Source organism: Loxodonta africana, chromosome 23 (assembly GCF_030014295.1).
Source record: "Loxodonta africana isolate mLoxAfr1 chromosome 23, mLoxAfr1.hap2, whole genome shotgun sequence".
Taxonomy (NCBI): Eukaryota; Metazoa; Chordata; class Mammalia; order Proboscidea; family Elephantidae; genus Loxodonta; species Loxodonta africana.
In genome coordinates this window covers 30,908,143-31,030,038 of record NC_087364.1, presented here as the reverse complement: position 1 = coordinate 31,030,038, position 121,896 = coordinate 30,908,143, and the positions used below count along the sequence as shown (strand labels likewise).

The 121,896-nt window shown below is 37.1% G+C and overlaps 1 protein-coding gene across 2 annotated transcripts; it reads right to left on the bottom strand.

Moving 5' to 3' along the window:
- Positions 1-3,410: 3,410 nt before the first annotated feature.
- Positions 3,411-74,192, bottom strand: PSPC1 (paraspeckle component 1). Of its 2 annotated transcripts, none has more exons than XM_003413965.4 (9): positions 73,642-74,192; positions 65,901-66,202; positions 55,183-55,278; positions 51,243-51,439; positions 35,142-35,226; positions 24,964-25,069; positions 9,436-9,493; positions 6,180-6,349; positions 3,411-3,894 (listed from the first exon to the last, which is right to left on the bottom strand). In XM_003413965.4, the coding sequence occupies exons 1-9, from the start codon at positions 74,008-74,010 to the stop codon at positions 3,709-3,711; spliced, it is 1,569 nt and encodes a 522-aa protein (XP_003414013.1). In that variant the 5' UTR covers positions 74,011-74,192; the 3' UTR covers positions 3,411-3,708. The 2 variants fall into 2 exon arrangements, with proteins under 2 accessions (XP_003414013.1, XP_064131473.1); XM_064275403.1 differs by lacking the exon at positions 73,642-74,192 and adding an exon at positions 72,956-73,635.
- Between the last annotated feature and the right edge of the window lie 47,704 nt (positions 74,193-121,896).

Sequence of the window (121,896 nt, the reverse complement as noted above, 5' to 3'; positions counted from 1 at the left end):
AAGTCCCATAATACATACTGTTACAAAACACAGCAATGCTTTTATAAAGTATGAAATCACTCCTAATTTACTTAATCATATAAGATGAACTAAAACCATACTGGGCTAAATAAACTCAATACTTTTTGATTCGATATTGGGAAATCATCAATATTTTTCAGTATGAAACTGACATAAGCACATTCTTACTTTTAGGAGGTGTGCTGAAATATTTAGGGGTGAAGCAACAGAAAGTCTGCTACTTACTTTGAAGTAGCACCAGAAAAAAGCCCACACCTATGAATATATATCTAACTACAGAGGAAAAACAGGAAAACATTACCAACTGTTCAATCTGGGAGATAAAAAAAAAAGGTACACAGGTATTCACTGTCTTATTCAACATTCTCATAGATGATTTGAAAAGAAACCTGGTATTTTAAATGACTACTATCCTCTCAAATTTCAGGTATGATATAGTTTAATATATTAGGAAATGTCGTAACGCAACTTAAAAACAACCAACAAAGTGCAAATACCACCCTATCTCCTAGGAAACTTCCTATTTCAACAAAATGGCCTCTCATTTTATTTTTGACTGGTCTCGTCTGCCGCTACATTTCACACATTTTTAAAGGTTTTACCATACATTTGATAGCATTCTTCCAAAAACATGTCCTTTTTCTTATCTGGAATCTAGGTTGCAATTTTCAACATGACACTTATGAAATGGTGACTACAGTCACTCATACTGGTATTCTGTGATTATTACAGACTTTACATACAAACACCAAGTTACTGAAATATTAAAGTATGCTTCTGAATAAAATGCATAATTGCAATTACAGTGTTTGAGAAACAACAGCAAATGTTTGCCATCACTGTCCTTACTGATAATTCCTACTTCTGCTGAATGGCAATTCCAGCTAACAGAGATACTTTCCAAAAATTACTGGTATTTTAGGGTTAAAAACAAGGATTTATTCTCTTTTATTCAGCTTTGATTTCAACTAGAAAATCTAATATTCAAGGAAGAATAAGAAATTGAGTTTTACAAAAAGAGTGAACCAAAAGTTTTTTGAAAACTTCATCTATCAAGAAGAAAATAAATGCATTTATTTTCAAAATAAACAAAACCATGCAGGGAATTCCAACAAAATATACTGCTAGAATAAAAAATTAGGAAAACGGGTGTTCCTTTATTTTATGCATATTAATTACAAACGACACAGGAAATCTAAATACTGCCAACTACGATTTCAAATCACAACACAAAATAACCGTAGTATTGTGATATTACAGCAGTAAAATTGTTTCTTTTTTTAAGAGAATGATGCTAGCGTATATGACAAATTCATACTCATTTAGAAAATCTAATGGCACTGAATTTCCTCTTTATTTTTATATCTCCTAGTTTTAGGTAAATGAAATTCAAAACTCTTCCTTGGTATACTAACTTACCAAGAAAAAATACTGAGCCAGTAACAAGTTATTTAACTACACAAAAACTAAACACTGAGTAACTAGGAGTTCACAGATGCTCCACTTGACTGTAACTCGGAAGCTGACTGTTTCCAGGAAAACTCGTAAGTACTGGAACAAGAATTTTCTTGATGCTGGAAAAAAAGCTGTGTAGAACTCTATTCTTGGAGCCAGAGTTGAACCCGGACACTAGGATGGTCAGATTAAGACATCTCTTTGTGCATTGACTTTCGAATGATCTTGAATGAATCGCACAGGATTTTACAGCCTTTAGGGAAAGGTAGCTTGGTATTAACAAAAGGATCAAATTTCTCCCAATCTTATTTTAGCTTTGAATTGAAATACAAAGATGAAAATTCCCTCAGGAATGAAGTATCAGTGACGGGAAAGGTAAATTCAAGTGCAACAGATATCACCTAAAAATTATAATCAATGTCAAACGCCCCTCCCCAATACTTATAGAAAATCTGATGAGAATAGTCTCTCTTATTTTACAATCTCCATATCATGGTTTCAAAGGATTGCCAAAAACAAAAGCCTATGAATGCCACAAATTTTAGAAAATAATTGCATCCATGCCGATAGGTCTAAAATATAAAACATGAAATAGTACATAAGAAAAAATTAATTGGTACACAAAAATGGATCTCAATTGTGCTTTACAGCCAACTGCTTTTATACAAGATTTTAAATAATTAAGCAAATTTACTTCTTTCCAAAATATGCCTTCCAGCAAAGAGAAACCATGCAAAACTAAGAGGCACTATTTAAACAGTTTATTTAAAAACAGCATATTATTCTCCAGAAAAATTCTAAAAGCAGAATATAGTAACACACTAAGCTGCTGTGTGAGAAATAACTGCTGCAATCAATGGCTGATCAGTTACATCCATAGTAAAAGTTACACATGTGATTCATTAAATTTTATTTAGAAAAACGAGGTTAGCACACAATTTTTTTAATGTAGCTATGACTTTGTTTTAGAATAAACATTATAATGTGACAATATTAGTTCCTTCTCAGTACTGAAATCAAAATTCTAAATGGATATTTGACAGAAGGATCTAGAGAATTAGATTTCAATGACCTTTAGCCATTCTCAAGTTAATTCACAGCTTTTTTTTTAATTGTGGCAAAATATATATCACACACAAAAAATTGTTGTTTCAACCAGTCTTAAGTGTAATTAATTCAGTGACATGCTGTGCAACCATCACCACTCTCCATCTCCAAAAATATCACTGCTTTTTAAAATCACCATTTGAACTGTATTCTTTGGAGAAAAACACAGCGTGTCAGACAAACTCAGCTACTATTTTACTGTACTTATCAGAATACTGCATAGTCAAACCATCTTCAAACTTACAGAAAACAAGATTCTCAAGGCATGTGTAATTCATCATGAACCATACAGCCAATCCTCAAAATCCAACCCAATAGTATTGATTTTAAAGCAAATTTAACACTAACTATACTGACCGTTTTTTAGATAAAATGTATATATTGAAACCAAATAAATGATGGCAGATAAGACTAAAACTAGACATTACTTTAGAAGCAAAAGAGATTTGCCTTCAAACTTTTTGTTTTCGAGATTCAAAAGATTTATTTAGAAAAAAAAAAATCACAGGACAAAGGTATCCTTAATATTCCTTCTAAGAATATTTGAATATTCAGAATCTACATGAAATGTAGACAGCAACGCTGATTCCACAGAACATTAATGGTTTATACAAACGTATACTCCCACATCCCCACAAAATATGTACTACTCTAACTACCCCTTATTGACATTAGGTTTAACTATGTTTCTATCTTCAGTGCTACTGCTCAAACTAAAAAGCAGAAAATCATTTCCGTTTTTAAACAGCCGGGATTAGTTAAAGCAATCAAAGTTACAGCAAGGTTTAGGAAAACCATAAGAGAATACCACTAATCACATTTTAAAATTATTCAAAATTATTTCTTTATTGAGATGAGCTACACAGATTTCACAATACTGTGGAATACTTATATTTAGTTATAGTTACAAACACATTTTAACATTCACAATGATGAGCATCATCATTACCATTCTAATCTACAAAGCTTATGAATAAAGAAAAATACAAAACCTCAAGTTATACAAAAGAAAAGTTTGAAGTCTACATACATTAACAATAAAACGATTTCTTCCAGGTAACAGGTAAAAGTGTAAAGGCATACCACTGAATTTCTTTTTCTAAGTAGCCAGAAATGAAAGAATATTTAATATCTGCGGCGCTTATTAGGGCCTTCAAAGTTGCCCCCTTGGCTTCCTCTACCAAATCCGCCAGGACCACCACTCACAGGACCTACACCACTCATTGATGCTTGAGGGGTTTCAGAACCTGTTCTACTACCCATTGGTGATCCCATCTGAGATGGTGGTCCTTGTGGAAATCTATCATTGTGCTATTATACCACACAGTAAATATGATGTCCATTTGGAACACGCCAAATGTAAGTGACAAGAAAAATTGGCAAAATCCCAAGTGGTGGTGTCATGAAGTTCAGCAGAAAGTCCAGCAGAATCAGGATCACACATAGAAGGAAGAAAGGAGCAATTTAATTAGTTACTATGTTTAAAAAAAAAAAAAAAAGCATCCGAAGAATTACAAATTGCTAATGCTATGCCCCAATTTCATGAAAAAAGAATTGCTTTTATGATGTAAGCAAATGCCATCAGTATTATAACACTGTTCTGATACCTTTTAAAAGTTTTTTATATTGTATATAGCTGTCCCATGTAAGGAAAATAAAGATCAGAGCTAAAACTGGGATGCAGCATCAATTTCTATTTTAAAAAGTTAACGTTTCCTCAAACATTCTGAAAATTTCAACATCAATACTTCTAAGATAAAAAGTACTAGTACAAACACACACATAAAGAATCATGATCTCAATACTGAAATTTGAGGTATTTTCCTTGGAAAAGTTATTGGGAAATTTTACTCTTTTTAAAAAAACTGATGATTTGTAAACATGTACTACTAAACAGCACAGTTTAACACCTGAATCACATATTTTGAAAAACTTCACAATAATAACCACACATATTAATCTCAGGCTAGGAGAACAGAACTCCCTTAGCATAGTAGTAAAATGTCAGTGCAAAAAGGATCAAAAATGGTATTTAAACAAAGTTTGTACTTTTGGAGTTAGGGGGAGGAAAGAGGGACAGTTAATATTACTTCTATATTACTGATGATTTACTACTCGAAACAAAAGTATGGGCAGTCCTCAAGTTACAACATATCCAAGTGTAACAAGCCACCCTTATGACCATCTCATTAGTAACATGTACTATATACAACGTTGCAGCATGTAATCTGCCGATGTTACTATTCTCAGATGTTCACTCACAGATGTCCAATTTATGATTTAGTGTTCAAAACACTACCGTGTTTTGAAATGAAAACTAAAAAAGAAAATGAGATATTTAACTTAAAGTCAGAACTGACTTGAGGAGTTGTCAAAACAGCCCTGTCAAAAGTTGGGGACTACCTGTAATACAAGTTTTTACTGGCTTTAAGATATTTTACTGTATAATAAAGCCTCCGTTGAAGGAAATTAATTGATAGTTCCACTAACTATATTATGCACCACCTGTTCATAGCAGATATTAGGACACTGCCTCTTAATTTCCCCGTAAAAACTATCAGGTAAAAAAAAAAAAAAACCTGTTAGCACGTCCAATTTTTCCAAATTCTTAAAAGATTGTATTTTATGTAAATAAGCTAAAAAGAAACATAGTATTCATCAATTCTAAGGCACATGTTTCACTTTTAACAACTCTGAAATCAGGATGAATTTACATTTAATGGAATGTTTTAGTTTAAATGGCAGTAGCTTTTGCTCTCTAATCAAAAATGGGGCCTTAAGATTGGATATGGTACTTCCAAAATTGACTTTTCAAAATATACACCCAACTAATTCTCCTTCTAAATGTTATCTAGAAGAACCATTAACAAAAACCAAATAAATGTTTTGCCACTGTAATGCCTCATTTACATAGTGATGGACTTTAAAGAAAATGATAAAAGGTAACAGTCTTTCTACTGATATTCAAATACAATAAAAATTACAACTGAAAATCTCTTTTTATAAAATTTAACCCACATAAAGATATCTTCACACTCAACCTATGACATAAAATAATCTACTTTAAATTTAGTAACAACTATAATTAGTAATTCTGTAATAAAAATACAGTAATATAAGTTTAGAATATATTGATTTTTAATGTAAATTACAGTTCAAGTAAATTTTCTGAAATAAAGCACAAGTGACTTTATTAAAAACATCTACTGAAAACTGTGTTTTCATGTATACTGGGGTCCTACCCCCGAGCAAAGTCATTCACACAGGAAAATACACAATCATAAAATACTTGACTATTACATTTAATGCTGGTAAAAGGTAAATACAAATTAAAAACACCGCAAAAAAACGAACCAACATATCTGCTACATATGTAAGTACTTGCCACCGACTGTAATGTATATTAACTTTTGGGCAACTTAAAAACTGTCTTTCATAAATCAACATGTAAATTCATAAAAATTACTTTTTCTTCATTGCACGTTGACCTCTACTACCCAAACAAATGATGCCAAATTATGTTAAGTGTGAAGTTATCTTTGGGACAGAAGTGCATATTAGGGAATATAATCAAAATAATGTTTATGATACATTACCACTGCTCCATTATCTGGCATCATTGGAGTTCCCATATTTGCAGCTCCTTCTGGTCCCATGGCAGGACCAGGACCCATAGGTGGGCCAGGTATAGTTCCTCTGTTGTTCATATTCATACCCATCATTGGAGGAGGACCTTGGTTACCAGCAGGTGCTGGGCTAAACGCATCTATGCAAAACAATCTATACTTAGAGCTGTCCTATCTTAGTTTAGTAAACATTAAAAATTTAACAGTACTTTAAAAACTTACATTGCAAAACTATTATCAAAAGCGATTTTCCTTCCTTAATGGAATCCTCAATTATCTACTCTGCAAAAGAGCACTGTGTACCCTACAGAATTTTCATCCCCGAAATAAATGTACATAAAAACAAATGAAGCAATTGTGAATTATTTTAAGAAATTTGATACTTTATGTAAAAATCTAGAAGTCCTGAAACATCAGTATTTTTGCTAGTCTGCTTTTTAACCAAATACTTCCTCATAATGGTGACTACTCTACCAATTTAAATTAGTATTGAAGGATTAAACAAATAGAAAACTAATTTTTTTTAAGTCATGGCTAAAAATATTTGACATATAAACTGAGTAAGTTATGGTACGAGGGAGAAAACATTTCCTGCAATATATAAAAAGTTCACTGTAAGCAGAACTCTTTCATATATATATGAACATCCCCCAAAATTACACAAGGTAGTTTTTTTAAATTACATATGGAAATATGCAATCTAATGAAAAAAACAGAATGACTTATTATGGCAGAACTTATTTTCAAAAGCAGCTGCAACTAAATACAGATATATTTTTTACCGGGTTTTTTTAAACTAAATACAGATAAAATATTAGTAGGGCTATCTAAATTTTGTGAATGTTGATACTCTGGAAATGGAAACAGATACACTTAAAATTTATCATCAAAAAGATATCTACCTGTTTAATATTAATTGCAATAATGCTTGAGCTATACTACTACATATATAAGGTCTTGAACACATCTTTCACAGGCATTTTCTTTTACACTTTTTTCCCCTTTTCTAAGTGCTCATAAAAATCTACAAAGATTGATTTCAATCTAGGGGTTTTCTTCTAATATTTCATTATGTATGTCAGTTTTCTGAGAAATTGAGTTCTGAATCTCAGAAAACCTCAAAAAATACATTCTAAACTGAGTTGAAGTTTTCAGTCAAACCCACAACTCTACGCAATATCTGACGCAGCAGAATTCTCTACATGCCCAGTCCAGAGGGAAGCTGAAATGAAGAAGTCTTAACTCTCTAACCCTACTGCTCTTTCTGTACCCTCTTCTCCCCAGGAACCTAGAAACTTCCTAGGAAGGAAATATTTCGTTAATGCCAAAACTCTCATGTTGATAAAGCTTCCCAACAATATTTCCATTCCCTCAGTACAGCCAGAAAGAGCAATTTTTAATAGATTTCCACAGTGTCTCCCAAGATGAAAATAAGGGAGAGTGGAGGATAGTATCTATGAAGTATGTTACCTCAACTTTCCCCAAAAAGAAACAACAGCTAAAGCTTTTTTTCTTTTTTTTCCTTCTCTCTTTCCAATTCAAGGTAGTTACAATCAATCTGTAAGACTGGAATATAACTATACAACTTTGTGTATAAATAGAATCAATAAAAAACAGTTATTTCCAACTATCAGTATTTGCCATAGAGCCTTATTTTCACTACTTAAATCTTCTACCATCAGCTATGATTAAACTAGGTTTAAGAGATCTAAGGAAGTGTTAGCATATTTGGTCCCCTGAAAAGCAGTTTGATAATGTTTCAGTTGGTATATATATGCTAATAATACCCTAAAAAATCTGTTCCCACATTCCATCAATGTAACTTGATGGGATACGACACTTTATCTAGTCAACAACAACTTTCAATTGGATGATAATGATTAATAACTCTAGAAAACCATTATAACAAATGAGGAGCTGAAAAGCACTAAAATGTAAAGATGAGTCTCTGGTGATTGAAATACTATTAAAAAATTAAATTATCTTTAATTCCTAATGAAGTAAGGACTCTAAATCTATAACAACCTCACTTTTGTAATCCCTAAAACTGCCTGGATCATAATATATATCATTCTAGAGATTACTTTGAAAAATACATAAATAATGGACTATTATACTACACTATTATATACTCAACTATGCTAGGTATAATTTCAAACTTCTTATATACTCTTTCTTCATTTATTATTTAATGTATACATTATACTAACTCCACAATCAAGTGCTTTATAGGCAAGGGCCATGACTCCTACTTCCTTTGTATACGAGAGATATTCAGTAACTTCTTGCTGGTAGATAAGAAAAGTGACCAAGTAAACAGCAATAAACTCTTCTAGATTATGTGACTGGTTGCAGCAACGAAACTGACATCAGAAGTAGAAACAACAAAGAAAAAATAGACCAATCATAGGAATATGCACATTCCACGTATTATATGTTTTAACATATTTCATTTTATATGCTATGTATTCTAAGAACATGCTGGATTTTGTACATGTGTGTTCATAATATGGGTGTACATTCCACACTTAATTTTCCCTCAGTTTGTTTACTTGATTCTGTCCCCCACAACCTGATTATACAAGTTAATCCATATTCAAAATGCTAACATAGGCACTTTCTTTACAAATTTAGATCAACTTTTAAGATGTGTACTAGCCTAAAAAGATAAAGACACATCTCATTTCCTTGACAAGTTACAGACGGCTCCAAACAATGAAACACTGTGCACAACACTGTAGTTAAGGAAAAAAGTTAAATCTTTGATAAAATGTATAAAAATAGCTTCTAAGTTACAAAAAAACTAGCTTAAAACAGAAATTTTTTAAATACTCTCAAAAAGCTTAAAACACAACAACTCAGAAACTATTAAATTTCCAAGGTAAAAATTCCATTTAAAGGCATGAAGTTTGATTTAAATAATACAACTTAGTTGTATTACACCATGTAATTAATTGAACTAGTTTCACCTTGTATCATAAACCTAGCTACTAGTTTTTTTCATTAAGTCTATCAAAACATATCTTCCAGTTTTCAAATAAAGAAAATGAAAATTTTGTTCCTAGGCATATATATTCAATATAGGTATATTTTAATAAATTTAAGAGATTTCACCTTTACAAGCATTTGTCCCATATTTTATTACTGATATCTTGGCACCATAAAAAGCATGTACAGTCCCCCAAAGAATTATAAGTTACAGAAAGCTTTTACTTCAAATCCCTACCTCCCATGTTTATTGCTCCACGGGGACCCATATCACCCATTCTCATTTCCTGTTCTCTCTGCAAGTAAACATAGTTATCACAGTCAACCTATCAATCTCAAGACTTTACATTTCCCATCTAAAATCAAAAAAAGAAAAGAATTGGAACATCACTTTCCATTTAAAATTGTTTTAATTTCCAACAGAATTTACTAATAACACTAAAAAGACACTTCAGTCTCCTCAGCGTTAATATACTACAAGTGCTTAGAGCACCTAGTTTATATTACCAAGATTAAACTATAAATGAGTCTGAGTACATAAAAACTATCAAAAAATACCTTTAATGGTTTTACTCCAATGGATCAAAGACGCTTGCCTACAGATAAAACAAAGAAAAATCTAGTAGTAATAACCACCAGGGCCAATTATTTTCTTCCTCCTGGGCCACTGGAGTATTAAAATAGAAATGACTATTACCATTTTATATTCAAATTTATTCAAACATACAACAGAAACAGCTTTCAGGCACTAAGCTTAAAGTTATAGACAATTGTCATTGTATAAATTTTTAATTACTCAAGCATTATTTCAACCAGGTTCTAAAGATATACCACAAAAGTCCCAACTACACATAAGCTCAACGTAAAATTGTTTTCCTGTAGCTGAGCAAGCGTTTTACTTGGAAACCTAAACAAAGGTGTCACGCAGTTGTCAAGTTCTAAAACAATATGCTCTTGAGGTTTACTACGACACAAAAGGGTAAAGAAATGTTCAAAACTTCTGAGTTAACAGTACAGAAACTGCTTCCTGAAACTCATTTACTAACATTAAAAAAAAAAAAAAACATTAGTTATATAAAATTAACTTCAATAAAAACTTTAGGTGAAATTACTCAAGATAATGTTAAAATTGAAATTTCCACTTTTATTTGATAATCTTTTCCAATCATGGAAAAGTGTGTTAAATGTAGCCACCGTGAAAAACATTCTATTAAGAGACAAAAAGCAGCAAGGTTTAAATCTAAAGAAACCATAATTCTAGTTTTCAAAAGCAATTCTTTTGAATTCTATATGTTCATCAAAAATTCCATTAGTAATACAGAAATAGTGGTAAAAAAGCACCTAAAACTCTAGAAATAAAGGAGACAAGAGCCTATGATAAAAACATATATGTCATTAGGAAGCAAATCTATCTAACCTAATGGAGATTTCATAAAAGGTTATCTATCCTTGACAAAGCTATGGCACAAAACACCACTTACATAGCATCAAAGAGAACTGAAATGTTTTGTGACATTAGGAAAACTTAAATGCCAAATCTTTCTCAGTTATTTTTTAAATTTTCTTAAATGTCTCTTCTCATAAAACTGTTTACTATTAAAGGATACAATTCTTAACCTGTGGGGGGAGAAAAAGACTATAAAATAGACTACTGATCAAGCATCCTATGAAAAAACTATTTCATAATCACATTTATCACTACTATCAATAAACCAAACCAAGGTGTCATTTTCTCAACACTACTTGGAACCTACTGATAAAGTGAAGACTGTTTCAGCATACCCAAAATCATTCAGGTATTGTTGTTCAGAAGCTGGTCAGTTACATTCCAGCATTATATACATCAATTGTAAAATGACTATTTTGGGAACAAGGGCTTAATTCATATTTTTAGTTCTGGATTTACGCTAAAAGGTTAACAACGTAGTATCTATCCACTAAAACCAAAAAGCCATTGCCTTTGAGTCGATTCCAACTCATAGGAACCCTACAGGACACAGACGAGCCTCCCCGTAGGACTTCCAAGGAGCAGCAGATGGATTCAAACTGCTGACCTTTTTCGTTAGCAGCCACAGCCCTTAACCACCACTCCACCTACTAATAAAAATAGGAGGTGATTATTTGCTGTTTGTAACTTCAATTTCCAAATATCCCTTACAGCCTAACACACGAACTGGATGTCTATGACTCACGGGGGCGGGGGGAGGGGGGAAGAAGTGCAGAAGACATCACTTCTTTATAATCTCTTCATACTTCCAACCCTAACTATACCTTTCTGGAATAACAAAGTTTAGCTTTATTATTCACAAAGATAACTACTTTCATTATTTTTAAATCTATTTTGTTCATTAACAGAATTTAGTAGAAAATCTGTTAAATTTACTGAAGAGGCCTATGGTTTTAAGTCAACTATCCAACAGTGGCAATCACATTCCTTTTCTGATGCTCTATTAAAAACTGATTCCAGTTCTGGATTCTTTAGATAACGTCTTACAATATTCCATGAGGGCGCATATCACTATTTATATTAATTCATGTTGTATAATATTAGAGCCTTTTTCACTAAATATACACTGTATTTAGTAATGCCATTTCTTTAAAGAAAAATACTAAATGCTATTTTACACGCTTTCACTAAGAAGTTTTAAAAAAGACAGCATGGTATGACAGATCATTTTGCAAATATTGTAGAAGGAGCAAAAAACAGCTTTCAGCTTTTTAGTCATGTTTTCAGGTAGCCATTACTCTTAATAAATCCAATACTATATGCTTCCAGTAAAATGCAAAAGAAGCACAGTATGAACGTAGTTTTGTAAACTGAAATTAAGACAGTATTTCTCATTATAATCTGATAATCAGAGGTTATCACTCAAAAAAATTCAATCAACTATGTGCCCTCTCAATAAGCCATATACAAGACTGCTACTTCTCCCATGAGTTACTTTTAATATATTTTAAGTTAAAATGGCTACATATTTATATATATATACAAAATGGTGCTTTGTTACTTTACCAAAAATTAAAATTCTGGTTTAAGTTGAAACAACTTAAAAACCAAACTCATTGTCATCAAGTTAATGCCAACTCATGTTAATGTCCCACAGGGTCCGCAAGGTTGTAATCTCTACTGCCACATCTTTCTCCCACAGTGGCTGGTAGGTTCGAACTGCAGATCTTTTGGTTAGCAGCCAAGCAGTTTAACCACTGCACCACCAAGAAACTTACATGTAACCAAAATGTCAAGACTACAGTGCAATAAAATGATAGCATATGATTAAAATCTCAGTTTTATATTAATTCAGTTGATTTTATAGCCACCGTATGAGATAGGTCTGCAGTTACTCCCATTTTAGTTATGATAAAACTGAGGCACCAGGCTGTTGTTAAATAACTTATTCACAGTCACACGGGCAGTAAGTGGTTGATGTGGCCTTTAAAATTTTGCCGAACAGTTTCAAAACCTTCAACCTTCACAAGGTGCCTTCATTCTTCAAGAATTTCAACAGTCAATGCCTAACAAGGTTAATTTATCCCGACAGTGTAAGAATGTGTGTCATACCATTACAAGAAGTGTAAATGTATTCCTGAAGGCCTGTAGCACAAATCAGCTTAAATTCACAAATGACCAAAAAAAGTAAGCAAAGTTTCCTAGTATCATGTACCTAATCAGCATTACATTATAACCAGGGTTCTCAAAGTGTGGTCCACTGAACGCTAGGAGTCCCCAAGACCTACTGAGAGTGCACAAAGTCAAAATTACTTGTCTCAGTAACAATGTTGCCTTGAGCTGATTTCGACTCACAGTGCCCCCTGTGACAGAGTAGAACCGCCCCATATGGTTTTCTTGGCTGCAATCATTATAGAAGCAGATCGCCACATCTTTCTCCCACAGAGATGCTGGGTGGGTTCAAACCACCAACATTCGGTTAGCAGCTGAGCACTTAACCAACTGCTCCACAAGTATTCTCCTTATTAACAATAAGACATACTTCAACTACTTTGACCGTATCTGCCTTTTCCCTTGACCAACATTCACACTAATGGTGCAAAGGCAACGGTGGGCAAACCTTCTGGTGTTTTAGCACAAATCAAGGTCAAATTTTTACTAGTAACCACTGTATTTTTCACATCCACGGACTTCAATGAAAAAAAAAAAAAACTTTATGAATTACCTTGACAAAGCACTAAAAATATTAATTTTATTCAATCTATCCTTGTGTAAGCGTCTGTTTTACTGGATTTTTTTTTTTTTTATGTAACAGTAGGATGTATCACAAAGTACTTCTGCTGCATTCTAAAACAGGACGTTATTATTTTAAAAAAGCATTTTGTGCTTGGGTAGCAAGCTGAAAGAACCACTTTTCCATGGAAGATTTTTACTTGAGACAGCAACTGACAAAGTATGATTATTCAAGACTTTTGTATGTTTATTTGGCAGACATTTTTTGATATCAGTGGTGATGTTAACAAATGTGATTTAATTTTGTATGATAAAATGCATCAGCATTTAGAAGATCTGCTTAATGTAACAGATCAATTATTTTTCAAATAACTGATCCAGGATGTTAACAAAGTAACACAGGGGTAAAAGATCCTCTCAAAGTTCAAGCTAAACCAATGATTTTTAAAGTACCTTTAAAAAAAACTACCACATATCAAGTGTTAATGGAGTTTCAAAGAATATCCGTAATTATCTGAAAAGGTTATTAAAATATTCCTCCCTTTATTATTTACCTGTGTGAAGCCAGATTTTCTTCATACACTTTAACCAAACCAACATTTTGCAATAGATGAAATGCAGAAGTGTTTTTTTAGATAACCAAATTTAAACGAACTACACAGCACTCAGATAAGGCAAAATAAAGTATAACACAAATGCCTAAAGCTTAGGAGACAGCGATTTAAATGAATATTGTCTTATCAACTGTAACAACAGTTTACAATCAATCGACAAGATGTGTTCACCTAACACTTTAATCAGTCCAAATTTGTTTGAGTGAACACAGTCTTGACAACCAAAGCAACATTCTTCTTTAATTGTAAAGACCTCTCACATATATCTCTAAATAAAGTTTCTTAGGAATGTGTAGGGATGACTTTCTGATATTTAGGTTCCACTTCCCAATAAGAAAATGCTGAAAATATTGATATAGAACATTTAAATCTACTGAAGGAAATATAATTCTAGAGAAATGTGTAAGTTCTGGCAAGTAATAAAACTCAATCTATCATTAAATTCTCCTTAATTTTTTTTTTATTACATTTAAATAAATTACATGTAGCACTGAATAACGGGCAAACTATATTCTTAGGTCCTTTCTATCACTAAAAAGAAACTTCTCTAAGTTTATATAAAAGAATAGTAAGATCATTAGATAGCTAGTCAAACTTTCATGGGAGAAATTAAAAAGAAACTGTTAACTAGCTAACAAATATATTTAAGAAAAGTGGAATGAAATCAATTATATGAAATATTAAAAGTAGATATGAAGAAAAACATCCAAAATAGATTTAACCTCTTTGCCAAGAAATTATTAAAAGTGTTAAAATACTGACAGTTGTAAGTCGGCAAAGTAATCTTCTTCTATGAAAGTAAATAAAACCATTTTAAATTAGAAAGACAAAGAGACATGTTCCCATTGATACAACTCAAGTAAAATTTTCCATTGTAACCAATAAAGCTTGAAACATTTAACATTTTTAATTGAGGGAATTAAAAGCATAAGACAATCTTTTAATATATATAAATCTACATTTTGGTGTATTTATTTTTTCCCCTTTGAATATATGTATTCCAAATTATCTGCACCCATGAATATTGGGTAAATGTTCCTCAGTTTTATGGTTGTTAAAATGAAACTTTAAAATCTTTCATTACATCTCAATTTACACAATATCATTTAGTCATGAGTATTTGTTACTTGTTAAATAACAAATCAGAAATAGAGGCAACAAACAGAAGAACAGGACTTATGTCTTAGCTGACTTTTTGCTTGATAACCTGAAGAGATTTATCTATTAAACTGCATTCACTCAACAATCTACTTTTAAAGCCCGGTCCAGGGAACTTAACCAGTATATAGATTATTTTTTTATATAAGTTATTCTGGCATCACTGTGAAATTCAAGTGAATATGTAGCAAAATTAATGGTTTTTCTTAATACATAGGTTGGTTTTCTAAAAATTAAGATGAAATGAAGTGGAATCACATATAAACCAGCATGCATCAAGACACAAAATGGAACAGGGATTTTAAACATACTAACTTTTCAAAACAAATTTATATTCAGCTGAGGACATTTACAAGGTTATTATTTTCAATTTTCATGGCAAGCTATCTCTGAAGAGGTGCTTTTTAAAACTAAAATTGATTAGGAATAGTCATTCTTCAAATTCAGTTATTTCATCCAGAACTTCTAAAAGAAATCAGCAACTGATATTAGCTTTGAGACAAATATAATACTATTAATAGTATCTTATCTTAACAAAGCTCACCTAATACTGGAGACTGGTTTGCATTTCTTTATCCTGAACCTGTTACCCAGTACAGTTTCTTACCAAAGTCAAAATAACTACCGCTGATTGGCCAGGGCAAAGTAAGATGAGTAAGGTGAAAACAAAAGAATATAAACTACGTAAGAAGCAATTCAAGTTGGCCCCACCAACAGAAGAAAGTAGTAGAAGCACCAAACAAGGCATACATGGCTCAACATGTAAGAATTAAGAATATATAGAGGAAAATGTCCTTTCCTGTTTGTGGTAGAAGGCACTAGACAAATTATCTTAACAGTCTAACAGAAGCCTTAACGTTTTTACAAATTAATACATATTTTTCTAAGTAGCTAACTCAAAGCAAGAGATTTTTTAATTATTTAAACTGTACTGAGATAAATGTAAAGTCATTTAAATGTACAATTTTAAGACAAACTACTATAACAAACATATCAACTGTTTAAAAGAAATAAAAAGCAGTAATATGCAAAATGAAAAAATTATCTTGTGAAAACTATGGTAAATTTTCAACCAGAAGAGAGGATTTGAAGCGTGCTACATAATACAGTGGAGGCTATCATAAGAGAAAGAAGCAAACTTACCTATATACGTCATTACTTGAAATTTTTAAAAAGCCTTTGCAATTTTAATATTTATTAATAATGTAACTTGAAATGACTACATTTCATCAGCAGAGCATATTTATAAATCCAAGTTCCTCCCACTGCCACTAGGAGCTACTTTCAGTATTAGACATGAATATTAATATTCACATTTACCTAGTTTAATTTAGTATCAAATTCTGACTTCTCAGGTGATACTATAGCACTACATGCCCTCAATATAAAGTATACCAACTCATAGTAAATGATACTAGACACTGATTGGCTTAAAAAATTTTCTGTAGGACAACTCCTATAAAGTGGCTCTAAAACACATTAAACAAGTCACAAAGTATAAGTAACAATTTAAAATTTTATGTCTTATTTGGATCTTGTTACTACTTCAAAACAGTTATTAACTAAATTAGACAAAATTCTTATTAATCATATTAGACATATTAAAATTTCAAAAAATATTTTTACTTTAGTTGACCACTTCTATTGCCAATCTCCACTCTCCCATTCTCCAATTCCTCAAAAATATGTAAACGTTAGCTGAAAGTAAGGTCTTGCCATTCTGAATCAAAAAGTATTAGAAGAACTTACCACTTCAAAGGCAAAGACATGAGGTCTGGTAGCTACAACATCGTAGAATGATAAATCATGAGTTATACAAAATAATAGTTCCACAACAGTGCTGAGAATATTCAATGGCATTACTGGTACTTTCCAGTAGAGAAATTTTCCCCCTAAACTCTCAGAACTTTTTAGCTGTATCTCTTCTTAATATACTCTGTATAGGTAATCTGTATCTAAAATACTTTAAAATTCTCAATGACAAGACCCCGGGCTTGATTCACCTATGTATAGTCTATGGCGCTCAGCGCTATGTTTTGTAGATAGGAAACAGTGAAAAAATTTTTTCTAAATAAATGGAAACCTCCAAGTCTTCCTGTAAGTCTAACACTCTGAAAGAATATTCAAGTAGGATCCATATACTGAAAAGTTAGGTGTGCTAGAAACCAAGCCCAAATAATTGTTGGTTATTTGACTGTTTAAAAATTACTCATTATGTGATTCCATTATGCAGTCTATGAAAATACATCAATAGTTGTCCCTCAATGCCACCTATGTTTCAAAACCACCAAATGTTCAATATCTAAGACATTAGTATTCAATAAATCCCAAGGTAAAATTGAACACTGAAAACCACGATTGGGCTGTTCTGGAATATGAATAATATAACACTAAACTACTACTGAATTCTCTCAACTTACTTCTAAGTAATTACAATTTGACAAATATAGTGTGACTAGCTCAGTAACTAGCTAAGTACTATGAACATAAAGGTTAATTTGACAAAATACCTGACCTTAAAAAGCTCAGAGAGCTCAAAGAGTAGATAACAGAGTCAGAAATTAATTAGACAGCAATATGACCACATATTAAAAATGATACAAGATCACAGCTGGGTGAAGAGTCAGAGGAGGTACTATGAGATGAGTCTGTGTAGAAATTCTCCAGGGAGAAAAAGGAGACATGGAAATTATTCTGGGTTGTGGAACTCTATGAAACTCTAAAGGAAGGTAAAAAAAAAATAATAAAACCCGTTGCCATCGAGTCAATTTCGACCTGCAGCGACCCTATTGGACAGAGTAGAACTGCTTTCCAAGGAATGACTGGTGGATTCAAACTGCCAACCTTTTGGTTAGCAGTCGAACTTTTAACCACTGTACCACCAGGGCTCCAATGGAAGGTTAAGGCCAAAAAAAAAAAAAAGCCACAAGAGTCATCTAATATGACAGAAATAATAAAGTGTCTTCAAATAAACTGAGTACAGAGTACAGTAATCATTTCCACCTGGACTTATTCAGAAAAGACTTTTAAATACAAATGCTAAAACAGAGAAAAGAAAACTACTACTTATATGATTAGTGTTCGCCCGAAACAGTAAAGGAAGTAATTTTAAATATTGTTCCTATTCACTTACCCCAGTTTGCCTGATAAATTTAAAGATTTCCCTATATACAATTAAATATTTTTAAAACTACTAGTTTCATGATACAAACCTTCAAATGAAATACCCAAAATTATCAAATTCCCAGAGATCGTTTTCAAGACTACGTATAAACATTACAATCTTGTATTTCTTTGTTATCATTTGACCACAAAGGTCTACATCAAGTTTCAATTACATACCGTATCTCAAGTATTTAAACAGTCCTTAGGCCATTGTAGGCAATCAACTAAATTATTTTAGTGAACAGATAAAAACCTAATTAACAACCAAAGTCTGGGCACAAACAGAGCATTACTGTGTGAAATCGCTACAATACTGCTGTTGTTATCCATTTTGATTTTCACCATCATTTCCAAACTATTGGGACTGGGCCACCATTATGCCAACATTAAGAAATTACCTACATAGCAGTCACACCTAAACCTGATGCCAAATGATACAGCAAATAAATCTTCAGTTATTTTCACAGGATGGTTAAGAGGCCATGAAAATCCCTTTTAAAATACATCCTTTGTTTGAATGCCTCAGATATTTAGACTTCCCAAAAATAATCTTCTACTGCAGCCCAATCAAATCACTTGTTAGAGCTAAATAATTTGTGGAAAAAGGTATGATGGCCACATGGAAACCAAAAAATGCCAATTTCTTCCCTCAAAAATGAACAAACCATTTCAGAAAACAAATTTATACCTACTCATTATGTAAAAATAGGGGTCATGTCTCTCTGTCAGCACCAAATTTTATTACTAGCTAAAGTTTCTGTTTTGAGTTTTGTACATGGCACATTGGGGGAAGCCAGGCAGTCATTAAATCAAGGGGTACACTATAAAAGGAAACAAGGTCCATGCAAAAGGCAGGAAAAAGATGAACACAAAGCAGTTGGTTGAAGAACAGACCAAATTTGGCAATACTGATCAAAAGGAGGCCTCTGTTGACTAAAACAAAAAAAGATATGAAAATTACAAGGTACCCATGTGGCACAGTAATGAACTATCATATTCTTCCCCTAACTTTCCCTCTGATTCATAACCATGATTACCAATGAACCTCCTAGATGCTATTTGAATTCCTCAGGAAGCTTGATTCTAGGCTATGAGGCACTCTTAATAAGCCTTCTAAAATCACTGGAAATAAACATATAAATTAATAAATTTGTTATAATTCACAAACTCTATCAATTTGGTTACACAGGCCATTTATATATGATCCTTCATCACATATCGGCTCTAGATCAGCAATCCGTAGGCCATACAGCCTCAATGCCCCACTGTATATACAGTCTAAGTGCCTAAATTGAGGTTGCCATGCCAAAATTTCACAGAGCCTATTCACACATAATGTTGTGCTATTTACACTGTATTCTGTAAGACTCCTACCCCACATATTGTAAGACCTCCCTCCATTCAAACTCCCCTGCCCCCACCAAAAAAGAATTCTACTACTACTATTCTCCTTTCAACATATTAGCAACCAGTGGTTTTCAACCTCCTTTGCTAACAGAGTAAACACCTGTGGAGTTTTAAAAACGTAGATCCCATGACCCCAACCCAAACCTACCGAATCAAAATTTTTGATGAATTATATCACAGGCATTTTTTTTTAAATTAAGTTCCACAGATGTGCTACGTAAGTTGAAAACCACCAGATTTAGCCAAAAATGTTATCAATGGACAACTTGCATCAGAAGCTGCTAGAATCACAAAACAAACTAATCAATTTCTAGGTGTAGGACCTACGAATCCACATATTTTTAAAGTTTCCTGAGCATTTCTTATGCACTGTTTGAAAACACTAAGCATGGAAAAAGCAAAACTTTCATCCTCTGGCTACATTATCTTTCATGCTGTTAGCCTCACTATTTCATATTTTCAAGGAACTATACTTGAACACCTCTGACAGTGGGATACAATTGGGTCAAACTGTCACCTTAGCATGTAATATACCCTTATTCTCAAGTTTATTATGCTACATGTGTTCAAAAATGCAGGGCTATTCCTACCTACTCAAATAGGACACAAAGGTCTTCAGTATCATGTAGAGATTTACTTTAATGCAGTATATTTAAAACAGATCAGAAGGGCTACTCAAAACATATTTACCACTCCACATAAAGAACTCTCTCAGGTTTTAAAACTAAGTAGCATCCAAACTAAACACTATCCCAATTTTCGTAACAGAATACTTTATAACTACATGATACAATTATGAAAGTTGAAATAAGTTTGATATTTAGATATTTTTGCAACATAAACATTTTCCCAAGAAAGAAAATTTTACACAAAGAAACTGCATCAATGAAATTATTCTGATTAAAACCTATCTTTTATTTCCACCCTAAATTGTTTCCACAAATGAGTGGCACACTGCAGTACTTAATCTACAGTAAGCGGGGCAAACTAATAAGAAAATAAGACAATCACAAAAGACAATCCCGTAAAATTCTCACTATTCTCAAATAACCTCTTGTGGTATGTCCAAAAGCTATAAAATTGTGAAAAGAAAATTGCAAACTAGTCATTACTACCTCAAATACACTCTATAGTATGATAAATAAAAACTTAAATACAACTAAGACAGAGTATAAAAATGCATACATTAAGATAGTCAAAAGTGTGATACTATGAATACATTTAGTTTATACTTATAACGGCTTTATCAAAGACAGAAAGTTCCAACATCCCCTAAGGAAAAACAGGTATAAAGTAAAAATGACAACTTGTAATTGATGAAGTGCTCACTTAGGACCTTAAAACTCTTAAAAATGTATTCACATATATGTCCTAAAACCATGGTCAAGCTGAAGCAGGCTGCTAAAAAAAAATCAGATATGTTTTCCTAGTCTTTTGTTACATTAAAAAAAAATTATTATTCAAGACAAAATATTTAAATTATTTTATACTACAAACCCCATATTCAGCTGCACTGGAATACTTCTAATAGGAATATTAGGGGAAAAATGAGAGATGTCCACCTTAAAACAAGAAAATCTGCTTTAGTCTTGAATTGTTCTTGGGCGAGCTGAACACTTACCACTTGATTCCTCCCTTTAAACTGAACAGTGAAAAAAAGAATGCACATAAGAAAGACTAATTTCAAAGCTCTTAAAAACAAAAACAAACATTAAAATTATTTAACAAATTTTTCCAAAGACAGTTTTCAAAGCAAATGGAGAATAATTGATAAACAATTGCCTCAACGGTTTTCCTATGAACACCAAGATCTAAAAAGAGTATTTCTTGTAGTACAAACTTTATTAGTTTATATTAACAAGTATTCCAAATCTAGGAACCAAATAAAACTAACACCAAAACAATGAAAAACCCATGCCAATTCACTGATTTCTTATCTTAAAAAAAAAACCTAGAAATAGGAAAATGACTACATTTCTTCCACTGTTATACAAACTGTTACAGCTCATTTATGTAGTATTTTAAATATAAATGTTCTTCAGAAAATTTAGAACACAGTAACTTTGTAATTTACCTAACTCAAGTATTAACCAAAAAATCACGAATATTCTAGCTTAGTTCAGCAAACTTTGTCAATAAAAAGACAAAGTAAATATTTTAAGTTTGTTCAGTCCAGAACAGTCTCTAACATTCATCTTTATTTTTTTTCATCTACCCTTTAAAAATATAAACAACCACCTGAACTTTATGTCAGGGCAGTACAAAAGCAGATCAGGCCATAAGCCCTGGCTGGCTATTGTTTGCAGACCTTGGCTCTAGCCAAATTAATCTTGCTATGATGCTTCACATATGTAACACGTATTTAAGTAACAACTTCAAAACCAGGTAACTTATTATTTATGTATAAAATTATGTATATTAAAAAAGATAATATATAATAATCCTTTCTAAAAGCACAATTTTGTAAAACGATAAATGATGTATTTTTTTAAACGCCAATAAATCCAGTATGAATATTTTTAAATATCTAATTTATCTACTGTCAGCTCATCGGGTATTTGTAAAATTTACGCCACCATTAAAATGAGTTTTAAGCATACAGATGTTATTAAATTAGTAAGAACTTGCAGTGATTCAACTTTATATTGTAACAATGTTTCCAGATACGATTTGTTAATGTAAAATTAAAGCTAGCTGTCCTTAGTTAATAGGGAAAAAAAAAATTTTTTTAATAGGTATACTATATTAATTTCCAGTAAACATATGAAAAACACTGGTAACAAATTTGTGAAATGGTTTCAAAGGACAGAGTTTATATGACCAACTCAATCAAGTTTAACAAGAGAATTACTTGACCATTAGCTTATAGTCATCGAAATGATTTTAGCGTATGATCTACATATCCACTTCAAATACCTAAGATTTATGCAAGAAAAAATATTTAAAAAGTAATTCCACTGATTTTACTGTAAGCAAACACTTCAATAAAAGAAATTTTCACGTAAATAAAAGACTAGGTAGAATTTCCTAGTCCTCAATGGAAAGAAACAGTTTCCTTAAGAAATATATCACATATAGCTTACATCTGATTATATCTGATCATAAAAACACTTTCTCTAAATACGGGCTTCAAAAAAATTTTTTTAATTCCACTTTCTTTCATAAATCATGAGAAATAAAATTAAAAATAGGCATGTTACTTCAATTTTAAGGGGTTTCTCTTATCCATAAGCCCAAAATTAACAATAACAGCCTGATCCCCCAAAAAATTGTAAAATTATTAACGTGGGTTTTTTCGCCAGAAACTGCTAAACTACTTTGCAGTATTTTTTCCCCAGCCTTAAGGAGCGCTAATAAGGAAACTGATGTTCTGTTTCCTTATAAACACAGTGATTAAATCATTCAAAGCCCATTTGTGACAGACATTAGTTAACCATAAAGTAGCTCAGAATTTATCTCACACAAAAAGTAACTAGGTGATTTCCCCTGCTTCCTGAAAGATGAGGTACCTTTTATTATCTTAAAAACCTATATTGACAGCCGATGTCAATTTGGGGGTGGGGGGGCGGGGAGAAGTTTCATCCAATCCTGTTAAGGTTAGTCAATAGCTGATTTTCTGTTCTTCTCCCTCCTCTTTATAAGCTTCATTATAACTAGCCTACTGTTGAGTCATTTGGGTTTTTTAGAATCAGAATGGTTTCCCTATATGCATATAGAATAACTGCTCAAATACACTGTCTTCTTTGTGCTTTGGTTTTTTTAATAGTCATAATAAAATATCCGCACACTGATAATTCCAACAGAGATTTAACAACCAGAAAACTGAAGGCCACAGCAATTGCTACTTATCCAAGGTAAGAAACAAAAATTGCAAAATGAAACTAGAAATTACTCAGCAAAAATTTACAATGCTTAAAAAACAACAAATTCTGTAATGGAGTATTAAAAACAAACTAAATCTCTAATGTAACAAATAATAAACCTTTCCTAATTGAATTTAAATGTCACATATATTTCATACGAAGAATATTTACTTGATGGAAGATAACGATAAAAATTCTTGTTGCGAAGCAAGTTAGGATTTATTTTATTCTGTGTCTCTTTTTTTTTTTTTTTTTTTTTCAATTAAAAAAGGTTTTAAAATTTTCTAGGGATGGAGAAGGTCAGGAGAAAAGGTATCAAAGATCTGAATACTTTTAGCCTCAGAAAACCTGGGCAACTTTTTTTATGAGTTATGTCTTTTGAACAGCTAAAGAAAAATATTTTTTCAGACTAATGATTTTGTTAAACTGGCATTCTCCCAAAGTGAACAATGTGACCTTTTTTTTTTTTTTAAGTTATCATTAAGCAACTAAGAATTTTAATGTATTTGAAGTATTGTTTGGAAGACTACCCTGACCTCCCCTAAAACAAAAACTTGAATCAGATCAAGCCTTTAGCTCTAATTCCACTTTGCAGAAAATTAAGGGATAAAGGAACATGTTAAGCATCACCACAGGGTTGCAATTAGGAAAACCCAGAATGTGAAATACTCTATACGACAAGGCTGTTTCTTAAGGAAAAAACAGAATATGGAAAAAAAAAAAAAGAGAGAGAGAGAAAATGTAGACTGGCAGTATCACTCAATTCAAAGAAACCAGTATTAAAAAATATTTACGAGAACTGAGTAAATCTGTGTTTTGACCGGTGATGTTAAGAAATTGATCATTTTTAAGATACGGTAAAGTATTTTTTATAAAATAGTCCTAATCTTTTGAAAGATACACACTGAAATACTCATGAATGAAATTATGTGACTAAGGAATTTCATACAAAATAAATTTGGAAAAAATATAATAATGTGGGAGAGGAAGTTGGTAAAAAGAAAAATATTAGCCTTGTGTTGATAACTGTTATCGCTGGTGACGAGCACATGCACTTTCGGGTGTATCTGAAATCTTCCAAAATAAAATACACACTTTCTAGTACCGGTAAAATGTAAAACTCAAGTGGAGATGATATACTTATCAAGAGTTCTGCTTTAGTAACATATACCGAAACATGTAAAATAATGGAGAAAAATAAAACATCCATTTCCTAAAACATGATTATCTTCAGAAACTAATTTTAATTTAAAATCTGTTAAAGAAAATCGTTAAATAAACACATTACAAATTCAGAAAGATTAGAAAATGTACCAGCTATATAAACCAAGCCCTAAAGAATTCTACGCATCATTTTAATGAACTAGTATTTTACTTACATTCTCCATATAGTTTGGCTTAAAGCCCTCTTGCTGTCGCCTAAGTTCTTCCTGTTCTCGGTGTCTTATCATTTCTTCTTCACGACGACGATGTTCTTCTTCGTGTCTGAAAGATTTTTAAATAAAAATTTTAGCATTGTGCAATGTGTGAAGTATAATCACATGCTTTACTTCATTTAAAGCAAAATTATTTAATACATTAAATTATCCTAAACAGTGAACAATGAATGGCATGGCTTACAAGATTTACCTTCATTCTTCTATTCTGCTGAAGGCCTTTGATAAATCAAATGAATCAAAGAAATAAAGTACCTTAACTAAAAATATTTTTTTAAGCAACTTAATTTATAACTAGGGTAGTTATAGTTTACATCCAAGAAATCAAGAGCCCAAAAGCTCAAAACATCTACCCTGTACAGTAGAAAGAGAAAAGACTAGGATCTATCGGTGCCATAGCACAATTCTTAAAAGACACTCGAGTCCTGTTCCAAGATTAAAAAAACCAAACCAGCTGCCATTGAGTCAGCTCCAACTAAGGGCAACCCTATGTGTGTCAGAGTAGAACTGTGTTCCGTAAGGTTTTCAATGGCTGATTTTTCAGAAGCAGACTGCCAGGCCTTTCTTCTGAGGTGCCCCTGGGTGGACCTGAACCTCCAACCTTTCAACTAGCAACATTAAACATTTGTGTCACCCAAGAACTTCCAAGATGAGCTACCACAAAGGACCACAGATGAGTAGAAAAAAAAAATCACTATTATATGCAGAAGGAAGCCTTCACAAGTCCCCCATCTGCCCCATTTCATTAACCAACTGAGGAAATCCTCTGGAGCGTATGTCAGTCCATTGCCTAGTTGTAGTAAATTACATCTGGTAGGGCAATCAATTACTGTCTATAGCTGCTTTCATGTTACAGCAGAGCTAAGTAGTTTAGACAGACACCATACGGCCTGCAAAGTCTAATATATTCACACTACCTAGCCATTTTCCAGTAAAATTTTGCTAAGCCCTGCCCTAGAGGTATATTTACCCATGCAAAAAATGCCCAGGATTGTGATTAAATCAGTAATTAAGTTGTTGTGATATTATGATCAAGAGGAGAAAACTACAAAATAATGAACCAATGGGCTCACTATATTGACATTTAAATCAATGCAAATTTCAAATACATAAACCCTCAACCAGAAATAATTTAAACAATGAAGGCTACATAAAGCTGATGTTCCCTCCACCAAAACCAAGCTCAATGCGTTGAGTCGATTCCCATTCATAGCGACCCTACAGGACAGAGTAGAACAGCCCCAGTAGGGTTTCCAAGGAGCAACTGGTGGATTCAAACTGCCGACCTTTTGGTTAGCAGCCATAGCCACTGGGTCACCAGGGCTCCCTCAGTGGGTTTCATTTCCATGTCACTCTTATTATAAGCACCTTTCTACACTGAGTGTAATTCTCAAATTTCAAGATACTTTGCTGCTGTTGTACTATAGCACATCCCCTAAACACAAGTGCACTAGGTATGAGACAGAGTGCCAGCAGAAAAATTGGCTGTTAGGACTTTCACATCAGACTACCTGCTCCTAAGGAATTTTCAAGCCAAATATGAGATTTTTGTTTAACTTGCCAAAATATAATCGTCTGTATTTGTGGAGAAATTTTTCAAATAGATTGGTTAATCCATTTCCCAGAAAGTAACACGTTCATAATTTTACTGTTAAGAAAACATTTTCACATTCATACAATATAGGAAGTGTTAAGTAGGACCAGGTAAAAATTCCTTCATTCAAAACTTCTAGGTGGGTGGGTGGGTGGGTGCGTGTATGTATTAACTTTAATACGCTTTCAGAGCAGTTTTAGGTCTACAGAAAAATTACACAGAAAGTACAGAGTTCCTATATGTGCCCTCTCCCCCACACACAGCTGCCCCTATAGTTAGTATCTTACATTAGTGTGGCACCATTTGTTACAATTTATGAACCAATATTTATCCATTATTTTTAACTGAAGTCCATAGTTTATATTAAGATTCACTCTGTGCAGCACAGTCCTATGGGTTTTGACAAATACATAATGTCATGTGTCTACCTTTACAGTATCATACAGAAGTTTCACTGCCCTAAAAATGTCCTGTGCTCCACCTCATACCTTAAAAAAATCAGTGACTCCAAGAATTCAGAGGGAGGGAGGAGGGATAAAGTTCTCATTTTAACCATTAATTTTTGTCTCTCTTGCCTACATAAAGCTCTAACCAAAGCTGTAGACAGGTGCAGATGTGGGACAGTCTTGTTTTGATTTCTCCCCACCCTCATTCAAAAAGAAGTGCCAATGCATGGAAGAACGGACAAAAAGCAGTTGTGACCTAGCAGGAGAAGCCAGGAGCCTGGATAATTAGAAAATGACAGCCTGCTTGAGCTGAAAACAGACCTCAGAGACCACATTGGCCATTTCCTTTGTAAATGAGGAAGGTGGGGCCCAGAGCAGTGAAATGCCTTTCCAAATACTAAATGACAGAGTCAGAGCCAGAATACAGATCTCCTCACTGGCTGCCCAACGTTCTGGGGGCCAGATGTGTTTTAAAATTCAGATTTTTTCCAAGTTTAAAACGAGTTAATATATTAATCTTACTTGTATCTTCAATGGGATCCAGGGCAGCACCCCACAATCAATCACAGTAATACTTCTGCAGTAAAATGACTATTCATACTACGTGGAAAAAAAAATAAAGGCTTTACATGACCACGACATGAGTTCAGTTCAGGTTCTGCCATCAAATAGGCTCAGGTCAGAGCCTGCCACTAATGAGAAACAAGAAAAAATCGGTTTTCGAGGCTTTCTGGTCCTCAGAATTACAGATACAGTACTGTGGACATGTACGACCTTGTTGTGGACCAACTGGTAACATTTAATGTAATTTTAAACATGCAAATCCATTTCCAGCAAACTAAACAGAAATATCTGCACAAACGTGCAAGGATATTATGTACACAGATATACACTGTATTATTATGTGTAATAGCAAAAAGTTGAAGACAACCTAATTATTTCTAAGTAGGAGGTCAATGAATTTTGATGTACTGAATCCAAGGAACACAATAAGACAAAAAAAAAAAAGCAGATTTGCATGAAAGAATGTCTATGACAGAACTGACAGAAAAAAAGTAAAGAAAGAATTTAATTCCTGCTCCCACTTTTAAAAATCATTTGTATGAGGTACAGAAGAAGATACTAAAAAAATTTTTATCACGCTGGGAGTAATTTGGGAACAGTAGCATTACCCTTTCTATTTTATACACACCCGAGTTCCCTTTTTAGCACATACCGTTGTCTTTTTTTTTTTTATAAAAACAAAGTATTTTTAGTAAAATTTATACCGTATCTCTCCCATTGTTAAAAGTCATTCTTTCAGATTAGGAAACGAAAATACATTTACAAATCAGGAGAGAAAAAATATAGTAAAAAGGTAAAATAAAATCACTTTAAACCTTTGTTGTTTTTTTCTTCCATTCCTTTGCCTATAAAGTCCAGAGTTCTTACTTTATTTTCAACTTAGCTGTGATTACACCACACTGACAATTTCATAACCTAAAGAAAATACCATACGACATTTCCTGCTGTACATACGTTTGCTTTCAATTCACGTTATATTTAATTGAAAACTGATAAAATTTCTACTTTGCAATTTTTTAAATTTGAAGCCTACTAATTATTTTCAGACCTCAAATATTTGTGTAGAACTCTGAAAAACTGACAGCCTCTCAGCACTATGCCTATGATGGCTAATAGATAAAAAAGCCCCGTTGCTCTTGTTTCGGCACTATGTCCCCCGTGCCTATCACAGGGCCCATTCATCAGAAGGACTTTATAATAATTTGCTTAATGGCATAATAACATGAACAAAGTGAACGAATGAAGGAATAAATGAACTTAAAAAACAAAGAACTACTAACTGATAAACAATTTGAACCAGGCCATCTAGCTTATTTATTCCATATACCACAAAACATAAACAACTAAGTAACCAATGAAAAACTAAAACTTTGTAGCACTGAAGTAAAAACACAAACTTGTGCATCAATTAACTTTTCTGTCTTAAACTAAGGTAAACAAAAAGGCAGAGTCCAAATTATTTGGCTTGTTAGCATTTAAAACTGTCTTAAGAGCCTCAGCCAGATAAATGTTTTGTTTAATGGCTATAAACCAAAAAAAAAAAAAACCCAGTGCCATCAAATTGATTCCAATTAATAACAACCCTGTAGGATACAGTAGAACTGTCCCCAAAGGTTTTCAAGGTTTTACTCTTCACAGAAGCAGACTGGCACATCTTTTTCTCATGAAGTGGTTGGTGGGTTGAACTGCAGACCTTCTGGTTAGCAGCCGAGCACTTAACCACTGCACCACTAGGGCTCCTTTTAATGGCTATGCCCAAAAAAAAAAAAAACCTGCTACCATCAAGACAATTTCAACTCATAGCAACCCTATAGGACTGTCATGGATTGAACTGTATTCCCCCAAAATATCTATCAATTTGGTTAGGCAATAATTCACAGTATTGTGTGGACTGTCCACCATTCTGCCATCTGATGCGGTTTTTCTATGTTTGTAAATCCTATCTCTAGGATGTTAATGACTTGCGATTAGTGGCAGTTATGTTAATAAGGCAGGACTGAATCTACAAGATTAGATTGTTTTAAGCCAATCTCTTTTGAGATGTAAGACAGAGAAGCCAGCAGAGACATGGGGACCTCATAACCACCACGAAAGTACAGCCAAGAGTGCTCGTCCCTTGGACCCAAGGTCCCTGCGCTGAGAAGCTCCTAGTCCAGGGGAAGACTGATGACAAGGGCCTTCCTCCAGAGCCTAGAGAGAGAGGAACCCTTCCCCTGAAGTTGGTCCCCTGAATTCAGACTTCTAGCCTACCAGACTGAGAGAGAAACTTCATTTTGTTAAACCCCATCCGTTTGTGGTATTTTTGTTATAGCAGCACTAGATAACTAAGACATGGACAGAGTAGAACTGCCCCAAGGAGCAACTGGTGGAATCGAACTGCCAACGTTTTGGTTAGCAGCCTAAGCTCTTAACTACTTCGCCACCAGGGTTCCTTTAATGGCTTTGTTGTTGTGTGCCATCCAGTGGATTCCGACTCATAGTGACGCCAAAGAACAGCGTAAAACTGCCCCATAGGGTTTCCAAGGAGCCACCCACCTTTTGGTTAGCAGCCTGAGCTCTTAACCACTATGCCACCACAGCTCCTTAATGGCTACAGATTCCTTTTATTTCTTTTGTCTTGAATGTATGGGGCATATTTGACTATTATTAGTATTAAAATAAGTTCCTAGACGCACGGGTTTTTTTCCCTTTCCTTGATACACAGTGCAAAACTATTAAGATTAAGTTGATCACATTTTAAAAACCAAGATTCTTACAGTTAATTTCAAAAGAAAGCCCCAGTCACCAAAGAATAAGGCTATAACAGATTTATCACTGTTTGCGTCTGTTACAATTTTGCCAAGCATAAAGGTTATCCATCAAATTATCACCTCACTGTTGAAATATTTTTGTTGTTTATGCTTCAATTATCTGAATTTTAAACTGAACTGATGCACTTACATACCAAATTAATATGATTACATAACGAAGAAAACCTTGTGCACAGAAGAATATTTATCACATCAAGCAAACAATATTTATTTTATGATTAGATTTTCCAATACAGCTGCCGTACAGATGATTCTGACTCATACCAACCATATGTGTCAGAATATAACTATGCTCCTCCATAGAGTTTTTGATGGTGGTGATGATAAAAATACACAGAGCAAAAACACAGACCAATTCAACAGTTTCTACACATACAGTTCAGTGACATGGATTAAATTCTTCAAATTGTACAACTATTCTTACCCTCCTTTTCTGAGCTGTTCCTCCCCCACTAACAAACTCATTGCCCCCTAAATTTCCTACGTAATCTTTCAAGTTGCTGTTGTCAGTTCAATTCCATACAGAGAGATCTTAAATGAGCACAATGCTCAAGGCAGACATTCTTTACTAGTTTAGCTACGCTATTGTTTGGTTTTAAGAAGGCTTCAAGGGATTTTTTGTTTTATGGTTATCTTAGGGCAATAGTTAAAGGGCTTCATTCAGCTTCCGAGGCTCCAGAAATTCTGGAGTCCATGATAATTTGAAATTCTGTTCTGCATTTTCCGCCCTGTAAGCAGGATTCTTCTACAGAATCGTTAATCAAGATATTCAGAAATAGTAGCCAGACACCATTCAGTTCCGGTCTCATGGCAAAGGGGGCAGTTATTCACGAAGGCAATTAGCCATATATATCATTTCCTCCTCCTATTCCTGATTCTCATTTCTCTGTTGCTCCTGGTGAATAGAGAACAATTATTTCGCCTTGGCTGGCCACTGGCAAACTTTTAAGACCCCAGATGCTATGCATCAAACTAGAAGGTAGAATAAAAACACTAAACCCGCTATAAGGCCAATTAACTGGAATGGCCGAAGAAACCACAACCCTAAACCTCCAAACCAAGGAATCAAGTTCCATGAGGTATTTGGCTGTATACATAAGCAGCCTCAGCAGCTACTTTTTTTTCTCCCCAGTCGTTGTTGTAAATATATATATATATTACACAACTTTTGCCAATTCAACTTTTTGCAGGTGTACAACTTACTGACAGCACTTATGATAATTGGCTGTGCAACCCTACCCTTAATCAATGTGATTTTTCCATTACGGTAAACTGAAACTCAGTACTCCATAAACAATAGACTGTACCCACGTATGTCAGAGTAGAACCATGCTCCATAAGGCTTTCAATGGTTAGTTTTTTGGAAGCAGACTGCCAGCCCTTTCTTCTGAGGTACCTCTAGGTGGATTTGCACCACCAACCTTTCAATTAGCAACAGTAAATGTTTGCACCACCCAAGGATCCCCAAGATAAGCTACCACAAAGGACCACACTGACTAGACAATAATCACTATTATGTGCAGAAGGAAGCATTCATAAGCAAACTCCCCTGCCCCATCATCACACTTCATTAACCAATTGAAGAAATTCCCATAAATGTCCTTGAATTTGGTTTTGTCAAATGTTTTCTCATAACTGAAATGAAGTTAGGCATTTTGGGCAAGAATATTACAGAAATGATGATGTGTCTTTTTCAGTTCATCATAACACGGGGTTCCTGATGTCAGTATGTCTTATTCTGGGTGATATTAACCTTAATTACTTGGTTATGGCAGTATCTACCAAGATTCTCCACTTCAAATTTACTATTTTTCCATTGTACTTAATACAGACGAGACTATGCAAATCCTGTTTCTCATGTTTTCGTCCACCAATGTTGGTGTCCATGAATAAACATTTCTATAATAATAACTGCTATAAAACCCATTGCCAACGAGTCAATTCTGACTCATACTGACCCTATAAGGACAGAGTATAGAACTGCCCCATAGAGTTTCCAAGGGGTAGATTATTACTATAGTGTTTACCTATTTCCCTCATTGCTTCCACATTTAACTGGAATTCGTCAAGAAAAAGCTGTCCTTTGCCCCCATTTATTTATTCGATTGCTGATATCAGTATGAACTCCTGGATATTTCTTTTATGGTTTAAAATCTAATACCACCGTGATTTACTTTACTGCAGAAATTGTTTCAGCTTTGGCCATTAGGAATTCCTTCAGGTTGGCTCCTGTGTTCTTTTGACACGCTCCACCTTTTTTTGAGTACTTCCTTACCTTCTTGTATAAGATATTCCACGTTCATCTTGAATTTTCCATGCCCCAGTCCTGGAATCAACCACTTTTTCAAAGAACCCTGATTCCTTTTAATGGAGAATGGTATTTAAAAACCAAAATCTAGATGCTAGATAGAGTGTTTCTGGGATGACAGTGGACAGGGTTATGAAATATATGCATGCATATTTTTATACTGTCATAGACTAAATTGTGTCCCCCAAAAAATATGTGTATCAATTTGGCTAGACCATGATTTCCACTATTGTGTGAATGTCCACCATTTTGTCATCTGATGTGATTTTCCTAGATGTTGTAAATCCTATCTCTAGTATGTTAATGCCGTGGCAGTTACGTTAAGGAGGCATGACTCAATCTACAAGACTGGACTGTATCTTGAGCCAATCTCTTTTGAGATATAAAAGAGACATGAGCAGAGATACATGAGGACCTCATACCACCAAGAAAGCAGCGCCATAAGCAGAGTATGTCCTTTGGACCTGGGGTTCCTGTGCAGAGAAGTTCCTAGACCAGGAGACTGATGACAAGGACCCTCCTCCAGAGCCGACAGAGAAAGATAGCCTTCCCCTGGAGCTGGCGTCCTGAATTTAGACTTCTAGCCTGCTAGACTGTGAGAGAATAAATTTCTCTTTGTTAAAGCCATCCACTTGTGGTATTTGTTATAACAGCACTAGATACCTAAAACACATACTCATACATTTTATACACAAATATATTTCTGCATCTATCTACATATACTAAGTATCACTGAGTCACAGTGATATCTGATTCCAATCCAACACATTTACTCATTTTAATTCTAGCCCTTTTCCTCCTATTCCTTCTTTGTCCAACAATGAGAAACCCAGCTCTCACTATCTGTATTTGTTCATCTGGTCACGTAAGTAAGTATATACACAAAGTAGTTTAGAATTGCTAACCTATATCCCTATGACAAACACATATACTAACTAGGTTATAGGACTGATGTACAATTCTTCTTGTCATTAGGCTTATAGTGTGAGTCAAGGTACTGCTTTCTAAACTTATTTAGATTATCATTTTCTTTCCCAATCTCTTTCAGGGTAGTTATGTTATTCATGTGTCAAACAGTTATGTTCACTTATTCTGGTCTCTGTAGCCCATTTTTGGTCCCCCCACACTCTGCTCAGTTTTATTTTTATTTTATGAGTATGTAAAGGGCAGTGTGCTATTTTCAAAAGCCTAGATGTCAAGTCTAAATATAAGAAGAGAAAACTAGATTCGGATAGTGTTTTAGTTAAGGGAGAGGAGGTTTTTCCCACTTTTTTGTAAAAGTGGAAGAGGCTTAAATCTGTTTATTTAAAAAGACGAAAAAGAAAAGTCAAAAAAAGGTCGCTGAGGTAAGCAGTTCATGTGGGAAACTGCATACAGCAATGGTTCCCAAACTTTAGGGTGCATCAGAATCATCTGGAGGGCTTATTAAACACAGATGGCTGGTTCCCACCCTAGAGTTTCTGATTCAGTAGATTTGGAGTGGGGTCCAAGATGTGCATTTCTAACAACTACCCTGATGACAATGCTGCCACTGCTGGTCCAAAAACCCTAACTTTGAGAATGACTAAAACAAAAACAGAGTAGTCCCAAAATAGGAATATATATATAGTTATATAACCAGGTGCAAAGACAAAGTTGGAAAAAAAAAAAAATACTTCAATTTAGTCAATATCACCTATCTCCAGAATGTGAAAATACAACACTCATTCATGGTTTTTTATTTTCTTCTTTACATGTTGACTTTCCCATGAGCACTTTACTTTTTCTGCCATGAGCACTTACTAGTTGTACATTTCACAACTGAACACTACAGACATAAGAAAAGCTGTTAATTTTTGTTTATATATCTTAGATCAACCACTCTTCCAAACTTCCTTACTAAGCTTAAAAAAGATTTCCAACTGATCATCACAGTTGTCTATTATGTACTAAGATTTTAAATGTCCATGACCCTTTTACCATGGATTTCACTTCCAGAAATCTCTTGTTTTTAAACAAATCATCAAAAGCACAGATGCATAAATATGTTTATAGTAACTACATACTTAGGAAAAAGATAAAAACTAAGAACAATTCAAATATATCCATCACTGGAAAAAAGGTTCAATGAATTACAGCACATTCTTACAATAAATTACATGCCTAAACCTCTTATATAAGTTCACAGTTATGCAATCAAAGTGCCTTAACAAATCAAACGATTTTAAGAATAACAAAGAATAGTGCTAGAATGCTGAGTAATTCCCTATGTATGGTCAAAAATAGGCAACATTCTGATTTTTTCCTACATTTCTCAGCATGAAAAACTTGTTTATAATGGACAGTAGGGAGTTTTACTAGTAACACACACAATGCAAAACATGCATATTCACATTTATGTTACAATGTGAATCTTTTACCTTAGTTGTATTTGTTTGCGTTTTTGCAGTTCTTGGTTTCTGAGTTCTTCCAAGCGCCTGAGTTCTTCTTGACGCCTCATTAGATCTATAAAATATTGATTACATATTAATATTTTAAGCTTTCCTTTCTGTATTTTTATATCAATAGGCACAGATAACTCCTATTGCAAGGAACATATTCAGTAACTTATTCACATTTGTATATCTAACTCCTCTTTGTTTATTAAGCATTTTATAATGAAAAATTAAAAGCTGTGAAGTCATCAAATTACTACCCTTTCTGGGCCTGTTTCTTCGTGCGTATACAGAGAATAAAGTCTAACCTTATGTTAAGAAATCAAAATGGGTAATAATATTTAAACACAGGACCTGCCATATTCCAAAAACAGAATAAATGATAGGTATATTACTCCATCTTTTATTTCCATTTTTTAAATGAATTACAATTTTTCCAGTACCAAGGGCAAAGCCCAAAAATATGCACTGGGAAAAGACACCAGTGAAGGGTACCTAAGAGCCAGACCAGATAATCAGTATGAATGACAAGACACTGTATAAAACTCAAATAAAGATCATCCCTCCCAACACAATCAGGGTAAGATTCCTCCTGCACTAAGTCAATGTTCTATGAAAGGGGGCAATTAGAGAATTCTTGAAAAGGGAGAAAAGGCTGAATACTGATGTGAAGAAGGCCATTTTAAACAAGAAAAGCATCCTTGCTACCAACAATCCTTGCCGTATCATCAAGAACAGGGGCTGCAGATGAAAAATACATTTGGTTCTGTACTTCAATGAAGCAGTATATAAGCCTCCCAACTTCTATAAATTCTCATCTGTAATATCTTACAAAGATGTTTGCACATATACGAAGGTTAAAAAACATCAAAATACTCTGAAGAAGACAATTATTTGCTGTTTTTATTTTCCTTCCCTCATTATCATATTGTCTGAGATTTATAAAATGAACATACATTATCTCAATTCAATGTTTCTTAATAAATTCCTATACTTAACAGCTAACAACAGAATACTAATAGTAACAGCAACCATTTTATGTGCATTACAAATAGCTCCTTCAGGCATCATAACCCTACAAGGGAAATGTTTTAGTTATCTAGTGCTGCTGTAACAGAAATACCACAATGGATGGCTTTAACAAAGAGAAGTTTATTTTCTCACAGTAAAGTAGGCTAAAAGTCCAAATTCAGGGCGTCAGCTCCAGGGGAAGGCTTTCCATTGTACAATCAATTTTGAGAACCACGCAACTATAATTCTTTTTGCTGAAGGAACTTAGTATAGACCAAAAATATATAATTTACTTAAGATTCCTAAGAGGAAATGCTTCATTAAGTCAAAACATAGCATGTTTCACTATCACTACCCAAGAAAATCAATTCTGTATATCCCAAAACAAATTTATGCATGATTTGTTTTAAAGGGTAGCTGTTCTTAATGAGGGACTACCTACCATATTAGGACCCACTGTGCACACAGCGGTTAGGCGCTCAGCTGCTAACCGAAAGGTTGGCAGTTCAAACCCACCAGTCACTCCTTGGTAGGAAGATGTGGCAGTCTGTTCCCATAAAGCCTGGAAAATCCTAATGTACAGTTCTACTTTGTCCTACAGGGTTGTTATGAGTCAGAATCGACTCGATGGCAACAGGTTTGATTCTGGTTTACCTACCACATATGATAATAAATGTGAAAATCTGCATTACATTTTCTTCCATGAAAAGAAAGAACATGATTTACTTGCCCCAAACAATTGCACGTGCTACTTTTAAACTACGCATTTGAAAAAGCTGTGTCAACCTCTCCTCCTTACCTGTAACACTGGTATAATGGTACAGTTAACTCAAACGTTCTCACAATCAAATTATCAGATAAATACAGTTATTTGATATTTAGTAGAATGACCATCAACTTAAAACAAAGTACTATTTTACACTTAATAAGAAAAAAAGTTGATTAATATCCAAAGTTCCTGATATTTCATTAACGCTTATAATTTGTACACTGTCATAATACCAGCCCCCTTCTGGAGAAAAAGTTACAAAAAAATACATAATGAGAAGTGTTCTTATCCTCTGATCCAGTAAATCACACATAGGAATTTCCTTAATAATCCATATATATGAATATTATCAGCTGCAGCACTACTTATTACTAAGCCAAATAACATTTAAAAATGCTCACATGACAAATTTAAGGATAAAAAAACATAAAAACAGTACCTATACTATGATTTTAATAAAGCATAAATATGGGCACACAGCAAAAGAGAATGTACGCAAATTACAAGTCCAATTTGCTAGACCGTGCGAAAGTGTTTTCTCAAATGAATATCCATCATGTCATGAAAGCTGAACATATACCCTCTAAGAATTGCACTTCCTAAAAGTTGAGATTTGAATCTACACATTGAAAGAGCTTATCTAGTTCCCAAAGAATAGTCAAAGCATTATGGTCCGCAACAAGATATATCTTGAACAGAAAGATGGATAGCTGGAAAGATATAATAGAGCAAGTACAGGAAAATGTTAACATTAGCGAACACCTGAAAATTCTTTCAACCTTATGTTTCAAATTTTTCATAACACAATGTTGGGGGAAGGGGGGAATATGCCCTCGATAAGTTACTGGAATCCAAAAGAGAGATTCCACATGGAAACCAGGTAAGAGGATGAAGTCATGTACAAGGGAAAAATATTTCAGGCTTACTTCAGACCTCTCCATAGAAACATTCAATGCTAGAAGACAATGAAATTATATTATCTAGTATTTGAAAGGAAAGGGGGAAAAAGACTAAGAATTTCATACCAGTTCAAAGTACAAGGATCACAGATATTTTAGAACATACAAAAACTCGAGGAAAACTGTTCCTATAAGCCCTTCTTACAGGAATCAATAGAAAATATCAGGCAATCAAGTCATGAGCAGAAAATCCTGACTAAACTTCTTGAAGACAGATTTAAGATTTTAACCATAATCTTCGTATGAAGTGTTCAACGTTAAATCCAGACAAATAAGCAAAACAGTGAATAAAAATCAGAAGAAAAAAAAAAGGAGGAGCAAAAAATGCCTATTTCCTCATTCCATTGTTTTATTTTATAGTTGGGAATCCAAAGATATCATTTAAGGAAAATAAATATACTTCTATTACTTATGCATTGGCACAAGGCAAGCACAAAGAATGATAATGCAATCAATACCTTCCTGATGGAAGGGACAGAGTAAAGCAAAATACTGGTACAGAGTTAATATGATCTGCTGAGAGTTACAGAAAAGTTACAGTAACAAAGGTTAACTTAACAAGAGTAATCATGAAGAAAATTCAGGAACTGCTTCCTATGACAACGATAAAGAGATGGAGAGGGAAATAAAAATAACCAGTAACGACTATAATGGGATTTGGATCTAGAAAGGGCTAAATGAACATCAGTGAAAGAAGTGTTAATGAAGCAATCAGTATAAGGTACTACTGTGTCCAATAAAAGGAATCTTCATTTATAAAAATTTGCTAAGATACATAAATATTCATTGCAGCAGTATTTCTAGTAACAAGTGAAAAAAGAATCTATCAACAGAGAATGAGCTAAGTAGCATTAAATATGTATGTGCTTAGGTAGAAAGCAAAAAAAGCAAGGTATAGCATAAGATAACCGTTGTCGTGTTATAAAATAAATACACATACACACACACACAAGTCCTAGATGAAATACAAAACTGTAGAACACAAGGGGGAAGCTGTTAATTCAAAAAACAAAAGGAAAAGTCTCTGGGTGGCATAAATGGTTCAACATTGGACTACCAGCCAAAAGGCTGGCTGTTCAAATCCACCCAGAGCCACCTCTGCAGGCAGTCCTGGCGATCTGCTTCCAAAAACTCACAGCCTTGAAAGCCCTATGAAACAGTTCTGCTCCGCACACATGGGGGTCACCATGAATCCACCCAATGGCAACTAACAACAACCAGCTCTAACACCAACAGTGAAATTACAAAACTGCCAGGTTTAGGGTCCAAGTGAAACCATAAATGTCTGACTGATTTGTGTAGTTTGTTTAGCTGGGTTTTTTGCTTTGTTTTGTTTTGGCTTATTTGGCATCAGAACAGTTATTCAATGACTTAATTATAGCTGTTCAGTAAACACTTACTGAAGGGGAATCAAATGAGAACCTGGATTTTATCCTGAAAAAAATGACAATCTACTAACAGGATTTATAGATGAATTAGAATCAAATTTTCATTTAAAAAAAAAAATACTGGACTTAGTATATAGAATGTTTTATAGAAGGCCATGATTAGAAGGCTGGAAGTTCAGAAAGAAGGCTATTACAGAAACCAGGAAGACTGTCTGTGGTGCCTTGATCTCCGGTGGCAACCAAGGGAGTGTAGATGTTTACTGAAAAGAACAATTTTTTTTAAACAATATTTTACTGTCTTTTTGGTGAAGGTTTACACATCAGTTTAGGTTCCCATTCAACAATTCCTACACAGTGATATTGGTTACATTCCTCACAACGTGTGAACATTCTAATTATTTCTGTTCTGGTTGTTCCATTTCCATTAATCTAGTTTCCCTGCTCCCTTACATTCTCATCTTTGTTTTAAAGGAATTGTGGCTCGTTTGGTCTCATACAGGTGATTTTGAAAAGAACAAATTTTAAAAATATGAAAAAAACAAATTAAGAGCAAAACAAAAAGCAATTAGATGCTTATTTTAAGGAATACAGGAGTGAAGCCAAGACAGAGGCTTAGTCAGACACACCATACTGTCCCTCTATGGCAAGACCCAACAAACTAAGTGAGGCGACACAAATGACAATCCTACAACCCTGTGCATCAAACGAAAAGATAAAGAATCAGATTGAACACTGACTAGAACAAGAAACTGAACAAAAACAGCGAATGAGGAGAGATACGGAGTGGAGGTGCTCTGATGACCTGCCTAGCACAGCATGCCATCTGGAGACAAAGCCAGTACCAAATCTGGGTGAAGAGCACAGGAAGGTAACTTCACGGAATGACCAACAGGAAACAGAGAAGCTGTGTAGACACACCCAGAATGAAGCTAGGATGAGGACATGAACCAGAGGAAAAAAATGCAAGAGCTTTCGAGGTCCCAGCATTCACACAACAGGAAAAGTGCCAGGATTCCAAGACAGGGAAACACACAACTGGCACACGGCATATACAGAGTTAATAGATTCATAGTGTGACAACAGGAGGTCCAATACCCAACCAGACTCCAGGCAGACCCCCTCCTCATACTTGGTCAGGGCCAGGTCTCAATGGCTGGCTACAGTCATTAGGAAGTGCCCAGGCACTGACCTCCCCTCACCCTTCTGGTGATTAACAGCATGAACCCCCATATCTGTAACACCCAGACAGCTGAGGACCACAGTACTTGCCTCCTCTTCCCCCCCATCCCCGTGGTCCACCACCCTTCCCCTTCCCCCTGCAGTGACCAGGGGAGAGGAGGGGGAGTGCTCTCCAGCCACCTGCCCTGCCCCAACACCACTAGACCCACCTAGCAGGTGAGTGCTCTTGTGCTCCCAGCCACAGGCCACACAGCCCCACCCACCAGGCCAGTGGCTGGGAGCATACCCTGGGCCATAGGCAGCATGACTGACCCACTCAGGCTGATATATCAAAACAAAAGAATCAGGACAAAACAAACAAACTTACAATCAATATATAAATAACACCCTAATGCCTCAAACTATTTAACAAATTATATAAAGAAACAGGATATGATGGCTCAAATTAATGACCAAAATTCCTGAAGAAGAAATGTAATACAACTACCTGATAAGGAATTCAAAAGACTTATATAAATGATTCTCAAAGAGATCAAGGAAAACACAAAGCCCTAGAAGAAACTAAGAAAACCATACAAGAACAAAATGACAAAGACAATTAGAAACCATACAAAAACAACAGAAATCCAGAGGCTTAACAATAAAATATCAATAACAGATAAAGTAATGGAAGGACACAGAAGTGGAACTGAATTAATGGGGGAAATAATCAGCGAAACAGAGGACAAATTCCTTGATACTAACTTATTTGGGGAACAATCAGAAAAAAGAATGAAGAAAGTCTAAGAGTTCTGTGGGACACCATCAAGAGGAATAATTTATGCATAATAGAAATTCCAAAAGAGGAAGGAAAAAAGAAAACTACATGGAGAATTACTGAAGACATATTGGCTGGAAACAACTCAAATATCATGACAAACGAGACAGTCAACATCCAAGAAGCTGAACAAACCCCCAACAAGATAGAATACCCCCCACCAAGAAAACCACCAAGGCATATCAAACTCCCCAAAACCAAAGACAATGAAAAAATTATGAAAGCAACTCATGAAAAACAAAATATGATTTACAAAGGGGCACCAATAAGACTATGTGCTGAAATCTCATCAGAAACCATGCAGGCAAGAATGCAATGGGATGACATATATAAAATCCAGAAGGAAAAGAACTGTCAACCAAGAATTACATATCAGTAAGAACGTCTTTCAAAAATGACAGCTAAACTGAAACATTCCTAGTTAAGCAGAAACCAAGGGAATCTGTAAAAGCAAGACCAGACTTAAAAGAAATATTAAAGGGAGTCCTTCAGAGAGACACCTAATGAAATCAGACAATGACCTAAGATAAAGCCACAGGACAACATCACCTGGATATCAACCCAAAGACTTCACTAAAGAAAAATAAAGCTAAAAAAACTGACTACAGGGAACCAGAGGAATTAAGCTGTAAACAACAACAGCGTCAGAAGTGGGGAATAAAAAATGTAGTCATACAGTCTCTTCAACAAATGGTGCTGACATAACTGAATATCCATCTGCAAAAAAATGAAACAAGACCTATACCTAACACCATGCACAAAATCCAACTCAAAAAGAATCAAAGACCTAAATATAAAATCTAAAACAATAAAGATCATGGAAGAAAAAATAGGGACAATGCTAGAAGCCCTAATACACGGCATAAACAGTATACTAAACATTACTAACAATGTACAAACACCACAAAGGAAATTAGATAACTGGGACCTCCTAAAAGTCAAACACCTATGTTCACACAAAGACTTCACCAAAAGAGTACGAAGATTACCTACAGATCGGGAAAAACTTTTTACCTATGACATTTCTGATCAGCATCTGATTTCCAAAATCTACATGATACTGCAAAAACTCAACTACAAAAAGACAAATAACCCAATTAAAAATGGGCAAAGGATACGAACAGGCACTTTACCAAAGAAGACATTCAGGCTGCTAATAGATATATGAGGAAATGCTCACAATCATTAGCCATTAGAGAAATGCAAATCAAAACTACAATGAGATTCCATCTCACTCCAACAAGGCTGGCATTAATCCAAAACAACACAAAATAAACGGTGGAGAGGTTGAGGAAAGACTGGAATACCTATACACTGCTGGTGGGAATGTAAAATGCAACAGCCACTTTGGAAATCAATTTGGCGTTTCCTTAAAAAGCTAGAAATAGAACTACCATACAATCCAGCAATTCCACTCCTTGGCATATACCCTAAAGAAATAAGAGCCTTCACACAAACAGATATATGCACACCCATGTTCACTGCAGCACTGTTTACAATAGCAAAAAGATGGAAGCAACCAAGGTGCACATCAACAGATGAATGGATAAATTATGGCACATTCACACAGTGGAATACTATGCAATGATTAAGAACAATGATGAATCTGTGAAACATTTCATAACATGGATGAATCCGGAAGGCATTATGCTGAGTGAAATTAGTCAACTGCAAAAGGACAAATATTGTATGAGACCACTATTAGAAGAACTCTAGATAAAATTTAAACACAGAAGGAACATATTCTTTGATGGTTACAAGGGTGGGGAGGAAAGGAGAAGGATATTCACTAAGTAGATAGCAGAGAAAAATGTTTTTAGGTGACGGGATGGGCAACACATAACACAAGAATAGCCAGTACAACTGGACTAAACCAAAAGCAGAGAAGTTTCGTGAGTATAACCAAAATGCTTCGAAGGCCAGAGCAGAAGGGACAGGGGTCTGGGGACCATGGTTTCAGGGGACATCTAAGTCAACTGACATAACAAAATGTATTAAAATGTTTTGCATCCCACTTTGGTGAGTAGCATCTGGAGTCTTAAAAATAGCAAGCGGCCATTTAAGATACATCAATTGGTCTCAACCCACCAGTAGCAACGGAGGATGAAGAACACCGAGGACACAAGTAAATATGAGCCCAAGAGTCAGAAATGGCCACATAAACCAGAGACTGCATCAGCCTGAGACTGGAAGAACTAGATGATGCCCAGCTACCACCAATCACTGCCCTGACAGCGAACGCAACAGAGAATCCCTGATGGAGTAGGAGAATAGTGGGATGCAGATCTTAAATTCTCATAAAAAGACCAGGCTTAACGGTCTGGTGAGACTGAAGGGACCCTGATGGCTATGGTCCCCGGACCCTTTGACAGCCCAAGATTAGAACCATTCCCCAAACCAACATGGATTAGCCTGGACTATAAGATAGACAATGATGTTGGTGAGGAGTGAACTTTGTGGCTCAAGTAGACACATGAGACTATGTGAGATTCTCCTGTGTGGTGGCAAGATGAGAAGGAAGAGATGGACAGGAGCTGGTTAAATGGACACGAGGAATACAGGGTGGAGAGCAGGAATGTGCTGTCTCATTAAGGAGAGAGCAGCTGGGAATGCACAGCAGGGTGTGTATTGCTTTTTGTTTGAGAAACTGACTTAATTTGTAAGCTTTCACCTAAAGCACAATAAAAAAAAATTAAGTCACAGAACTTCCATAGGGAGAGAAAGTCAACATGATTTCAGTACATAACAGACTGTTTCGATTTAAAGAAAATTAAGGTAAACTTCAGGGTAACTATGAACAAAAGTAATAAATCCACTAACCAAAATAAAGAAAACGAAAAAGACTCAGTAAACACAAAAATAACTGATGGGAAAAGAAAATCTACACAAAAAGAACTCAGCACAGAATATTAAGAGGAACAAAGAAACTATTAACACCACAAAAAAGTATTACAAAATGACAGCAATGTATCTATACCTATAACCACCCTCAATAGTAAATAGATCAATCAAGACAGAAGTGACAGAATGAATAAAAATCCGTGATCCATCAATATGCTGTATCTTAGACACAAAGACAAAAACAAATTAAAAATCAAAGGATGAAAAAAACATACCAAGCAAATAATATCCAAAAGAAGGCAGAAGTAGCCAATATTAATTTCAGACAGACTTTACATCTAAATCCATTATCAGAGACAAGGGCATTACATAATGATTAAAGCATCAACCCACCAAGAAGATTTAGCAATAATCAATACCTATGCCCTGGTGACACAGTGGTTAAGTGTTAGGCTGCTAACCAAAAGGTCAGCAGTTTGAATCCACCAGCCGGTCCTTGGAAACTCTACAGGGCAGTTGTACTCTGTCCTGTAGGGTCACTATAAGTCAGAATCAACTCAATGGCAACAAGTTTGGTTTTGATATGCACCTAATGACAAAGCTCCAAAATACACACAAGTTCTAAGAGAGCTGAAATGAGAGACAGTTCTACAATAATAGTAACAGACTTTAACACATCACTTTCAATGATAGACAAAACTAGAAAGAAAGTCAATAAAGACGCAGAAGATCTAAATAATAGAACAACCAAATGGACCAATAAACATTTTCAGAACATACCACCGAACATGAGCACAGTACACATTCTTCTCCAACCCACATAGATTATTTTCCAGAATAGACCATATTCTAAGCCACAAACCAAACTTCAACAATTACAAAAACACTGATATAATACAAAACTTCTTTTCTGAACATAATACTATAGAACTAGAAATCAGTAACAGAAAGTGCAGGGAAAAAAATTAAATACATGGAAACTGAGTAACACCTTACTTTAAAACTACTGGGTCATAGAAGAAATTTTAAAAATTCTTAGAATCAAATTAAGATAAAGACAACATATCAAAACCTCTGGGCCACAGCAAAAGCAGTGCTCAGAGGAAAATTTATAGCAATAAATGCACACATCAAAAAAGAGGAAAGATCCAAAACCTGTAACTTAACCTGATAACTTGAACAAACAGAAAAGGAAGAGCAAAAGTCCACAGCCAGCAGAAGGAAATACACTTATCAACTATTTCCTTACCCAACATTTCACATTTACGACAATAGTAAAAATCTACTATCCAACTATTTTGTACATTAAAGACGTACATCTGGCAGTAAAGAGCGCTGAGGTACAAGGCAAGAGTAACGCGGGTTTTGATGGTTAAGGTTATGTGTTAACTTTGCTCAGTCATGATCTCAGTGGTTCAGCAGTTACGTGATGATTTAATTCAGCAGTTGTGTAACGATGCAGTCATCCTCCATTCTGTGATCTGACGTGGCCATCCTCCATCATCACATAACACTGATTCGGCGTAATGACCTGGTCTTTGGAACCTAACCACGTCGGTAAATAAGGAGAAGGTATACTAAAGATCAGAGTAGAATAAAACAAAAAAATGAAAGAATCAACAAAATAAGTTGGTTCTTTGAGAAGATTAATAAAATTGACAAACCACTGGCCAAACTGACAAAGGAAAAAAATGAGAAGACGTAAATGAAAAAAGAAATGAAATGGGCGACATTACAACATAACAGACCAAGATAGAGGATTATTACAGAATATTATGAGAAACTGTACTCTAATAAATTTGAAAACCTAGAATAAATGGACAAGTTTCTACAGATGTACTATCTACCTAAACTAACAAAGCAGAGGTACAAATATTCCACAATGAGGTAGAAAACCTAAATAGAACCATAACAAAAGAAAATGACCATGTCACTAAAAAAAAAAACTCCCAAGGGTATATATACAAAACCAAAAGCCAACATACTTCTCAACAGAGATAGACTGAAAAGCATTCCCCTTGAGAATGGGACAAGAATTATCCCATTATCACCACTCTCATTCAATACTGTACAAGAAGTCCTAGCCCGAGTAATAAGGCAAATGGGCAAGGAACAAGTAATACTGTGCCTATTTGCAGATGACATAATCCTGTATATAAAAAATCCCAGAGGCTCCACAAAAAAGTTTCTGTAACTAACAGAAGAGTTCAATAAAGTGGCAGGGTACAAGATCAACATACAAAAATCAGTTGGATTCCTCTACATTAACAAGGGGAACTCGAAAAAGGAAATAAGGAAAATAATACCATTTACAGTATCCCCCCAAAAGGATAAAATACCTAGGAATAAATCTATCCAAACACTAGAAGACTTATACAAGGAAAACTACAAAACGCTACGCAAGAAACCAAAAGAGACCTACATAAACAGCAAAACACACTATGCTCATGGATTGAAAGACTTAACATTGTGAAAATGTCAATACTACCCAAAGCCATCTACAGATGTAATGCAATCCTGATCCAAATCCCAAAATTATTATCTAATGAAATGGAAAAATGAATCTCTAACTTTATATGGAAAGACAAGAGACTCCAAGTAAAGAACAAATAGGAGGCCTCACAATCACAGATCTCAAAACTTACTATACAGCCACAGTAGTTAAAACAGCCTGGCATTGGTACAATGACACATAGACCAATGGAACAGAATTGAAAACGCAGAAGTAAATCCAACCAGCTAGCTAATCTTCAACAAAGGATCAAAATCCATTCAATGAGGGAGAGATAGTCTAACAAAGGGCAAAACTGGGCATCTATTTGCAAAGAAATAAAACAGGATACGTACCACACGCCATACACAAAAACTAACTCAAAATGGATCAGAGACATAAATCTTAAGCCTAAAATTATAATGTTCTGAAAGATAACATATGGACAAAGCTAGGGGTCCTGATTTATGGCCTAGACTATCAAATATAACTAAAAATGCACAAACAGAAAATAAACTAGGTTAACTAGAACCTCCCAAAATTAAATATGCTCATCAAAAGACTTCAACAAAAAAGAGAACCTACCTCATCAAAAGAAAAAATTTTTGACAACATTATCTGACAAGTGTCTAATCTCTAAAATATATAGAACACCTCAACAACCAAAAGATAAACAATCCAAAAAAAAAAAATAGGAAAGGGTATGAACAGACACTTCACCAAAGACATTCATGGGGCTAACAAACACATGAAGAGATGTTCACAATCATTAGGCATCAGAGATATAAATCAAAACTACAATTAGATTCCATCTCATCCCAGCAAAAACGGCACTGATCAAAATAACAGAAAACAACCAATGCTGGCAAGGTTGTGGAGAAACTGGAACTCTCATACAATGCTGATGGGACTGCAAAACGGTACAACCAGTACGGAAAACAGTATGCTACTTCCTCAAAAAGCTAGAAATAGAAACACCATATGATCCTGCAATTCCATTATTAGGTATTTATCCTAGAGAAATAAAAGCAGTGACATGAATAGGCATATGCACACCTATGTTCACTGCATTGCAGCATTATTCACAATAGCCAGAAGAGGAAAACAACCTAAGTGTCCATTAGCAGATGAATGGATAAACAAATCATGGTACATACATACATACAATGGAAAACTACACAATAATAAGTCTGCGAAACATCTTTATAACATGGATGAATCTGGAGGACATCATGCTGAGTGCAATTAAGTCAATCGCAAAACGACATATACTGTAAGATACCATTTTTATAAAAAGTTAATAGGTTTACTCACATAAAACAACATTCTTTTATGGCTTCCACAGATGGGGGGAGAAGGAGAATCACTTACTATATAGTAGACATATGTTAATTCTGGTGAAGGGAAAGGCAATACACAATATGGAGGAAGTCAGTACAGGGCAAATCAAGACAATGAAAAGTACACAAGAATGAGGGACACCTACAGTAACAACTGTAGAACTAAGGTACATCTAACCCAAACCATGGTGTTTTCAATCACCTCATATGCATGCAAAAGCCAGGCAGAGAATAAGGAAGACCAAGGAAGAATTGGCCTCCTTGAATTACAGTGTTGGCATAGAATATTGACTATACCACGGACTGCCGAAAAAACAAACAAATCTGTCTTGGAAGAACTACAGCCAGAATGCTCCTTAGAAGCAAGGATGGCGAGACTCTGTCTCACATAACTTTGGACATGTTATCAAGAGGGAACAGTCCTCGGAGAAGGACACCATGCTTGGTAAAGTAGAGGGTCGGCAGAAGGGAGAAAAACCCTCAACGAGACGGAATGACGCAGTGGCTTCAACAACGGGCTCAATCATGACGACGACTGTGAGGGTGGGAGCAAGACCAGCAGTGTTTTGTTCTATTGTACATGGGGTCACTGTGAGTCAGAACTGACTCACGGGCACCTAACAACAGTAACAACTACACCACTGTCATGAATGGAATTGTGTCCCCCAAAAATATGTATCAACTTGGTTAGGCCATGATTCCTAGTATTCTGTGGTTGTTCTCCATTTTATGATTGTAATTTTATGTTAAGAGGATTAAGATGGGACTGTAACACCATGCTCACTCAGGTCACCTCCGTGGGGTGTGGCCTGCACCATCTTTTCTCTCTCAAGAAATAAAAGGAAAGGGAAGCAAGCAGAGTTGGGGACCTCATATCACCAAAAAAGCAGCACCAGGAGCAGAGTGTGTCCTTTGGACCTGGAATCCCTGCAACTGAGGAGCTCCTCAACCAGGGGAAGATTGATGACAAGCAATCTTCCTCCAGAGGTGCCAGAGAAAGCCTTCCCCTGGCACTGACACCCTGAATTTGGACTTGTAATCTACGCGACTAAGAATGAATTTCTCTTTGTTAAAACCATCTGTTTGTGGTATTTCTGTTATAGCAGCACTAGATGACTAAGACAACCATATACAATCTTCAACAACAGTAAAAACAACCAAAACTCTGTGACTGGTATAGATGCGGGAGGGCATATGGGAATGCGCGCATATGCATACTTAGGTATAGTTGTGGGTAACTGTGTACACATATTTGTATGTGCTGCACATACAGTCATATGTATATACATATATATAACAGAGCACATAAGGGACACAGTTATGGAAACTTCTTAGACATATCCAAATACCTCATGGGACTGAGCTGCTGGGCTTGAAGGCTATGGACTGTAATCTCTGGAGACATCTATTTCAATTGGCATTAACATAGTTCATAAAGACAATATTCTACATCCTAGCCTGGTGAGTAGCATCTGGGGTTTTAAAGCTTGCGAGCAGCCATCTAAGGCGCAACTATTGGACTCTTCCTGTCTGGAGCAAAGAAGAGTGAGGGAAATCAAAGATTCAAGGAGGAAATTAGTCCACAGGACTGATGGCCTACATGAATCACTCCTCCTCTAGCCTGAGACCAGACTAACTAGATGGTGCCTGGCTACCACTACAGACCACACTGATTAGGGGCACAACAGAAGATCCAGATTAGAAAGGCAGAGAAACGTAGAACAAAACTCAAATTCATCCAAAGACCAGACTTACTGGACTGATACAGACTGAAGGGACCCTGAAACTATCGTTCTAGGACACCCTTTCAACCTGGCACTGAAGCCACTCCTCAAGGTCACCCTTCAGCCAGATTATAGACTGGCCTATAAAAAAAACAGTAACACCCATGAGGAATGTACTCCTTAGAACAATCAACTAAACAAGACCAAATGGACAACATTTGTCCCAAAGCCAAGATGAGAAGGCAAGGAGGGGCACGGAAACTGGAGGGATGGAAACAGGCAAGACAGTATGGAAATGGGAAGAGTGCTGACACATTACGGGAATAGCAACCAATGCCACAGAACAATCTGTATTAAATGGGAAACTAATTTGCTGTGTCAACTTTCACCTAAAGCACAATACAATGTTCAAAAGAATTCCCAAAGTCAACTCTTCAGACATGGGTTGGACTGGACTGTGGGATAGAAAATGATCCTGGTGAAGAGTGAGATTCTCGGATCAAGTAGACACACGAGACTATGTGGGCAGTTCCTGTCTGCAGAAGAGATGAGAGAGCAGAGGGGGTCAGAAGCTGGCTGAATGGACACGAAAATAGAGTGGAGGGAAGGAGTGTGCTGTCTCATTAGAGTCAGAGCAACTAGGAGCACATAGCAAGGTGTATGTAAGTTTCTGTATGAGAGACTGATTTGGTTCATAAAATTTCACTTAAAGCACAATTTTAAAAAGTTCAAAAGAAATACAAAACTATTATGACTAGTGAAAAAATGACAGGGAAAATTATTTGCAGAATTAAAGTGGACAAGAAGGGAGGAAGAGATTTAAAAAAAAAAAAAGCAAAAACAGATGGCCATAAAAACAAACCTACAACAAGGAAAAGGGGAGAAGTGAGCTTCATCATGTTAGTTATTTGACCAATGGATAAGACCGTAAATTATCACCATTATGACTGCTGTTAGAAATTCAGCTGACTCAGGCTCAGTGTTTAAATTTCTCTTGCCAGTTCGTAAGAATTTTACTTTTCTTGAATTCCCATCTACCTGCACACATAAATCTTCTTCATCTCTGCCAAAGATTATCCGTCATCTTTTGGCGTGTAATCATAATCTTAAATGGCAAGCATTTGTCCTAATTCTTCTTTCTACCAGTTTTAGTATCTGACTTTATGCCCTAACTACCTACCAAGAATTACCCATTGTGCTTCTCTTTTTACCAGCAGAATCATGTATGTGCTACTGGTAAAATGTAACATCCTTGAATTACACCTTGGGTCTCCATAAAGATGGAACTGACTAGACAACAACAGGACTGTTTTTCTGTGAGGGGAGGGTTGAATTACCTCCAACCATACTACTCATGTTGGTAAAATATTTTTAGTAATAAGTCAGTTTGGGTTTTTGTAAAGTCCTCCAGGAAAAAGATGATTTTTGTTTCTAAGATCTTGAGTTCCAGGTTTGTCTCTGAATTCCTAAATGGCAAGATAAATATTAATACATATCAATGGGACATAAATATGAACCTCTGGAGAGAAAAAAATCATACCATATCTACGTGAAAACCAATTTTTACCTTGCCTCATTAGCATTAATTGGTGTTCATGCCTAGCTGCTTCCATTTCTGCCTCTAGTTTCTCTTTGGCTTCTCTGATGTTTCTATCAACCTGCTCACGCTGCTGCTTTTCCATTTCGTCAAGAGCCTTCCATCGAGATGCATACTCAAATTCAAATGTCCCAGGCTGAGCAAAACGTGGAGGCTGTTCTCTTTCCCTAAATTTACATTTAAAAACATACAGAAATGTATGTTGAAAAGGTAAAACAACAGACAGTAACAACAACTACCATTTACTGAGCACTTTAAAATGTTCAAAATACTTTATCAAGCAGATTCTTTACATGAATTATCTCATAGCAATACTGTGAGGTAGATTTTATAGGCCTGAGTTGACAAATTTCCCAAGGATCCCAAACTAGTAAGTAATGAAACCAGAATTCAAACCTAAGCAATCTGATGCTATAACCTATATTCTCCTATTGCTTCTAATAAAGCCTGTCTGATTTTTACACGAATAACAATTTATGCAAGATAGTCTCCAACATATGAATCAAATATAAATTAACTGTCTGGAATCAGATTTCTTTCCCTAAAAGTTATTTAGAGATGGTACTAAAAGCTGCTACAGTTTATTGAGTGTTATGTGCCAGGCCAAAGAATTAAGGCCTTAAAAAGTATACCTGAGCTTGAAAGTCTTCAATTATTCTTGGCTGTCGTAGCTCCTATTAAGAAAAATACTGATGACAACACAATTCCCACCCTATCAATAAAAATATAATTTACAATTGTAGCTTTTATTTTGGGGTTGGGGAAGACAACCATGGGTGGGATAAATTCGGGAGATAAAAGGGGAAGTTGTCATAAAATTCGGGAGATAAAAGGGGAAGGTGTCATAACGGGGGAAAAGTATTAACAACGGTTACAAAGATTTCTAGCAGTACATGAGAAAAATCAAAGCCACAACTTCTATACCTGAAAAAGGAGCCCTGCTGGCACAGTGGTTAAGAGTTTGGTGCCAACTAAAAGGTCAACAGTTCTAATCCAACAGCCACTCCTTGGAAACCGTATAGGGCAGTTCTACTCTGTCCTATGGGGTCACCATGAGTCAGAATCAAACCAACAGCAATGAGTTTCATTTTTTTTTTTTTAATACCTGAGAAAACAGATTTGGATGTTCTCTTTTTAAAGAGTAGGGGGATGCACCATCCATTAATTTTTTTCAAAGAACTGTTTACTAGTCAGCAGTTCTTAAGTCAGAGGTCTACTACAATCATAAATACAAAAACTTCATTTTCTTCCCAGGGAAACACCACTGAATATGGATTTTTCGAATTACAAATAATTTTGAATCTTGGCTCTTAGGCTTTGTGAACTTTCCCTTCAGAGCATAACTCTTTAGTTATAACTAGATCTTACATAGTTTGCTAAGATAATTAAATTATCACACAAATATACATCTATAAATTCTTCTTTTAACACCTTTGTAATTCCTGTTCTCTAACTTCTGAATCCAAAAGTGAGCGATTTCAAATCTGTCATGGTAAGCCATGACCAGGAAAAAAGTAGACGGGAAATTAAGTCTTTGAAAAACAGCATTATAACAGAAATTAAAATGATTATGACTTAAAATTGATTACTACTAATGCTTTTTCCCTGAAATGCTTTCTTCACTTGCTTGGAAGCAAGGCAGTTTCTCCTGGTTGTCCCCCTACTCCACTCACTGAGTGCTCTGTCCCCATTTTTGCTGATTCCTCTCATCTTCCAAACCTCTGGATTTAACTCAGCCCAGAGAGCTACTCTAAATTCCAGATTCAAATCCAACTACCTACTTCATTTTCTCCACTTGGATAGCAAATAGTCATATCGTACTTAACATGCCCAAAACTGAGCTCCTGATCTTTCTTCCCAAAATCTGTTCCTCCTCTCGGGTTCTCCAAATAAATCACTTCCAATTTCCATACTTCCAGTTGTTTAGTACTGCTCCACAAGGTTTCCAAGGAGCACCTGGTGGATTCAAACTGCTCACCTTTTGGTTAGCAGCTAAACGCTTAACCACTATACCACCAGGGTTTCCTTTTTGTGTTTTTGAGTTGTTTAGTCATCCTTTTAACTTTCTCTCATATCCCCATATTCATCAGCAAAATCCACAGACTAAATCCAGAATATGACCACTTGGCACTGCCTCAAATGTGACTAATCCATGTCAGTAGGCTCCCAATTTATGTCCCCAATTCCACCTTTGCCCATTTATAATCTACACTTAAAACAGCAGCCAGGTTAAAAATTTTATGTTATATATATTTTATCACAATGAAATTTAAAATAATAAAAGCAGCCAGAATGATCCTGTCAAACACTTAAGATTAAGTCACTACTGTGGCTCCTTCCTTTCTCACAATACAAAAGCCAAAGTCAACTCAGTGGCCTACAAAGCCCAACCATCTGCACTCCTCTCGACACATTCTATTTCTCATCTTTACTCTTACTCCACTCCAGCTAAACTGGCCTCTTTGCTAGTCCTGAAACATGTCAGGCACATTCCTCCCTCAGGGCTTTTATAGTTGCTATTCTCTAGATGACACTACTGTTCTCTACCCTACTCCCACCTCTCCTCCCTGAAGTTTTTACACAAATGTCACCTTCTCAGGGAGGCCTTCCTAACCACCACCACTCCCTTGCTCCCCAGCATTCTTTTCTCCACACTTATTTTACTAATTTTACTGTTGTTCTTCCCACCGCACCCACATCACCATGAATTTTTGGCCATTTTGTACAATGACGTATCACCAGTTTTGAGCACATAGTAAGCACTCAATTATTTACCATGTAAATCAATTCCATGGAAGAATATTCAATTGCACTAAAATAAAAGAATGCTAATTAAAATAAATGTACAAAATACCATTTTGAACATAGACTATCAAATTTTAAAATCGTAAAACCAATTTTTTTGTGAGGATGAAGAAAAACAAATGCTTTTGTACATATGACAATGAGTGTAAACTGGTAAAATCTGGAAAGCCAGTATTAATCGTTTTCAAATATGTATACCATTTGATCTAAGCTCTTATACTTTGTTTTTGTTTGAGTTTTTTAATAATAGTTCTCACTACTTAATATATGTTTCATGATTTTTTGGCTCATTTGTTTATTACATGCCTCCATCACCAGAAATGTAAGCACCATGGGGGCAGAGACAATTCAAAGCAGCATTGCCAGTACAATGCCTGGCACAAATGCACTCCAACTTGAATTTGATGAAAATATTAGTTTTATTTATAATAATAAACAAGTGATTAGTTAAAAAAAAATACACAATATATTCATATAAGCAATTTATGTAACAATATTCATATCATACCAAGTGAAAAAGAGAACTGGTAAAAGAATAAATACACAACATTGTGAAATAACTTTTCTATCTCTAAGAATACTTTCGCTGTGCCAGGTTATAGGGTTATTTAACTACGGCCCCTTACCCCCCAAAAAGTCGCCTTTTAACTCTTAATGTACCTGAAGCATACTAATTAACAAAATATTTCTAACATTATATCCAGATTTCATTTTTTCCGTGGCCATAAATATTAACTGACATCTTCTCCTACCCACCCACCTCTACCCCAGTAATAAAAAGAGACTTTTCTAAATAAAATTAGTATCTTACCCATATAAAGTATTGCCATTATATACAGATTTCACTTTTTCTGAGGGCATAAATATTACTGACATCTCCTCCTACCTACCCACCCACCCCTACCCCAGTTATAAAAATAGGCTTTTCTAAACAAAATGTTTTACCCACATAAAAAAGAAAATCAGCATTCTATTTAGAGTAGCCCACTGTAATAACCAGATTATATTACCAAAGGGAACATACTATAATCCAACAATACTTGATAACAAACATGATAATACCCTTGATAGTACATCTGAAATAGCTTTATTAATAAAATCTTACTTATGATACTGTTGCGTTTTCTGCATTAACTTCTCTGGCAAGCCATCTTCATCATCAAACTGCTCCATGGGCTCCACAATAACTGGACGGGGAGTCCTGGATAGGTATAAAAGCATAAATAAGAATTAACGTAGTGTCTAGAATTAACTTCCTCCAAGAAATTTTTACATGCAAAATATGTACAGAAAAATGTATCAGAAGTATCATATACTCATAAAATCTGTCAATAAACATTTACTGAGCCAGACATAGTGGATACAAAGATGAAAACCAGAATGCTTGTTTTTAGAGTGTAAAGTCAATATGAGATGACAGCCAAGTAGACGGATAACTATGAACCAGCATAATCACTGTAGTTAACTTTTACAAAGTACAAGGAAAAAACAGTATCTAATTCATGTTTTATTTATATGGCCCTCATCATTCCCGTGTTGCACTACCTGATACCCCATATCTCCACAAACATCTCAGCCTCCCTGTGTTTACCTGCCTTGTTCAGAAGTCTTTCTAAAAAAAAAGCTAACACCTAAAATTAGACCTGAAAGATGTCAGCCAAGCAAACGGACAAAGGAATCAGAAGACAACAGTATAATGACGCAGGAAGTTTTTTTTTTTTGGGAGGGGGACAAGAAAAGCAGCTGATAAAGATAGGGATACAATTTTCCTCCATGATAAAGGAAGAAGGGAAAGCTCATTGGGAAAAATGAGAAAAAAAGAGGAGTAGATAATATATTGGTAATAAAACTCTCCTTGCTACCAGCTCCCTACCATGGAAGCAACCCATAAAATCTATTTATATTGCCTTCAGAACAAAGATGCTTCTGAGAGAAAAAAGCTACTGTTAACTTTTGAGGTTTTATAAGCACTAGAGTTATCACTCCACACCCAATAATTAAGATTAAAAAAATCAGAAAACAACAGAGAAATTACTGCCCACTTCAACAATTCCACTCACAGGTATATATCCAAAATAAATGAAAGCTGAAACACAAAAAACTGTACACTAGTGTTCACTGCAGCACTGTTCACAGCAGCCAAAAGATTAAAATAATCCAAATGCCCATCAACAGATGAATGGATAAACAAAATGATGTGCCTATATACAGTGGGATATTACTCAACCATAAACAGAATAAAGTCCACAAACATGCTACAACATGGATGAAATTTGAAAACATTACGCTGAGTGAAATGTCAATCACAAAAGGACAAGTAATACAATCCTACTTACATGAATTAACTAGAACAGGCAAGCATAAAGAATTAGTGTTACCAGGGGCAGGGAGGCAGGAGGGAGAGGAAAGGAGTACTCAATGCTTAGGGACATAAGCTTCTATTAAGGGTGATGGAAAAATGTGGAAACGGATTGTAGTGAAGAGTTGAACAACATAATGATATAACTGTCACTGAATTGAATATGTAAAAATGTTCCTACAACAAATGTTTTGCCACACATATATTTAACACAATTTATAAAAAAAATACCTAGTGCAGTAAAGGGGGCTCTTCTTGGAATCCAAAAGCTTCCCTTTAAATACAAAGATCCAGAGATTAACAGAGACTTAGATCTTAAATTGCAGGGGAAGAAAAGATATAATCTTTTAAAATTATTCGTCGGCTAGTAAAAGAGACATTAAGAAAGAGTATTAGAAGCAGGTGTGGAATAGCCTGGTTTGAAGAAGAGAATGAGAATATAGAAACCTAGATAAAATGGGAGCCCAGGAAAAAAAGGTACTTGGGTCTCAATTTCTAGGGTAGACCTCATATCCAACACGTTAGAACAGAAAATGTATGAGGAAACGGAGCCTCAAAGAATACATGCAACTCAGTATGATAGAAAAAAAACAGATTAGAGTTCCTAAGTCCACCCAACCAGTCAGAAGATGTTGGAGGACCCAAATGAAGAAGATACAGTTTATGGATCACACCCCACTGAAAATCACGTCAAAACCACAAACACAAGGACCAGGTAAGAAGGTACACCTTAGCAGAGGCCAGCAAAGACAGAAACAAGCACACCCCTGCAACACGAGAAGACCATCCCCCCATCAGAGAAAAACCAGAAAAGGAGATTGTAGAGGGTAACTGCTAAGCAAATTTGTTATTCAGAACACAACAGAATTACTCCGAATTGACAGATTAATTTTATGAACCCCAGAGAAGTGGTGAATAAAGTCAGAGAGCCCTGGTAGCACAGTGGTGAAAGCCATCGACTGCTAACTGAAAGGATGGCAGTTAGAAATCACCAGTGGCTCAACAGGAGAAAGATGTGGCATTCTGCCTCCATAGAGATTTACAACATCGGAAACCCTATGGGTCACTTCAGTCTGAATCAACTCTAAGGCAGCGGGTTTTTGGGTACCCTCAAATATGCAGGACGTTGTAACTAAAAATTTTAAACTTTCAATACAGGAATATGGGCCACTAGACACTCTTTTACACTGTGGGGTGGGGAATGAACCTGTACATCCTTCTGGGACAGAAAGAGACCAATATATACAAATTTATACCATATATATAATACATACATATGTATATTGCCTTGTTCCTGCAACTCCTCTTCTAAAGAGATGAGTAAACAAGTGAGCAAAGATAAGTCAAACCATGTTTATCACAACATATAACACACAAAAAGTGAGGAACATGGGTGCATGTAGTGTACAAGGGATGTCTTAAGAGACTGTCATTTGTCCTACCCTGCTTATTGGTGAGTATACTAACATGTAAACATTTATGGTTTCAGTGTAGCTACCACTCTCTACAGAACCTCCCTTTTCTCATTCATCTCGTTTTCTTCATTAGGTGTTAACAAAAGCTTTAAAATCTAACTTAAATTCTGTCTACTATAGGCACAATTACTAAATTTATCCTTTTTTACAAATGTAGGTAAACATTATATTGAAAAAAAGACTGAAAGGAAATAATGTGGTCAACCATGATGCTGAATCCGGAGTTGCTGATCTGTAGGGTTTTCATTTTCCTCCACTTTGCATCCAAATAAATCATTAGTTTGTTATATAACTGATAAATGTTCCAATGTGAGGAAAAAACAATACAGTAAGTTCTACTGAAGAAAGTCTCCTGAAATCCTACCACTTGGAGAGGCCCTCTGATCATGTCTTCATGTACATCTCTTCGGACTTTTCCTTCTAAACATATATAATTTTACATAGAATGAATCATCTGTGTGTGCTGTTTTTAGACACCCCTTTGTCACTCAATATAAAATGGCACCATTTCGGATGTATGCATGTACCATAATCTTTTTTAGTATTTTACTGTATTTTTGGTGAGCATGGACACAGCAAACCAGGTTCCCATTCAGCAATTTCTAGTATTCAGTGACACTATGTCAACATTCTCATTACTTTGCATGCATAATTTTTTAACCATGCCAATTAATGTACATTTAAGGTTTCCATGTTTTCTGTAGTGATACATAATATGATTAACATGTTTGTGACTAATCCTTGCTCACTGTTGTTCAAATCTCTTTAGAGGTAAAACTGTGAAAACAAGATGAAATATACAGTACTACAAATATAATGACTTGAAAGATAATGCAATATTTTGCTCATGCAATTAAAAAAACTGATGGGTGAAGTTTAATAGTGATGATTCATTACTGAACTATCCTTGTAGATACACCATTCTTTTTTTTTCTTTACATAGTTGTGAATAACTAAGAGTAATAATAAAATAATTCCTAGGATAATGAAGAATAAAATTACTAGTATCTGACAATGCTACCTTAGATTTATAAAACGACCCGATGAAACCATGTGGTAATTTTAAGAAAATATTGAGGTTATCCTGTTTTGTTTTGTTTTTTTTAATGAATTTTCTTTTTTTTCTTTGGAAGACCTCTAAGAAATATCATAAAACATCTACCCTTCCTGATAATGTTGCTGGGTGCTATCAAGTCAATTCTACTAATAATTCCGACTGCTCAAGAAACAACTAAAATTGGGTCCAACTGACACTAACGGTATACCCTAAGGGTTAAAGCTGCTGTCCTGGAAAAATTAGTAGTAATTTATACTTCCATTACCAGCAGGTTTGTCTAGACATCCTTTATGTTTCCAATTTGACAGGGGAAAAAGAAATATTACAAAGCTTTATTAAATTGTTTTTTTCTGAATATAACAGTAACTTCTCTTAATGAAAAGGTATGTGATAAGACAGAATGTTGAAAAAATAATTAAGTACAAAAAATTATCCATGTGCACCTATGTGCAGTCCTGAGACTGCTATCTCACCACCCTAACTGAGTGGTTTTCTGTGCTTAAACACTTCGTACGATGTGGTTTAATGCTGAACACCTCCTGTCCTTCTGGGAATTTTGGTATGTGCTAGACAGGGTGCCCACGTGACTGTGCCTCCACCCAACCTTCCCCCTCCCCCCACAACAATAAAAACTCTGGACATTTAGGCTCCAGTGAGCTTTCCTAGTAGACAACACTTCACTCAACATGTTGCTGGTTAATTAAGCAACTCCTATGTGACTCTACCAGGAGAAGACTTTTGGAAGTTTGCACCTGGTTTCCTTTGAGCCTGGTCCATGCACCTTTTCTCTTTGCTGATGTTGCTTTGTATCTTTTTGATGTAATGAATCTTACCTATAAGTACAACTGTATGTTGAGTCCTATGAGACCTGGAGATGGTCCTGAAGCCTCCCTAACAGACCTGTAAAGCATACTAACCCAATATAACCTCTATTGACATTTTCCCATTTTTATTTTCAAACTTTTTCCTAATCAGTTTATTAACACAATTACTTGAATCACAGCATACATCTAGTTTTGTATCCTTCCTTTTTCTCACTTACTAAAGTTTTATTTATAGAAAACTAAATGGCTTTAGAGTAGTTGTTAGACAACATATGTGGACAGCAGAATGCTCTGCCATAAACAAATTCAGAGTTGTAATTTGTTAATTTTGTATTTGTGCTGAGATGTAATTCACATACCTCCGAACCGTACAATTCAGTGCTTTTTAGTGTATTCTCAAATATGTGCAACGATCACCACTATCTAATTCCAAAACATTTTCATCATTCCAAAAGGTAACCTCAAACCCGTATGGTAGACACTCCCTATTCTTCCTCCCCCAAGGCCCTGGCAACAACTAATGCATGTTCTGTCTGCATGGTGTACCCTCTTTAAAAAAAAAAAAAAAAAATCACAAGTGTTACATTTTCCAATGTCATGATATATTCTTTGCAAAATAATAACTATAATTTTAAACCACTGTAAGTATACTTTAATGTATTTAATCAGTTTTCTATTAAGAAATTTAAATCCGTCCAAGAAATTTAGACATTTTGTTAACAAATAAAATGATAAACCAAAACACACCCGCTCGTCGATATGGTTACATTTCAAAAACCAGGTTGTTTTGCAGAAATCGGCATTACACAAAAAAAGATCACAAAATAGAAGATGATCACATCATTACACAATTGCCAAGTTACATAACTGCCAAACTGCCAAACATGGGCCAGCTAAGTTGACATATAACCTTAACTATAACTACCAGCGTTACTCTCACCTTGCCACTCAGTGTTCATTACTGCCAGACGTACATCATTAACACATAGAATAGTCGGGTAGCAGATTTTTTACTATTGTCGCAAATGCAAAATGTCAGATAATGAGACAGTCAATAAGTGAGTAGTGGGTGTAAAATGATACACAAAGTCTTTGAGTCAAATTATTTATTTAAAATATATCTCTAAATATTACATGATCAAAGAATCTTAAGGTTTTTATACCTACTACTTAAAATACCTTCTAGAAATAGCAAGACTAATTTACAATAAAATCAGAATTCTATAAAAATACTCATGTGGCTTCACCTTCATTCACTGGTATTTTTAATTCTTTGTCAATGTAACAGATTTTAAAAACTAAAGGTATAGGAAGGGAGAAAAATGTGGAACAGAACTCCAATTCTCAAAAATTCACTAACTGGACCCATTGAAACTAGAGGAATCCCTGAGACTATTGCCCTGAGAAACTCTTTAAACCTTAAACTGAAACTATCCCCTCAAGTCACCTTTTAGATAGACAGCACACTAGCTCATAAAAGTAATGACTATCACCCTTGTAACCAAGAGGTCGGCAGTTCAATTCCGCCAGGCGCTCCCTGGAAACTCTGCGGGGCAGTTCTAGTCTGTCCTATAGGGTCGCTATTAGTCGGAATCAACTCGAGGGCAGTGCGTTTTGGTGGTTATCAACCTTGAGTACTTCGTTCCTTTAAAAAAACATCTATAAGAGAACAAATGGTCAAAAAAAATACTTTAAATCATAGATGAGAAGGTAGGGGGCAGGGAGATTAAGTTACTGGAAACAGAACAACTAGAATGGAAATAATGGGAATGTTGACACAATGTGAAGAACATAACCAATTTCACTGAAGAGTATGTGTAGAAATTGCTAAATGGGAACCTATTTTACTACGTACACTTTCACCAAGAATACAGTAAATATTTTTTAATTACTTACAAAAAAAAACAAAGGTTTAGTTTGTCTTTAATTACTAATAAAAAACTATCTAAATATCAACCATCTTAAAAATAATTTTCAAAGACATAAACTCTTCTCTCCTAAGTCAGAATAAGGCTTAGAAATATGAGACAAAAAAATGTGACCACACTTAACTGTACATGTAGGAACTGTTGAATTGGTGTATATTTTCCTATGCATATTCTCAAAAACAAAAATAAATTATTTTTGAAAAGCGACCAAACAAATTTAAAAAATCATTTTAAGAGCTAAGGAGGAAAAAAACAGGATACTGCCAGAGAGAAAAACAGAGGCAGCCCATTTTAGATATGGTGGTAAGAGAAATTCTCTTCATGAGGTGACACTGCAGCTAAGATAAAGTACTATGCAAGGAGAACAGCATCCTCAGTTCCAAGGGAAGGCATAACTAACAAGTAACAAGGTTCCTAAGCAGAGAGTCTAGAGATGAATAAACCACTCTATCTGTAGGACAATATAAGAAGCCGAGGATCTGACATCAGGCTAAGCTCCTCCATTTATCAGCTATGCAACCATAAGCAAATTATTTAACAACTCTGGGTCCATTTTCTCACCTCAAAAATGGGACAAAAAAAATGACCAATGTTGCTGTGGAAATCCATGAGACCATGATTATAAAATATCAGATAGCAATAAAATGCCCATGCCCTCAAAATCATTTTTAAGTTATTCTAAAAGCTACCTACAAGAAATGATTCAATATTTACCAATGCCTGGCTATGACTTTAAAAAATACCACTGTAATCAGAGCTTGCAATGGAAAAAAAACACTCATCATATGCTTTACATACAGGTATTCAAGTTACGCCGAACTGCACTAACATAAGTCATTAAGTGTATCTAGAACATTGCATTTTCCTTGGGGGAAGTTATGTGAAAATGCATACAGGGGATATGGAAAAAACTGCTGAGTCATGTGAACATACTCCAAGCATTTGATGGTATGATGGAAGAGGTCGTTGGAAAAATGGTCCATATGGCAATAAAGCTGAACTTAAAACTCAGTATCACCAATGTAGAACAGCTCATAGATCACGAAGAAGTGGAACTGGCAGATCAGAACTTAATGGATTTTGAAGAGGAAAGAAATGAAGAAGACAAAAATAATGAGGAAGGGGAGAAACTGTCAAAAAAAAAATTTATAGTGAAAGAATTAGCTGTGGAGTTTTTTCTAAACTAAATCAGGAGCTTTAGTTGTTGAAAACATGGACCCAAGTGCTGATAGCTTTACTAACATCAACAGGCAGATTCGGGAAGCAGCGAGACGTTACCACAGAATCCACGAAGAGAAAAAGACCATACAACTTTCACTAATTTTCTTCCTTGCAATGCCATCCCCATTCCCTGGGATAATCAAGATGATCCAGAACCTTCTACAAGTGGAGTTATTGCCCCAATTGACAAAATGTCACCGTCATGCAACTCTTCATCATCAGAGTAAATTTTTATGATTTGTATTTTTATGTATTAAAAATGTATCTGTAAGTTTATATGTAATATTTTCCATTCCCAGAGTTAAGACTGGATTTATAAAGATACTGACAATAAAAGGCAATAATAATGAAAACTTTTAAAAAATAAGGTATACAACTTAAATCAGAACTGACTTACAACGGAGTTATCGGAACGGAACCCTGCCCTAAGTTGGGGGCTACCTGTTTTAGCTCATTCATTCAACAAATTATTATTACAGCATTACTACGTGGCCAGGAACTAACAGGATACAGGTGCTGGGATTATAGCACTGAACAAGACAAAGCCCCTGCCCTCATGGAGCTTACATTCTACTTGCAAAGAAAAACATATAAATTGAAACAGTGCTACAAAGAAAAACAGATTAGGGACTAAAGCATCAAGTGATGGTGCAGCAAGTACAGCTCTATTGAGTTAGAACAGTCAGGTTCTCTGAAGAGACAACATTTTAGCAAACTTGTGAATAAAACGGAAGAGCAAGGCCTATGAAGATCTGGGCAAAGGCATTCTCTAAGCATAGGGAACAATGAGACTAAAGTCTTTGAGATAGAAACATGCTGGCCATGTTGTAAAACAGAAGACATAACATGAATTTCAGTTTTAGTATAACTGATTAACAGTGAAAAACATACTGAAAAATGTTTTACGAATCACAAAACTAACCTCCATGGGCCAAAAAACCTTCTTTTCCCCCGCACTGTCTCTGTATCCAATTCCCCAAACCCTAAAATATTTGCACAGTTTCATCCAATAGCTGACAGCACCACACAATAAATGTCAGAGGTAAACAAAGTTACTAGGAATAAAAGGAATCAATGTAATACTCAACTGAAGAACTTTTACACCAAATCCAATATGAAGATTCAGGATGAACATCAAGAACCATACCTCATGCACAAACTGAAGGGAAGGCATGCTAATTACTTAAAAATAAAATACTTTTAAATGAAGAAATACACCACATTCATGGACTGGAAAACTCATTACAACGTCATCGTTTCCAGACTGATCTGCAGATGCAATGCAATCCCAATCAAAAGCCAAAAAGAATTTTTGTTAGAAACTGACAAACTGATTTCAAAACTTAGGATAAAGAAAGTACAGCACTGGTGTAAGAAGAGACATAATAATCAATGGTACAGAAGAGAATCCAGATTTCTGATAAAGGTACAAAGGTAACAATGAGGAAATCATAACCTTTTCAATCAGAAGCTGAAACAACTGGGTATGTTTGGAAAAAAAAAAAAAAACAACAAACCCTTACCTCACATAATACTGAAAATGGATCACAGGCATAAAAGCTACAAGAATTCTCAAGCAGGAAAGCTGGTAACAGGGAACCAAAGGTCAAGAAGGCAAAGTGTTGACATGTCGTGGGGTTGTTAACCAATGTCATAAAACAATATGTGTACTAATTGTTTAATGAGATGCTACTTTGTTCTGTAAACCATCTAAAGCACAAATAAAAAAAAATCCTCAAGAAAACATGAAAGATTCACTCACTCACTCACTAAGAATATCTAAAAAAATTTTTAGAAGACTGATAATACCAAGTGTTGGTGAGAATGTGGAGCACCTGGAACTCTCACACATTGCTGGCAGGAATGTAAATGGGCACAACCACTTTGGAAAATAGTTTGACAGTTTCTTATAAAATTGAACATATGGTAATTAACCCATAAATCATGGGAAAACATAATCCCAAAAGAAGCCTTATATATAAGTGTTCACAGTAGCTTTACTCGCAATAACCAGTAGTTAAAATCAAATGTTCACCAACAGATCACTGAACAAACTGTGGTTAAGTCCATAAAATGGAATATGACTGTCATTAAAAAAATAATAACAATAATGATGCACCAACAATAATGAAATCTTATAACTTTTACTAAGCAAAAGAAACCAGACACAAGAGTACATACTATGTTATTTCATTTATATAAAATACTAGACAAAACTAATCTATTAAAATAAAATAAACAGAAAACAAATCAGTAGCTGTCCAGAGCAGGAGCAAGAACTGGCAAATAACTGCAAAAGAGCACAAGGGAACTTTTGTAGGGTGATGGAAATGTTCCGTATCTTGATTGTGGTAGTGATTACATGAGTAGATACACTTCTCAAAATTCACTGAGCTCTACATTTAAAACTGTGTGCATTTTCCTGTATAGATTTAACCAAAACCAAACCAAACCCACTGCCGTCAAGTCGATTCTGACTCACAGCGACCATATAGGACAGAGTAGAACTGCCCTACAGAGTTTCCAAGGAGCACCTGGTGGATTCAAACTGCAGACCTTTTGTTTAGCAGCCGTAGCTCTTAACCACTATGCCACCAGGGTTTCCTGTGTATAATTATACCTCAACAAAGTTAATTAAAATTCCTAAAGGGTTACTTTATTTAAATGTAAAATTTTGCTTGCATATAGTAGATGCTCGGTAAGTTGAATGAAAATCAGAATGTATTAAAACATTCCTAAGATTCAATGATGACTCAATAAACTGAAGTTTGAAAAAAGTGTGACTCCTGATTCCTAGCGGTACACAAAAATCCCTTATTTATATTCACCGAGTATTTACTCAACGTCTCCTCACCAAATATCAAGAACAGGAGGAGCTGCAAAGAAAGACAGAATTCCACAACAGTAACAAGCCCATATGCAACTGGATACAAAGAATGACAGGAAGCTTAAAACTTACGTTGTTAGCAAGAATGCTCCATCACCACATCTTTCCAGAGCCTTTCGTGCAGGAGGTTTTGCTGCAAATTCTACGAAACCTTTTCCTGTAGCTCTACCACGATCATCTACAACCACAACAGCTTTCTCTACTGGACCAAACTGGGAAAATGCTTGTTCTAGAAGCTCATTGGAAACAACTGGAGAAAGGTTCTTGACAGTTAAGGCTGCTCCATGTGTAGCAAAGCGAATTCGGAGAGGTCTGCTCTTCAAAATGGTGCCATCCAGCTCTGCTTTTGCAATTTCAGCCAGTGTTCTGGATTCCTTTTTAGGAGGAAAATTTTATTTTTTAAAGTTGATAGTAACACACATTTATAATAGTAGCTTACTTCTAGGGGGAACTGGGTAGCTTTAAGAAAGGGCTTTTTCTTTTTTTTTTTTGTCTTTCAATTTTAGTATCACATGCATTTTATTAATCAAAGATAAATAATTTTAAACATTTAAAGTACAAAGTTCCAACCCCACTGTCCTGTTCAAAGGTGTCACTTAAAGATTAACAAATTACCAGCTATTAAATATTCAAAGCAATATAGTTCTTAAATCTCCTATATATGTTAAAAGAAATAATCACTTTTGGAGACCAAGTGCCAGTTACTAGAAACTACTAAAAACAGAACTGCCTGTACCCTTCATAAGCACCCCACCTTCCCGACACTGCCAGATAAATCCCCTTTCCTTTTTTTGTTCCAGAATTTCCATTTTCTTTCATACTATCTGTAAAAACTACTAAGTCGCATTTTAACCACTTCTCCAGAAATACCTTCATAAGATATAGTTTCCACCATTTTATAAAGAAGCAAACACGCATATGAAGAACTACAACAGTTCTCTCCATTATATAAAGAGAAGCAGGCATACACATGCACTTATTAGAAAAGCAGCTCAGGGCTGAAACCACAAGAGAAACTTCTCCTTGAAGTACTCGAAGTTGGAATATAACATAGGCATCTACAACAATTAAAAAAAAAAAAAAACCAAACCCGTTGTTATCGAGTCCACTCCAACTCACAGCAACCCTACAGGGCAGAGAACTGCCCATAGGGTTTCCAAGGACTGCCTGGTGGATTTGAACTGCCAACCTTTTGTTTAGCAGCTTTAGCTCTTAACCACTACGTCACCAGGGTTTCCATCTACAGCAATACATAACTGGTAAATTTAATACAGGTATATTCTCTTTCCTTGTGTTGTGAGAACTCTCCAGATAGAATTGAAAGAGGCATTGTATGTGTAAAACCAAAAACCCATTGCTGTCGAGTCAATTCCAACTCATAGTAACCCTACAGGACACAGGAGAACTGCCCCACAGAGTTTTCAAGGAGCACCTGGTGGATTTGAACTGACAACCTTTAGGTTAGCAGCTGTAGTACTTAACCACTACACCACCCGGGTTTTCACTATATGTGTAAGAAGAGTACAAATATACTATGTTATGAAAAAATGTCACAATAGCTTTATTCAGTCGCTAGAATGTTCGTTACAGCTTTAAGTTACTGCCCTTATGCAAAAACCTTACTACAAACTATTTTTACAAAAACAAATGAAGCTAACCTTTTCAGACATAATCAAAATTGCCATTTTGTTATTATCCTTAACTCATTAATAACAGTTGTAACAGCAGACAACATTTAACGGATATTTAACAAGGGACAGGCACTCTGTACCTAATACATCATTTAATCCAACAACCCTGAGAAATGGAGCCTAAATTAAAATGCTGTCAGGTGGAATTAGGAATTGGAAAGCAAATAAGGAAAGCTCATGGTGTGAAGTTAATAGAATATATCTTGATAACGGTTTGAGTTAGAGACGAAGCATTTGTTAAAACTCACCAAATGGTACACTTTAAAATTTGTACACTGCACTGTACTAAATTTCAATACCCTAAAAAAAAAATACTAGATTCTAGTTAATGACAAGCATGCTGGAGTTTTCAGGAGTCACAAACTGATGGACTGCAAGAGGGATGAACAGTGAAAAATCAATTACAGCAAAATTTAATTATAGACTCTAGGTGGTAGATTTATACTCTATTCATTTCCATGTTTGAAAGTTTTCACAATAAAATGTTTGGGTGTGGGGTATCAACAGGAGGCATGGCAGAAACAGAATGTTTCTAGAGAGCAACTGCTATTCATGTAAGGTGGTGCAAATGGTTAAGCATTGAACTACTAACTGAAAGGATGGCAATTCAAACTCACCCAGAGGCAACTAGGCGTAAAAGCCCCGTGATCTGCCAAAAAGTCATAGCCTTGAAAATCTGCACAGTTCTACTCTACCACACGTGGAGTCGTCATGAGTCAGAATCAAATCAATGCAACTGGTTTGGGTTTTTTGGTTTTACTCTTCAGATTCAGTCAGACACATTCACAACGTGAATTGTCAGTTTTTATGTTAAATCATCTAATTTTTAATTAATGGCAACCAATTCAATTTTTAATGCTGTTTAGGCCAAGTGAAATGTTTATGCCAGGCAAACAAAATGCTGTCAGAAATATTTTATACTAGGAATTCTTTTTTCAAAGCCTATGTTTTTTTCATGGTTTTAAATGGTTCTATGTCAGGGATTCTCAACCTCAGCACTATACATATCATGGGCCACAGTTCTTGTGGGAGGCTATCCTGTGCCTGGTGGCACAATGGTTAAGCGCTACTGCAGCTAATCAAAAGGTCTGCAGTTCAAATCCACCAAGCCACTCCTTGGAAACCCTACAGTGCTGTTATACTCTGTCCCATAGGGTCCCTCTGAGTCAGAATTGACTCGACGGCAACGTGTTTTTTTTTGTTTGATCCTGTGCATTGTAGGATGTATAGCAGTATTCCTGGCCTCGAGGCCAATGGAAACATCTCCCAGTTCTGACAATGAAAAATGTCTCCAGTTATTGCCAAATGTCCACTGGGGGGCACAACTGCCTGTTTGAGAACCACTGCTCTAAATGTGTACTGAAGTATCTGTTCTTAGAATTACTTTTTAAAACCCTAAATATTTACTAAATTAAAATTTTATCTTTGAAATGACACCAAAGAATTCTTTACTTTATGCCTCAGTAAATCACAACTATAAAACTTTTATTAAGTACAGAGACAGAGTTCCCTGGGTGGCACAAATGGTTTGCACTCAGCTACTAAAGGAACAATTGGCATTAGGCACCCACCCAGCAGTGCCACAGAAGAAAGGCTTGGCAATCTGCTTCCATAAAGATTATAGCCAAGAAAACCCTATGGAACTCAGTTCTACTTGGGTCACCGGACTCAAGAGCAATGGATTTGGGCTTTTTGTTTTTGGTTTCTTTTGGCGGGGGGGGGGGGGGGGTATATGCTACTTAAGCACGCACACACTTCGTTATCCTCACCAACAATCCTATAAGGTGGGTTTTGTTACTATCCCCACTTTACACATGGGGAAACAGGCCTAGAGAGGTTGGACTTGCCCAAGATCACAGTGCAAGTGCCAAGATTTAAACCTACACAGAATTCAGTCTCCATCAATACACCATAAATCCTGTCTGTCAGCTGCTGTCCTTGCATCGCTGTGCACAAAGAGTGAAACTACAGGTTCTTGATAATTGAGAAGGATACAAGAAACTAAGTGACTGCCCCAAGATGGTAGCTACTAAACCTAGGGTAAGATGATTTCCATTTTAGGGCTCTTTTCAAAGTACATGAACTATTCTCTGTTTACTAACTACTTAAAGCTGCAAGGTTACTGCTACAGACTGAATTGTGTCCCTCAAATACATGCGCTGAAGTTCTAACCTCAGTCCCTGTACCTGTTAATGTGAGCTTGTTTGGAGTTAGGGATTTTCTTGCAAGGTGTTATTTGTTAAATTTACGAGGTCACAGAAGTGGAGTGAGTCCTCACTCCTTTCTGAGTGGTGTCATAAAAGGGGAAAAGAGATATGGAAATAAATCACAAAATGGGAAGACAGGTGCTATATGAAGATGCATCTAAAAGTTAAGGAATGCCCAGAAACTCTCAGGGCTACAAGAGGCTGGAAGAAAAAAGGAAGGATCTTCCCATAGAATAGAGAGAGAGAGCACATGGCCCTGCCGACACCCTGACTTCAGACTTCCAGCCTCCACAACAATGAGAAAATAAATTTCTGTTCTCTAAAACCACCCAGTTTATGTTATTTTGTTACAGCATCCCTAGGAAACTAAGACAAGTATTAGGTAACAAATTAATACAAGGAAATCCACTGATGCAAACTGGAAATAGCCTTCAAGTCAATCAGTTTAAGATTGATTAAAGGGCAGGACATCCATCCTATGAAATGCAATATGGTTATTAAAAACAACCTAATGATACGAAAAGAAGTTAAACATTTATTAAATGAAAAATCAAATCATAATATATATAGTATGGTTTGATTTTGGAGGAAAAATTATATACAAAAGTTAACATGATCACATTTAGGAAGTGTTTTGGGGAGGAAAGACTTTTTCACTAATGCTAGAACTGTAAGAAAATTTTACTGCAATAAAAGATGACTGTAAATGATATCCTGGACAGGCTCACTAAGTACATTCTGCAATATCTTCTATCATATTTGAATAGTTTATAATAAGTATTTTTTTAATATATCATTTCATAATTAAAAAGAAAAAGCATGGGTGGTTTGAGTCTACAAAGACTACGTAAAAGTAAATTCAGTTCATCTTTAACTGGCTTCTCCAGAACCGGTTCTCAAAGTTTGGCAAGCCATCAGAGTAACATGGAAGGCTGGTAAAACTCAAGATTGTTGGGTGCCTTGCGCTGAGGCTTTCTGATTCAACAGGCATCTCTAGCAAATCCCCAGTTAACTGATGAGATGAGTAAATTTTTGAGATGGTATAGGATCAGCACTGCTAGCATGAATGGCAGAGGAAATACTTTAAGTGGCCTTCTGTTTACAGTAGAAGACATGTGAAGTTGCTGGACGTGGACCACAATCCATTGCTCCAGAAATTTGGTTTACTAAAGCTAAAATTGGAAACTGAGTTCAGGTTCAGTTTTAGTTACATTAAACTAAAATGTACTACAACTCTTCAGTTAACTTATCCAATCTAAACTGTCAATTACCGGCCAAAATCTAAAAAAAGAACATGCAGGTTTGGATCTAAAAGCCCACAGTAAACAAAACAGTCGAAGAGTCAAAATAGTCCAAAATAGACACACAGTTTATTTCATCCTTAACCAGCTGCCACTGAGTCAATTCTGAAGTACCATAAATTTACCATATTGATTAGCGCCTTATGTGGAACAGCCACTTAAAAGCTTTCCCCCACCTACGTACTAGCAATAATTACACTATACATCTCAAAAATGTTGTCTCACCTTATCAATTAACTGACAAACTAATAATTACTAGAAACATAAGCCAAGTAAACCTACACGACTATTTTAAAGCCACTACACACCCTATCCACTGTAGCAGTATTTATATTCAGATTGAATATAAACTTTGATTTTTCTAAGTAAAAAAATACATAATAGCTCAGAAACATTTATCGTTACTCACAGATTACACTGTAAAATTATCCATAAAGTCTAACTTTATAAACTAAATCCAAATTTCCAACTGACGAAGTTTTAACATCCATACACAAAACTTTACAGTGATAGCTTCAGAAGAGCATATCCCAAAGGAGCAAACAACAGTGGCCTTTCTCACCTCCCAATTTATACATTAACTCCCCACAGGTGATAAAAAATGGCGGGAAAGCAGGAACTATTAGAGTAGAGCTTTGTTGTGCAATCTGTCCAACATAGCAGCCACTGGAGCCCTGGGGTGTTGTCATTAAGAGCCTGGCTTTAACAGAAAAGTCAGCAGTTCAAATCTACCAGCTGTTCCCTGGAAATCCTATCGGGCAGTTCTACTCTGTCCCATAGGGTTGCTAAGAGTCAGAACCGACGGCAATGAGTTTGGCTTTGTTTTGTTTTGTCCACATATGGTTTTTAAATTTAAATTAAGAATAAATAAAATTTACAATTCAGTTGGAATAATGCAGCTTCAACCATTCCTTCTCTTTCAGAATGTCAACTTTGGGAAAGGACAAGATTGTTCCAGAGGCTAAGGATGATGAAAATGTGACATAACATCCCTCTTGGAAATTTCTTACCAAAAGCTGTTCATAATACTTTATTTTAGGAACCTTGCTTCCTTTAAAATAACTTTTGCATTTATATTAAAAATAATTTTACCAAGAGATAGGCTGTTTCTCTATGTCTAAAAGATAAGTAAAAGTATTTCTAATTTTATGTTAAAATGTATTTAAGTTGGATTTTTAAGGAAATGTCCATTTCTCATTACTATTAATCTCCTATGAAGATCTGACCTTTTCTTGGAGCCATTTAGATGTTCAGAAGTTCTCCCTAAAAAAAATAGTGTCATTTAATTATAATCATTTTTCGCCACATTTTAAAATTTTGCTTTGTCCATTCATGCAGAAAATCATATTTTGAAAGTCAAAGCTCCAATAAAGAAACTTCCACAAACTGCAATGAGCATCAGATATGAGGGTCTAACTGGAAAGACAATGGAAAAAAAACACTCATTTGCGTAAAAATGTCCTGCTCTTTGAAACATTTTGTTCGAAAATTCAACAACCAAATACGAGTTACAATAATGCTGTATAACTGACGTTGATGAATTCACCACAATGCACACAGGAAAACCTAATTAAGTAGATATTGTGTCATACAGATAAACCCTCAATGTTGTAATTTCGTAAAAACATAAATGAGACACAATTTTTGCATAATTTACTGGAAAACTTTTCAGGATTTAGATCAAAAAGGGGTTGACTACATAATATTCTAATACTAAAACATGTAGATAGAACATAAAGTAGTATATATTCCATCCTGACCCCCAAAAAGCGTGGAAATCCCCAGAATGTTGGCGGGGAGATCATATTACGTTAGATACATAACAATTCAACCCACTACCGCAGACTGAACGGGGCAACTGGAATAGAATTTAGGCAACTGACAGTTTACAGTGGTTCTGCGCTGAAGTGAGAAATAACGTAGTTTACCGTGAAACGTACGAAGATCCGGTTGCCGCCAAGAAGGTGATTTAGATTAATTTTTTTAAAGGAGAGCTGCTGGGTTGGTCCTTCATACCCACTGAAATTTCTACTAAGACCGAAGCTTCCGTTCCAAAGATTTTTCATCTTACCCAATTCATTTCCTTTATAATTTTGCCTCGAAGAATTTCTTTCTCAAACCGCTGCCCACCCCCCGCCAACCCTCCTGCGCCTCCCGGCCTTTTTAGATACCCTGGCAAAGGAAAACCTCAGTAACTACGCCACCTAGCGCGTGGCGGCAGGCTTCATCCACCCAGCAAAGCCCGAAGAACATAAAATGTTGGGGGGACCGCAGCCCAGGGCCCCTAAATCTAAATAAACTAAACGGCTGTGCACAGTCAGAAAGGGAAGGAAACGTAGCCCAGCAGTTTTAACCAGCCACACAAAGCCGGTATCGAAAAAAAGGCCACAAAGGCTTTTTCCAACGTAGCTGGAGAAAGGAAGTCCGAGCTCGGAGGTCTCCTCCCCAAAGGAGACCCTCCTTCCTTCCCTCACTGCGTTCCTCTCGCGCCACCACTTCCCACAACCGGTGAGCCCCCTTTGTTTACTCGTTCATCCGCCTCCCGCGCTAGACTAAGCCAGCAGCATCCTTGGGAGTCGCGACTGCTGTACGGCGACGCGCCGCGGACACTCACTAGGCGGATGAAGCCGAAGCCGCGGTCCCGGTTGATGAAGACCTCGCTGGGCTCGCCATAACGCTCGAAGAGCCTCTTGAAGTCCTCCTCGGTTATGTCGGTGGGCAGGTTCCCTACAAAGAGACGGCAGCGCTGCGTGTATGTCTTCTCGCCAGGCTTGAGGAAACTTTTAATGTCAATGGTGAACCCCATCTCCTCCTCGGGGTGGTCCTCCGGCGCGGCGCCCGGCTGCGCCTGCTCCCCGACCAGAGCCAGAGCCAGGGCTGTGGCGGCTGCCGGGTCGTTGTCCCCCGATGCCGACTCGAGCGCACGGAGACGGGCCGGGTTTTTCTCTATGCGTACTTGCTTCAGGTTTCCTCTTAACATCATCTTTTAGTCTGTCTACTTCGGACACGGAATATATGTCTCTGCCGGTATATATAAAGCTATATGTAGCTGTGGAAATGAAACGAGCACCGAGAAGGAGGAAGCTTAGGTAGCGGAGCTGGCCACAGTACCTTCCAGGACTCACAACCGCGGCGTCTGCACAAACAAAATGGCGCTGCCAAAACCTGTAGTCAGTGGAAGAGACTCCAAATGCGAGCTCCGCCCCCTTCGCACGCTGCCGCAGGTCGCAAAGGCCTAAGCCTCAGCCAGCACGCCTGCGCAGTTTTGGCGCCAACGGAACTTCGGCTAGCAGGGACTTACTGGAGCGAGGCGTTTTAAGCCTTAACGATTTTCGGGCTCCTCGTGGGCTAATACACAGGGAACTTCTAGTTCTAATACGCGTTGGTTGTACTTGTAGGAAAAATTATGTGATGTGCGCAGCAGTGTGTGAAAATACAGTGATTTGGAGGACATCCTTACTCTTTTAAATGTCTAGCTCAATTTTCAGTAACCTTATGGAGAAATGAAACCTTTAATTTTATACTGAGCATTGAATAACAAAATATTTTCCAGTGACTTAAACAAGTGAAAACACCTTTATTTCTGTTCGTTTGAAGAGCAAAGTATTTAGTATTGTTAAAATTAAACAACCCCCCAGAAGCCTGTACAACTCTCCAAGACTTCTGGGTATCTTATTAAATATACCCTACACACCAACCTCACCAGTCCCTTAATGCCACTTCTTTTTTTGCCAAGGACGTTAATCACTGTAGTAACAGATGGTAGATATTTAACCTAAAAGTTTTTTCCCCAAGATCTGTATCTCTGGGATTTTGGGTATTCCGTGTGCCTTGTTCTTGTGCACTACTGTATAACCTTCAAAAAACTAATTGTACGTTCTGTTCTAGGGTAAAAGTATTACAAAGTTTAGTAAAGCAAAAAGAAAGTTTTATTCAGCATATATTCAAAAAGGCAAAAGTGGGAAACAGACAAGCATGCTGCCAGAGCTGTCTGCCAGAGTCTAAGGAACGTTACAGAATCATCAGTATATGTTAACATCACAAACGGGTGAAATCATTGGAAGCCTTACCTTTTCATAGATTGGCTAAAAAATGTTAAGTCACCATGACTCTACATTTTGAATTGTCTTTCTTAATAATCATTGGTATAGGTTTCCATAACAACAGTCAGGAGAGTCTTCATTGGTCCACAAATCTTATTATTCACTAAAGGCTAATAAAAAAGAGTGGGAAGTATGTGGGTCTTTCGTGCTCTGTTTATGATTTGTTTATGTGAAAAATTCCCTAAAAGACATTTTCCAAGATTGTCTTTATACCTCAAGGCACAGTTGATGTGTCCATGGGAGTCCTTGTGAGTCCAGCTAGGTCTCATTCTCTACACTCAAGGACAGGGAATAATGGCTCCAGTATTATTTCCTTGATCCATTCTTTTATTATGAGGCATAAATGGCATATAAGCAAAAACCGTTTTTATGATAGTCACAGCAGACTCTCTAGAACTGATTACCTGTATGCCATCTGTCTTTCTCTCAATAAATAGTTGATCTCTTTGTCAAAGTCTTATTGTTTTTAACAGTTCATTTCTAATGACACAATCTGATTTTATAAAATAATTGTGCTGTTAACAGTCACATATGGCCAGCAATAGTTATTCACCTCACAGGTTTCTCCATAAAAATGCTTATAAAAGTAACACAAGAGACTGACTTGATTTGTAAACTTTCACTTAGAAAAAGAGCACAATAAAAATTATAAAAAAAAAAAAAAAAGTAACAGCCAGACTGTGAACTCCTGTAGGCCATAGTCTTATTGCAGGGGTCAACAAACTTTTTCTGTAAGGAAACAGATGGCAAATATTTTAGGCTTTGAGGGCCATAGGTGATTATCACCAACTACTCAGCTCTGCCCAGTACTGCTCCTGGCATAGACTAAGTCTTCACTGCATGTTAAAAAGGAATGAACTCATAGTCACTCTGAAAAACAAAGTTTTTCATAAAGTTTTTCACTCTTTTTCATAAACTTAAACATATACTTTCCTTATAAGAGCAATCCCTCTTCCAGGTATTTATCCAGGTGAAATGAAAACATGTACTATCAACGCTTTATTTATAATCAACAAAAACTGGAACAACCCAAATGTCCTTGAACTAGTGAATGGATAAATAGTGGTACATTCATATTTACCAATCATAAACTACTACTCAGCAATATAAATGAATAAACAACAACGTGACTCAAAAATCTACATCTGTATAACATTCTGGAGAAGGTAAAACTACTATAAAGATAGAACGTAGATCAATAGTTGCCAGGAGCTGCGGTAGTGGGGAGAGGTTGACTACATAGGAACACAGGAGTTTTAGAGTGATATAACTAGATCTTGATTGTGGTGGTGGCTACATGGCTGTATGCCTTTTCAAAACTTGTAGAACTGTAATTAAAAGGGTGACCGTTAGTATGCTTACCTTAAACAAAATTTACACTGTCCGAAAAAAAATTTTTAAACACAATTAGGGCTAATCCCTATTTATCTCAGTCACTACCCAAAAAAATTAAGTCCTAGGTCACTGTCACCCAGATTCTAATCCCCATACATGTTTATACATTCCTCAGTCTGACCCAATTTCCCCCACCCTTCCCAATTGCTCCAGAGCCTTCTATTGAGCCCTTGGAAACTCCCTGTCATCAGCAAAATCTCCTTTCTTAACTTTTTCACATAACAACCCCACCTTCCTGCTTTACCCAAAATTTGGCTGTCCCCTGAGGACTGCTTCTCCTGCAGCAATCTCTGAAGAGGTGGATGCGTTTTTCTCTTACATCCTATATGTCACAGGACTTGAGGATACCATAGGCGATATCCTCCTTCATCCGTTGCAACTTTCTCCTCCCTCTGTCAAAAATCCCAGCGCCAAAAAGCTCAGGCCAATGCACTGTCTTTTCCTCTCTCTTTCTCTCTCACTCTGTCTCAGCAATCGCCTTAGACCTATCTTTAAATTTATGACCACAAATACCAGTTGGGACCTCAGCCCCTAGTTATTTCCCTCTCAGTTCGAATTCGCCAGGCGCTCCTTGGAAACTCTATGGGGGCAGTTCTAGTTCTACTCCGTCCTATAGGGTCGCTATGAGTAGGAATGGACTCGAGGGCACTGGTTGGGTATTTCCCTAAATAATTTTCACACTATTTTCTCTGTGGCTTAATGGTAGCTGATAACATCTCCTTTCATTTATTTCACTGAAGAAAAAGTCACGATCAGAATAAAATCACCTCACTCAACACCAAATCTACCAAAGTAACTCCATCTGAAGCCAGGTACTCTACCTTCTCTCCTGTTACTGTTACTGAACGAGGGTTCTTGTCCTGTTCTATTAAAAAAAAAAAAAAATAAGACAGACACCACACCACCAGTTGCAAGGGAAGCAGAAAGTGGAAATTTATTGTCTGCACAGATAAGGAGCAATGTGGCAGGGTCTAGCGAACATAAGGCCACGTGCTTGCTGTCTGAGGGGTGGGGAGCTTTTTATTTCCAATGGTGTCCAGGGGGTTGGGTTTGGTGCCCAAAACTCTCTGCCCTTAGCCCTCCTATGTCCACAGTTGGATGTCCGGATGTTGAATCATGTTGGTGATGTTTAGGTCCAAGGACAGATTGAGGACAGCTCTTCAGGACCTGTGCATGCGCCAAAATCTTGGTTCGCGCATGCACAGGATTCTGGCACCAAATTCCAACTGTGGTTAGGGCCGCGGTGTGGTCGGGCCAAACCGCAGTTAGAAGCCATGGTTTGGTGGGCTGCAGAGGTGGCGGGGAACCGCGATGGAGCAGAGCTCCGTAGAGGCTTCATTACCATGTAAAACTGCCCATGCTTCACTCTAAGGCCAACCCATTCACTTTTACACTGGATGCCATCCGCTTGCCAAGTACTGTGCTTCTGCAGTTATCTAACCAATTTCCTGAATGATCAATTTCTTGATATGTACTGGATGACTCCCACCTGCAAAACAAACTCTGACGTATCTTTCATCTTGGAAAAAAACAAGAGAGAAGAAAAGGAAAACACCCTAGATTGCATGTTGTTGTTTGGCTCTTATCTTTTTTCCTCTTGAAAGAAAATTAAAAAAAGATAAGAGTTGTTTATACTTTCTGTCTCTACTTCCTTATCACTCCTTTTCTCCTTCAACCACACTAATTAGACTTTTATCCCCAAAATTCCGTTCTGAACCCTCTCTTGTCGTAATCTGCAGCAGTATCCACCTGGCCAGATCCAATAGTCAAATCTGAGATTTTACTTTATTCAACCTTTCAGCACTGTTTGTCATTGTAGATCTGTGCCTCAATTTCCTCAACTATAAAACTGGATAATGCCTAGTTCACATAGTTATTGTGCATATTAAATGAATTAATTAATGTAAAGCCCTTGGAAATTTTTCCAGCACCATAAATATTAGTATTATTGTTGATCGCTTCCTTCCCCCTTCTTGAAACACTGTTCTACCTTCTTTAATGTCACATTCTCCTGTTATTCATTCCACCTCACTGGCCACTACTCAGTCTGTATGTCCTTCTCAGAATTCTTAAACTCAGTATGATGGCTGTGAAAGAAAAAAACTAATAACAGACATCTTACTTTGATTTAAAATTTTTTTCTTACCCGCAAAACCAAAATTAACTGTAAAAAAAGACTGACCAAAACTGCAAAAGTATTTACTCGTTCTTTTTTACCAAAAGCTGCTGTGCAGTATTGTAAATTTCTCCTTTCCAGTTAAAAAAGGGCAGTCAACAACAAAACCATTACCTTGCGATTTAATGAAAAAGACTGTGGGCTTCTTTAATTTTAATTCCAGGAGGTCCAAATCATCAGGAATTACCTTTTTAATGCCAACTCAGTAACCATTGAGTACTTGGTCATCATGGAAATTCATATTCATTTAGAAAAAATTATTTCTTTAAAATCTCTGATCTTTGAGAGAGCTTCTTTTTCATTTCTCCTTCATGGATGGAGACTCATGTTACTCCAATTTGCAAATTGTTTATTAAATTTTGGAACTATCAAATGTTATATTATTGTTTTGAGCCAATTCAAAGATTTATTTTTTTACAATTGTAACTAGCCTACATTTAGCCACTTGTTTTTAGATACTAAATTATCTCCCTGCATTCATGTAGAATGACTGCTTGGAATAAACCTTTTGTTTCCATTTCTTTGATTTTTTTTCAACACGAAGAACCACTGGATTTGGTCCTCATCTCTTCTTTCGCTGCATTCATTCCTTGAAGTCAGAACATCCATACCAGGTGTGCCTCATATGGGCTGGAGCAGATTTTCTAAACTTTGGCATTATTAGTATTTTGGACTGAATAATTATTTGTTGTGAGGAGATATTTAGCAGCACCCCCACCCCATCAAGATGTGACATCCCAAATTGTGCCATGCATTTTTCTAAGTGTTTTATACTTATTAACTCATTTTCATAACAATATTTTACAGTAGGTATTATTATTGCATCACCTTCTTACAGATGCAAAAACTAACACAAAGAAAGGTTAAGTAACTTCCCGAAATCATGCATTTAATAAACGATACAGTTAGGATTTGAATCCAAACAGTATGTCTCTATAATCACTAGGCAAAGTGCTTACTTTGGATCTGTACCTGGATGTCAAATGAGAATCTCAAATTTAATGTGTCCAGATCAAGACTCTTGATTATTAACTTATAGGCCTTTCCCTATCACAGTCCTTTTCATTTCATAACTTGCACTATCATTCATCCACATCCTCATGCCAAAAACCAGTGGTCACACTTGACTTCTTAACTTAACACACACTCAGCGTTCCAATCAGCAAACTCTGTTAGCTCTACTTCCAAAATATATCCTAAACACAAGCATTCTAAATCAAGCCACTACCATCTAGTAACTACTATTTTAGGGCAAAAAGCATCACCAAGCCTAATGAAGCAAAAAGAAAGTTTTATTCGGCATATATTCAAAGGGGTAGTGTAGGAAATGGACAATCATGCCTCCAGAGCCATGTCTGCCTGAGTTTCAGCAAATATTACAGAAAAAAGTGGGAAAATGGACAAGCATGCTGTCACAAGAATATTACAGAGTAATATAGTAGTCCAAGGAATATTACGGAGTCTTAAGTATGTATTAACATTACAAACAGGCAAAGCATCAAAAGCTTCACCTTTTCATAGATTAGCTAGAAACTGTAATCCTACATTTTGAATTGTCTTTCTTAATAATCATTGGTACAGGTTTCGGTGAGGACAGTCAGGAGGGTCTTCATTGATTCAACAAATTTTCTATTCACTAAATGCTAATAGGAAAATATAAGAGTGGAAAGTCTTTTGTGTTCTGTTTGATTGGCTTATGTGAAAGGTTCCCTAAAAGATATTTTCCAACATTGTCCCAGCTATTGTCTTTGTATCTCAGGGCCCGGTTGATACATCCTTGTGAGTCCAGCTCCAGCTGAGTCACATTCTCTATGCTCAAAGACAGAGAATAATGACTCCAGTATTATTTCCTAAATCACTACTAATCATTATCTAATACCTTCTGGAGTACTCTTCTAATTATCTTCTTGCCTCTGCTCTTGCTCTACTAATATCAGTCTTCTACAGGGCAGTGTCAGGCTTTTGATTCCCATAGGATCTTGACAAGATATGTTGAAAAGCCCTCCTGCTACAAACCACCAAGGAAGGTTGGATGAATTACTAGAAAAAATTCTTTAAATGCAGAGCTAAACTTGCAAAAAAGTGTCCTGACCCTTTGGTTGGCAGTCAAGCTCTTAACCACTGCCTCACCAGGTTTCCAAAGGGAAATCCAGAGACCAAAAAAATTGAAAGAAATCAGGAAACCAGAGAGGTAAGCCAGAGCTGCCCTGAGGGCTTTTGCTGATTTCCAGGACGGAAAGCTTTGCTTTGTTAATGTCTGGGAATGGGCAGGAAAAAAAGCCTTGGACCCACCCAAGGTAGTGAATTGGAACTAAGATTCCCCAAATAAAGCCAGGACCCTCAGAGATTTGCAACCTAAGTGAAAAAGCTGGACAAAAAAAATATTCCTACTGTAAAGGAAAACGACATGATAAATTACTAGTTTTGGACATTTTGTAACTATTTTTGTAACTATGGTCTTGTCCTTGCAAGGGTTAACCAAACCAAAACCCAGTGCCCTCGATTCCAACTCATAGTGACTCTACAGGACAGAGTAGAACTGCCCCATAGAGTTTCCAAAGAGCGCCTGGTGGATTCGAACTGCCGACCCTTTGGTTAGCAGCCGTAGCACTTAACCACTAAGCCACCAGGGTTTCCTTGCAAGGATTAGAGGTTGAAATTTATCATTTCTTTGAGACCCAGGAAATACTCCGTAAGAGAGTGAATAATTGCAAAGATAAATTACGAAGGTGGCAGACAGCAACTAACCAAATCATCAAAGTTAACATTATCAGTAATGGCACAAATTAACAGCATGTGCCTCCTGATATGATGCGCTGAGAAGGACATTATATCACTTTTATGGTATTCTTACCCAAAACATATGACCTGAATTTAATCATAAGAATTGGCCACTACACTTCAAAAGCATCGAATTCAGGAGGAGAAGAGGCAAGATGATGGTGTAAACAATTCCACACTCACATCCCTGCTCAGAAACACCAAAAAAAAAACCCTAGCAAACACTGGCAGAACCAGCTTTGTCAGAATTCTAAAAGCCAGCCAAAGAGTTATAACAACCAAGAATACCTTGAATCCAAAAAAAAGCAATGTCCATTTGAGACAGAACCCCCACAGTACTGTGTTCTTTACCTGGCTTCCTCCCCTACAGTATTGTGTTGCAAAATCATTTCCTTTCCTGGGCTCCCTCCTCTCAGCTTTGCATTTGAATTGTGCTTTTGGTTGGAGGTTATAGGTAAACCCCATTGCACCTAGGCCTACATAGTATGATTAAGAATGTTGCTGACGTAATTTGTATGAACTCCCTACTCATAAACCCCTTTAAAAGTAACCTGCCTGCGTATCCTTAGCGAGCAGTCTTGGCAGCAGTAAGCACCTACTGACTCCATTTCCTTGTACAACAAAATAAATATGGCTTTTTTGTTCTCTCACCTTGGTTTCTTGTTTATTGGCCAATACAAGTCATCCTGAGTAAAAACCTGGAGTTTCTACCAGTAACACATTCAATGGGGAAAGAATGGTTCCTTCAACAAATGGTGTTGAGACAACTGGACTTCCATATGCGAAAGAATAAAGTTGGACCCCTACCTCATGCCGTATATAAATATTAACTCAAAATTGACCAACAAGCACTAAAGCCATAAAATTCTTATAATAAAACATAGGGCTAAATCTTCAACCACAAAAAGGGGATGAACTTCTAATATGTGCTTTGACATGGATGAACCTTGAAAACATTATGCCAAGTGAAATAAGTCAGAAACAAAAGGACAAATATTATATGACTGCACTTGTATTAAATTGCTGTAACAGGAAAATGCTTAGAGACAAAAGTAAATTAGCAGTTATCAGGGGACTGGGGGCAGGGGTAAATGGAGAGTAATTGCTTTAAAAACAAAAAAAAAGCCACTCTCAATGCGTGAAATTTTGGGTAGCAGAACTCTGTGTTATCCTCAAACCAGTTTCCTTATATGTTCTGGAAGGGCACCCAGAGCAAGTGAGCAATCAGTGTGGGTAGAAAAGGCAGTCTGGGGCTGGCGTATGGACCCAAGGTCCACCTCAGTCTGATTTTTGCTGCATAGGTGGCCTGAAGCCTTTTCCAGCTATCCATGCCTCACTGATAAAAGAGCATAAAAATCACCCTGCCTCTCCCTCTCACAAATGGGTGGGACTTTAGAGAACGTGGTAGGGGAAGGAAGACATGAAGGGAAGAATTTTTTAAAAATAATACCTATGATTCATTAATAACAGTGTATCATTGTTAATTTCCTGATTTTTATAATTACACTGTGGTTTTTTTTTATATATAATATGTTAACTGTTGAGGAATCCAGGTGAAGGATGAATGGGAATGCTTTATACTATTTTTGCAATATTTCTAAAAGACTAAAATTATTTTTAATTGAAAGGTTAAAAAATTAAAAATGAGAGACATTGTATGGAGTTATCTAACTGAAATTCAAGAAGGAGAGTTAAACAGAACGGAGAAATACAATATTTGAAGCAGTAGTGGCTGAAAATTTTTGGAAAATTGATTTTTAAAAAAAGTTATTCTTAGATTCAGGAGGATCCGAAGCAGAATAGACCTACCTCACAGTAAAACTACAAAACCTCCAAGAAAAAAAGGATTTAAAAGCAAGCAAATGGAAATGACAGATTTAGTATATGCATACCCTATACCTGAGAGATTCCACTCCTAGGTGGAGTCTCTTGTTGTTGTTATTAGCTGCCATTGCATAGCCCCAGACTCAGGGAAACCCAATACACAATAGAGCAAAATGCTGCCTGGTCCTGTGCCATTCCCATGAGTGGTAGTCTACTACTAGATGTATATCCAATATAAATACATTTATAACATGCACCAAAAGCCATGTACAAGGATATTTATAGAATTATTTGTTACATTCAAAATTCAAAATTACCCAAACATCTATTAAAATTTAGTGGATCAATAAACTGTAGTGTATTCATACATTGATACATCATATAGCAATGAAAATTAACATGCTTCTGCTACACACAGCATGGAGAATCTTATATAAAACAATCTATATATTCATCAATATGAGAAGGAATTTTTGAAAATTGTGGTGTGGTCATACATTGGAGTACCGAACATCAGTTATCACAAGTGGATTAGTTATATGCATCAACATGAATGAATCTCACTAACAATGCAGAATTACAAAAGCAAATGAAGAACACACATGGTATGAAGCAAATAATGTAAAGTTTAAAAACACGCAAAGGAACTATATGTTTGTGCCCGTTAAGGTTGTGTGTCAACTTGTCTGGACCATGATTTTCAGTGATTTGGAAGACTTGGTGTAGTTTGGGAGTCCCATGACGATGTGATCACTTCCATGATGAGATTTGATACAATCTGCTCACCTCCATGATGGAATCTGCTGTGAGTAGCCAAAAAGCTGAAAGGGAGGTTCTTTGTGGGTGTGGCCTGCATCAAATATAAGTGGACTTTCTGGCAAGGCTCATGGGCTTTTGCTCACTCCAGATCCTGCAGCTGGGTCCTGTTCATCTGACCTCTGGTTATCGGGACTTGAACTAGTAGTTTACCTGGCGTCTTGCCTGACAATTTTGGGATTCGTTGATCTTTGCAGCCTGTGAGCAAGAGCCCTGCCCATCTTGGGTTCACCAGCCCCTGTGGCTACATGAATCAGGTGAGTCCTCCATCCTGACCCACGGGCTTGGGACATTACAGCCTCTACAACTGCATGAGCCATTTCCTTGATATAAATCTATATATATGTATACATATATATATATATACACACTTTACTGGCTTTCCTTCTCTAGATAACCCAGCCTACGAAAATATTACTTTGTTGTTGTTATCTGCCACTGAGTTAATTCCAACTCACAGTGATCCTTAAGGACAGAATAGAATTGCCCCAAAGGGTCTCCTAGGCTGTAATCTTTATAGGAGCAGATCACCAGTCTTTTCTCCCACAGAGTTGCTGGTGGGTTTGAACCGCTGACCTTTCAGTTAGCAGCCTAACAGTAAACCATTGCACCACCAGGGCTCCTTATATATTGCTTACTCATTGCTGTTGAGTCAATCTCAACTCAGAGTGACACCATAGGACAGAGTAGAACTGCCCCCATAGGGCTTCCAAGGAGCGGCTGGTGGAGCAGCCAAGCTCTTAACCACTGTGCCACCAGGGCTCCAATGTATTGCATCCAAAACCCAAACTCATTGCTGTCGAGTTAATTCTGACTCACAGCGACCCCATAGGGTTTCCAAGGCTGTAAATCTCTGAAGAAGCAGAATGCCACATCTTTCTCCTGCGGAGCCACTGGTGGTTTTGAACTGTCAACATTTCAGTTAGCAGTCAATCCCTTTAACCACTGCAACACCAGGGCTCCTATATATTGCTTTGCTATACATATATTTGTGTTTCAAGTAAGAAAAAGTTGTTGTTGTTGTTACTTGCTGATGAGTCAGTTCTGACTCATAGCAACTCAACGTACAATAGAACAAAATACTGCCCATCCTGTGCCATCCTCACTTTCATTGCTATGTTTGATACGACACAAGTGGCTTACCGTTGCAGCCATTGTGTCAATCCACCTCATTGAGGGTCCTCCTCTTTTTTGCTGACACTGTGCCTTACTAAGTATCATGTCCTTCTCCAGGGACTGGTCTCTTCTGATAATATGTCCAAAGTATGTGAGATGAAGTTTTGCCATCCTCTCTTCCAAGGGGCACTCTGGCTGTACTTCTTCCGAAACAGACTTTGATCATTCCTCTGGCAGTCCATGGTATATTCAATATTCTTCGCCAGTACCATAATTCAAATGCATCAATTCTTCTTCAGTCTTGCTTATTTATTGTCCAGCTTTCATGTGCATACAAGACGGTGGAAAATATCATGGCTTAGGTCAGGCACGACTTAGTCCTCAAAGTGACTTTTTTTTTTTTATATATAACACTTTAAAGAGGTCTTTTGTAGCAGATTTGCCCAAAGCAATGCATCATTTGATTTCTCAACTGCTGCTTCTATGGGCCTTGATTGTGGGTCCAAGTAAAATGAAATCCTTTACGACTTGAATGTTTTCTCCATTTATCATGATGTTGCTTATTTATTGGTCCAGTTGTGAGGATTTTCTTTTCTTTATGTTGAAGTGTAATCCATACCCAAGGTATAGATCTTCATTAACAAGTTCTTCAAGTCCTCTTCGCTTTCAGCAAACGAGGTTGTGTCATCTACATGTTGCGGGTTGTTAATGAGCCTTCCTCCAATCCTTATGCCACATTCTTCTTCATATAGTCCGGTTTATCGGATTATTTGTTCGGCATACAGATTGAATAAATACGGTGAAAGGATACAACCCTGAATATACCATTACTGATTTAAAAAAAAAAGATTACTTGGGAAAAATAAGCACCAAACTCAGGACAGTGTATATCTCTTCTGGGGAGAAAGAGGCATGTGTTCAGAAAAGGACACTTAGGAGATTTTTAACTCTATTGATAATTTTTCATTTAAGAATTGGGTTTTTCCATTAAAAACATTTTTTATTCCATTTGTGGTGTTTAAAATTAAGCTTACCAAAGAATTTGGTCTTTGTCCTTCTTTCCTGAGAGATAACCTCTAAAACCTTGGAATTTCCCCAGTGATTGAAGTATTTTTAATGAGGCCTCCAGACCACACCTAACCTAACAGGTTACAATAATGAGGTGACTCTTTGGTGGGGCTGGCCAGGCCAAAAAGACCTGCCTTTTGATATCAACCAATCTCACGGGAAGGGAGGCATGATTCACTCAAGCGTGCCTACGTCATGAAGCCCCAGTAAAGGCTCTGGACCCAGACGTTCCATGGGTTTTCAGGTTGGCCAAAGATATTGGTACTTGGGAGGATGACATGCTTTTTTTTGGACGTGGAAGCTCCACATTGGGGACCCTCCCAGACCTTGCCCTATGCATCTCTTCTTTCTACTGGTCCTAACTTACCCTCTTTGCTGTAATAAAGCTGTAATCCTGAGCTCTGTAAGTCATTCCAGTGAATTGTTGAAACTGAGTTTGTAGTGGGGGCCAATAGGGCAGAAGTGAGGGAGCCGGGGAACCCTGAGCTTACGACTGGTATCCTGAGGGGTTAGAGGAAACCTTTGAATTCGTACCCAACAGGTCAAAAGTCATGAGGACTCCCAAACTTGCAGTCACGTCTGAGGTCTTGAAAAACAACTCAGGAGGGTTATCAGTGATTTATAGCTGGTCAAGCACAAAGGGCTTTGAAATGTAGCCCCTTATGTTGTCTAAGCACCTAGTTTGTTAATTACAAGTAGTTTTTGGGTGCCAGCAGCAAAAGTTATGGTGGTCTGTACTTAGGTTTAAATTTAATTATAGCTGGTCGAGCACACAGGAGCTTGAAATGTAGCCCTTATCTAATTTATCCAGCCTGATCTCTTCCCTGTCTCAAGAGTAAATGTTCTATATTTCTTTTGATTGTGAAAAATAACTTAATATGTACAGTCTAATAAATAGATGTGTAATGATCACCTAGAAGCCTTGCCTTCCACTCACCAATCACCACCTCTTCTCTCTCACCTGGAGGGTACTGTTCTCTTGACGTTATATGAACCAGTTCTTTGCCTTTAGTTATAGTTTTATCATCATGGTATGCATCCCTAAACAACATACTTTAGCTTTGCTGATTTGGGGGTTTATATGAGTGGAATCCTGCTGCACGTATTTTTGCCTTAGTCATTTGTGCAATATCATGTTTGTGAGATTTCTCCTAATTGTTTGTGTATTTATGGTTCATTCATTTTCATCACCTTATGGTATCCAGTTGTTTGAAAATATCACAATTTATCCTTTTTACTGTTGATATGTGTGCATGTTGGTTGTTTCTGGTTTGAGACTATAACAAACTATGCTGTTGCAAACATTTTTATTCCAGTTTCTTTGTAAATATATGTACTAGTTTCTCAAGGATGTATATCTGGATGTGAAATTGCTGTGGAATAAGTTACGCTACCTTCAACCTTACTAGATAATGATGATATGTTTTCCAAAGTGATTGCACCGGTTTAAATTCTACCCAACTTTCAGCATGAGAGTTCCCTTTCTGGCACATCCACATCAACACTTGCTATTCTTTAGGCTTAGCTGTTTGTAGTATGAGCTAAAACCTAGATATGACAGTGACAGCTTGGACAATGTACACAAACACAATGCTCCAGGGATAGTAGAACAATAAGATCATAAACAATTCAGTCCCTGAACGATTGCATACGTTAGAGCTGCCCCACTGACTTTAATTAATCTCCACAGGACTGTTATGCAAGATAAATAAGTTTCTAGTATACTTTAAGCCACTGTGTTTGGAGATCCTTTGTTACAGCAGTTAGCTTTATTCTAACTAATAGTCCTCGTCTTGCTTAACATTTTGGCATCATTTGACACCTTTGCTCTATAAACTACTTTCAATTCTGGAAAAGTTCTTTCTCCTGAATTCTGAAAGGTGACTTCCTCCTGATTTTTCCTTGCTGTCTGGCCACTCGTTTTTTATCTCATCTGCAGAGTCCTTTCCCCTTATCAATTTCAAAATGTTAGTTTTTCTCATGGCTCTATTTTGGACTCTTTTTTGGTCTCTGTCTATACATTCTTCCTGCACAACGTTACCTACTACCAATTAACATCTATAAGCTGATGATACCCAAAGATGCACGTAACCTAGACCATTTTCCTAAATTCCAGACAACAATGGGTTCAAACACACCTACTATTGTGAAGACGATGCAGGACTGGGAAGTTTTTAGTTCTGTTGTACTTAGGGTTGTCATGAGTTTGAACTGACTTGACAGTACCTAACGACAACATGGACATATTAAAATACCTACTCTAAAAAAACAACCCACAGAGTGGGAGTGTCTTAGTTATCTAGTGCTGCTATAACAGAAAAACCACAAGTAAATGGCTTTAACTAAGTGAAATTTATTCCCTTACAGTTTAGGAGGCTAGAAGTCCAAATTCAGGGTGCCAGTTCCATGGAAAGTCTCTCTCTGTCGGCTCTGGGGGAAGGTCATTGTTATCAATCTTTCCCTAGGAGCTTTTCAGTGCAGGAGCCCCAGGTCCAAAGGATGTGCTTTACTCCTGGCTCTTCTTGCTTGGTTGTAAAGAGTTCCCTCTCCTTTCTGCTTGATTCTCTTTTATATCTCAAAAGAGATTGACTAAAGACACAACCTAATCCTGTAGATTGAGCACTGCCTCATTAACATAACTGCCTAGAATTGTGTTCTATAGGGTTTTCAATGGCTGATTTTTTTGGAAGTAGATCACCAGGACTTTCTTCCAAAGCAGCTCTGGGAGGACTCATATCTCCGCTTTTATGGTTAGCAGATGAGAGTATTAACCATTTGCACCACTGAGGGTCTCCTCACACCCTCTAGAGTGACTATTACAAAAAAAAAAAAAATGAACACTATAGGTGTTGGTGAGGATATTCATTCATTGCTGAGGGGAAAGTAAAATTGTTTACCCACTGTGAAAAACCATTTGGTAGTTCTTCAAAAATTAATTACCATACGACCCAGCAACTCCACTACTAGGTATATACCCAAAAGAATTCACTGCAAGGATTTAAGATAATTTTACACCAATGTTCATTGCAGCACTTTCACAAAAGCAAGATGGTGTTTTAGGCTGGGTTTTCTAGTGAAGCATATATGTATAGAAAGATTTACATCAAGGAAATGGCTCATGCAGTTGTAGAGGCTGGAACATCCCAAGTCTGTGGGTCAGGATAGAGGCTCCCTGGTTGATGTAGCCACAGGAGCTGGCGAACCCCAGATTGGCAGGTCAGACAACAGGGCTCTTGCTCACAGCCTGCAAAAATCAACAAGTCCCAATATTAGCAGGCAAGACCACAGGTAAGCTGCTTGCTCAAGTCCCAAGGCAAGGATCAGAAGTCAGATGAACAAGAGCCAGCTGCAGGATGTAGAATGAGCAAAAGTCCACGAGCCTTGCCAGAATGTCCATTTGTATTCGATGTAGGCCACATGCTCAAGGAAACTCCCTTTCACCTGATTGGCTAGTCACAGCAAATCCCATCATGGAGGTGATCACATTATATCAAATCTCATCATGGAAGTCATCACAACATCATACAACTGCCAAACCACTGAGAATTGTGGCCCAGCCAAGTTGACACATAACCTTAACCATCACAGATGACTACAATAAAAAAGACAAATAATAATAATGTTGGCAAAGATGTGGAGAAATTGAAACCCTCATATACTGGTGGTGTGAATATAAAGTGGTGTAGCTGGTTTGGAAAACAGTATGACAGTACCTCAAAAAGTTGAACATGTAGTTACCATATGACCCAACAATTCCTGTGCTAGATATATACTCAAAAGAATTGAGTATATATTATATTCACAAAGAAATCTGCACAGGAATGTTCATAGCAGCATTATTTATAATAGCTAAAACGTAGAAACAACTCAAATGCCTATCAACTGATTAACAGATTAAATAAAATATGGTACATCCATGTAATAGAATATTACTTAGCAATAAAAAGAAATGAACTACTGATACATGGTAAAACATAGATGAACCTTGAAAATATTATGCTAAGTGAAAGAAGCCAGTCACCAAAGAACACATATTGAAATGTGAAAAATAGGCAAATGTGCAGTGACAATTAGTATATTTATAGTTGACTAGGGCAGGAGGGGGAGGTAGGGAAAAATCAGGAGTGACTGATAATAGGTACTGGTTTTCTTTTTGAGATGACGAAAATGTTCTACATTTAATTCTGGTTTGCAGAACTCTGTGACTACACTAAAAAAAACTGACTTGAACAGTTTAAATAGGTGAACTGTATGATATATGACTTATATTTCAATAAAGCTGTTACCAAAAAAACAAAAAACTGATGAAACCGAAATAAAGTTTGTACTTCGGTTGATAGCGTTGTAGCAATGCTATTTTCTTAGTTGTGACAAACATACTATGGTTATTGCAAAACCCTCACAGGTTTTCTCAGATATCTAAATAACCAGGCCATTAGGGGGCCAATTGCTAATAAAGATTCCTCCATGACTATTATGTCCTTCTGATCAGAGCCTGAACGTATTAGATACTCCCAGACTGTTAGCACATGGAAAGTAACTTTGATTACTCACAAAAAGAAGAAGATAGCGTAACAGGAGAGTGCCCCCACCCCCTGGCTCAAAAGTCTGGATGAAGATAGAAAACACCTACACATGCCCTGCATGTTTGAAGAGAGACTCAAAGGGACAGTTCCATGAATACTGAAAGCTGACCTGGTGGAGACAGAGAATTCTTGGACACATGCCTCTGCCTGGCATCACAGACAAGGTGCCCCAAGGTCCCACCTTCACCCATTTTCATACCTCAAAGCCTGTGTGACATGCTACATGCCCACCTGACCACTAGAGGAGGGGGCAGTCAGACATGTTGGTGTCAACTGTTCCAGAATTAAATGGAGGACAAATCATTATTAGCAAGGAAAAGGAAAATATCCTTTATCTGAAGACAAACAAACAACACAAATCACTCCAGTGAGGGACACACCCAACTGCCTTAAGAGGAAGATCAAACTGAGTCTGCCAATTGATTATTCACTATATTTACACCATTTAACAGGAGAAAGACAGCAAAAAAATCACTATTGGATACAATTTTGCTTCATCATGATGAAAAGGGGATTTATCGATACATAGGTTAATTTAGGTTTCTTTATAAACAAAGAAATCTCTCAGGATTGGTTGATATTTTAACTAAAGATATCTAAGTGCTTAATGGCTGTATTTCCCTTTTCTCTCAACCCATTGTATTCACAAGATGCTTTGCCTAAAACTACTGTGTTTTCCTCAAAGAATTGATCTTTGACTTAAAAAGACTTTTTATCCTTAGCCAGCTTAATCCAACAACCAAAACCAGTTCAATCAGTTCTTTTGGTGTGTCTAATTCCTGGAAAATTTGCAAATTTCTTGTTATAATCCTAAATCAATCCCTCCTTTTGATCATTGAATTACAGGATGTACATTGATGATCATGCAGAAGACAATGCCCTAGGCCGAGGTGGCTCCTAGATGGCCACCATAGCAAGTACTTTAAACTCACAGCTCTATTTAACCAGATACCATCTGGTTCTTCAGTAGGGTGATGGAAAAGGATCCCTCGAAAAGCCCAAGTGTTTAATACAACGCATTCAAGCCATCCACAGTGTTGCAGAAATGGGCAGAATTCACATACATCATTTGTTTGGCAGTTGGATTGGTTCCACAGTGCTGGCACTTGATGACACAAAAAATAGTGCATTTAACTAAGCTGAATACTATTATTAATAAAATTAAAATACTCAACATGCCTTTTAGAAAGGAATGAGTCCAACACCCAATTCTCTGAGGAAACCACACAAATAAGTCAGTGATCTCTATGGGAGTGATATGCAACCAAGAAGCTTGTTGGCAAATTTGATTAATACATTGTTGCATTTCTGTATTATTTATGCAAGTACAAAATGAAGTATTGGCTATTGCACAAACCCCTTGTAATTATTAAGGTTGCCTGTCAACTTTGCTGGGTCATTATTCTCAGTGGTTAGGTAATTATGGTGTAGTTTGGCAGTTGTATGATGATGTGATCAACTCCATGATGAGATTTGATACAATGTGATCACCTCCATGATGAAATCTGTTGGGAGTAGCTAATCAGTTGGAGGGGAGTTTCCTTGGTGGTATGGTCTGCATCCAATATAGGTGGACTTTCTGGCAGGACTCATGGGTTTTTGCTCCCTCTGGATCCTGCAGCTGGCTCCTGGTTGTCTGACCTCCAGTTCTTGTGAGCTAAGCTAGCAGCTTACCTGCTGTCTTGCCTGCTGATCTTGGAATTTGTTAGTCTTTGCAGCCTGTGAGCAAGAGCCCTGCTCTCTGTCCCGCCAATCTTGGGTTCATCAGCCCCTGTGGCTATGTGAATCAGGAGAAGTCTCCAGTCTGACCAATGAACTGTGGACATTCCAGCCTCTACAATCGTGTGCGCCATTACCTTGATATCAATTTCTGTCTATATATATGTATGGAGTGCTGATGGCATAGTAAGGAAACCCTGGTGGTATAGTGGTTAAGAGCTATGGCTGCTAACCAAAAGGTTGGCAACTGGAATCCACCAGGTGCTCTTCGGAAACTCTGTCAGGCAGTTGTACTCTGTCCTATAGGGTCACTGTGAGTCGGAACCAACTTGACAGCAGTGGGTTTTTTTTTTTTTTGCGTTGCTGGCATAGTGGTTAAGAGGTAGGTTGCCAACTCATCAGCAATGAACCTTATACATATTTATATGCTTTACTGATACTGCTTTTTTAGAGAATGCAGCCTAAGACACCACTCCTTGTTGTGTCAATAAAAAATGTAATATTATTCTATGGTCTAAAACTACTTTAACTAAAGAAACCAAGGATTTTTTTTTTTTTTTTTAGATACCTAGGAGCTCCTAAAAGTCAAACACCTATACTCATCCAAAGACTTCACCAAAAGAGTAAAAAATTACCTACAGATGGGGAAAAAGTTTTTAGCTATGACACTTCCGATCAAAGTCTGATCTCTAAAATCTACATGATACTGTGAAAGCTCAACAACAAAAAGACAAATAACCCAATTAAAAAATGGACAAAGGATATGAACAGACTCTTTACCAAAGAAGACACTCAGCTGCTAACAGATACATGAGGAAATGCTCACCATCATTAGCTATTACAGAAATGCAAATCAAAACTACAATGAGATTCCATCTCACTCCAACAAGGCTGGCATTAACCCAAAAAACACAAAATAATAAATGTTGGAGAGGCTGTGGAGAGACTGGAACACTTACACACTGCTGGCGGGAATGTAAAATGGTACAACCACTTTGGAAATCACTTTTGGAAAATGGTCTGCATCCCACTTGGGCCATCTAAGCAAGTGGGCATCTAAGATACATTAATTGGTCTCAGCCCACCCGGAGCAAAGGAGAATGAAGAACACCAAAGACACAAGGTAAATATGAGCCCAAGAGACAGAAAGGGCCACAAAAACCAGATACTCCATCAGTCTGAGACTGGAAGAACTAGATGGTGCCCAGCTACCACCAATCACTTCCCTGACAGGGAACGCAACAGAGAATCCCTGATGGAGCAGGAGAATGGTGGGATGCAGATCTTAAATTCTCGTAAAAAGACCAGGCTTAAGGGTCTGCGTGAGACTGGAGGGACTCTTATGGTCACGGTCCTCGGACCCTTTGATAGCCCATGATTGGAATCATTCCTGAAACCAACTCTACAGACAGGGATTGGCCTGGACTATAAGATAGACAACGATGCTGGTGAGGAGTGAACTTTGTGGTTCAAGTAGACACATGAGACTATGTGGGCAATTCCTGTCTCGGGGCGAGATGAAAACGAAGAGAGGGACAGGAGCTAGTTGAATGGACATGGGGAATACAAGGTGGAGGGGAGGAATACACTGTCTCATTAAGGGGAGAGCAGCTGGGAGTGAACAGCGGGGTGTGTGTGGCTTTTTGTGTGAGAGACTGACTTGATTTGCAAACTTTCACCTAAAGCACAATAAATAAATTAAAAAAAAAAGAAATTAAGGATTTTTGTTGAGCCACCGTTCCATCAGCTACTTCATCAGCAACTTGAGCCATGGTAATGGACAAATTCAGTTAAGATTTTTCTAACTCAACTATTCCATAGGTAGGTATTAAAGCCCTCAAAGATGACCTTCCTCCCTTGCATATTCTGCTACAGAATTGTCTATTTTGTTTTTTCACTAAAGAGTGCTGTTGGCACAGTGGTTAAAGAGGTTGTCTGCTAACCAATAGGTTGGCTGTTCGAAACCCACCAGCGGCTACACAAGAGAAAGACGTGGCAATCTGCTCCTGTAAAGATTTGCATTCTCAGAAACACTGTGGAGCAGTTCTATTCTGCCCTTTAGGGTCGCTATAAGTTAGAAGCGACTCGAAGGCAATGGGTTTGGTTTTTGGTGGTTCTCTTTTCACTAGTTTTGTTACTTTTAGTTTACAGGTCCAATGTAAACTATCATAGCTATGAATGTCTAGGGGCAATCCTAGAGATCCCAAAGTACATTGTCCCATCATACACCACCTCAATACAAGGGATAGCTCAGGTATAAGAATTGTCTTTAGGAAAAGGATCATGTGTGTGAGTATAATTTGAACTCCCACATAAAAAGGTGCATCTATATCAGACACATACCCCTTGATTAGAATGGGGGTACAAAATAGAAAAATTAGCACATGTTAACCAAGTCTCAAGTAAAGAATTATCACGTATGGGTAGCCGTCTGAAAAGCAGTTCTTGCTGTGAATAATTACATAAACACTTCATTGTCGTAAATTGTAGGAACTTGCTGATTAGTAGTTATGCATCAGAGACAGGCTTCATACCAATCAGAATAATATCAAGGAGTACTCTGATGCTGAGTCTGAAAATATTCTCCTTCTTTACCGGTAAATCTATATGCCCCTTCAATCATAATTTATTGCAGCTGTAATCAGAAATTTGATGGCAGTTAAAACAAGGAATTGGTGGTGTATGACTAACAATCAGGGGCTTCCATAATTTTATCCTTTTAGCCCACTTAAGAGCTGAGCTAGCATTTATAGTGGGAGGTGATATTATATGATAATTCGAAAATGGGGAAGCTAAGGTATCACAATTTTCTTTAGCTGACCTAGGATTTTGGTGAAAAATGCAGCAACGTGTAAGGTTACTAGCAGTAGCTACAGATAGAGATAACCTAACAAAGTCATTTCCTTTAAAGAATTGCTAACATCTTTTTTTTTTTATGATTAGTAACAAAAATGCAATTACCTCAATAATGAACATGTTGATAATTGAAAAACAGAATATAAATCAATAATCAAAATTATAGGTCCAAGAGGAGGCGGGGCCAAGATGGCTGACTAGGTAGACGCTACCTCGGATCCCTCTTGCAACAAAGACTCAGAAAAACGAGTGAATCAATCACATACATGACAATCTACGAACCCTGACCAACAAACACAGATTTAAAGAGTTGACCTGAGTGACAGAGACGGAGAATGAACAACTACGGGGAAACAGCGACTGTTTTCGGAGCCTGGAGCCAGTGTCCCAGTCAGGAAACGTTGGCGCCGGGCTTTGGACTGCGTGCAGGGGAGTTGAGCACAGCATCCTGTGACAGCGCAGACACGGGCACAGCCCTACTCCCCTGAACTGACCTCAGGAGGGGGCCCAGCCCGTCCGTGCAGGCGGCGTGGCCATGAGGCTGGCGGGAGGAGAAGTCGCCAGGACAAAGCGACTGGTTTTGGAGCCGGGAGTGCAGCATCCGAGCTGGGGAACCTTGACACTGGGCTTTGGACTGGGAGCAGAGGAACTGATCACGGCTTCTGAGACAATGCAAGCACGGGTCGCAGGCCTGACCCTCGGGGGCAATCTCTACCCAGCCAGCGCACACAGGCGATGTGCCCCTCGGGAATCTCAGATAAAACAGTCATCCAAAGCAAGATAAGTAATTTTCTCTATATTCCGGGGTGCTACTCTCTCCTGTTTATCTGAACACATCCCTCCCCTTCCCAGTTGGCTTCATTAACATTGGAATTTCCTGAGCCACAGGGAGAATTGCGCTGTGGTTTTTCTTTTCCTTTTTTTTGGTCTTTTTCTAACCCATTCTTCTGGCCTGAGAGAAGCAACCACAAAAAACCCAGGGACCAAAAATCCTTCCCTAATTGGACTAAAAACACAGAACCAGCTCCAGCCAAGCATATGTGATCCACAGTCTCGGGCTTTCATCCCTACAGGGAACAAGGTGGCTACTATAATGCAAAGGCGTTTCTGACAGGAATCTGACTGCATTTGTTTTAGCAGATTTACTGGAAAGGCAAGTTTCTCAGGTCTGATAACTCTGCATATTCAACAGAGCCCTCACTGACCCACAACAGGGAACTGAGGGCTGAAGCTCCCCCCAGACCACCTAGCCTCCTGCCTTAGGGGTCTAAACAGAGTGACACCTACCAATCTGTAGAGGTACTTGAATTGGGGGCCTAAGGTACAGCTGCAGAGCCCACCCACCAAGGTGCTTTAGGAATAGAGACACACCTACCTCACTGACACTTGGGGGAAGCCTGTTAGCATCCTGCCCCCCCAGAGGGTGAACCCCAGCTGCTACTAGAATCCGGTGCACACAACTAGCACCACTACTTCTCTAGGTGGATAGGTGACAGTCTGCATCACACACTTGATGACTCAAAATCAGATTCTACTCAAGACTAGTGAATGGACTCAGGCATATATAGCTGGTAACAGCCCAAACCAGCTGGTTATATGCCATAAGTGAGTCAAGGGCTACAACAATCAAGACAGCGCAATCTAGTAGCCCATCTACGTATATTGAAAGAAAACAAAACAAGATAAGACTCAGTGAGCAAATACAGAATAAATCACTACAATATCTTAGTGATGGCTCAGAGACAGCAGTTGATATCAAACCACATAAAGAAGCAAACCATGACTGCTTCTACAACCCCCCAAACTAAAGAATCAAAATCTTTCCCAAATGAAGATACAATCCTAGAATTGCCAGATACAGAATATAAAAAACTAATTACAGAATGGTTCAAGACATCAGGGATGACCTCAGAAAAGAAATAAAGCAAGCTAACTGAAAAAAAAAAAAATTTTTTTTTTTAGTTACAGAAAAACCCAAGGAACACACCGATAAAACAGTTGAAGAACTCAAAAAGATTACTCAAGAACATAGTGGAAAAATTAATAACTTGCAAGAATCCATAGAGAGACAGCATTCAGAAATCCAAAAGATCAACAATAAAATTACAGAATTAGACAATGCAATAGGAAGTCATAGGAGCAGACTCGAGCAATTAGAATGCAGAGTGGGAAATCTGGAGGAACAGGGAATTAACACCAATATAGCTGAAAAAAATCAGATAAAAGAATTAAAAAAAAATGAAGAAACCCTAAGAATCATGTGGGACTCTATCAAGAAAGATAACTTGCATGTGATTGGAGTCCGAGAACAGGGAGGGACAACAGAAAACACAGAGAGAATAGTCGAAGATCTGCTGACAGAAAACTTCCCTGACATCGTGAAAGACGAAAGGATATCTATCCAAGATGCTCATCGAACCCCATTTACGATTGATCCAAAAAGAAAAACACCAAGACATATTATCATCAAACTTGCCAAAACCAAAGATAAACAGAAAATTTTAAAAGCAGCCAGGGAGAAAAGAAAGGTCTCCTTCAAGGGAGAATCAATAAGAATAAGTTCAGACTACTCAGCAGAAACCATGCAGGCAAGAAGGCAATGGGATGACATATACAGAGCACTGAAGGAGAAAAACTGCCAGCCAAGGATCATACATCCAGCAAAACTCTGTCTGAAATATGAAGGTGAAATTAAGATATTTAGAGATAAACACAAGCTTGGAGAATTTGCAAAAACCAAACCAAAGCTACAAGAAATACTAAAGGAAATTGTTTGGTCAGAAAACCAGTAATATCAGATGCCAGCACAACACAAGGTCACAGAACAGAGCATCCTGATATCAATTCAAATGGGGAAATCACAAAAACAAATAAACATTAATTAAAAAAAAATGCTCAAAACAGGGAATCATTGAAGTCAATAAGTAAAAGATCACAATAATCAAAAAGAGGGACTAAATACAGGTGGCATAGAACTGCCATATGGAGAGGGATACATGGTGATACAAGTTGGGTTTTTACTTAGAAAAATAGGGGTAAATATTAAGGTATCCACAAAGAGGCATAACAACTCCATAACTCAAAATAAAAACCAAGAAAAACGTAACGATTCAGCAAACATAAAGTCAAATACTATGAAAATGAGGAACATACAATTTACAGAGCAAAACGTCTCAGCACAAAAAAATAAGTGGAAAAATGAAATTGTCAACAACACACATAAAAAGGCATCAAAATGACAACACTAAACACATAGTTATCTATAATTACGCTGAATGTCAATGGACTAAACACACCAATAAAGAGACAGAGAGTCTCAGACTGGATAAAGAAACACGATCCGTCTATATGCTGACTACAAGAGACACACCTTAGACTTAGAGACACAAACAAATAAAAACTCAAACGATGGAAAAAAATATATCAAGCAAACAATAAGCATAAAAGAGCAGGAGTAGCAATATTAATTTCTGACAAAATAGACTTTAAAGTTAAATCCACCACAAGCGATAAAGAAGGACACTACATAATGATAAAAGGGACAATTGACCAGAAAGATAGAACCATATTAAATATTTATGCACCCAATGACAGGACTGCAAGATACATAAAACAAATTTTAACAGAACTGAAAAGTGAGACAGACACCTCCACAATTATAGTAGCAGACTTCAACACACCACTTTCGGAGAAGGACAGGACATCCAGTAAGAAGCTCAACTGAGACGCGGAAGGCCTAATTACTACAATCAACCAACCTGACCTCATTGACTTATACAGAACTCTCCACCCAACTCCTGCAAAGTATACTTTTTTTTCTAGCGCATATGGAACATTCTCTAGAATAGACCACATATTAGGTCATAAAACAAACCTTTGCAGAATCCAAAACATCGAAATATTACAAAGCATCTTCTCAGACCGCAAGGCCATGAAAGTGGAAATCAATAACAGAAAAATCAGGGAAAAGAAATCAAATACTTGGAAACTGAACAATACCCTGCTGAAAAAAGACTGGGTTATAGAAGACATTAAAAAAAATAAGACATTAAGGACGGAATAAAGAAATTCATAGAATGCAACGAGAATAAAAATACTTCCTATCAAAACCTCTGGGACGCAGCAAAAGCAGTGCTCAGAGGCCAATTTATATCGATAAATGCACACATACGAAAAGAAGAAAGAGTCAAAATCAGAGAACTGTCCCTACAACTTGAACGAATAGAAAGTGAGCAACAAAAGAATCCATCAGGCACCAGAAGAAAACAAATAATAAAAATTAGAGCTGAACTAAATGAATTATACATATATTTTAGAGAACAGAAAAACAATTGAAAGAATTAACAAAGCCAAAAGCTGCTTCTTTGAAAAAATTAACAAAATTGATAAACCATTGGCCAGACTGGCTAAAGACATACAGGCAAGGAAACAAATAACCCAAATAAGAAACGAGATGGGCCACATCACAACAGACCCAACTGAAATTAAAAGAATCATATCAGATTATTATGAAAACTTGTACCCTAAAAATTAGCAAACCTAGAAGCAGTGGATGAATTCCTGGAAAAACACTACCTACCTAAACTAACACAATCAGAAGTAGAGCAACTAAATAGACCCATAACAAAAAAAGAGATTGAAACAGTAATCCAAAAACTCCCAACAAAAAAAAAGCCCTGGCATGGATGGCTTTACTGCAGGTTTCTACCAAACTTTCAGAGAAGAGTTAACACCACTACTACTAAAGGTATTTCAAAGCATAGAAAATGACGGAATACTATCTAACTCGTTCTATGAAGTTACCATATCCCTGATACCAAAACCAGGTAAAGACATCACAAAAAAAGAACCTTACAGACCTATATCCCTCATGAACATAGATGCAAAAATCCTTAACAAAATTCTAGCCAATAGAATTCAACAACATATCAAAAAAATAATTCACCATGACCAAGTGGGATTTATACCAGGTATGCAAGGCTGCTTTAATATTAGAAAAACCATTAATGTAATCCACCATATAAATAAAACAAAAGACGAAAACCACATGATCTTAGCAATTGGTGTAGAAAAGGCATTTGACAAAGTCCAACACCCATTCATGATAAAAACTCTCAGCAAAATAGGAATTGAAGGAAAATTCCTTAACATAATAAAGGGCATCTATACAAAGTCAACAGCCAACATCACTCTAAATGGAGAGAGCCTGAAAGCATTTCCCTTGAGACCGGGAACCAGACAAGGATGCCCTTTATCACCGCTCTTATTCAACATTGTGCTAGAGGTCCTAGCCAGAGCAATTAGGCTAGACAAAGAAATAAAAGGTATCCGGATTGGCAAGGAGGAAGTAAAATTATCTCCATTTGCAGATGACATGATCTTATACACAGAAAACCCTAAGGAATCCTCCAGAAAACTACTGAAACTAATAGAAGAGTTTGGCAGAGTCTCAGGTTATAAGATAAACATACAAAAATCACTTGGATTCCTCTACATCAACAAAAAGAACATCGAAGAGGAAATCACCAAATCAATACCATTCACAGTAGCCCCCAAGAAGATAAAATACTTAGGAATAAATCTTACCAAAGATGTAAAAGACCTAAACAAAGAAAACTACATAGTACTACTACAAGAAACTAGAAAGGGCCTACTTAAGTGGAAAAACATACCTTGCTCATGGATAGGAAGACTTAACATAGTAAAAATGTCTATTCTACCAAAAGCCACCTATACATACAATGCAATTCCGATCCAAATTCCAATGTCATTTTTTAATGTGATGGAGAAACAAATCACCAACTTCATATGGAAGGGAAAGAAGCCCCGGATAAGCAAAGCATTACTGAAAAAGAAGAAGAAAGTGGGAGGCCTCACTCTACCTGATTTTAGAACCTGTTATACAGCCACAGTAGTCAAAACAGCCTGGTAGTGGTACAATAACAGGCACGTAGACCAATGGAACAGAATTGAGAACCCAGATATAAATCCATCCACATATGAGCAGCTGATATTTGACAAAGGCCCAGTGTCAGTTAATTGGGGAAAAGATAGTCTTTTTAACAAATGGTGCTGGCATAACTGGATATCCATTTGCAAAAAAATGAAACAAGACCCATACCTCACACCATGCACAAAAACTAACTCCAAGTGGATCAAAGACCTAAACATAAAGACTAAAACGATAAAGATCATGGAAGAAAAAACAGGGACAATGTTAGGAGCCCTAATACAAGGCATAAACAGAATACAAAACATTACCAAAAATGACGAAGAGAAACCAGATAACTGGGAGCTCCTCAAAATCAAACACCTATGCTCATCTAAAGACTTCACCAAAAGAGTAAAAAGACCACCTACGGACTGGGAAAGAATTTTCAGCTATGACATCTCCGACCAGCGCCTGATCTCTAAAATCTATATGATTCTGTCAAAACTCAACTACAAAAAGACAAACAACCCAGTCAAGAATTGGGCAAAGGATATGAACATGCACTTCACTAAAGAAGATATTCAGGCAGCGAACAGATATATGAGAAAATGCTCTCGATCATTAGCCATTAGAGAAATGCAAATTAAAACTAGGATGAGATTCCATCTCACTCCAACAAGGCTGGCATTAATCCAAAAAACACAAAATAATAAATGTTGGAGAGGCTGCGGAGAGGTTGGAACTCTTATACACTGCTGGTGGGAATGCAAAATGGTACAACCACTTTGGAAATCTATCTGGCGTTATCTTAAACAGTTAGAAATAGAACTACCATACAACCCAGAAATCCCACTCCTCGGAATATACCCTAGAGAAACAAGAGCCTTCACACAAACAGATATATGCACACCCATGTTTACTGCAGCTCTGTTTACAATAGCAAAAAGCTGGAAGCAACCAAGGTGTCCATCAAGGGATGAATGGATAAATAAATTATGGTATATTCACACAATGAAATAATACACATCGATAAAGAACAGTGACAAATCTGTGAAACATTTCATAACATGGAGGAACCTGGAAGGCATTATGCTGAGTGAAATTAGTCAGAGGCAAAAGGACAAATATTGTATAAGACCACTATTATAAGATCTTGAGAAATAGTATAAACTGAGAAGAACACATTCTTTTGTGGTTAAGAGCCGGAGAGGGAGGGAGGGTGGGAGAGGGTTTTTTACTGATTAGTTAGTAGATAAGAACTACTTTAGGTGAAGGGAAGGACAATAAAATACTCAATACATGGAAGGTCAGCTCAACTGGACTGGACCAAAAGCAAAGAAGTTTCTGGGATAAACTGAATGCTCCAAAGGTCAGCGGAGCAAGGGTGGGGGTTTGGGGACTATGGTTTAAGGGGACTTCTAAGTCAATTGGCAAAATAATTCTATTATGAAAACATTCTGCATCCCATTTTGAAATGTGGCGTCTGGGGTCTTAAATGCTAACAAGCGGCCATCTAAGATGCATCAATTGGTCTCACCCCACCTGGATCAAAGGACAATGCAGAACGCCAAGGTCACACGATAACTATGAACCCGAGAGACAGAAAGGGCCACATGAACCAGAGACTTACATCATCCTGAGACCAGAAGAACTAGATGGTGCCTGGCCACAACCGATGACTGCCCTGACAGGGAGCACAACAGAGAACCCCTGAGGGAGCAGGAGATCAGTAGAATGCAGACCGCAAATTCTCACAAAAAGACCATACTTAATGGTCTGACTGAGACTAGAGGAATCCCGGCGGTCACGGTCCCCAGACCTTCTGTTGGCCCAGGACAGGAACCATTCCCGAAGACAACTCAACAGACATGGAAGGGACTGGACAGTGGGTAGGAGAGAGATGCTGATGAAGAGTGAGCTATTTATATCAGGTGGACACTTGAGACTGTGTTGGCATCTCCTGTCTGGAGGGGGGATAGGAGTGTAGAGAGGGTTGGAAGCTGGCAAAATTGTCACGAAAGGAGAGACTTGAGGGGCTGACTCATTGGGGGAGAGCAAGTGGGAGTATGGAGTAAGGTGTATATAAACTTATATGTGACAGACTGACTTGATTTGTAAGTGTTCACTTGAAGCTCAATTAAAAAAAAAAATTATAGGTCCAAGAATCAGACACTCAATACTAATGATTTCACACCAATGTGTGGATTAAACTATGCTTTCAATTAATGTATGAAAAGAATAATAAACAAAAACAAGAAAAAATGAAACCCAAAAGTTCAGCTGGCACAGAGTCTGTTCTTTATTCTTCTGATGTTCCCACTGCAGGATTCTCTGCATTTGGAGCAGGACGGTTTGTTGTGGTCTTAAGCCAATACTTGAACTTCAGCTTCAATCTGCCTGCTGGTTCTACTACCCAGTTGGAGACTTCTGTCTTCTTAAGCTGTGACAAATGGACCCACAATTTGACTGCCCGCAATTTTGCAGCATAATTGTTAACAAGACTAAATATATTCCTTTCCATCTTGGTTCTAAAGAATCTTTCAATTGGCACCTTTTCCAATATACGTAATCTCCAGGCTCTGAACTTCTGAACCTTGGATTCTCTGGAGGTTTATCAGTGGAAAAAGCTTGTTGTGTTTTGTAAGCACTCTCCTTAGCATAATGTATCAATCTGTGATCATTAAGATTATGTGTTAACATGGCTAGGCCATGATTCTCTGTGGTTTGGCAGTTATGATGTAGTTTGGCAGTCATATATGATGTGATCAGTTCCATGATGAGATTTCATATAATGTGATCACCTTCATGATGAGATATGCTGTGAGTGGCCAATCAGTTGAAAGGGAGTTCCCTCAGGGGTACAGCCCACATTGAATATAAGTGGACTTTCTGGTAAGTTTCACAGGCTTTTGTTCTTTCTGGATCCTGCAGCTAGCTCCTGTTCTTTGACCTCTGGTTCTTGGGACTTGAGTTAGCAGTTTACATGCCATCTTTACTGCTGATCTTGGAATTTATTGATCTTCGCAGCCTGTGAGCAAGAACCTTGCTGTCTGACTTGTTGATCTTGGGTTTGCCATCCCTGTGGCTACATGAATCAGGAAAAACCTCTATTCTGACCCATGGACTTTGGATGTTACAACCTCTACAACTGCATGATCCATTTCCTTGATATAAATCTCTTTATATATTTATTTATACAATCTTCTGGTTTTGCTTCTCTAGTGAACCCAGCTTAAGACACAACCCTTGACGATATTTAAGAATGTTAGGAGCAATTCTGTTAGAGTCAGTGATACTGTCTCCATAAGGAAGGAGCATTGACTTCCTAGTCACAGTCTTGAAGGGAGTAAGTTTATGTGGTCCAAAAGGAGTACAACAAAGGTTCTTTAAAACTATAGGGAGTACTTGAGGCCATGCCAGCCCTAAGGACGCAGTCAAGTTGGCCAATTGTGTTTTTGGAATTCCATTTATTCACTCCACCAAACCTGATGGTTAAGGATGGTAATGTGGTTGCTAAAGAATTAGAAAAATTTAACACATGGCAAAGATTGCTTGCCCTGTGAAATGAGAACCCCAATTACTACATAGCAAGCAGTGCTACAGTTCTCAAAGTTAGAACAATGTTCTCCAAAAGTTTTTTTAGCCACAAAAGTTGAGATGGCATTCTCAGACGGGAAAGTTTCAACCCAGTGAGAGTATTTGCATATCATTACTAGAACATATTTCATCCATGGGAAGGAGTCAAGTGTATGAAATTAATTTGACATTCTGACATGGGACCAGTTGGAAATGGACATATTCTTGGAGGTGGTTGATAAGTGCACCCTGGATTAAGTTCTGAAAAAACAGGACAACTTCTAACAACCTGATCCACAGCATTCCAAAACTGACTCCAATAATATTTAGTTTCTCAACTGTTTTATCTCTTCCTAAATGTTCTTTAGAGTGGAAGCTAAAACCAACAGGAAGATGTAAATCTTTGACAATACTAAAGTCCCATTTGGACCTTCCTATTAAATCTGCGTCCTTATTTATCTTACAGCCTTTAGATTTCCACTGGTGTTCAGAAGATGAAGTGTCACCTTATTCCTCCCTCCTTTTGATTATCTTCAATTAAGGGTTTATAAAGAGAGGTACTAGACCAACCCCAGCAAATTTGGCGCGTTTCTCTCCCCAACACTGTTAAGTTGGTTGGTACACCTTAGTTCCTGACCCTTCAGCCATTAATAACAACCTATTTCCATGAAAGTTGTCTCCTTCAGCATTATATAATTAGTAGCCTATGTAAAGTCTCCCTAAAAATAGGTCTCCAGGAACCCTACTAGATCTTTGTCCCATTGGGAATGAAATTCTATTCATTTGGTCTGTAAAAGAGGAATATGCAGACCAAGAGGAATCACAGGCCAATTCCCAGGTCTAATCCATAGCTGAGTAACCCCAATAGCTGAGTAGAGGCGTCTGAAAAAGGTGCTTATGGAGTCCAAACTTCTACCTCTTTTTCAGTAGCTAATTGTTGATAATTCCTAAAAAAAAAAAAAAAAAAAAAAACTGAGAAAGAGAAGAATATTGGGCAAATGGAAACAGATTATACAGTTTTTAACAATCCTAATTTAGTTCTAGTTTGGATTAGTGGAGAAGACACTCTGAATCTTCTTAATCTGTTTAGTTTGTAATTCTCCACCAGAGAAGATATGTGGATAGTCTGCAGTGACACCTCTTGCAGCAGTTTTGCAGCCTCATCAGCCAAATCACTCTCTAGCTTCTTCTCTTTGGGGCCTTTCTTAGACTGATGCACTGTGATTTTTACTACTGCAATCTCTTTAGGTAAAAGTAGGGCTTTTAATAACTCAGCTACTACAACACCATTTTTAGTTTGAGTTCCAGAGGAGGTGAGAGCCCCCCATTGTTCCCACAGCATTCCAAAATCATGTGTGACCCCAAATCCGTATGTTAAATCTTTGTGTATTGTTACCAACTGTCCAGAGGACAATTGGCAGGTACTGATTAAAGCTATCAGCTCAGCCTGTCGAGCCAATGTCACTTCTAGTAAGGCACCGCTCCCCAAAACCTCTGTGGTGGTGACAACATATCCTTCTTGATACCTAGAACTTCAGGTGTTAGGCTTTAAATAAGACCCATCTACAAATAATATTAGGGAAGGGTGAGATGATGGCATTTCCCGGAGGTCATTCTTGGGAGTTAAAAGCTGGTCCATTATATCCAAATAGCCATGAACTATACAATCATCTTCAGGCAGGGGCATGAATATAGTGGATTTTAGAGCATTAACCAAATGTAACCCGATGGTGTGAACTACCAGCAATAATGCTTCATAAGTAGTTACCCAGCTGACATTTAGGATGGCTGAGACAGCAGGAGGTACATCTAATATGTTCCCTAACACTGTGTCTATAGTAGCTTCAATCAACCTTGCAGTGGAAGCAAAATCTCTTAACAGGGAGGATAAGCTCTGGCAACTGAATCTAATTGGACACTATAATATCCCACAGGCTGTTGTTGGTCCCCATGTTTTTGTGTTAATATCCTAAAGCATTTCTCTTAAATTCATTAGCATATAAAGAAAATCTTAGAACATAGTTAGGAAATCCTAAAGCTGGTGTGGTTATTATTGCTTCTTGACAGCCTGGACTGCATCTTTAGATAATTCAAAAGTCTCTGTCATAGAACTCTTTAAGTATTGATATAAACATTGAGCTATATGAAAAATTTGGGATTTATGTACAAAAGCACCCACATAAGTCCCAAAACCCTCTAAGCTGTTTTTTTGTTTCAGGAAATGGGAAGGCTAAAATAGCATCTTTCTTTTTTGCATCTATAGAAATACCTTCTGTGGAGATTAGATGTACTAAATATTTTATTGTAGGTAAAGCAAATCGAAGTTTTTCTCTGGAGTTATTACGTCCCGTTTCTGCCAAATGTAGTAATAATTGCATGCTGTCTTGAACATTGATCTTTTTGGTAGCTGAAGAAACTAACAAATCATCTACATATTGTAGTAATGTGGATTCATGCTGGAATTTTAAAGAAAGTAACTGTGCATGGAAGGTCTGATTGAAATATGTGGGACTTTCAGTAAAACCCTGTGGCACAAGAGTCCAAGCATATTTTTGGTTCTTCAAAGTGAATGCAAATAAATATTGACTTTTAAGGTGCACATGAATACTAAAGAATGCACTGCATACATCTGTAACACTTAAATAAGCAACATCAGGTCGAATTTGGGCAGCAACAAATGAAGATGAGGCTTAGGGACCACCGGGAATTGAGGAACTACCATTCAATTAATGGCTCTTAATTCTTGTACAAATCTCCATCCCTGGTTGTTAGGTTTTCTGAAAGGAAAGACAAGAGTGTTAAAAGGACTAGTACATGGAATAATAAGTCCTTTATATGGAAATTTTTGAAAAATAGGCTCTAATCCTATCTTAGCTTCTGGTTTTAACAGGTACTGAGTTACTCTAGGTAAAGCCTTAAAAGAGTCTATCTGTACTGAACCCTTGATGGCAGCACCGTTCCACATCAGTGGAAGAGGTTGCCCAGAGTTGGGAAGGAACTTGGTCTGGAATTTTCCCTTCCACCCTGTTTTGTTCTTCTCCCCTTTCCTCTGTTACTATAAGCTCTTGAAGCAAGAAAAAGCCTTCTTCACCACAGGTAGAGGTTTTTCTGAGTTCCCTTTAGGATTGGGGAAATTCAATAGAATTTCTCCTCCTTCAGTAAATTGCATATGATACCCCCATTTTAATTAAAAGCCTCTGTCTATTAAATTAACAGGGGTATCTTGACTTAAAAGAGCTCAATGTAAATCTTCAATTGGACCTAAAGAAATAGAGACAGGTAATTAATGAGGTAAAACCTGTTCTCGATTGGAGGCTCCCATGACATTAGCTGTTCAGGTACTCTGGGGAAGAGGCTACTGCAAACTCATGGGATTTATCACAGACTGGGTCATCCCGGTGTCCATTAAGAAAGTGGAAAGTCTCCTCATTAACATGAACTATTGCCTCACCTTGAGGGGTGAGGGATACTACTGACAAAGCCTGTAAGATCTCCCCATGGCCTAGCCATTGGGTCATAGGTAAAGGCAGAATCAATGAAAAAGCTCACTTTTGGTTCTTTAAGTTGACCCAGATTTCTTACAATAATTGCAAACTGCCAGGACATTCAGGTCATTTGAGTTGTGAGTCCCTGCTTTGGTCATTGGTCATGGAAATTGACCAGCACATTGTAATTGCTGTAATTTTAAAGCCATAAGCTTATCTTTTTTCTCTTTAGCTCTTTGCTCAGCTTCTTTTGCCTTTTGTTCATGGTTTCAGCTAATTTATAGGCCAAAGTAGCCAATTCAAAAGTATCAATACTCTCCCAATTAAGCTGATGTTTCTTTACCAAGGGCTGCTAATTTAGGGTTTAACCCTCCTATGAAAAGAGAATTAAAAGCTGCCCTTGCTCCTTACTCTTCTAATTTCAACCCTGAATGTTTTAAAAATAATTAAGTTAGCCCATATGGTAATTACAAAAACTTTCATCATCTTCTTGGGTACAAGTCTGCACATTTGTCCAATTAATCTTTGGTGGGAACACAACAGGAAGGTGTCCATCAGATTTTTAACCAAGGCCATAACTTGTGTTCTAATTTCATTTCCTGATGCTCCAATGGGAATGGACATAGATTGTTCTAGATTTTTCCACTTAGCCTCTTCCATCTATCTATGGGCATCTCCTGGTCCCAAAGCATAGTGAATTATCCAGGTCTGCTGGATCTGGTTCAAAAGTTTCAGTCAATATTCTAAACTCAGGTATAAATTTTTGCAGATATTCTTGGGGATCAGGAAATTCTTTTACAATGGCACAAAGTTTGCCATTGGACCAGGGAGAAAAGGTGAATTTTCAGTTCGCACCTCCTCTCCTAGGCTATTTAATGACTAATGACATTATAGTAATAGGAGCAGCAGAACTTGTATCTAAGTATTCTGCATTGGAAAAAGGTAATTCAGACAGAAGATTGTGATTTGAAGAAGATAAATCTGGATAACAAGAATCAACCACCTCACTTCCTTTTGATTCAGGGACGAGGATATAATTTTGTCTCTTTTGTAATATCTGAATTTTCTGAGCTTGTTTAGAAATTGTCTCTTGCATAGAGGTAAATTTGTCATTATGTTGTCAGTAAGAAGCCTTAAAATACCAATTAAAAATATTTCCTATTGAGGCTGAATTACCAAGATACTCTATGTTCCAATTTCCATCTTAAAAATACCAATTTGGATAACTCAAGACTCCCCACTCGGGCCACCACTCTGTCTCACAATCATTCAAAATATCATGACATTTTTCTATGTACTGAATAGTACAAGGCAAAGTTACTAAGCATCTAAGCAGTGGGAGTTCTGGGGCTTCCAGCTTTGCTACCAGTATTGCCCACAATCTCAATTTAAAATTTATTGGATCACAGTTCTCAAAAAGGCCATTTGATGGTGGCCTTAATTAACTCTGAGCCTAGAGAAATAAAGACACCTTAATGAGGTTCTTTTGCCCTGCAAATCTCATAGCAACAAATGAACAATCTGCAAACAAATGAATGAAAACAATGCAAACACAAATAAATCTGAACAAGAATTATTCCTCTTTTTTCTTCTACTTTGAGCTATAAAAAACAACAGCTCATTTTTTTTAGAGCACTTACCCCCGCCAGAACTACCTTAAGGGACGTGGAGTGCATGCAGCAGTGTTCAATGGACCCATAGCATAGAGGCGCCTTTTGCTGTCCAGGTCTCTTTGGGGGTCTGTGGAAGAAGATGCTTCAGAAATCCTGCTGACTACACCATTACTATTCTAGAATTACAATGGAGGACAAGTTATTTGCATGGAAAAGGTAAACACCTTTTATTCAGAGACAGATAAACAACACATATCACTCAAGTGAGGACACAGTCCACTGCCTTAAGAGTAAGAGCAAACTAAGTCCATCAAATGATTATTCATTATACAATTTATACCATTTTATCAGGAGAATGACAGCAGGAAGATCACTATTGGATACAATTTTGCTTCGTCATGATGAAAAGGGGATATATCAATAGATTATTTTATAAACAAAGAAACCTGTTGGGATTGGTTGATATTTTAACTAATGATATCTATGTGCTTAATGGCTGTATTTCTCTTTTTCTCAACCCCAGGTGCTCACTTGTCTATGCCAAGAAATTTGGAAGACAACTTCTGGGCCAACGGACTGGACGAGATTCATATTTGTACCCATTCCAAAGAAAGTGGTCCATCAGAATGTGAAAACTATCAAACGATATCATTAATATCACACATTAAGTAAAATTTTACTGAAGAACATTCCAAAGTTGTTGCAGCAATACATCAACAGGAAACTGCCAGAAATTGAAGCCAGATTCAGAAGAGGATGTTGAGCAAGGGATGATGTCAGATGGGTCATGGCTGAAAGCAGAGAATACCAGAAAGATGTTTACCTGTGTTTTATTGACTATGCAAAGGCATTTGATTATGTGAATTGTAACAAATTATGGATAACATTGTGAAGAACGAGAATTCCAGAACACTTAATTGTGTTCGTGAGCAACCTATACAAGAGGCAGTCATTTGAACAGAACAAGGGGATACTTCACGGTTTAAAGTTAGGAAAGGTGTGCATCAGGGTTGTATCCTTTCACTATACTTATTCAATTTGTGTGCTGAGAAAATAATCTAAGAAGCTGAACTATATGAAGAAGTATGTGGCATTAGGATTGGAGAAAGACTCATTAACAACCTGAGATATGCAGAAGACACAACCTTGCTTGCTGAAACTAAAGAGGACTTGAAGCACTTACTGATAAAAATCAAAGACTACAGCCTTCAGTATTGACTGAAGAAAACAAAAATCCTCACAACTGGACTAATAAGCAACAGCATGATAAATGGAGAAAATATTGAAGTTGTAAAGGATTTCATTTTACTTGGATCCACAATCAATGGTGGTAGAAGCAGCAGTCAAGAAATCAAAAGACGTATTGTGTTGGGCAAATCTGCTGCAAAAGACCTCTTTAAGGTATTAAAAAGCAAAAATGTCACTTTATGGACTAAGGTGCACCTGACCCAAGCCATGGTGTTTTCAATTGCCTCATATGCGTGTGAAAGCTGTACAATGAATAAGGAAAACTGAAAAATTGACACCTTTGAATTATGGTGTTGGCAAAGAATCTTAATCTATCGTGGACTACCAGAAGAATGAACAAACCTGTCCTGGAAGAAGTACAGCCAGAATACTCCTTAGAAGCAAGGATGGCAAGACCATTTCATATGCTTGGGACATGTTATCAAGCGGGACCAGTCCTTAGGGAAGGACATCCTGCTTGGTAAAGTGCAGGGCCAGCGAAAAAGCGAAAGACCCTCAATGAGATAGATTCACAGAGTGACTGCAACAATGGGCTCAAGCATAGCAACGATTGTGAGAATGGCACAGGACTGGAGCAGTGTTTCTTTCTGTTGTATATTGGGTCACTATGAGTCACAAGATGTTTTCCCTAAAACTACTGATGTTTTGCCTAAAATTCCTGTTGTTTTGCTTCAAAGAATTGATCTTTGACTTAAAAAAAACCTTTTACCCTTAGCCAGCTCAATCCAACAACCAAAACCAGCTCTATCAGTTCTTCTGGTAGGTCTGATTCCTGGGGAACTTGAAAATTTCTTATTATCAAAACTACAACCCAGAAATGTGTGTCTTTAACTCTGCTAATAAACATCTTCCTCAGAGGGGGCAGTGGTTTTGAAGCTACCACTGAGGCTTCCCCCACTCTAACGCAGTTTCTCCCCTTTTCACAGCCCACCAAGCCTCAGTTTCTAATTGCAGCTTGGCTTGATGGCACCTCGGCCCTAACTGTGGCTTGAATTCAGTGCCAGAATCCTGCCCATGCTTGAACAAGGATCTTGGCACATGTGCTGGACCTGAGAAGCTGTGGCCCTGAACTTGACTCCAGACTTGAACATCACAGGAGAGGAAGATATTTCCAGCACACCATGGTGCCTGAGCCCATTTGAAAAGTGAGAGGTCCCTTCCTTTGCAACGTGACTCAGCACCTGGATATCCAAATATGGGCATAGAAGGGATGGATGTTTCAGATTTTGGGCACCAATCCCTGCCCCCTGAGGACCTAAAAGCTCCCAGCTCCCTTGGGGTAGGGAGCATGTGGTCTTTTGGCTGCTAGGCCCCACGTTGCTCCTTGTTTGTGCAAATGATAAATTTCTACTTTCTGTTTCCCTTGCAACTGGTGGTGTGGTGTCTTATTTCGATCGGCTAATAGGACGGGACAAGAACCTGCTTTTGGTTATAGTTTGTTCAGAGGCCTTATCATGTCCACTCCCTTCATGAGGCCTGTTGCCTAGATGATAAGTTGGGGACTCCCGATCATTTGCGCATGTTTGTATTGTCTGCTTCTTTTAGAGAAACAAAAGGTACCTTAATTGCTTGGGCTATTTTTATAAGCCAGAGACAAAAGGCCAAACCTAGTTCTTTATCCCACAGTTATATAATATGTTAATAATAGGGAAAACTGGGTGAAGAGTACAGAGAACTCTCTGTACTACCTTTGCAACATTTCTATCAATCTGCCTCAGACAGGGAAGCTTGAGCATACAGTCTTAAGAAAGTGCTCTGTGGTGCACTACAGGTCCGGTATGGAATGAGTCCTGGGAGGGAGCTGTTTGCAGAGTGCAGAGAGGCCTAGACATTACAAACAGCCGGGCCCTGGTGAAGGCACCATGGGCAGGGAAGCCTGAGCAGGCAGACACAAGAAAGAGCATTGTGGCATACCAGAGGCCTGGGACCATATGAGTCCAGGGAGGGAGCAGCAAGTGGAGGACAATATGGCTCAGACTTCATGAACAAGCAGGCTCTGTTGAGGGCAGCTTAGAAGCTGGACCTGGGGTGGTGCAGCTAGGCAAGTATAGTGAGAACTTAAGTTCCTGAACGCTCAGGCCCAGGATAGAAAGACTGGCTGAGCGCAATGTGGACCAAAGCACATGAGCAGTCAGGCCTGGGACAGAATGGCTCAGTGAGCACAACACAAACTGGGGTTTCTGTGGGTGCCAAGAAGCAAAGTGGGGAGCACAGAGCAGGCTGCAGTTCATGAATAGTGAGGACATGTGGTAAATTGGCAACAGCTGGTTCTTTCAGGGTTGGCTTTTGAGGCTGGTGTAGCGCAAATGATATTCATGAAAAGGTAGTCTTCGAGTATGTCTACAACAGCCACAAAACCTGAGTGGAGAGTCTAGTGCCAGAGTATCATGGCCAGGGGTATGGGGGGTGGGTGTGAAGAGGATATGTGGTAAGGAATCAGAGACAGCTGATATTCCCAAATGGGAGTAGGTGCTGGAGAAGCATAGCCAGTATACCTGGGAGCAGGGAGAATCTGGTGCCGGGTTATTACAGGCACACTTCCCAATATCTTGAGAGAAGAACACCACACAACAAGTGCTAAAAACCATAGAATCTAGTGCTAAAGTGGCTGCTTACTCAGAGAAACTGGAGATAAAACAGCAACGGCTGTTACCCCTGGGGCAGAGAAACTAATAGGAAAGGGACAATAGCAGTTGTACCCAGACAGAGAATCTGGAGCTGAAGTAGAGAACTACAACCTTCAATAATTTAAAATAATAAAAACAACAGTAATAAAAGAGAACAGAAAACCATAGAGAAGGGGAAAGAACCTAATCTCTAGAGTTACCACAGTAAATTACTTAATGTCCTGATTACAACCAACAATTGCAAGGAATATGAGAGGCAAGAAAGAATGATACAGTGAAAAAGACCAAAGTAAGGGGATAGAAACTGTCCCTGAAGAATGACTAGATGAAGACTTTAAAGGAGTAGTACTGAGGATGCTCAAACAATTAAACAAAAACATGGAAAAAGAACTAAAGGAAATCAGGAAAATGATCCAAGAAAACAAGAATTCAATAAAGAGAAATTAAAAAAAAAAAAAAAAGGAATACTGGAGTTGAAAAGTACAATAACAGAAATGAACTATAGTCTTGTCTTATGCTGAGGTCTCTAGAGAAGCAAAACCAGAAAAGCATATAAATATATATACATATATAAATATATGCATATGGAGAGATTAATATCAAGGAAATGGATTATGCAGTTGTAGAGGCTGGAACATTCCGAGTCAATGCGTCAGGATAGTGGCTTCTCCTGATTCATGTGGCCAATCCAACATCAGCAGCTCAGACAGCAGGGCTCTTTCTCACGGGGTGCGAAGATCAGCAAATCCCAAGATCAGCAGTCAAGATGGCAGGTAAAATGCTAGCTCAAGTCCCAAGAACCGGAGGTCAGATGAACAGGAGCCCGCAGCAGGCAAAAGGCCAAGAGTCTTGCCAGAAATTCTACTTATATTCGATGCAGCTCACAACCCTAAGGAAACTCCCTTTCAACGATTGGCTACTCACAGCAGATCCCATCATGGAGGTGATCACATTATACCAAATCTCATCATGGAAGTGATCACAATATCATACAACTGCCAAACTACATCATAATTGCCAAACCACTGAGAATCTTGGCCCAGCCCAGTTGACACACAACCTTAAAATCACAGCCCACCTCTTGTTGACTTGGCACCTGTACATAATCTCTGAATAAAGACAATTATAAAGTCATACTTGTGCCTAACATGATACAATGAACACACGTACAACCAAATATGCACTAACCCTGTTTACATCTTATATTTTATAAGTGAAGAAAACAAAAACATTTGATGCACACATACAAAGCAGAAATACTCATAACAACTACAGTCCTCTTTTCTGCAACTGGTCAAGGGATCACAACTGGTACTTAGAACTACCTTCTCCCACTACCCATTCCATGTTCCCTTTGTCCTCAGCAAGCACCTCAACTGGTCATGGTTTTTTGCCTGCTGGGGTGACCCAAACCATTCCTGAAGGGTCTGGGCCATTAGTAGTTGTGTCAGAATTGGGTTGCTATAGTTTTCCTTTGACTTTAATCACAGGGCATGGCAGTAGTAAGAGATGCCCTAATGGATCTCCTGCATTCCAGACACTCTTATTTTCCTTCTTTTTGTAATATCAATCTGATTTCCTTTCAGAAATCAGGATCAAACACACCAGGCAATATGGTAACTCCCTACTTTGCCTGTTGACTCACACATAAGGAGCCCAGAGTGGCCAGGTGGCAATTCTTAGCTTCCAGTTCAATGGAAGAGAATCAGTGATGTGTCCCCAGGTGGGAGCATTCCTCCCTCTGGAGCTAGGACCTCTAAACCCGCAGAGCATAAGGTTGCTAGGACAGGAACAAAAATTTTGTGAACGGGTCACCAGAGGCAACTCCCATTCCACCCCTTGATTCCTGAACCCTTGAATGCTGGTGATGGGAGAAACGGCACCACATATTGGACACTTATTTGGAGCATTTGGTTTCCTTCACTCTTCTTCACTCCAGACACGAAGAAACCAATAGTTGTGTCTTAGATAGCTAGACGCTACTCACCAAACTAGGATATAGGACATTATCTTTATGAACTATGGTATGCCAATTGAGCTAGATGTCCCCCAAGACTATGTTCCTTAGCTTCAAGCCCAAAAACTAAGTCCCATGGAGAACATTGCTCCAACCCTACAAGGTATTGCCACCTAGCTGGCACAGTAATTTTGTCTTTAGACTCAACGGCAACAGGTTTGGTTTATTACTGTTGTTGAAGAATTGTATATATTTTATAACTTACTATTTTGTTGTTAAGTGCTATTGAGTCAATTCCAACTCGTAGTAAACCCTATAAGACAGAATAGAACTATTACATAGGGTTTCCAAGGAGCGCCTGGTGTATCCTAATTGCTGATCTTTGGATCAGCAGCTGTACCTTGCTGTAGCTCTTAACCACTGTGCCACCAGGACTCCAACAACGATGGTACTAGCAACAAAAATCTGCGAGTGGTTACATAGGTAGATATGTATGCTATATAGGTGTGGAAGGGTGTGTAGGAATACGTGCATGTGCATGTATAGGTATAGTTGTGGGCATGTATATTTGTATGTGCTGCATGTATATTCATATATATAATAGAGCACTTAGGGGACACAGTTATGGAAACTTCTTAGACATATCCAAACACCCCATGGGACTTAGCTTTTGGGCTTGAAGCTAAGGAACATAGTCTTGGGGGACATCTAGCTCAACCGGCATACCATAGTTCATAAAGATAATGTCCTATATCCTAGCTTGGTGAGTAGCATCTAGGGTCTTAAAAGCTTGCGAGCAGCCGTCTAAGACACAACTATTGGTCTCTTCATGTCTTGAGCGAAGGAGAGTGAAGGAAACCAAAGACTCAGGGACGAAATTAGTCCGCAGGACTAATGGCCTACAAAAACCACAGACTTTTCCACCTTTAGATGAGAAAAGGTAGATGGTGCTCAGCTACCACTAAGGATAGCTCTGACCAGAGATACAATAGATCGTCCTGGTTAGAATGTGAGAAAAATACAGAACAAAACTCAAATTCATAAAAAAGACTAGACTTACTGGACTGATAGAGACTGGAGGAAACTCTGAAACTATTGCCCTAAGACGCCCTTTTAGGCTGGAAGTGAAGCCACTCCTGGAGGTCACCTTTTAGCCAAATAATAGACTGGCTTATAAAATAAAGAATAACACCCGTGAGGAATGTGATTTTTAGAACAATCAACTATAGGAGACCAAATGGACAATATTTGCCCAAAAACAAAGATGAGAAAGCAAGGAGGCGTAGGGAAACTGGAGGAATGGAAACAGGGAAGGCAGAGTGGAAACGCGAGAGTACTGACATATTGCAGGGATAGGAACCGATGTCACGGAACAAACTGTGTTTAAATTGTTGAACGGGAAACCAATGTGCTGTGTAAACTTTCACCTTAAACACAATAAATATTCAAAAATAAATGACTGTTTCTCAATCATATTTTTATACTATAAATCACTTCTAAATCTCTTTGGAGGTAGATAGATCATAAATTAGAAAAAATATATAATAAATGGAACTGGGAAAACAGAAAAAAAAAAAGGCAAACTGGATATTTCCATTTGGAAATACCGGTACCACAGCCACCCAAACTTAACATTTCCGAAAGCTGCATGTAGTATATTCCGCCTCCCTCTGCTCCCACCGGATCTTTCCCCTTGATTCAGTGAATGGTAACATCATCTATCTAAATTTTCCCAAGCCACAATCCTCTTAATTGGCCTAGAACTCTCCCACTCCCTCATCCCTATCTACGAGCAACCAAGCTTTTAAACATTGTCTTAATTACCTAGTACTGCCATAACAGAAATACCACAAAAGGGGGGCCTTAAAGAACAGCAATCTATTTTCTCATAGTTCAGGAGGCTAGAAGTCTGAATTCAGGGCATAATCTAGGAAGAGGTCCTTCCTTGTTGGTAGTCTCAGGAGCTCCTTGGTGTTCCTTGGAGTCTGTCTCTTTTGTGTGTGCCTCTGTGTCTAGTCTGTTCTTTTTCTAAGATACCATTTAGAAGTGATTAGGTTTAAGATCCACCATACTTGGGTATCACCTAATTAACATAACAAAAGAAAACCCCTATTTTCAAACAGGGTCATATTTATAGGTACAGGGGTTAGGACTTCAATACATGTTTTGGGGGACACAATTAAATCCCTAAGAAACATCATTAAAAATTTGTACATATATCTCAATCTCTAATATTACTGCTCTAGCTGATGCACTGTCATCTGTTACCTGGATCAGAGTTCCAGTCTCCCTGAATCTAATCTTGGGTTTCTCTAATCCATTGTCCACACTGATATCCAAGCCCTGATTTGGCTCTCATCTTGCTAGCCTCTACTTATCCAAGACTAAATTCAGTTTCCCTCTGGTTATGAAAGATTTCCATAGCCCTTTATGCTAAATCATTGTTGTTGTTAGTGGCCATCGAGTTGATTCTGACTCCTGGCAATGCTGTATATTACAGAGTAGAACGACTTCATAGGGTTTCTTGGCTCTAATTTTTTTTTTCTTATTGTGCCTTAAGTGAAAGTTTACAATTCAAGTCAGTTTCTCATACAAAAACTTACACACACATTGTTATGTGACCCTACTTGCTCTCCCTACAATGTAACAGCACACTCCTCTCTACCCTGTATTTCCCATGTCCAGTCAAGCAGCTCCTGTCCGCCTCTGGCTTCTCATCTCGCCTCCAGACAGGGGCTGCCCACATAGTCTCTTGTGTCTACTTGAGTTGAGAAGCACACACCTCACCAGTATCATTTTACTTCTTATAGTCCAGTCTAATATTTGTCTGAAGAATTGGGAATCATTTTGGGCTAATAGAGAGTCCAGAGGCCATGACTTCTGGGGTCCTTCTAGTCTCATTCAGACCATTAAGTCTGGTCTTTTTCTGAGAATTTGAGGTCTGCATCCCACTTTTCTCCTGCTCCATCAGGGATTCTCTGTTGTGTTCTCTGTCAGGGCAGTCGTTGATGGTACCCAGGCACCATCTAGTTCTTCCAGTCTCAGGCTGATGGAGTCTCTGGCTTATGTGGCCCTTTCTGGGCTCATATTTTCCTTGTGTCTTTGGTGTTCTTCGTTCTCCTTTGCTCCACATTATTTGAGACCAATTGATGCATCTTAGATGGCCGCTTGCTAGCTTTTAAGACTTCAGATACCACTCACCAAAGTGGGATGCAGAACATTTTCTTAATACACTTTGTTATGCCAGTTGACCTAGATTCCCCCGAAACCATGGTCGCCCGTCCTCCACCCCTGCTATTCTATCCCTCGAAGCATTTGGTAGTATTCAGGAAACTTCTTAGCTTTTGGTTCAGTCCAGTTGTGCCGACTTCCCCTGTATTGTGTGTTGTCCTCTTCACCTAAAATAATTCTTGTCTACTAATTAGTGAATACCTTTCTCTCTCCCTTCCCACCCTCTTAACCATCAAAGAATGTTTTCTTCTACGTTTAAACCCTTTCTTGAGTTCTTATAATAGTGGTCTCATGCAATATTTGTCCTTTTGGGACTGACTAATTTTGCTCAGCATAATGCCTTCCAGATTCCTCCATATTATGAGATGTTTCACGGATTCATCGTTGTTCTTTATCACTGCGTAGTATTCCATTGTGTGAACACACCACAATTTGTTTATCTACTCATGTGTTGATGGGCATCTGGGTTGTTTCCATGTTTTTGCTATTGCGAACAGTGTTGCAATGAACATGGGTGTGCATATATCTACTCGTGTGAGGGCTCTTATTTCTTTAGGATATATTCCAAGGAGTGGGATTGCTAGATCATATGGTACTTCTAGCTTTTTAAGGTTGTACCATTTTGCATTCCCACCAGCAGTGTATAAGTGTTCCAGTCTCTCCACAGCCTCTCCAATATCTATTAGTTTGTGTTTTTTGGATTAATGCCAGTCTTGTTAGGGTGAGATGGTATCTCACTGTAGTTTTGATTTGCATTTCTCTAATGGTTAATGATCGTGAGCATTTCCTCATGTATCTGGTTAGCTGCCTGAGTGTCTTCTTTGGTCAACTGCCCGTTCATACCCTTTGCCCATTTTTTTTTTTTTATTAACTTTTCCTTTGCCCATTTTTTAATTGGGTAATGTGTTTTTTTGTTGTTGAGGTTTTGAAGTATCTCGTAGAGTTTAGAGATTAGAAGCTGACTGGATTTGTCATAGCCAAGAATTTTTTCCAGTCTGTAGATTGTCTTTTTACTCTTTTGTTAAAGATTTTGGATAAGCGTAAGTGTTTCTTTTTAGGAGTTCCCAGTTATCTAGTTTCTCTTCTGGTGTTTGTGTGTTTTTAATAATATTTTGTATTCTGTTTATGCCTTATATTAGGGCTCCTATCTTTGTCCCTATTTTTTCTCCCATGATCTTTATCATCTTAGATTTTATATTTAGGTCTTTGATACATTTTGAGTTAGTTTTTGTGCATGGTGTGAGGTATGGGTCTGGTATGGGTCTTGTTTCATTTTTTTGCAGGTGGATATCCAGTTATGCCAGTGCCATTTGTTAAAGAGACTTGTCTTTTCCTCATTTAATGGATAAGGTTGCTATGAGTCAGAATTGACTTGACGACAATGGGTTTGGTTTTTTTGGTGGGGACCTTTGTCAAATATCGGCTGCTCATAGGTGGATGAATTTATGTCTGGATTCTCAATTCTGTTCCATAGGTCTACATATTTACCAGTACCAGGCTGTTCTAAAATCAGGTAGTGTGAGGCTTCCAACTTTGTTCTTTTTCAGGAATGCTTTACTTATCCAGGGCCTCTTCCCTTTCCATATGAAGTTGGTGATTTGTTTCTCCATCTCATTAAAAAATGCCATTGGAATTTGGATCAGGGTTGCATTGTACCTATAGATGACTTTGGGTAGGATAGACTTTTCACAATGTTGTGTTTTCCAATCCACGAGTAATATATGTTTTTCCACTTATGTAGGTCTCTTGGTTTCTTGCAGTAGTGTCTTGCAGTTTGCTTTGTGTAGGTCTTTTACATCTCTGGCTAGATTTATTCCTAAGTATTTTATCTTCTTGGGGGCCATTGTAAATGGTATTGATTTGGTGATATCTTCTTCTATGCTCTCTTTGTCGGTGTAGAGGAATCCAATTGATTTTTGTATGTTTATCTTGTATTCTGATACTTTGCTGAACTCTCCTATTAGTTCCAGTAGCTTTCTTGTGGATTTTTTAGGGTTTTCTGTGTATAAGATCATATCATCTGCAAATAGAGATACTTTTACTTCTTCCTTACCAATTTGGATGCCCTTTATTTCTTTTTCTAGCCTAATTGCTCTGGCTAGGACCTCCAGTACAATGTTGAATAAGAGTGGTGATAAAGGGCATCCTTGTTTGGTTCCTTTTCTCAAGGGGAATACTTTCAGACTCTCTCCATTTAGGACAATGTTGGCTATTGGCTTTGTATAAATGCCCTTTATTATGTTGAGGAATTTCCTTTCTATTCCTATTTTGCTGACAGTTTTTATCATGAATGGGTGCTGGACTTTGTTAAATGCCGTTTCTGTATCAACTGATAAGATCATGTGGCTCTTGTCTTTTGTTTATTTATGTGATGGATTACATTGATTGTTTTTCTGACGTTAAACCATCCCTGCATACCTGGTATGAATTACACTTGGTCACGGTGAATTATTTTTTTGATATGTTGCTGAATTCTATTGGCTAGAATTTGGTTGAGAATTTTTGCATCTAAGTTCATGAGGGACTTTGGTCTGTAATTTTCTTTTTTTGTGCTATCTTTACCTGGTGTTGTATCAGGGTTATGGTGGCTTTATAGAATGAGTTTGGGATTTTCCATCCTTTTCTAGGTTCTGAAATATCTTTAGTATTAGTGGTGTTAACTCTTCTCTGAAAGTTTTGTAGAATCTCCAGTGAAGCCATCAGGGCCAGAGCTTTTTTTTTTTTTTGGCTATAATCTTAATAGAAGAAGATCACCAGGCT

Coding starts and splice junctions, on each gene's coding strand:
- PSPC1 (XM_003413965.4), bottom strand. CDS start 74,010: ATGATGTTAAGAGGAAACCTGAAGCAAGTACGCATAGAGAAAAACCCG. Junction 66,203..73,641: donor GCTTCGGCTTCATCCGCCTA/GTGAGTGTCCGC, acceptor CCTCCTAAAAAG/GAATCCAGAACACTGGCTGA. Junction 51,440..55,182: donor AAAACGCAACAGTATCATAA/GTAAGATTTTAT, acceptor ATGTAAATTTAG/GGAAAGAGAACAGCCTCCAC.